We start from the raw sequence: 142892 nt of genomic DNA, 5'->3' as shown, positions 1-142892 counted from the left end.
ATCCAATGATTCCTTTAAGTGCCAAAATATTTAGAAATATAACTGCCTGAGTTGAAAATCTTTCTCAAGTGAACTACAATGTGTACTCAACAGCTCTAGTTTTATCTGCACAACACCTCTCCCTCCAATCTTTTGATAGAAGCCCCTCTCTTCCTTTGGAGGAACTACCCCTCCCACACCGCATGAGGTCCCAGCCAAACCGCCTATCACTTGATTCTATCCACATGCCCCTAAACAGGCCCCAACTCCACCACATGCTGACTGACCCAAGGGATTCTTCCAAGAATTTGTGTCTTGATAGAAGGGCAGAGAAGGACTTGGGAGCAATGTCATCTAGAAGACAGGCCTTAAGGAGGTGTCCATGAGTTTTGGCCTGGGGTTGCCCTGATGGCTGTGTCTCCCAAAGCCTAACTGTTCAAGTGCTCCTTTGATTCCAGGAACTACCCAATACCCCCCCCCCCCAATACATTCTGTTTGCTTCTGTTACAAATGAGCCAGATATCAGTGCCCAAGAATGGGATGCAGACAATAGACCCTGTTATCAATGGAACTGGATCTCTCCCCAAAGGGACACTGAAGTACTAATCCCTGAAGACCTCCAAATGTAGACTTATTTGGAAATATGCTCTTTACAGAAGTAATTAAGTTAAAATGAGGTCATTAAACTGGGCCTTAATCCAATGTGTTTAGTGTCCTTAAAAGGGGGAAACTCAGGCACAGAGACAGACACATAAAAGGGAAGACAATGTGGAGACACACACAGGGAGAAGGCCACGTCGGGACAGAGATTGAAGTGATGCCCCTGCAGGCCAAGAGACTCCTAGAAGTGGCCAGAAGCTAGAAAAGACATGGAGAACAATTCCTTCCCTAGAGGCCTTAGAGCACAGGCGGCAAACACAAGGCCCGCAGGCGAATCTGGCCCTCCACCTCCTTTTATCCGGTCCAGCACCTGGTTTCTGCCCGGCGGCTGTGCCAGCTCTCGCCGAGCTCTCGTTTAACTGTTCAGGAGTAGTTACAGGTATACAGTCCTAAAGTCACATTCAGCCCTTTGAAGGCTGATGTGGTCCCCCTGGTGAAAATGAGTCTGACACCCCTGCCTTAGAGGGAGCACGGCCCTGACGACACCTTGATTTCAGAGTTCTGGCCTCCAGAATGCGAGACAATGAGCTTGTGTTGTTTTAAGCCACCAAATGTATGCATAAAGGATTTGTGCAAATGATGATAAAGCGTTGCTCTGCATTGAGTAAATAAAAGAACCCATAAGTGCGTAGTGATATTCAACCTCCCTCCCCCCAGAAAAAGAAAAAGAATGAAGAGAGCTCAGCTATACAAAAGATTTTCAGCGTAACAAATACAGAAGAAATTAGAAAATCACCATTTGGCAAACACCACGGTAAGAACTGATTCATCATCAAATCATCATCAATAATTTAGCATCACCAATGGATGCAAAAACCACTGGATGAAAATTTGTTGGGAAACAGAACATTCATATAGCCTTAAAGTTATTGCCCCAGAAACTACTTATTAGAAAGGAAAAGGTAGCTTTACAATAGAAGTCTGGGGGGCACCACCCTAACCAAGTTGTGTAAGAAAACTCAGTTCAGTCCTGTGTGTCTCCTTTACAATTCACACAGAACACTTCACTTTGGCCATCAAATGTGTGGGGTTTTCCCCCATACCAAACAGTTCTCTGCCACACCAGCTGGGTGTCCTATAATTTCACTCACTTCTAACACTGTCTGCCTGGAGACAGTGTCAGATTCCCACAGCTAAGGACAAGACTGCCCCTGCCCCAATTCAGATGCCAATAGCAAGCCATAGGTCCCTAGATTACCCATAATTTCTGTCCAAATTGGCTACAAGTTAGAGGTTCCTATGGCCCCCCCTCCCTGCATTGGGTGAATTTGCTAGACGGCTCACAGAACTCAGAGAAAGACTTATCTTTACCAGTTTATTACAGGATATGATCATGGACACAGATACAGAGACACTTTGGGCAGGATCTGGGAGGGTCCCTGAGTGCAAGAGCTTCTGTGCCGATGGAGTTGGCGTGTGTCACCCTCCCGCGTGGATGAGTTCACCAGCCTGGAAGTTGCATCTGTACCTTCGGCACTTTAGGGGGGCTTCACCACGTGGGCAGGATCAATCGTCAACTCCATTTTCAGCCCTTCTCCCTTCTCAAGAGAGTGGGGAGGGGGGCTAAAATTCCAAGCTCCTGATCACGGCTTCGTCTTTCCAGTGACAGCCCATATCCAGGAGCCACCCAGGAGTCCGCCCAGAGTTGTCTCATTAGCACGAAAGACACTCCTGTCACCCAGGAAATTACCAGGGTTTCAGGAGCCCTGGGCCAGGACCCAGGGTCACAGAGCAAGTATTAGGACAGGAGCGGCTCCTAGAGCTCTCATCACTTAGGAAATTACAAGGATTTCAGGGGCCCTGTGTCAGGAACGGGAGCAGAGGCCAATATATACTTTCTATTATCTCATATGAATGATCACATTTAGCTTTGCCCATAATGGGACGAGCCAACAGCATGTGCCTACTGCTGTGGTGCACTAGAAAGACATGGTATCCTCCAAATAGCATTTTTTTTGGTTCAAAAATGTATAATCTGATTGAATGAGGAGACATTTGACAAACTCAAATTGCAAAACATTTTATTAAGCAACTGGCTGGGACTCTTCACAAATGGCAATGTCATAAAAGACAAAAAAAAAAGTGGGGGAAATTGTTCCAGGTTAATGGACACTGAAGAGACATAGAAATTAAATGCTTCTTATACTGCTGGATGAAAACTAGAAAGCTATCAAAAATATAATCAGGCCAGTTGAATAAATTTAAACATGAACTGTTTTTAGGTATTATTGTATCAATCGTATATGTATTGAGTGTGACAATTATGTCACGATTGTGTGTGGGGAAAATGTTCTTGATCTTTGGAGACATGTGCTGAAGATTTTAAGGGTCAATAGTCATCAATAACAGCAACTTTCAGATGGTCGAGGGGGAAAGGTGTGTGTGTGTGTGTGCGCGCATGTGTGTGTGCGCGCATGTGTGCCCTCGCGCAGACAGCACACAGAGATAAAGCAACTGTGGCAAGATTAGCAGATCTAGATGAAGGATGTATGGCTGCTTTTTGTACTGTTCTTTCAACTTTTCTCATTATCTGAGTTTCTTCAAATTATATAGCTGAGGAGAAAATGGAGGCAAAATAATGCCAATCTCCTACAAGCCATTTAATGAGATAACATTAATAATATGTCTGGCGCCCAGTAGATGCTCAGTAAAACATGGCTCACATTGGGAGATAATAGTTACCTAGGATCAAATGAGTAAATCTTTGCCAAGCATCACTAATTATTCATTCGATGAACATAGAATCAGCAGCATCTCATATATGCAAGGTCTGTGCCAAGAGTAAGGGGCAGAGGGAGGAGAAAGATACATTCTCATCTTACAGGGAGTTCATAAGAACACATACGAGCTGATGATTACAACATAGACAAATGCCAAAAAAGGGATAGCAAGACTTGGTAAAGGACAGTGGCTGACTGCATCAGGTTAAGACCAAGAACTTGGGGCCAGTTGTCCACTTCCTGTTTGCAGTGGTACAGTAGCCAGCAGGTTGCATCCGAATTTCTGGATGCACCAACAAAATCCCAGACACACCAGGTCACCTCAGAAGTACTGAGTGTACTGCTTCTAGAATGCTTCCAGAATGTCTGGACTGAAGCTGGGATGGACTCCTCTCTGGGATGCCAGAGCCAGAATTCCGGAGCTGGAAACGCCCTGCCCAGGCTCCAGCCACACTGACCCTCCTTTGGTTACTCCGGGTTTAACCCTGGTCCATCCTGACCAGGCCTTACTGGGGCTTCCCTCATCTGTGAGCAAGGCTAATTGCCCCCATCCCTCAGATTACTTCCTCAGAGGCCTTTCCAGAATATTCCCAAGGCTCCTGCTACCCTCTGGGTTTCCTTTCCTCACAGCTGTCCTTCAATTTAAATAATTGTTGCCAAATTATCTGTGCTGTGTCTGACATTCTCATTAGACTGTAAACTCCAGGAGGACAGAGGCTGCCCCATGTTTGCACTGGTCTCCCCAGCACCTACGGGGTGCCCAGTATGCACAGGTACAAGATAGATGTTGCTGAGTGAACAAATTGGAGAATCCAGGAAATCTCTGTGGGTTCTCAGAGAAGGGAACACGATTTTTTTTTGTAGCCTCATCAGTGGCTCTGTGCCAGGCAGTCTGCATCCATCATCTCATTGATTCCTTAAACACATTCTGAGACAGGGGTATCACTAGCTCCTTTTTACAAATGAGAAGATAAGGATTTGAGCTCTCTCCACATGTCTTGTGAAAGGACTGATGAACACCAGCAGTGCCAGGATTCAAATCCTAGGTAGTTTCAAAACCTGGGCTCTGAGGAAAAGTGATTGACTGGCCCCCTCAGAGCCCCCCTCATGCCTGCACCTGTGTCTGGTGCTTTTCCACATAAACTTGGGCTGCATCGCTGGCAATCATTCATGAAGATCCTGATGGCAGCCGTGACAACTGTGCCGACATTAATCAAAAAGCCTTTGAACACGGCACATTCACAGGCATTATCTTTTTTTAATCCTACAATTGGTCTTACAGTTGGTGAATGCCTAAGTGATTTCTGATATACTTTGTTTGGGATCTTGTGCAAATTCTTCTTTTGTCATTCAAACTCCTTTCTAGTTTTTTTTTTGTTTGTTTTTTGCCATGTAGACATTGTAGCCAAATTTGTCGAATTCGTTTTAGTTTCATGATTTGTTTTATAAATCATAGAACTAACTTACTCATGTAGTCCATTTATTTATTTTACATTATTACAAAATAAGTGTTTGGTCCATTGGTGATGAAGTAGAAGTTTCTTTCGTCCTTTTATTTTTAAGTGATCTAGCTAATTATATCATTTCCAGTGACTGACATGGACTCGGATTGGTTCCCAACCCCTCCCACTGGCATTCAGAATGAAGGCAACACTGGTGGCAGGGGCGCAAGGAGAGACTCTTTGTTCAGAAAGAAGTCAGGAAGCCCTGAGCAGAGCCCCAGAGCTGCCCCTAACTCACAGAGTGGCCTTGGGCAGGCCCCTTCTCCACTGGGCACTTTGCTTGGAGTTTACAGCTCTACCCTGGGGGTGGGGGACGAGAGGCAAAGTGACCTCTGGCACTGATAATTATCCTTCTAAGAGAGTCCTGCAGAATTCTTGTGATAAAAAGAAATCGTTTTTTAACCTAAGTGGCGAATATTAAGAAATTGATATTACTCGTTGTTGGCAAAGATGTAGGGAAATAAACTTTCCTAAGCTGCTGCTAAAGGGAGTATAAATTAATTCCACTTTTTGAAGAGCAACTTGGTCACATCTATGTAAAATGCACACTTTCTTGGAGCCAGCTCTTCCACTTCGAGGAATGTGGAGAAGTGGAGAATGGTATAAGCATATTCACTGAAACAGTCATCATGCAGAAAAATTGGAAACAACCCAAATGTCCATCATTGGAAAGATGATACATAAACAACGATATAAAGTAGTAGTTAGGGCTTTGAATTCCAGCTTCCCCACTTCCTAGCTATGTGACAACAGGCAAGTTACTTAACCTCTGTGTATTTTTTCATCAGTAAAAATGGAATAATAGGGTCTACTGCACAGCCTTGTTGTGAGGATTAAATGAGATAATATTTGTCAATTACTTACAACAGTTATCTGACACAGAGTAAGCAACCCCAAAATATTAGCTATTACAGCCTACACATGTTCAGGAGAAAAATTGTGTATGTTTATTGAGTGTCCTTTCAGTGGAATGTTGGGTATTATCTTTGCGGTTACGTGATTCTATAGGGGCCTGAGTCTTTACTGTCTTTGATTCAGCTATTTCATAGTCCTATAAACTATAGAAAAATGATAATAGTGCAAATTATTCTTGCCCGTAGAAATGCAAATTGATTTTGTCCCACAAATGTACAATTTCAGAGATGATTCCAGGCCTCAATGTACTGTGTTAAAGAGAATAATACATTTTACATCTATTAGAAAATTTATTTCTGCAATCCTGATTGTGTGTATGTGTCTGTGTGTGTGTGTTAGATTCTCCTTTGAATTGGTTTTACTATATTACTGGTTCCTTCTGCTAAAGACTAACTAGAACTTTAAGAAAAAAAACAATCTCTCCAGAGGGTCTATGGGAGGGGCTAGGGCGTATGGAAGTTCTCACACTCTACAGAATGGGAATCTTGAGACCCCTACAAGGTGGAACCCTACAGGCCAAAACCCTACAGGAAGAACTCCATGTTTATAATAAAGCTCTATGGTTCTAACTTCCTTTTTTCTTCCATAAATATCCCACCATCTTGAAATAGGCCAGAGTGCGTATATGGCTTACCATGTCTTCATGCACTGGGTTACAACCCTTTCTTTTTCCACAATAAATCCTTTTTGGTGATGAAACACCTAGTTGATATTATTTTTTCAGCTGACAATTCATTAATTACTAAGTTAATAAAATCTTTGACATATGTTCATTTTATAGTGTCATGACTCACAATTTTACCTTTTAAAATTATAAATATTTCTAGTATGGCCCTATCTTCATTATCAAGATACATGTCTTTAAAAAAAAGACTTTATTTGTTTGTAGACAGAGGGGAAGGGAGAGGGAAAGAGAGGGAGAGAAATGTCAATGTGCAAGAGATACATCAATCAGTTGCCTCTCACACTTCCACAAATAGAGACCTGGCTTGCAACCCAGGCATGCGCCCCAACTGGGAATCGAACCGATGACCCCTCAGTTTGCAGACTGGCACTCAGTCCACTGAGCCACACCAGCCAGAGCTCAAGATATGTGGCTTTGTACAGCATGGGGCAAAAGTAGGTTTATAGTTGTTTGTATGGAAAATAATACAATAATTAATAAATAATAATACAAGAATAAACGTTGTGATTTGCATACTTGCAACTGTAAACCTACTTTTGCCCCACCCTGTGTTCCTTAGAGAAAGCCTAGAAGGATGAATACAAACATGTTTATGAAGGGTCACTGAAGCAGGGGTAGGTAGATAATATTTTCAGTTGACTTTTACTCTTCACACATTTCTATATCATTCAAATATTTTTATGCTGAACATCTGTGTTATGGCAAGTTAAAAACAAACCCTATTTTCCTTTTTTAAAAGACAAAGCAGCAACCCTCCTGCTGGAACCGGCATTTGGGATGGGACAAGGGTTATGAGGGATCAGGTGTGAGCTGCTTCCTCCATCTATCCAGCTTTGTGGTTGATTATTCTCAGGAGGAGACCAACTGGGAAGCCAGGTAGCCGGCTCAATTCCCCGCAGGCCCGACAGAGGGCGCTCAGGCAAGAAACTGTCAGAAGTGGCAAAGCATCCAAGTCCTCTCCGAGACTGGGCTCGAGGTGGCCAAGTATGAGAGCTGGACTCTGGCTCTTTCAACCTTAGATCTTGAACCGGTCAACTAATTCAGGTTCAAGCCACAGCCCACAGAATATCAGCTCTGAAAATGACTCGCCTAAACCAATCCTATTTTTCTACCGATGGCTCAACGGAACCCACAGAGGCCACACCACAAATTAGGGGTCATTCCAGCACCAGAACCCCGATATCCAGAGTCCTGGCCCAGTGTGCTTTTACCTGACCATATTGGGCAGACTGGGAAGGGCCTCCAATGCCAAGCCAAGGAGACTGGCCCAAGAGCAGCGGGCATGTTTGAACAGAACAAGTCAGGACCAAGGTTGGGGCTGGCTGGGCTGGAAAAGGAGGCTACTTTTACAACCTAAGCCCTACCAGACCTTCCGTGGACTGCCTTGGCCAAGATGCCTGGCATTTAATTGCATTTGAGGGAAAAACTGGCTGCTCTTTGTGTGTTTGCTTGTTTGTTTGAGGAATAAGTACCAGGGGACTTTTGTTATGCAGAGAGAGATGGAAACCCTCCTTGAAATGGAGAATTTAGGACAATAAGGAAGCAGGAAGGAAAGGCTGCCCTCATGGCGTGCATCTGGAGCACTAGGATCTTAACTGGCTTTTCTCGAGGCTGGAGCTGGGCTGGCTCAAGGGGCCTCTCTGAGAGTCCCTGTCAGAAACTGGAGAGAGAGGTGGCCTCTTCCTCAGGACTGAAGAGGCCAGGCCAGGCAATAGATTCTGGCATCCTGTCTTAAGTTCCTCCTTATTACTATTCCCCAGCCTGGAGGCCCCAAACCTCACGATATTTACCATTTTAACGAACTAACCATACTATTGCTGGCTCAATATTTTTCTGTAAATATACTAACTTTTTAATAACTTAAATATATTTTTATACAGCACTTATATGGCTACCTCAATGGGAAATCAACGTCATTGCCATAAAAATAAATACAAGGAAAACAAAACAATGTCATTAAACCCGAGCTACATTCTGTGGCCTGCTCTTTGTTAGAAAGGGAGATTGGCACATGTTAGAGAACTTTTCAAAGGAGATTAGAAACAACCCCAGGCTTTCTTTGATTGAATCAGAAGGAATGGATGATAACTGAAAACAGAATACTGTCTCACTGTGAGTTTCGGCTGCGTGAATGCTTTTGTGTGAAACAGCTGAAATGAGCTGTGGTTCCTCCACTGACACCAGCCAAACTCTGGGCCTTGCTCTCCCCCCTGTCAGCCGAATTACCCTGGAACAGTGCTTCAACCTCTTTGAGCTTCTGAGTCCTCACCCACTAAAAGGGATAAGTTGACAGAACCTATCCCCTAGGCTTCTCTGACAGGTAATAATGATGAGGATGGTAATGATGCTAATGTTGTCCGTGCAAATCAGGCTCTTCCATGGGACTGGGAGGAAAGCATTCCAAGGACCCGTGCACGGGAGATTGTGATGTGGCAAGGTTTATTTGGGTAGAAGTCTGCCCCTGGGTTTCCAATTTCCCATCTCCCTCTGTCCCGCCATGGCACAAACCCAACTGAGTTTTCAGCAAGGTCAAAACAAAGGCCAAAGTGCAGAGTTTCTGCTTCATATTAAAGCTTAGTCCTTTGGAGCCCACGCTGTCTGTGGTGGGCCCCAGCAGTTGCTAGACCCACATGGTCATGCGCTCCTGGGAGAGAAAGCGCACAGAAGAACAGGGTGAGTGCGTCACTGGGTGGGGGAGAGGGAGAGAGCCCTTGTTTGTTCCCCGGGGATTATATGTTTTGGGATTGGAAAAGACCAGAAGCTTTTCAAAATCACCAATCAACTTCCCAAGCTTTCAAGGGCTTTTGATAGGTCCACATCCCCTAGTTAGACTGACAGGCCTGTATGCTCAAGCGCCTCCCCCTGTAACCCCCAACAATCCAATACTGAAGCGGGGAGGGAGGAGTGTTCACCCCCTTGGCACAGCAGGGCTATGATTCCCTGAGGTGTGAAGCTGTAGCTTCCTGGCGAAGGCAACAGGTTTATGCTCCCCCATTTATTAAACTCAGTGTCTAATTCCCTTTGCTCCTCCTTATTCATAATGAGATAACTATCCATGGTAACACTATCGGAAAGGCTGCGGTAAAATCCCTTAGGCTGAACCATCTGCTCTTGTGTGTTCTTTGGGGGAACTGAGAGAAGAGTCTGGGACTTTGCTTGATTGCGTAAAGAGGAACAGAGAGAGCAGCAGCAGACAGACCAGTAGAAGAGCTGTCTGGTCGATACAAGTAGCTTCCATCGGGGTGGTTTTGTGGAAAATGGAAGCACTCCCCAGGTTCTCAGAAATATCAAGGAAGTAAAACCGATTAAAGCTACTGGACTTCCCGTTGACAATAATGGTTGAGTATTAGAGTAAAAAGTGTTAAATAAAAATTCAACTGAGTAATTTCAAGAACTATTTGACTTTATTCAACGATTCATGAGTCGGGCAGCATCCCGCTTAGCGAATACAAGGAGCTCCAGCAAAGAGGTGCGGAAAAGAAAAGGTTTTTCAAGGCAGAAAGGGATGGGACAAGGAAGCCATAAACAAAAGAAAGGATTATTTCATACAAGGAAAAAAGGAGTCTATCGGGTGAATTACCTCACTAGTGCCGACCAGGAAATTCCAGACTGACCAGTTAAAATTATATTCCTGGGGGAGGTTGAAACTGCAATTAGGTTAGGCATCAAGTCTTTGGTGATGTGCACTTAGCACAAGTGACTCCATTTGGGCCTGCTGTTTGTTTTTAAAGAAGGGTAACCTCTAAATAACAGACAATTTGAGGACTGGAGGAGATGAGTATTATAATTATTGTCCTCTATCGTACATACAAGAAAAATGAGGCTTTGTGGCACTAGGGGACTGCTACAAAACTCATACCCTTCATTCTTTTCAACATTTAAACAAATGTTCTGAACGTGCTTAGCCATAGCTAAACTCTGGGTCTGAACAGAGGGTGGGTAAATCTATACATCTACAAGAAGATGAGGAGGAGCATTTGCAAACCAGTATGGACAATATAATCTTAAGTATGTAAAAAGAAAAGCCATCAAAGTTCTATCTTGACGCATGTGCTCCCATTTTGGAAAGGTTTAGAAATAGATCTGGTAGCAGTATTAATAGCTGGGTGGAGTGGAATGGGGAAAAAAAGGACTTTAGCTTTACCTGTGTTGTTTGAGGTAATAATAACATCAACTTTCTATATTATTTGGGTTGTTAACATTTTTTAGAGAAATGACTGTTAGGGGCTAACCTGTACCACCCCCCAAATTCATGTTTTGAAGTCCCACTCCCAGTATCTTAGAATGTGGCTATGTATGGAGACAGGATCTTTAAAGAGGTCCTTCAGCTAAAATGAGGTCATTAGGATGGACCCACTCCAATATGAGTGGCGTCCTTAGAGGAAGAGGAAATGTAGAAATGTAGAAATGCAGGACACACACTGAGAGAAGACTGTGTGGAAACACCCATCTACAAGCCAAGGACAGAGTCTTCAGAAGAAACCAAACCTGTGGTACTTTGATCTCAGACTTCTGGACTCCAGAATTATGAGAAAACAAATCTCTGTTGTGTAAGCTGCCCAGTCTGTGACATTTGTTATGGCAGCTCTTAAAGGAAAAACATGGATCGATGACACTTGTTAAAGATGGAGAGGTGGACTTGATTCAGGACCACAGTGCTAGGTATAGGGACGACAATGGGATTTCTCAATGGGGAAGAAAGGTGAGGCTCAACTCCAAATACGGCATGGGCAAGTGGAAGTTTATAGCCAGGGAGCAGGGTGGGATCAGTGGATGGAAAATTACTAAAAGGAAACATCAAGGGTAAGGGGGAGTTCTTGATGAATCGATGTAACAGGGTTTCTGCTGAAGACAGACCTCACTTGAGAAATGGGTGAGGATGAAGAACCTGATTAGATATTGAGGGTGATCAGATACCAAAGGTCAGGGGGTTGGGGTTAAACTGACTTAGCAGGGTTCTTGCCAAAACTAGTTTTTTCAAGGAAGTGCACAGATGTAGTGAGAAGAAGGTTCAAGAAGCTGACTAAAGTTTGCTCAAGCAAAGAATGTTTGTCATAGCCCTGGCAAACTCATACAGTGACCAAGGTAAAGCTCCTGACTTCCAAGAGCTCCTAGCCTAGGAGACAAGCGGTGGGTGGTATAACCTCACTGTGATACCTGGAAAACCAGGAGGTGCAACATGCAGACTCAAGGTGCTGTGGAGCCTGGGGTGGGGGACCCTGGGATGGGGTTCATAGCTGCGGTGGCTTGTGAGCTGGGCCTGGAGTGAGCAGCAGAGAAAATAGGGGCGAGGGTTGTTGGGGGTGAAGAGTGGGGGAGATGGGGACTGTTTCTCAAGAAAACATGTAAGCCTGGCAGTGAAGGTCTGTTTCGGGTCAGGTTGACAGGGGGCTACACCTGAGCACTGACTCCACAAGGAGGGTCGGGGTGGGGTGGAGGCAAGTGTAGCTAGATGTGTTTTTTGTAAGCCATTGCTGCCGGCTATGGCCATCATGGAGGGAGTTGCATTATCATCTTTGCTTTGTGGAGAGGCCACCCTGATAGTCCATGAAACCGGGGTTAAAAAGAGACGGCCCGAGTGCCTTTCAGGTCCACAGACAGGTTTTTGTTCGACTCCCTTTGTTATTTTTTCAAATTGATTAAATGTCATAACATTCGATGATAAAATTCAAGTATAATAAATGATAAACATTAATTAAAATAATTTGTTTAATAATTTATTAGTAAAATTAGAATTTGTACAGTATTTAAATATATTAATTTTTATATAATCAACCAATCAATATATTAATATAATAAATCATATTCTATTTTATATATAAATGAAGATATTAATAAGTTGGAAGAGCTCATTAAATTTCCATTTTTTAAAAAACCTTTTAACAAGTGTTATGGGTTGACTTGTGTTCTCCCCCACCCTCCAAGAAATGTTGAAGTCCTAACCCTTGGGGCCCGTGAATTCAATCTTATTTGGAAATATAGTCTTTGCAGAAAGAATTAAAATGTAAATTAAGATCAGGTCATAATGGAGTAGGCTAGAGCCTTAATCCTATATCACAGATGTCCTGCCCTGGCCAGTTGCTCAGTTGATTGGAGCGTCATCCCATGCACCAAAAAAAGGTTGTGAGTTCAACACCCAGTCAGGGTACATGTGGGAGGCAACGGATCAATGTGTCTCACACTGATGTTTCTCTCTTTCTCTCTCAAATCAGTGAGCATGTCCCCAGGTGAGGATTTAAAAAAAAATTCTATATCACTGATGTCCTTATAAGAAAAGAAGGGACACAGACACACAAGGGGAGACTGCCATGTGGCTGATGAGAGGCGGAGATAGCAGCAATGCAGCTGTAAGCCAAGGAACAAATGTGGATGGACAGCCACCGGCAGAAGCTAGAGGAGGCAAGGAAGGATTCTCTCCAACCGTAGAGGGCACAGGACCCTGTCCGCACCTTGATTTCAGATTTCTAACTTCTAGAACCACAGGAGAATTTATTTCTGTTGTTTTGAAACACCTAGTTCATGGCGCTTTGTACACAGCAGCTGTTGGAAACTAGTACAAGGAACCTATGTGCCTTCCTACCAGTAACTGGTTGGAGCTGAGCAATGGTGAATCTCCGGAATGGTATTGCTCATTCCTCCCAAGGTGCAGACTCTGTAGCAATAGCCCAGAGGTGAAAAGACGTGAGATCTCATCTATGGCAGGAGCAGAGGAAGGGGTGGGGGAGGTGTCAGGCGATGGGAGGTTGTGAAGAGCTGTTTTTAGAAACAGTCATTCATTACCTCATGAAAGGTTACTTTATGTTACCTCATAAAGTAACATTTATCATTACATATTCTATTTTATATCATTACCATGGGCAAGGTTCTATGCTGAGGTTATGCCATTTAATTCTTCTATGATGATATGTAAAATCTCCACTCCATAGAGAGAACACAGGCTCTGAAATGTTACATGACCTCCATTATAAGAACTAATCCCTTCCTGGCCTCCTAGGTGCCAGGCACTGGGCTGAGCACTTAACGTATGAGCTCACTGAACCTCACAACACGCTTTGAGGTAGGTACTGTTATTATCCCCAATTACCACCTCCACCCCCATGGAGATGAGGAAACTGGGGCACAAGAGGTCAAGTAACTTGCTCAAGTTCATCACTGCTGAATCTGGATGATAAATACAGCAGCCTGTGTTTTTGTTGGATGCAAAGTCCTCACTCTAAGAGGAGGCACACACTTGTTGGTAAAGGACTTTTTTTCATCTTTTCATTCATTCATTCACTGATGAATGCTGCTATGTTTTATGCATTTCTGAAGAAGGCAGCTGGGTGTAGCAGAGAGAGGATAGGCTCGAGTGCTCAGAGACTGGGGCTGTGGTCTAGCCTGGGCTTCAGTGTCCCCATCTGTGAAGTGTGGGGGCTCTAATGGACGATCTTGAAGTTGCTGCTTGTGCCAAGAGTCTACAGTTCCATGATCCCCCAACTTTGGGAAGAAGTTATCAATTATTAACACAATAGCTCAAAATGCTAACTTGTGTGCTAATGTCTCAGCAAATGACAGAACCAGGATTTTAATCCAAGTCCACCTGACTCCAAAAGCTGCTCTGCTTCCTCCTGGGTTGGGACAAGAGAGAAACTAAAAAAAGAGACTGAGAAATACTGCTGTGGAACCAGATCTGGGTGAGCAACACAAGCGAGACCCATGACCAGGGGCCAGGGCTTCCCGCTGGAGGCGGCCGGGCGTGGGCCTGTGACACCCTCTTGTGGAGCACATCTGAACTGCTCTGCTCTGTCAGCTCTCATTTTGATACCAGACTAGAGCTACGGATTGGGGGGAGATGAGAGGAGTGTGTGTGTGTGTGTGTGTGTGTGTGTGTGTGCGCAGGAAGTGGTTTTCCCAATAGTTCTGAAAACCATTGACCCCAGCTATTGTCAGTTCTCAGTGAAGCCCAGCTACCCTGTATTCATTTATTGATGAAATTTGTTTATTTTGTCTTTCTGTTTTCACATCTTGTACCAGGTATGAAGCAGTGAGCCCAACAGAAACGACACCTTTTCCTCCCTAGCTCAGTCAGGGTGGGGGATGTCAGACATTAAATCTCTAAAACCCAGAATAAATATAAGGCAGAAAAGAATCTGTCTTTCCTCACACCACCTTTGTTCCTTAGCTTTCTCTTCGATATGTGGAGGGGAAAAGGATCTTTGGCAAGACCAAAGAATGAGTGGTAAAGACTTTTTCTCAAGGATAGTAATGTGTTAAAATTATGTCTATCTGCTCTCAAAGGTTTCATTTGTCTCGCAGGTACAGTGTTCTGGGGATTCTAAAATATTTAATTATTCATCTGTACTAAAATACCACAAGGAAGGAGATAGCCCCTGAGGTGGAACAGAGTTTTGCCACCCCAAAATATGCCTTTTGGGTGATATTATTATTTTAAGCTGGTTATTTTTTCAAAGATTTTATTTATTTACTTTTAGAGAGAGGGGAAGGGAAGGAGAAAGAGAATAACATCAATGTGTGAGAGCTACATCAATTGGTTGCCTCTTACATGCTCCCAACTGGGGACCTGGCCTGCAACCCAGACATGTGCTCTGACTGGGAATTGAACCAGCAACCTTTCAGTTTGCAGACTGATGCTCAATCCACCAAGTCATACCAGCCAGGGCTAAGCTGATTATTTTTAAGAAAGAAAAGTCTCAGGAAAAGCCTTTGACCTTTCCCTGATAGCCTGAAAGAATTTAGAAAGAGGCCCTGCCCAAGGAAGGAATCTATCATCATAGAGCACTACAGTTTAATATGAACTAAGTGTGATAGACAGGGAGAAACCTAGTAAGGCCCCTTTTATCCAAGTTCTCTGTGTGCCCCATCAATTACCAAACATTTGCTTTCATCTCCATGTGAATTGCCTTCCTCCCCTTTGAAGTCCCAAACTGCAATCTCCTTTCTCCTTAGCTCAAGATGGCATATAAGCCTCAACTGCCTAATTTGTCCTGGGGCCCTATATTCTTATGAATCACCTCGTAGGTAATTAAATTTGGTTATTTTATCCTGCTGAGCTCATGTGAATTTGATTATCAGACCACCCAGAAGTACTAATTTCAGCTGATTTAAGTCAAGCCCCCATTCTCAATTCAATGTATTATTTATTCCACTTCCATCCCTACTCATCCTCAGTTAATTAGCAACCTTTATCGATGGAAGCATTTATTTGAAATACCAGGTTACCAAAATGTCATCACCAACTTTCACTGTGGCTAAAGTATCTACAGTGTGAGCCAAATCACTCAAGATCTGAAGATACTATAAAACTCATTTTTTAAACATTAGTCTATTTGATTTAGAACATTGTTTTTTTGTTTCTAAATTAGCTTTTTAAATGTTGCAACCCCAAAGCAGATGACCCTGGGTTTGAGTCTTAACTTTACCACCCTCTAGCTATGTGACCTTGAGCAAGCAAATTGACCTCTCTGTTCCCACCTCTGTGAAATGAAATAACATTCCCTACCTTGTAGTGTAATTGTGAATACTAAGTGCTGAACATGGCACTGGATGATGTGTTAATAAGCTCAACAAATCCTTTTTGTGTGCACAGAGAGGAAGAAGTACTCTAAAAAAGCTTTATCATCTCTCCTCACAAAATCATACTAGTAATGAGACCCTCTCACGGGACTGTAATACTTTACAGTTTATGAATCACAGTCATCCCTGTGGTCTCATCTGAATCCCTACCCCTTCTCTGCGAGGTTCACAGGACAAGCACTGCTACCTCCACTTCACGGAGTGTAAGGCTGAGGCTCAGAGAAGGCACGGGGTCAGTTAGCTAATAAATAGCTCTCAGAGGCTGGCTGGCCCTCTGGAACTGAGTGTGTCTGGATGAAGACGGAGTCCACTGTGGTAGACTGGATTACTCTTCACCTATGTTCACCTCCCCGGAGGAGAATTCTGGGCTCCAGCTCGGTCCGTGTGAGGCTGTAAGCTTGGCTTTGGCCAATGAAATATGAGTACAAGTGATGTACGTCACATTAAAACAGAAGCTCGAAGACCCGGCATGCTGTCCACCATGTCTCTTCTCCTTCTGCCACAAAATCTGGCAATTTTCCGGAGAGAGAGAACGAGTGCGCCACCAGCCTGGGTCCTGGAGGAAAAACGATGTGGATGGAATAGGGATGCAGTTGACCTGCAATGGACATGGGTGCACAAGAAGTAAACCTTTGTGGTTGTGAGCCACTGAGATCGTTGAGTCATTTGTTACGCAGCAAAATCTAGCCTCCTCTAACTAATTTATCTATGAAGGCAATATCCTCTCTAGGAAACAGGGAGTAGTGATGTCAGACTCCGGAAAAATATTGGCTGGTCTCTGTTTGCGTGTGTGCATGTGTGCGTGTTTGGGTGGCACACTGGGGACAGGAAAGCGAAGGACCAGCCCAGTTTACCCTGGACTGAATTCTGGCCCATCTTTCACACCAGCTCAGCCTGCACAGGCCTGTTTCCCATTCTTCCCCTCTGCTCCCTCTCTCTCCAACTGTTTTTATTATTCTGCAGAAACCCTTCTGATCTCTGTTGAATTCCATGATAACAAATAAAGGTGGTTCCCCTCCCCCCATCTCTCTCTCTCTCTCTCCCAATTGATATGGAGAAACTGCTTCAGGAGCTGTGGATTGGTTCTCAGAAATAATCATCACAGCTACTGTTTCCAGAGGGCTTATTTACTACCAGGCACTCTGCTATGAGCTTTCCACGCTCTACCTCATTTTCTCTTCACAACTACCTGGGGAATTAGATACTACCATTTCCTCATTTTAGAGGCAAGGAAATGAAGAATTAGAGAGTTTACAGGACTTATCAATAATAAAAAAAATAATACAGCTGGTAAGAGGCAGGGCTAGGACTCATCCAACTATAATATCAGGTAATTTCTGACTTGGCAGCTTGGGTCCTTCTTATGTCTGTGGCCTGTATTACAGTTGTTTTTTATGCTATTTCTAAGCCTTACTCTTTGCTCACCATGGACGGAAGAGGGGAATCCCTTTTTCCTAGTTCTTGTTTCAATGAGGAAGTTTTTTGGGTTTTTTTCTGAGCACATTCTGGGTAGAGGAAAGACTGATCTGCTGAGTAAATTTGAGAATACCTGGTCACACTCAACCCAGAATATCCTTCTTCATAGGAAGGAGCTGTCTCTGTGGCTTCATCACAACCCCACCCCCAACCCCCAGCAGGGTGACTGTCCTAGACCTGCAGCCTGGTTCTGGAATTCATTATTACCTACTGGTCTGAAAGCCTCTTCCTCAACCTGACTTACATCAGTATTACGGGTGATCTTTTGGCCTCCATTTGCTTCTTTGTGTTTTATTCCTCAGCTTGATCGGAAATCAGGCACAACACATGGGATGCCAGTTACTGAGATTCCCCAGGGAGCCCGAAATGGGCTTCTGAGGAAATTACACTGGTGGGAAAGCTTCGTGGTCTACTGCTGGTTGCAGTCCTTGCTTTGGTGGCTTCAGAGTGTAACTTTAGCTTCCCTAGGCTTTCAAGCTGTAATGCCTGTCCACTCTTTTATTTAAATGTATTTTTAAATGTTTTATGTATTTATTTATAGAGAGAGGAAAAAGGAGGGGAAAAGAGAGGGAGAGAAACATCAATGTGTGGTTGCCTCTCACACGCCCTCAATCAGGGACACAGCCTACAGCCCAGGAATGTGCCCTGATGCGAATCGAACCAGCGATCCTTCAGTTCACAGGCCGGCACTCAATCCACTGAACCACACCAGCCAGGCCACCTGTCCACTTTTCAGCACTGAAGGGTGGTGTGGCAGAAATGGCTAGTTGTTTCTCAATATCTATTCTTTTCTTCCTCTATTAATATAATCCTCCCCAGGATAAAGACTAAATTTCCCAGCCTCCCTTGCAGCTAGCTGTGGCCACAACTCATCCACTGCACCACTTCTTTTTCGTTTTTCTTAAAATATGTTCATTAATTTTAGAGAGAGAGGAAGGAAGACAGTGAGAGACAAACATCAACTGGTTGCCTCCTACACATGCCCCTCACCAGGGGTTGAACCTGCAATCTAGGTACATAGCCTAACTGGGAATCAAACCCCCACACTTTTGGTGTATGGAACAATGCTCCAACTGAGTCACACAGGCCAGGGCCATCCACTTCTTTTCTTCTTTCTGCTGGCTGGAATGGGACATGATGATGGCAGCTGGAGTATTTTCAACCATTAGATGGAAGCTATGTATTTGGGATGGCAGTGCAGTAACAAAAAAAAATAGAGTAAAAACTGCCACCTTCAATGTACCATATCAGCTTGACTACCTATCTAGTCTTCTGTGTGAGAGAGGGATAAACTCCTAATGCATGAAAGCCATTATCATTATCTTAGCTACAGCATCTAAACCCATATATCTTAAGTAACTCAAAAAGGGACCCAAAAATTTGTTTTCCAATCTGGGGGAGGGGAATAGGGCTGTGGTAGAGGCCTAACTATGCACTTGACTGTGTGAGGGAATCAGTGAATGAGGAAGAATAAAAGAATTTGGCATTTGTTGAATGCTTAGACTATTCCAGATAGTGTGACTGATACTTTCCATTATACTTTCTCAGTTTATCTAAATGATTCTTTAAGGGTAGATCTATTATCCCATTATTAGTTGAGGCTCAAAGAAACTAAGTGATTTGACTAAGGTCACATACCTAATAAAAAGGTATGCTAGAAATGCAGGTGAGGTCTGTGTGCTCCCAAAACCATATTCTTTCCTCTATAGCACACCATTTACTCACTGTCCCCTCCCAGCAAATATAATACAATACAGCACAATAAAATCTTGTCCCTGTTGGGAGAAAACCCTCCATGGGTCTCTTGTGTTTTTGCACATGTTGAGAGCAGAGGCTCTGACTGTCATTTGTCCTAGACTATCTTCTAAATGATGTTTGTAGGACAAAAGTCCATAATTTCCCTCCAGAGCAAAGGACAGAAATGCTTACCCTTCACTATAAAAGATTTGGTTTCTGTAACCAAATCTTTTTCCTCTCCTGTAATACACTGGGTGTTCAGATATCCAGGAACTGAGGCAAGCATGCTGATGCTTGTTATATGCAGTGCTGTAAAAATGAAATCCTTTGTCTCTGATCCAGGAAATCCCATGTCTTCTGACTGTATCCATGAAACTGCATTACACTAAGTTGTTCGCTTGCACCTGGGACAAGTTCTCAGTTCTTGATAGCACCTGCCATGTTTGTTGCCATGGTGAGAGTCACCATGTTTACTGCAGTGTGTCACATCACATTTTTTTAATTTACATTATTTCAACTAAATGTACAAAGTCAACAAACCAATAGAGAAAATTTAAATACTACCCTGCCCTCCCTCATTCTAAATAAGTGCATGCCTTGAAGTTAAGCATGTGATGAAAGTATTGAATCTGCTATTTTCTTAGTGGGTCTTAGTTTTCATGTGGATTTCATGACTTGGTCATCTTGCCACACTGAGTATGATTCTAAAGTTCAAAGATGCATACTTTTTCATGTAATATGGCATCTAAATCTAAACCCCATCTTCTGGTGATCATTCAAAGAGATGGCTATCAAATTAAACAGCAAAGGAAAACTCAGAGAAAATAAATCAGTGCCAAGCTCTCCTGGGAAATTTGCAAGTATACTTTTCAGCTTATGTGACTTATGTTGTTGCTATAGGTCAACTTTAGAAGGTCACACCCTCATAAACTATGACTCCAGAGGATTACATTGCGCGGGGAGGGAGGGGATCAGTATAAGGTATTTGGCTCTGGGGAGAGGTTATTTTAATGATGCTCACAAAATTTCTTTTACAATTGAATATAGCATGTACATATCCTTATATTTATACATTACTTCTAAAGAATTGGAATCTAATCCTTTTTCATATCCAGAGATTAAAGAGTCCCATGCACTTGATTTTGACTTCTTGGTCAGTCTGCTAAACTTTGCAGTATATCAATAACCATTTATTTATTTATTTTTCTTGTTCATTTTATTGTTGTCCAAGTACATTTGTCTCCATTTTCAGGCTACCAAACCCCCCACCCAATAACCATTTATTTTTTTATTAAACCAGTGATTATAAATTATTTGTTTGTTTTTACTTAATTGAATTATGTATCATGAAAGTCAATCAACTACATCTGAAAGTATTCGTTTTTAAAAATTAGATAGCACATGCACATACTAATAAATTTCAGGGTACAGACTATATTGGTTCTGCTCTGCCTTCAATATTACCACAAAAATTGGGACAATTGTATTTTAATATCTGATTCTGGATCGGTGGCAACTCGGAAACCACTATACAACAAAGGATAAGTATAGAGGTAGAGAGAGATTGAGAGAGAGAGGAAAAAAATCTACAATCCAAGATACTTCTCTGAACCAAAATTCTAAAACATATGAGGAAAATTAACAATTAAGATTAACCCTACAAAACCAATAAGGAGATGAATTAACTTGGCTTCAATGAACATAATAGAGAGACTTGAAAATGACTTAAATGACTTTTCTAGGCTCTAGAAAAAGATAAAGAATAGAATAACACCTTTTTTTTACGGGAGATATTATAAAAATATAAACAGGCAGAAATGAAACAGGAACAGGTGGACACGACAAAGAATCAGTACCTGGAGTGATCTCATGCACCTCACCTTACACATTTGCCACATCTTCCAGCTGACTTTCAGCTTGAACATCGCTTGTTGTTCTCTAATCTAGGACTGGGGAGTCAAGGTGCACGTGAACACGGTGGGGGCAGTGTTACTCCCTCTCCTTCTAGAGCCTTCCACCATGCCATCCAAAGCCCCCTGCCATGTGGTCTCTCCCCATTTGTGCTTTCCTTAGGAATCAATGGCCAGAGCAGACCAATATGCCTTCTGCCTGAACATATACTGGGGTTGGGGAGGGGTTGCCAGTCTCTTCTTCTGCAGGCATGCCCAAAACAGGACACTTATTTTCCTTAAAGGCTAAATTCCGTCCCATATCCCATTCTTTCTTTCCACTGTTTGGTGGTGATGGGTTGTCTGTGGGGAGAGAGGTGAGACTGGGGAACAGGTGGGGAGGACAGGTTGTGATGGAAGGGCTGGTAGAACAGTTATGGCTCTTCCAATGCCCTGCTGGGATATATCTGTTTCCAACCGCTGGCGATTCTTTAAACACAGAGTATGGGCTGCTGTGGACGTTTTGGTTCAGATTTGGGCCTTGGCAGCAGTTTCAGGACAACGGGAAAAAAACCTTTCAACATCCAGTCACACAAACACACGTCTAGTTCCTCCTCCTTTTAGTTTAACAAATGTTGGCATGCTATTTAGTTTTCTACATCTCGTTTTTTTCACTTGAAGTATTTCTTAGAGATTGTTCCCTGTCAGGACATATACATGTGCCTCACTCTTTTTAATTGCTGCACTGCATATATTCCACAATACAGGTGTACTAAAATTTACTGTGATAGCTCTCTAGAGATAGTTTGTCTCTAGGCTCTTCCTATTACAAACAGTCCTACAATGAATATTTTCAGTATACATGACTTCATATAAACAGCATTTTAAAAAAGTTACCTAGAAACCCTGACAGATGTTTGGCTTCCAATGGATATTCCTCTTTACAGTGCAATTGGTCACACACACAGTCTCTCTTGACTTTAAAAATTCTGTGACTTATCACAAGAATTGATGATTTCTACTTTAATTGCATTGCTTAGTATGTGACAGGTACTCCGAATTCACTACAGTGGTTCTCCGTAATGGTTCATCAAAGTGTAATAATGTCTTTGACATAGACTTAAGCAGCAACTAGGGATCAACATTGAAGCTGCCACAGCGCACATAAGGGTTGAAGGATGGAGTGGTGCTTAGGAATGGGAGTTCTGAAGTTCATACATGCTTGAGTTCCAGTCCCAGCACTTCCAATTTTTACCTGTATCACTTTAGACTTGTATGCCACTCAGTTTTCTCGTTCATAAGATGGGGTAAGTACAGGACCAATTTCATGGCTGTAGGGATTAAATAAGAAATCAAGCATTATTTTTAGGAGACTTCCTGGCACACAGTAAGTGTTCAATAAACAATAGCTATGCATTAAGGTTTCAGTTCAGGTGACAACTGGATATACAGAAACTTTCAAGTCAGGCCTGAGTTCATTGCTGCACAGGTAATGGCAATTGGTTCACAGCTTTCCCTTTTATTTGGCACATTTCTTGATTTCAGAGATGTTAAATTGTGACCACAAATGATTCACTAGAACTAACGAGTATAGGAATAAAAGCACAGGCCTGTAAGGGCCTGGAAGGGATTTCAATATTACCTTAGATGAGATTATCTTGCAATAACCATCCCCATGTGTTAAATTTGTATTTGCCAAGCATTTTGCATATCTCTTTTAATCTTACAAGGCCCATGTGATACACAAATCATCACCCTTATTTTGTACAACAGACTGAGGATTTGAGAAATCAAGTGGTGTGCCCAATGGCAGCACGTCTTTAGTAAGTTGCAAAACAGGGATATTCGGCAGGTCCTTCTGTAGGTTGCCATCCACTTCCAATGACATCTCATTTATCCGTGAAAGAACCAGCTCACGGAAAACCTTGAATGCCCAGAGCGAGCTTGAAATCCATTTTGGAGGAGTGAGGCAGAGTGGTCTTCTCCGTTAGGCGCAGTGCCTAGGGCCGACAATACTTTTAGGGGCCTACAATAATGTGTTAAGTTCTTTTAAAGCCAGAGAGAAAAGTGAACTTTTAGGTCGAAGAAAATGTCTTGCTCTATCGCACTGATATATTCATCTCTATACCAATGCAATTGTAAAATGTGAATTTTATATATAGATCCTCCAGCAACAGGCAAAAGCGCCCAGGATCCACCAAGTCTTAACGGGCCCTTGAGCTGGGTTGCGCTGAACTTCCCGAGGTGGTGATAATAGCAGACCAAATTGGAATCCGGGAGGTGACGGGCAAGTTGTGAAAAACGTGGTCACGGTCTCTCTCCTCCTATGTCAAGGCACCCCCCCAAAGGAAGTTAAGACAGAAGTGAAACTTCTGGGCAGAAGGTGCCACTTTCTAGCTGCCTGATCTGGGTGGGCCAAGTGACTCGATCCATCTGAGCCTCCGAGGCGCCATCCATCAAACGGGGTGCTGTACCTCACGGGGTTGTTGGAGAGGGACCTAGTGTGACTTGCTCACCGCTGTCTACAAGCGCTCTAGAAACACATGTTGAAGGGACGCAGTAATCGTGTGCTTGGTACAGTGGCTGGCGGTAAGCATCCAGTGAGTGGCACTTACTGGCATTAAAAACAGTAGGAAGTCTTCTGAGAGAGAATCGCCCCACCCTCACCAGACCCAAACATACCTCAGGATAGCAGCTACGCGGACCTGCGCAGTAAACTGCGCTTGCGCGTAAGTGCTTTCTCCCGCCCCCCTCAAGCGTGAGGACCAATGAGGAGGGCCTCTGCGGCTGCGCGACTAGTACAGAGGGGGAGGGCTGGGGAAGGGGTGTGGCTTAGCAGGCCCGCCTGGCCACCCTCTTCCGGGCTCCGCCAGCTGCGCGCGCATCCTCCTCCCCCTTCTTTTGTGGTCCGGCCCATTGCGAGGGTGACAGGAAACCCTGTGCAGGGAGCGTCGCCATCTTGGACCTGCCCGAGGAAGATCCTGAGGGAGCCGCAGGAGCAGTGGCCGCTACCGCCGCTTCTGTCACCAGCGCGTCTGCACCTCCTCCGCCAGCCCGCTACCTGCCGGGGCCCCGGACGACCGCCCCCGCCCCTCTCCGGCTGCGCCTGCACTCCTCTTCCTCGCCCTGACGCCCCCCGTCCCGCCCGGAAAGCTGCCCAGCCACCAGCAACCCCCCAGGTAACCCAGGCCTTCCGCAGTGTCCGTCCGGCCGAGGCCTCCTCGCTGGGCTCTCGGAGTGCCACGGGTGGGGACGACGGCGAGCTGGGGCCGCGGGCGGGTGGCGCTGCAGGGCAGGCCCTGTCAGGCCGCGGCGAGCCCAGGGTCGCGGTGGGCGCCGCGGGGCCGGGCCTGCCGGGACTTCCTCGCCGGGGCCTGGGCGTCCCCGCGCTGCTCTGTGGTCCTCCCCGCCCAGCGGAGAGCCTCGAGGCGTGCAGGAAAGGGTGTGCTCGGGCCCGCCTTCCCCGCCTCCTCGGCTGGATCGGGCAGACTGGCCTCCCCGCAGGCCCCTCACTCCCGGCCGCCGTGCGGGCGGCTCAGACCACCCCCGCGGTGTGGATCCGCTCGAGCCGCGCCGCCTTGCAGCCCGCGAGCCCCAGACGTGGCAGTCCCCGTCCCACAGGCCGCGTCTGGCCCTGAGCACAAAAGGCAGCACGCCGGCATCTTGGACTAGCGCCGGTGTCCTTGCCGGTGTGGGCGGCTGCCTCTGCACTCGCGCTCGAGAAGGGGGTCTGTGGGTCCGTGCTTGCGCGGTTCTGGTTTCGGTGAGTCCCTGTAAAGGCCCGTGGCATCCTAGGAGGCCCCGAGCCCAGATAGCATCCAGAGGTGATGAAGGAGCCCAAAAGTTTTGTCTTTTCTAGAATTGAAAAGGAACAGGCGTTGTTTCGATGGTTTGCATTTGTGCCGCGTGCCAGGCACAGATTTACGTGTCTTCATACAGGTTTATCTTGCTTCACGTAGCTCTTGGTGACAAGCCGAGTTATCGCCATTGCACAAGTGAGGAAACTGAGGCTTGCAGTCGCGATGGGACTGGTTAAGGATGGTGCGTGCAAACGGGACTCTCCCTGCACCGTGGCTGGTGTGCACTACCCTCGAGTTAGGCCAGGGTTACAGACCTGACCATTTCAAAGGTAGTTACAGCTTCATTCCTTCTTTTTTATCTTTGCACTGGATGACAGCGGGTTGTCCCTTTGTGACCCAGAGTCTGTCGTGTCGGCCACTACACTGCCAGTCGTCGTTCTCATGGCTCGAGTAGAGATGGCAAGATTTCCAGTTTATGTTTCAAGAAAAAACATAAGCGTCCGGGCCTCCGGGTTCCCGGAGGCCAGACGCTTTCCTGGTGGCACCACAGCAAGGGCAGAGCCCAGATTCGAACTCTTGCGAAGTTTATCGCTCATTTCACAACTGCCTTTTATTCAGATGTGGTTATTAAGGACAAATTTAATGTTGCACTAATTCAGTTCCCACTTCTTCTTCCCCTAAGACTTTCCAAAGTTTTTCCTCAGTATTCTGCTTGGGCACTTTTACTTGGTCATGCCTTGAGGTGTGTAATATGTAATGCGCTGTGACTTCCCAGTTAAGTGACCATAAGCATGTTACCTAACCTTTCAGACTCAGTGTCCTTGTCTATACTGGGGATAATAGTACCTACTTTTTAGTTGATGTGAGGCTTAAGTGGGGTTAAAAATTAAAAACCCTTAGCACATTACTTGGCATATTGTGCCCTATCACCTGTAACAGTGCCAGGCATTGGTGCATGTAGTGAGTGTATAGTATTTGTTGACTAAATGGCTGTGGAGACCTGTAGATTTACACCTGGGCCCCAGTTTTAGCTTTTCCTTTAGTGGTCTGTGATTGCAGATATGTCACTTCTCTGAGCTGGTTTCCTTGTCTGGAAAATGAGTTTTTATTATTAGAGATTACTTATCAAGTAGCTGGCATGTATTAAGCTCTCAGTAAATGGTAGTTATTTAAAAAATGTAAAACTTTCGATTCTAATAACCTAAAAAAAGTCCTTGGAATTAAAGCTACATTTTATAAAGTTTTTGCTTTTTATATTTTATGTTAAATTTTATGGTTGTGTGCTTCAACTACACAACAGAATTTGGGGTGTTCTTACAACTGATTTTTATCACAGTATGAAATATCTTTGCATAATCTTAGTAAGATATTGTCCTTGGAGGAAACCTTTGGTTAAGACAAGTAGAGTATGTTTTAAACATACTCTTCTTGTCTTAAGGGCTACTCAAGGGCTATTGAGAGATGCTTCATGTTTTATCAATAAGAAAACTTGGTATATTTTATATGGTTAATTGCCAGGCATGGCTGGAGACAGCAGTGTACAAATAGAGCTATCAAAGATGTTCTACTTTACTTTTTAAATACTTTTATTATAGACAATTTTAAACATATACAGTATAGAATAGTATGTTGAAGCTTCATATACCTGTCAGCCAGTGTCAGCATTGATCAGCAATCTTGTTTCTTCCACATATATCTGTACCCTCTCCACCAAGTTATTTTGAAGCAGATCTCAGACATCATACATCATTTCATCAGTAGAATTTTCACTATTAAATCCTCTTTTTTTTAGAGCTAATCCTCTTAACTGTAGTAGTAAGGGCAAGGTTTTTATTTGTTTTTCTCCTAAGTGCTTTACTTGAAGTGAACAGAGGTGCAGTGTTGGAGTACTTTATCTCCTATTCGTAGCATCATAGTTACCTGAGACAGTCTAGCTATTGACACATGAAGGAATTCAAGATTTCTTCTTACTCACATTATTGATTTGTAGAAAAGTACATAACATTAAATAGCTTGTCAAAGTGAAGTGTTGTTGTGTGTGTATGTGTATTGTAGGTGAGTCTCAGAAATGGCTGATTTGTTTTTGGAGGTTGCTTTACTGTTGAGGAAAGGAAATTGACCGCTCGTTTTGATTAGATTATTAGAGTGATTGAAATAAGTTTTGTGTCCACTTGACTGACACATCAAGTAGCATTCCACTCTACTGGGCCTATAAACAAATCAAAATGCTTCCATTCTTGAGTTTCATGAAGGCAAGGGACAGTGTTGTTTTGCTTTTGTTTTTTAATCATTACTATATTGTCAAATCTATCATAAGACTTTATGCTTAGTAGATGCTCAACAAATATTTGTATATTGGAATCACAAAAGCAATTTGTCTTGATTCTGGTGTTTTTACAAGATACGTTGCATGTAAAAAAAATCTCAACAGTGAGGATCAAATTTTAAATCACCTGAAATATTTAGTGGTTTGTTTTTTTTCCTCATGTTGTCTTGAAACAGCTGTGTAAAAATTACATAGTAACATCATGTGTTCTGAGGAGTAGAATAAAATAGTTATTAACAGTTGTGAAAGGATTAGTCAGATGCGGAGCATAAGTTAAGAAAGTAAGGAGGCAAACTATTAAAAAAAACAAACTGGAAATACCCTTGCTTATTGGAGTGTCTTTTTGAGGCTGATCATATGATTGACTGCATGTAATGTTCCCTATATTATTGCTGAATGTGGAAGTAATGTTGGAAATATTATGAAAGGGGGTTCTTTTGGTTTTTTAACTTGTTTTATATCATAATTGTATATAAAATGCTGTAAGTATATTTAATAGTCCTTTATTTTTTTTCTACTTTGAAGATTAGAATAGCACATACTTATACTGTCAGTGCAGGGATGGATAAAGAAAGTTAATAGTTTATCTTTCCTTTTTCTAGTTTCAGCCCATATGTTCATTTTTTACAGTTTGATGTGTGTCCTTCCATAGTGTGTGTATATAGGATTGAGAGAGTGTATGTGTGTTTGTGTGTGTTCAAAATGGGCTGTGCTATCACATCAAACTCAAGCTTTCTTTTTTTTTTTAACTTAAAATCATGGATATTATTTCCAGGTTAATACATACATTTCTAAATGGTTTTTAAACTAGGTGTATATTGTTTCATAATACAGATGTATTGTACTTTATTTAGTCATTTCCCTGTTGATAGGAGTTTCCAGGTTTGTTTGTTTTTTTTGCTGTAAAATGCTGCATTTAATGTATTTGAACCTGTAACCTTGTGAACTGAAACTTTTATTTCTGTAGACTGCTTTTAAATGGGTTTCTTAATCAAAGGGTGATTTGGATTTTTTAAAAAAAAAGATTTTATTTTCTTTTTAGAGAGGGGAAGGGAGGGAGAAAGAGGGAGTGAAATATCAATGTGTGGTTGCCTCTAACTTGGCTCCAACTGGGGATCTGACTCACAGCCCAGACAAATGCCCTGACAGAGAATCGAACCAGCAACCCTTTGGTTCGCAGCCCATGCTCAATCCACTGAGCTACATCAGTCAGGGCTGGATATTTTTTTAAGATTTTAAAATATATACTGATTATATCTCAAATATAAATGTTTATGTCCCCATAAAAATGTCGTGGCAATTCAGACTCCCACAAGCAAAGTGTATGAGAGTGCCTACCTTCACATCTCCATCTCCACTTTTCAAAACCAGTCATTTATATGTCTGTATAATTTTATTTGGAAAGGTAGCTGATACAGTATATGAAGGTCATGCAATTCTTTTTTTGGCACAACAGTGATTATGTTTAATATGCATTTAGTAACCATTTAGATCTGTATGTATTAGCCTGGAAAAACATCCGTAATTTTGTTAAGTGAAAAAACAACAACAACACATTGAAATGTTTTGGGCAGTAGCAAACTCCAATTAAAAAATGTGTTTCTCAACCTAACTCTGGTATGTTTCATGTTCAAGAGATGAGGTTGCAAAATCCTGTTAAAGCAGTATTAAGCATAGTTGGCATTTAAAATGGGCCACACAATTATTAGTGTTTATGCATTTAGTAAACATTTCTTTTGATAGCCAGGAAATTTGGAACTGAATTTTACATGCACTGATAGTAAAACTGTTACCCTAATTTGTTAGTATAGTTATCCTTCATCTTTTTCTAATTAATTTTGAGTTTTTGCTTTTATTTTTATCAGTCTGTATATTTATGTGCCCTTTAATAAACTACCTTAGAGAAAATTGGGTTCTTTGGAATTAGGCCTGGGTTCAAGTTCCAGCTCTGCCATTTGCTAACTTTGTAACACTGGCCAAATGTGAATTTCTCCAGACTTCAGTTTATTCAGTTTTTACATGGACATGATAATGATTTTGAAGTGGTGTGAGAATTAAGTAAGAATTATGTAAAACAATCAGTAATAGGGAAAAGTACAGAACATCACATGGTTCTTGACAAATGTTATTTCCCTTCAGAAACTATTTTTGTAAGTACATGTAATATGAATTGTTTTTACTAGTTATCATTTATTCATATCTATGAGTCCTGATTACAGTGCATACTCCGAATGGAATTATTTACTACTACTTATTCATAATATTAAATTAGAACCAAGTGAGTGAACCGAGAAAGATTTGTATACCAAAGTACCACTCTAGGGTTTCATAGATGTACTTACAGGTACATTTCATAACTGTGGAGCAGGGAGGAAGGTGTAGTGGTGAAGAGTGGGGTTCTTCACAGTCAAAACAGTCTAAGTTTAATATAGACTTGACCAATTAGCTCTGTGACCTGGGCAAGTTACTTGCCTGTTCAGTCTTTCCTCATTTGTAAAATGAGGATAATAATCACTGTTTTATTAGGATAGTACTAAGGAATTAAATGAAATTGCATGTAAAGTATTTGTTATTTAGCACATTCCCTGGCTTATATTAAGTGTCCAGTAAGTGGTAACCACACAGTTGCATTTGCTATTAGTTTAAATGCTGTTCATATATTTGATGGTGCCTGTTGTCTGAATGTAGTGCTCTTTTTCCCTTAGAGAAATCAAAAGTATTAAAGGCAATCTTAAGTACATGTGAACTTTATTGAAATGCTTTTTGTAAAACGTGAACGATAGTGCATTTTAATCATACTAGTAATTGTGCACTAGTTACAGAATATTACCAAGATTTTTTAATGAATGGAAATTGTAGTGTTGAGAGGTCAGACTCATGTTTTCAGAGCATTTGAACTAGATTGACATTTCTTACGCTTTTTTATTTTTAAACTTTTGAGTATGTGGAGCAGAGGCACACCCCTTAAGTAATAGGGGAAAAACTTTTTTCCCCTTCCAAAGCTAGTTGCTAGTTAAAAATATGTTTCTCATCTTATCACCTTAACAGTGGTATGTTTTGTATTCAAGAAATGAGGTTGGGAAATCCTTGGTTAAAGCAGTGTTAACTAGGTAATATACAGTATACACATTATGTATCATAGAAATATACACTTGAAACTTTTATGATCTTATTAACCAATGTCGTCCCAGTAAATTTAATAAAGAGGTCATTTGAATATTGTTTTATTGCAAATGCATAATTTTGAGTGAATGTTATCAGTAAACTACAGGAATAGATTTAAAACTAGCTTAGTATCTTACCTTAGAGTAAGAAAGGTGGGATCTGCTGTTTTAGTGGCTACAGTGCTATATATTTTCTGCCTTACTTGTTACTGAAATTAAGTAATTTGAGTACTCTTTTTTAATTTTGCTGTTAGGGTTTTTACTTGTAATTTTTAAGAAATGTGAACTAGAAAATTGTGTGGTGAAGAAGAGATAGGCACTAGTATTTTATGTGAAATAGTGATCATTCTCTTTTTAGGAAATAGTTGATAGCAAGTAATGCTTGGAAATTTTTAAAAACGTTTTTGAAATTATCTTAGATAATTAATGAATGCTTATGTAATAATAGCAAGCACACAAATTAGTATAACTAGAACTGGGTTGTAATTTTATGAATAGTCTTTAGAGCATTTCGAGTAGAAATTAATATTGTTAGACGCCATAGTTTTAACATAAAATAGAAGGAAGCAAAGTTATGTGCAGCTACAACTTTCAGTAAGAATAGGGAAAAGGAACAGGAAAATCAGAAGGGGAAGCACATGAGAGAAATAGTAATTTAAAGGTTACTACATTATTTTTTTCCCTTGAGTCTGAATGGGGAGAAAAAGATATACATTAATTAGAAGAAAAGAGTCTGGGAGGAGTGTAAATTAAGAGATTATAATCTTTAAGTATCATTTTTATTGTGAGAGATTATTTTTTTCCTTGTATTTGGGATCTGACTCAGAGATCTAGTGAATAATTCAGGCCAATTTTTGCCATAGGACCAAGTTTATTCTTAAACATTTTGAGTCCCCAGTGTCTGGGAAAAAAGAATCAAGATGATCAGAATCAGAGTTAATCTAACCAGAAAACCCCCCTCTTCTGAAGCAACTGGTTAAGGGAGTTTTCTTTGATGTTGAAGACTCATTATAAATGTGTTATAACAAGTCAGGCTGGAATAGGTAGCAGGTCATCTACTTTTGTTGAATGTAATCTATACAGCTAAGAGAGGAGACTATATTATCTGAAGTGATTGTCTAGTAATTTACAACTTTTCCTTTCCTACTAACAATAATTTACTTATTTTACACATATACTTCTTCTACAGGTTATATTTTATTAGTTATGTAGAAATTTTATTTGAAATATATACAAGAAGGTGTTAATTTCTGTAAATGAATTTACCCAGTCATATAAGATATATAGCTTTTGTAATTTAACAGTTAGCCAGAACAGTAAAACTTACTGGAAATCAAAATTTTTAAAAATGAAGGTTAAACCTTCATATAGAAAAATAATTTTTATCTTTGCTTAAATTGAAAACTGATTTGAGAATAATTTTATTGGAAGTTATTACCAGTATTAGAATTTACCTCTTCTCTAGCACCTAGCAGTGTCAAGGCATTTATTTGAATAAATTGAAGAGTTGTTTTTTTAAGTTATTAAAAGTAGGAGAGAAATTAGAATTCTTCAGGTTAAGTCATCTGAGGTTAAAGAATGGGCTGTGATCTTTTGAAGTATATTCTAATACATAAACTTTCAGATTTTACAACCACAAGTAGTATTTTATGCCGTTATTTGATATATTGTTAGTCTTCAAATCCTACATTAGGTTGAACCGTATGAAATTGCCAGTGATTGACTTTTTAAAAAAAAACCTACAAGAACAACAGTTTCATGTGGTTGTATCTAAATCTGTCATTATTTTGGATTGGAAATAATGATTGCTCTTTCTTTGGATGCTGTGCTAACCATTGATTTAAAATAGAGTAAAAAAGGTTGTGTTTATAAATTAGTGGTTACTTTTTTAAAAACATTCTTTCGTCTTGGCTGGTGTGGCTCAGTGGATTGAGCGCCAGCCTGCAAACCCAAGGACCACCGGTTCAGTTCCCAGTCAGGGCACATGCTTGGGTTGCAGGCTGGGTCCCCAGTAGGGGCTGTGCCAAGGGGGTATGCAAGAGGCAACCACACATTGGTGTTTCTCTCCCTCTCTTTCTCCCTCCCTTCCCCTCTCTCTAAAAATATAAAAATTAAATCTTCAAAAAATAAAAAAACACATTCTTTTGTAAAAATCAGGGTTCTGAACAAGTAGGCCATCATTAATTCACATAACCAATTACTAGGAGTGAGACCTTAAGCAGGGGAAAGGACTACTTATAATGATGCTTAACTTGAATTTATAAAGATTTCCTTGTTTAATGTTTTCCAGAGAACATTTGTTGTTGGATATTTCCTAATGTGAAATATTGGAATTGTTTTGATTTTTGATTTAGTTTCTTATATTTCCACGGAATAATACATGAGAATGTTAAAGCAGTGTTCATCCATGAAAATGTGTGTATTTGATCAATTTGGGAAATGCAGGTTTTACTCTTCCAACATTTGGTTTATAATCAGCGTGCTTTATTTTATATATATATTTAAAGGATAGCAATTATCAGCTTGGATAACTTGTGTATACTTTTCTACTGAAGTAACACAGTTTTCTTTATTTTTAGTGCCACCATGGCAACTGCACCATACAACTACTCTTACATCTTTAAATATATTATTATTGGTAAGTTTATTTAACTTACACTCTTGTTCTCCAAAGAAGGTTATAATATACAAATATATGTGTATATAAATACTTAACATACCACTCCAGAAGAAGTGGATGCTTTTCTCAGTGCAGACTTACTAGGATTAATTTTTACATTAACAATGTATACTTTGTGTTGTGGCTCTGGGTACTTTTGTAGTATAGTGCTGGGTATCTGAAGTGATGTTCACTGTTCTTGAAGGCTACCTGAAGACTTGTTAATACTGGGAATGAAATTAATTTCCTAGGAGTGCTGATAACATTCCAAAAATTTAATAAAAGCCCTCAGAGACTTTTGGATTCCAAAAATTGATAGAGAACATTGATTCAGAATAACTTTATAATACACATAAAATATAATATTGGTAGTTTTCACCCTAAGTTTCAAGATTTTACTCAAAAGACAATGCTGTTTATCCAAGTATAGTTGAAAGAGCACAGTTGAAAGTACATACACTTTCTAATTCTTCACATGAGAACAGTTTGTTTTAATGTTGAGCTTATGTGACTGTATTATAATGCTTCCTTCATCAAAGGCTAAATTACTGCAGTACAGAAGTGACTGTTCTATAATGGTTTTCATATAGTGTACATTCTTTTCTCTTGTGGAATTATGCAAAAATATAATAAATATGAGATAAGGTGGGATCTAGTAAATCAGGCTTCTAAAACTTATTTCTGCTTTTGTATGCTGCTGCCCTATTTGTCACTCCTAGCAGTTTTTTGCTTTTATGCATGATTAAGGGAGAGAAAATACCAAACTTTGAAACAGTTCAAAGTAAAAACACAATTACAATTTCTCTTTTAAAAAGGCATTTCCAAGCCGGTGGCTGTTAACATGATTTATAACCCAATTCTATCACTACTAAAAGTTGGGAATAGTGAATTTGTACACCACAGTGAAAATTGACCTGTAGGATTTTTTGAACTCATTATAATAAATTAAGGAAATACAACTTTTTCTGAGTATCCCAGAAATGTGTGATATTGTAAGGGATATAGCAATCATTGAGTGTAAAATTGAGAAATGTAATTGCCACTTGAAATTTTTTTTTAAACAGGGGACATGGGAGTAGGAAAATCTTGCTTGCTTCATCAATTTACAGAAAAAAAATGTAAGTTTAATATGAAAGGTAAAACATTAGTAAATTCTTTATTGTTACTTTACTACCTTTTAAAGTATCATTTTCAGTGTACTTCATGTCTTGAAACATAACCTTTCCCTACATAAGCACTTTTGCCTGTAGGGAGTGATTTTATTTTTAAATAAGTAAATGAAATGAAATATACCCACATATATAGAATGTTGATTTTTATATGCCATATATCATTAGATTCACTTCGATTTTTTATGGTAAATGTTAATTTTTAAAAATGTATACTGTAATGTCACCTTTAAATCTTTTTGTTCTCTGACTTTGCAGTATAGAAATTATCAGGGGAAATTTGTTGCATGTATCATTTGTTAACTAATAATAGATTGGAAATACGTAAAATGGAATTCTGTATTCATGACTTGATTAAGATTCAGAGCGCAGCTCTGTGTTGGGTGGTAGGAGAAGGGGCCACTTTATTTTATGTAACTGACAGGCTAAATATGGTTGAAATTATTTATAGTTGAAGTTACTTGTTGTTTTTTTTTAATAAAATATTTTTTGGAGTGTCCAGTGGTCTGTGTATACTTGGTACCAGAGAATAGTGGGTTTAGGTTTCCAGTGGCCTAATTATAAGTAAAGGACTAATAAATTTGTCTTACTGGGTTAGACATATATAACTTGCCAATACATAACTATAAATATATATTAAATGTGGTAATTTTCTTTGAGGTGTTGATGGTATTTTCCAGGGTAAAAATTTGACTAGTAACTCTTCGAGTTCTAAAAACATTGATTGATTTGTTATACGTAAGGATTGTCAGGAGGATAAAGGGTATAACGTTGGTGGTATGAAGAGTTTATCACAATCTTTATTTTTAATTAGCAGATTCTTTTAGTTCAGGCATCAGCAAACAAGAGCCTGTAGGGCACATCCAAGTTACTACCTGTTTTTGTAGTTTTGTTGGAACACAAGTGTGCTCATTTTATGCATTGTTTATGGCCGCTTTTGTTTCAACAACAGAGTTAAATAGTTGTGGCAGAGACTTTTGGCCTTCAAATATTAAAATATTTGAAGATATTACAAAAGTTTGCTGACCCCTATTGTAGTCCATTTCTGTAACTTACTATTTCTGCGTTTTTGCTGATTTTCTTCCTCATGGTGCTAGCTTTAGTCTGTTTATAGCCTATGAGCATTACTGTCATTTGATTCATCCAGTGGATTTTTCCCCCACTGGTCTTAATTTGAAGCTTTCTTGAAGTTGGAATATTATATTATATATTTTTTCCTCCCTAACAGTTATGGCTGATTGTCCTCACACAATTGGTGTTGAATTTGGTACAAGAATAATTGAAGTTAGTGGCCAAAAAATCAAACTGCAGATATGGGACACAGCAGGACAGGAGAGGTTTAGGGCTGTTACACGAAGCTACTACAGAGGAGCTGCAGGAGCGCTTATGGTGTATGATATCACTAGGTAAGAGATTAATAATTTTTCAACCTTCATACTAGAAAATATCTTGAGGCAGTATGATGTCTTTTTTATTGATTTAAGCATTCCTTAGTTTGTAATTGTCTGACTATACATGTGCTTATTTTGGTTTTATGGTTTCTTTAAATTGCTGTGTAAGACTTGACATAACGTATTGATTTCCTTTTCTGAAAGTGGGTGTGACTGAAAAAAACTTTTAGGAGATGTTTGTGTAGCTAACAAAAGAATACTATTGTAAAAAGCAGCACCAGTTGAATTATTTGAGGTGAAATAATATTTTGTACCAAACTTTTCTTTTCACTTCAGTAGAAAGCAAGGAAGTCTTGAGGAATTACTGTTCAGTCTCTAGTGTTAGAGTTTACACCTTTTCAAAATTAGAACAAGCAAGGAGTTACGTAGTTTTGCTAATCCAACATGGTAGATTATATAAAGTTCTTATGCTTGCATCTGAAGGTTTGAGTATTTAATTAAATCCTTTTTTTGTTCTAAAATGGGTTGAAGTAGTTTATAGTGATTCAGGCAGTGAGATTAAATTTATTTCAATTTGGCCACTTCTGGAAACTCAAAGCACTTTATACAAAGTAACAAAACTGGACTGTAAATGTTTGACTTTTGGAAAACATGGAAAATTGTACCACTTCATTAAACTCGATTGTTTGTCTGCTGTAAGTTAGAACTGGACCACCTTTCATGTTAATGCAGAGTGTCAACCTAAAGCATTGTGACTCTGACTTTTGGATGGTGGGGTTCCAGGAATGAATGAGTGGGACCAAATGATAGGGTAGACTTTCAAGGATATTTCCCTTTGGGAAATGCTTTAAGCTGTTTCCCAGAATTAAGTGTTTCCTGAGTTAAAACAGTGAAACAGCTTTAGTTAGTGCTTTTCATATAGCCATGCAATGATCAGTAAAATAGTTTTGTGGGAAAACATAAAAACCCTGGCCATTTGTACAGGACATCTTTTTATGAATGAAGCATTCCTGATGATTCCATATAATTAAAAACCCCGTGAATTAATAAAATTTAAGTATGGTAATGTGTTCTTATATTAATGTATAGAGTTAATGGTTTGATTTGCTTTTTTGGTATGTGTTTTTTTCTTTTTCCAGCTTTATTGAGATATAATTGACATATAACATTGTGTAAGTTTAAGGTATGCAGTGTGATGGTTTGATACATGTATGTTTTGCTTTTAAACATATATTTTAAGCATATTAAATACTTTTGGTAAAATGTGTATCTGTTTTAAGTTATCAAAAGTACTTCTTGCTGGACCCTGACTGGTGTGGCTCAGTGGGTTGGGCATTGTCCTGCAAACCAAAAGGTTGCCTGTTTGATTCTTGGTCAGGGCACACGGCCTGGGTTGCTGGCTGGGTACCCTGTTTGGGGTATGTGAGAAGCAACCAATGGATGTTTCCTCTCCATCTCTTTCTCCCTCTCTTCCCCTCTCACTAAATATAAATAAGTAAAATATTAAAAAATAAAAAGTATACTTCTGCTGGAAACAACCCAAATGTCCATCAACTGATGAATGGATGGATGAACAAATGTGGTACTTGCATACTATGAAATAAAATTCAGCCATTGAAAGGAAAGAAATACTGATACATGCTATACAGTAGCTGAACCTAGAAAACATCTTGCTGTGTGAAAGCAGCCGGAAACAAAAGGCCACATTTTATATGATTCCATTTACATGAAATACCCCAAATAGGCCAGTGTATAGAGAAAAAGGGGATTGCCAGGATATGGGGAGTGAGTACTAATGGTATGGGTTTCTTTTTGGTAATGAAAATGTTTTAGAATTAGATAGTGGTGATCATTGCACAGCTTGTCAATATTCTGAAAACTACTACATTGTATACTTTAAAAGGTTGAGCTTTATAGTATGTTCATTATATCTCAATAAAACTGTTTATAATCAAACCTCAGTTCTTGAACGTCTCCCATCTCAAAGTTTGATTCTTCACAAAGGTTTTCATGGAAAAAAATGTCTCAGTTGTTGAACAAAACTTCGGTTATTGACTAGACAACCCTTTCATGCTGATGGTCCCTGTATGATCGGTCACTGTATGATTTGGTTTTCAAACAGATCTTTTCTCAAACAGCCTTCTGGAACAAATGAAGTTCGAGAACCAAGGTTCCACTGTACTGATAAAAAGTACCTGTAGGCTTTAAATAGGTGATTTCTTGACTCAGTGCTACTTCATAGTGACATCGATGTTGCAGCCATGACGCTGTTTTTTTTCCCATTAGTCCTTGACATTTTGCAAACTTAAAAGTGTGTCTACTTTAATAATACTATTTATTGGCATTAACTCTAATTGTTAAAAGGTACTCTCCTAAATTGACAGCATGGCTTATCATGGCAGTTTGCTTGGCTCTGTCAATTGTTTGATATATCTAATATCTGTGACAAAGTTAGGGATATTTGAGCACTTTTTTTAAAGCTCTGATAGTACCATGTAATGAATATTTGGGTAATACTGTATTTATAGATTTGAAATGATGATGAATTTTAAATTGATGAAACAATTACCAGAACAATTAGCAGAAGTTATGGTACATGTAAATAATATGGTTTTCATGATCTTGATACCACTTAAAAGGCTGTGTGGATTTTCCCATTTAATAAGTGCTGCCAATTTGTAATTCACTCTTGCTGCCAGCTTCGATATTTTAAAATCCATCAAAATCAGTATAAGTATTTTTGGGCTATGTTATTTAAGGTTTCTGCACAAAGTAAGATATGTTTGTATAAAAGCAAGGTATGCTGGTACTACAGGTATTGAGCAATGATAAGGCTTGGGCTTTTTAAAAATGATATTTGGCTATCATTTACTTACACATTTTAAAACACTGGAAAAGGGTGTTTGGATTTATATGACTTTTTTTGACAGTTTGGCGGTTAATTTGTGAATGATGTGATACAGCACAGTAAAAAGAGAATCTGAGTAAGGAGTTCTTTGCAGTTCCCACTAGGAAAGAATTAAATGTTTGGAATATTGAATTTCATATATGCACTGGCAACTGGAGATTATGGAATATCCTGTTCATAAGGTTAAACTTGAAACATTTTGAGGACCCATTGAATATAAAGGTCCTAGGCCTGGCTCTGAAATCATTTAAATCTTCGTAGGCTTCTGTTTCCTCACCTGTTAAATGAGTAAGATGGATTAATATTCTGTGAATGTGTATAAATCAAAGACATTTTTAACCTTCAAAACATCATTTTGACCCCTTTGATAATGTCTGATTAATATTATACTTTATAATATTGTAAATTATTTGGATTTGTTTGCTATTTCAGGGCCTTCTTGTCTAGTGCAAATGAGCCTGTGAGTTTTTAAACACTTGCTTGGAGAAAGTAAAGTTGGGCAGTTTGAATCCCAAAATGATTTAGCTACTGATAAGTAAGAGTACAAAGTTAGGATATACTCACTCTCTGATGTCTGGGAACTTGAATTTCCAGTTGCCTGTATTCAATGCCCTTTTAAAGCCAATTTTTGTGTTGTTATATTTACCTTACTCTTTAAGGAAAGGTGTTTTTAAATTTTTTAATAATTCTTTTCTTTTCAATTATAGTTGACATACAGTATCTTAGTTTCAGGTGTACAACATAGCTATTAGACATTTATGTAATTTACAAAGTGATCATCTCAGTACATCTAGTACCCACCTGAAACAATACAGTTATTATAGTATTATTGACTAGATTGCCTATGCTGTACTTTATATCCCTGTGACTATTTTCATAGCTGGCAATTTGTACATCTAATCCCTTCCCCTGGAAAGGTGATTTTATACTAGTGTATCATGTGTAGCATAACTTGACTTGGTTTTTAATTTGAAAAATTTAAAGACAAATGCAAAAAAAGCATGTGTTTGCATTCCACAACTGTTGTTCTTTAGGGTAACAATGTAGTCAAGGCAAAAATATTTTTTTAGGATCTGGTGATTAAAGTCTATATTTTAAATATTTATTAAAGTTTCTTTTTTCCTACTGAAATGGCAATTTTGAATGGCAGTCACAAATGTAAACTTTAATTTTTGCAGAAGAAGTACATATAACCACTTAAGCAGCTGGTTGACAGATGCAAGGAATCTCACCAATCCAAATACTGTAAGTTAAATGATATCGATTATACAGAAAATTTAAGATTTAAGCTAACCCAAAAAGGAAAGTCATTTGCTAGTGGGAATTTTGTATTTGGGTACTAAGAATGAGAATCTTTATTTTATTCTTAAATTAATTGAAGAAAACACTTTCTGGTACTACTAATTACCACAGGTGTCACACTTTATACTTGGCTTTTTGTCATGTTTGTGGTTAGGGGGAAAAAATGAAAGTTATGAATGGGGTGGTTATCTCATGTCAAGTGGAGGCTATGAAATATGAAACTGTCATTTTAAAAGAGATCTGCATTAGGTTCATAAAATGTTACCACCGGAGGAAACTGGGCAAAGTGTATAAACGACCTCTCTTATACCTTATTTCTTAAAACTGCATGTGAATCTATAATTATCTCTTAAGATTTCAGTTAAAAATAGAGTTCTGTATGTTTTTAAAAAATTAGATTCTTAGCCAGACTGAGAAGACACTGAGATTTTTAAAGGCCAGACACACATGCTCTGCAGTATACAAAGATTAATGTGGGTCCTTGGCCCCACAGAAGATTAAAGTCCAGCAGAGAGATTTCGTGTGGGAATATAAATAACTATGCTGAAAAGCAGAGTGAAGTATGAGTTAGAATAGAGTGACTGGTGTGCTGATGGGGACCCGGATGAGCAGTGCCATCTGGAGAAACCAGCTTTATAGAGGAGATAGGGTGTTTGAGCTGGGACTTCAGGGGTAAGATTTCAGTGGATGGTGTTGAGGGTATTCCAGGGATAAGTGATGAAAGGCACTGAGTTGTGACTAACTCTGAGCTTCTCAAGAAGAAAACCTATCTCACTTAGCTTTGTACCGCAGCACCTAGCAGAGTTCTGGTTCACTAAACATGTAATCAGTGGTAACATAGGCTTTTATCAGGGAACAACAATGTAATCACATTAAGGTCAGTTAGCATGATTTGCCTGTTACGAGGGGTGCGGTGCCTAGAACTTTAATATCTAACATCACATTAAACCATACTGTAGGCACACACCCACACACTACGCACACGCCTCCGCCCCCCCCCCCCCCGGTAGAGGAATGTTCATAGCAGCTTTGTTTGCAACAGCCAAAAACTGGAAATAACCTCAGTGACACTGGTAGGTGGTTAAATAACTGGTACGCCTGTGCTATGGAATATTCCTCAGCCATACAGAGGAATGAACAGTTGATACATGCAGCAACTCAGATGGATCTCAAGGGCATTATGATGAGTGAAAAAAGTCAGTCTCAAAGAATATATTCTGTATGATTCCATTTATAAAGTATTCTGAAAAAGAAAATTGTGGAGATGGAGAACAGATTCGTGGTTTCCAGGGGTTAGCAGTGAGGGTGGGAGGGGTGTGAATAGTGTCAGTTGACTATAAAGAGGGCAACACGAAGCATTTCCTTTGTAGTGATGGCACATTTCTATATTCTGATTGTGATGACACAGATCTATAGCTTCAATAAAGTTGCATAGAATACACACACATGAGAGTGTGTAAAACTGTTGAAATCTGAGTATGGGTTATATAGATTGTACCAAAGTCAGTTTCCTGGTTTGAGAGTGTACTGTAAATAGGAAAGGTACTACTTTTGGGGAAGCTTGGTGAAGGGTATATAGGACCTCTCTACTCTTTTGTAAACTTCAATGATTCTGTAGTTATCTCAGATAAAATGTTTTTAAAAACAAAAACCCTCACTGTAGTGGGTCCTTCAAGGAGTATAATAAAAAATTAGCCATATCCTTCCTGCCTCATTGATGCCTCTTGCAATCTTATCAGATCTTCAGAAGAAAAAAATTTCATCTTTTAAGGTCCAGCTCAAATATTAACATTTTCTATAGTGTTGCCTTTGATTTCTATGTGGAAATGACAATAGTTCCCCCTTATGTGCATGGGGTACATTCCAAGACGCCCTCTGGTTGCCCGAAATCATGGATAGTACTAAACCCAATACACAGTTTTTTTTCTTATGTACACATACTTATGATAAAGTTTAATTTCTAAATTAGGCACAGTAAGAGGTTAACAATAATAACTAATAAAATAGAACAATTATACTGTAATAAAAGTTATGTGAATGTGGTCTCTAATTAAAGTTATCGTACTCTTCTTGTGATGATGTGTTGACCACAGGTTACCGTGGAAAGCAAAAAACTGGATAATGGGGGGACTGCTGTATATACTTTCGTATTTTTTTGGTGGTGTATTTTATACCTATGTCCCACTGGTATGCCTTTCAGAATGATAGGAAGCACTCTGTAGAAATTCTTAAGGAATTGGGAAAAGAGGCGATGTTGCTATACAGCAGACATTGCTTGTTTGAATATCTTACAGTTGCCCTGTACTATGCCATTGTGATCTTACCAGCCTTGGTATTTAGAAAAAAATGATTTCTCTTTTTTTTTTAAGTGTCACTATCTTAGTCTTCAAAAGAACAGTGGACTATATGTGAAAATTTCTTTCCCTCCTCAGTGGTCAGTTGTCCACACTGACTGAAGAATGCTCACTTTCATTGTACTATTTAACTGTCCTTGCCCAAGGTTTATATTTCAGATCAGAAGTTTATTGGACACCATTTTTTGGAAGTGGGCGAGTCAAAGGCCGTACCTTTGCGTGAAAAAATGTTGATGGTAGAAATCCCTTTTAGTTGAATGATTCATTCCTAAAGTATCCCTATCTGGATTAGCACATATGTTTAGAAGGGGGACGGAGGGTTTACCTGTTGGTGTCACATAAACATATAGTCAGAGACAGTCTGTCTATAAATCTGTACCCCTCCTCCCCAAGCCCCCTATTTCCCAAGGCTGCACACATTTTTCTTAGAACATTTCAGAGCTGCCTTTAACTTTGGCCTAACTTCACTTGTATAAAAGGATTACAAAGTGGGTATAGTTGTGTGGCATTTTCCCTTGGATTTGAACTCATTGCATATGTATTTCCCAATGCCCCCCTTGGATACACAGACATTTGTTGTCAGTTGCTACAGACTTAGTCCTGCCTAGTGATAGTGTGGATAGGACAGTGTCTAAAGGTCACAGGGCATCCTACCTGGGTTCTAATGTCCTCCTACCACAAACTTGCTAACTCACCCCCAGCAAGTCTCTTGTCCTAATTTGAGCCTTAATTTTCTTGCCTGTAGCATGAAGCAGTTGGAACTAGTAGTTTTAAATTTTTTGAATTTTAGGGACTGTCTCTTTAGGCACTGTCCTTGTTTACAGCATTTTGTGTTTAACTTTAGTGCATTCACAGTTCCCTTGGAACTTGTTCATAGGCCCTAAATAATGTTCCTCAGGTAAATCATAATCTTTGGCCTAGAGCAGGTATGCCTCATGGGCTGTTTTGTTTTTGAATGGCTTGCAGAGCGAAGAATGTTTTTTACAATTGTAGAAGGTTGTTGGAAAAAAGCATATACAAAGACCACAATATGGGGCTCAGGAGCCTGAAATATATCTTCTCAGGACTTTACAGAGAAAGTTGGTGAATCCCTGGATAATTGTTGAGATTCCTCTCAATACTAATGGGTTCATGATTCTGTAGTCCTGTCTGATGGATAATTGCTAGTACTTGTTTTTCTTTTTAAACCAATATTTTTTCTGTTAAAATTTTTGGATTTCAGAATTTTTATGGTTGATTTAAATGGTTGCTTTTGTTTTAAGATGTCTTTCTTTTGGTCACACATTAGGTAATAATTCTCATAGGAAATAAAGCAGATTTGGAGGCACAGAGAGATGTTACATATGAAGAAGCCAAACAGTTTGCTGAAGAAAATGGTGGGTTTCTTTTAAGACTTTTAATGGCTTTTGCAGGGGGTGGGGTTACACTTGGGAGAATTTCTAAGGATTTTGATCTTGCACATTATTTGGCAATTATTTTTTTTAATGCAAACTGCTCAAATTTCAAGGATGAGGAAATAGCAAAATGTGTTTGAGAATTCATTGTGGGGGTAGTACACTTATTCCCTCCATCTCACACTCATTACTGAAAGCCGATGGGAAACTTTCATCCAGATGTTGCCTAAGAGAATGAGGTCATTTGAAATGTCCTAATCATAGTCTGAATTTTATTTTTAGGCTTACTGTTCCTTGAAGCAAGTGCAAAAACGTAAGTATGGCTAAAATTAAATCATTTTTAATTACATACAAATTCCTCAAAGTAGAATCATATATATGAAAAAATATATATATACATATATGTATATACACAGTCGACCCTTGAACGATATGTATGCAAACTTCGTGGGTCTAGTCACCGAGGATTTTCTTTTTAGGTTGATCTGTGTAGTTGACTTCCACAGTTGAAACCCATCTTGTTCAAGGGTCAACTCGTTGGGAATTGGAATGTTCAGAGCAGATTTTTGACTGAGAGGAAGGTCGGGGCCTTTAAACCCCATGTTGTTCAAGAGTCACCTATATCTAAAATATATTAATATATCAATGCATAATGCTTATGACTAGAGGAATAATAAGCAATCCTTTGCTTCCTATTTGACATTTCAAAATAATATTTTTTTGTTACTTAAAAGATTATGCCTTGATTATGCCCATTGGTAATTGATCTATAAATGAAATTGTGTAAACATTTAAAAAATGTTTGACTTTCACAACTGAGGTTCAGTTTGGCATCTTGGACTCAAGCTTGGTCAGCCTGTTTAATACTTCTGACCATGGTAACAAGCAGAAATACTCAATGTCTAAGATATAATTAGAAGCATAGTTAACATTTCTACTGGCCATCCCATGTCCATTACTAAACCCCAGGACTTTCATCCTGGTTCTTCATTTATTAAGGCAAAATACTCCTGCACTGGTAAGAAGCTAGCTCCCTTTTGTTCGTCTGTACTGTTTGTCCTAAGAGAATTGAACTGAAGCATGAACGCGTCACCATCACTTGATAAAAAGTGTAGTTCGTGCTTGGCTAATCAGACTCTACAAATCCTGGAATCGTGCTTGCATGTTTGGAGATTTCATTTCTGTTTGGAATACACTCTATTATTACAGAAATGGTCTATTATAACAGTCATATATTAACATATTAGCATTTTAACGATTTGAACACATCCAGTTATCCAAATAGGGTTTGTACAAACAGTACTGTTTATATGCTTTCCACAGAAAATATTATCCCATGTTGTTCTCTTAGCTCAGTCTTCTGGTAATCTCTTTATTAGATGACAGTGGCTAAGTTGAAGACATCATGGCAGTTGACTAAAAGGTTAGCAAAAGGTCAGTGTATAATGTCTTATCTTTTGTGGAAAACTATGGTTCTCGAATAAATTTGTCAATTGCCTCTTAGGGGAGAGAATGTAGAAGATGCTTTCCTTGAGGCTGCCAAGAAAATCTATCAGAACATTCAGGATGGAAGCTTGGATCTCAATGCTGCCGAGTCTGGTGTACAGCACAAACCTTCAGCCCCACAGGGAGGCCGGCTAACCAGTGAACCCCAACCCCAGAGAGAAGGCTGTGGCTGCTAGTGACCTCTCTGCTGTGGCTCTCATTTGACCTTTCACCTCTGTCTGTTGGAAGCAGTACTTTTTACTGCCTCATTGTCTTCTGTACATCTTACTGGGTTTAATTAAAAAAGAAAAAAAAACAACTCTGTTGTAAAAACAGTTTAACACAATACTAAACTGCTAAACAACTAGATGTAATCAGGTTATCAAAGGCAAGTAGAGTAATCTCTCCTGCATGGTAAATCTAGACTTTTTTTTCCCCCTTGATTGTCCTCGTGATAGGTTATGTCACCAATACGTGATTTAAACTGAGCACTGATGCTGGACTTCATGATTTTTACCCTTCCCTCTTTTTGGCAAGGCTTTTGTCTCACTGTACGGTTTAATTTGACATCTTAAGCCTTTCTGCCCATCTTTAACTGTTCATGTATGACTGTTGTAACCAAGAAGTTTTATTGCTGTGAAATGGCTTCCGGTGATAGAGAAGGGGTTCTGTAACTGCTTTTGTTTTTGTTTTTGATGGATCAGCTCCCTGTTGTGTGGATGGCATTTTTTTTTGAGGAGGTTTGCTTCTGTCTTAGCCTTGCACAGGGAAAATTACCCATTTATTTTTTCTCTTGTGTTTAATTAATAGCTTTATCTTTTTTTACATCATTTTATCCTTTTCTCTTTAGCAGAAAGTAAATATGTATAAAATTTGAAGGAACTGAACTAACAGTACATTCTGTGTATATTATTTTAATGAAGAAAATAAATTGATTACTGGCATTGGAACAGTATAAAATACCAGTTTGTACAGTATGACCTATATGTGACCATGTTACTCCCTTCCATTTCACACAAGGAAGTAGACACAACTGCAGTTCACAAGTAATACTGGCTCTACCCTCTGGTGCTGGCAGCGTTTGGGGACATTATGCTGGAAAGAGCTCCTTAGCTGAGAGGATTAACACTAGCAGATTCTGTTCCATCTTTGCACTGTGGCTTACCTGCTGATTTTCTTAACTGTTCTTGTGCAATCGACAATGTGCTAACCTGCTTTTCTCTTTTTGTAAACATTTTGCATTACAGGCTGCATTTCTTGCCTTACTGTATAGAAAAAGAAAAAAGGCTGGGTTTATTATTGCACATTTTAAGCTTTTATACCTTTATCTTCTTAGAATGGTAAGATTCTGAACTGGACAGCCAGAACTACAGGTCTGCTGTTAAGGGATTTTAAACTGTGCATTTTTAACACTACAGTGAAATTATTTAAGGTATCCCTTGTGTTCTTAGTATGAGGCACTATTTCTTGTCATGTTGGCATAAATTGTTTTGTAAAAGGGAAAGTGTATCTAACAGTGTTTCAGTGTTTGTGCTGATACAAATTAAGTTATTACTTTGCACGAGATGGTTTGGCCACTGAAAGAATACAGTATTGCAAGGGAAATAGTCTTCTCTCTTTAGACAACAAACATATGTTTTACCAAGTTCTTTACTTCTACTTCTGTTGGTTGATTTCTGAGTTTGTGGTTCGGGCTGGGAATTCAGAAGTTATTGAAGTGCAGGACAGGTAAACCTCGGTATATTATATAAAATGCACTCAGCTCAACTGCTGTGTTTAAAATACACATTTTAAATCCCTCTTTACAGACACTAAAGTTAAAAAATACACCTTTCTGGGTTATAAACATGTGGTAGTACCAGAGTATTGTATAGTCATTGTTAAATAAAAGCCAAAACTGGAATGTGCAGAAAATAGGATTTGGTTAATTTGTGGACTCATTTTTATTTTTGTCTTGAACTTTTTTATAAAGAAGATTCCTGGAGTAGATTGGTATATTCTGTTAAAGACTTACAGTGATCCATTTTGCTCACACCGTTGCATCACAAGGGACTCACCCAGGGACCATGACCTGCTGGTGTGTGTATATATTTACAAAGACAAAACAAACAAACCACCCATTGGGATATACGGTAGCAATCACAAACTAAAGACTGCAGCTCGTTTAGGTGCAATACCCTGATTTCCAAAGTTAGTTACAGTTGGTCTTATTGTTTTTGTGACAGGATTTATTCAGACTGCTGTACTCTTCATTTGATGTAACAAAATGCTATTAATCTAAATATTTGTAAATAAAGTACCTGTATCTAGATTAAAATTGTTTGTATTATTTTCTGAACTATAATAGGATTTTATATCTTCTTCAGATAAAAAAATATTTAGCATAAGTTGTCAGTTTTTATTGCAGAACTGTCCTTACTTGTTGATAGAGAAGTCTACATGCATAGCATATAAATCCACATCACTTGGTCATTGAGGTTTTAGCCTTGTGTTTGGACCATACTTGCAGTGTTTTCAGCCAACCTTTTTCGGTGTGAATTCAGCACACTTGGTGCCTGATGTTCTCCTTTGACTGTACTTGGGGCCAAATTCTGATATTTGCATGTGTAATCCCCTGTAATAAACTTGGGTGCTCAAAAATAGAGGAGCAAATTGTCATTGTAGCATTCATGTGCCCGACACTGGGCAAGTGCACTTTGGAGAGAATGTGAAATTCTTTTCATTTTTAATCCACGAGAGAGTATTACTTGTGTGGTCACATGCTTCTATGGGTTACTCATTGCCCTTGCACCTATGAAGAGAGGCCCTCCTGACTAATAGGTGCTTCGTACTTTTTATGCATTAGACATTCCACAATGTTCAAGTATTTTCCACGGATAATAAAGTGTTTGATGCAGTAACCTTGATTATTATTTTTTTGCTTGATGATGTTCACATAATATTAGAGGTAGTAAAGTTTCTTTGGAAAAAGGTCTTTTGAACCAGATATTTGGCTTCATACACTAATTACCTCACCTCTTTAATTCCAGAAGACGCTTAAAAGTTTTAAAAACCTTTCTCCATCCCCCCATCTGTTGTTTTAAGTATGATTTTTCGCATGTGGTTGTGTGGTTCAGTTCACTACCCTTAAAAAGAACACCTGTGATCACCTTCCACTCCTGTTTATTTGGGAATATACATAGTGTTCATGTGGCAATTTAGAAAGATGTTTTACCCTCACATTCAGCACTTGGATAGAACAAGAAAATGTGTCCCTGAAGGATTTTGATAACTGAAGAGGCCAGGATTTTACAGGCATTTTTCTAAGACTTGTGAAAATGAAACAGTAAGTACAAAAGATTCTACCTAATTTTTGTTTTGGAACTAGATGCCTTCTAGAATCTACTACGTACTAGTAAATTTTATGTTACTTTCATTGTTGTCCTTGTAACTATATCCCATATCTTAATGGGCCCATTGTAGCCAAACAACTTTGTAGGAATATAAACCTCAGTGAGTGGTAAGGGACTGCTACACTGCTATTCTGTATTGTGGTTAACATGGCATACTACGTATTATGGGTCAGGCTGCCTAGGGGCCTAGAAAAGTCCTTGGGAGCAGTTGAAAGCCTGTCGACTCCGTGTAATCGCGTATTTCACCTATCCCATGGGAGTAATTCTGTTGCCACACACTTGATTTTGACAGTAGTTGCTACTCTTGTGTTTAGAAGAATAATATATTTACAGACCAGGAGTTAAGCCATTAATTAGAGTAATGCAACATTATAAAAGTCTAAACATAATTTGAACTTACCATTGGATCAGATTCTCTCAAGTACAAAGTTCTTTTTCCATCAAATAGTTTTGATTGAGGAAAGCACCTGAAATGTAATAGTTTTATAATAGATATTTCCTAAGAGAAATATATTCTTTGATAGCTACAATATACTTCAACCTCCAGCCAAAGGATGGAAAACCATTTGAAAGATTGCCATTTCTTAGAATTAAGGTAATAATATGATGGCTCTACTGTAGATCTCTGAAATGTGAAGTCAGAAGGCAGCCTCAAATTTATTTTACCTTTTATTTTCATAGGAAAATAGATTTTAAGCAAATCCAAAAATAACTTTTGACACTTATAAATGAAGAGGGGCCTAAGTACGTATATTTGTTCTTTGTAACTATAGACTTTAACAGTTGACAGATTCAAATTTGTAGTTACGTTCATCATTGGTTTTATAAAAACACATTTCAAAGATTTAAAAAAATGCTCGCCATCTAGTACCCTGGTTTAAATTGTATATAGCTATTCCCATATGTACAAATGATTTACAAAAAATCCCTGGCCTTAATGGTACAAATAAGATAAACTACAGTGAAGTTTCAGCATCTGAAATCACTGGATCTTGATAAACCAAATGGCATCCCAACTCTGAAGTTCATGAGGTAGTGGAGAAGGTCTTTCCTCATAATATTTATGCAAGACAATATTCCTCATCTGGCTGAACCATTTTTTCTCCCTATAGTAAGACAAAGAAAGAAAGGATAAATTCTTCCAACAGTAAAAACAGGTCTTAACAACTAGCAAGACAGTAATAGGTAAAACTATATTTGAGTACCTCTTTGGAAAAATGTTCTAAGATGAACCACTATAAAATTATCTGAGAAGAAAGTTAAAAGATACTTTTCCTAAGACGATGATAAACTACAATTCAAGATCTTCCAATTGAAAGTGCTCGTTAAAAGAACTACTTGCAACAGGTACCCTGTGAGCAGGAAGCTGGGAATGGCATCAGTGTCGGTAACTGTCTCGTGATTTTGACGGACCTTGTAGAACTTGGTGGAAGGAGCTCTGAAAAGGGAGATAAAGTATCAGGCTCAGAAGCTAGCCCCCTAGCTCCAGTGTAGTAGAGGCTTTTGTCTCAGAGACCTGGATTACTATCCCAGATTGCAAAATAATGTTAACAATCTTTTCCCTATCCATTGTGCCTCTAACCCTCCTTACCCTCTTGAATTTAGAGCACCAGAACTCTTCTGGCTGCCACCGCCAACTGATCATTGAACCTGGCTCCCGAACCCCTACACATACATCTCCCACTGCTGGAGGCAGGCAGTCTTATCTCCAAAGCCACCTGACACCCTCTTCCTTAAGGTACACCGTGAGACCCATGATGGTTTGGGCCTGTACCTGACTTGGGTCCTACCACAGAAGGTTGCAAAGTAATCATACTTAAATCTTGGCTCTGCTGCTAATCAGCTGGTGCCTATTAAAGAGGCAACTGTCCCTGAATGTTCCTTGTGGCTCAACCATTGCATACACTGCTCTGGTAAAGACAGGTTAGCCCCTTAGTCCTGGTTTTGTCTTCTGTGATGTTGACATCATGTTTCATCTTACACAATTTCCTTATCTGTATAAAGGGATAATCCTATCTCCCAGAATGTAAAGACTAAGAGAAAATATATGTAAAGTGTTTGGTATGTGCACACAGTAGGCACTCGAAATGGTAGCTATTACCTGTCTCTGATGGTAGTACTGTGTTACTATTTACCAACCCACGAGTGTATTTTATGTTCCTCTTTGAAGATTAACCATATCTAAGTCACTCAGGAAACCCTTGTGAAATTCAGAGTGTTTGAAAATAGACCCTGGGTTAAGAGGTCTGTGCTCAAACTTTGCTGAGGAGTAACAGTAGGCACAGTCAGCCACCTTCCCCCAGCATACGGGGGACGAACCCACTACACCCGGACTCACACTGGCCTCCAGGTCTAAACCCTGTACGAGCCAGTGGAGAAGATGGGAGTGCGGGAGCGGAGGACATCCACGGCAGAATTAAGCACGTCCCTGGCAGGTCATCCAGTCTCCAGTTCTAGTCTGTTCCCTAGGACCTCAGTTTCTACATCTACTAACCAGGCGATTGCAGTTTTTCTAGGGACCATGACAGAAACAAGTCTTAATTAGGACAAGTTTTCCAGAGATTTGAAGGTAGCATTTTTTCCTTCTGAGTCTCCTCTAGATTATATACCCCAAAGCTTTCAGGTGCTTTCCAAGTTTAGGTCAGACCCCCTGCGAAGAGCTCCTTTTTACCTGGCTTGGTCCGAGCTGACAGTCCTCTGTGAGGGAAGACGACTCCAGCTGAGACATATTGGGTGACGTGGAGTCTGCGGACGTGCTGGTGACCAGTTCCCCTAATGCATCGACTTGTCTCCTCAAGCTGTGTAAAGTGCCCTCTGTCTGCTGCTTCCCTTTGATTAACACTTCCGCTTGCTTGGACATGCAGCGTCGAAGTTGGGCCTGAAAGTGTTAAGGGTAGAATTTAGGGTTTTATACAGAAGAAATGTACCAGAACTGTATTACTCAGTAGCTTCCTCACATTTAACATTTGACAGGCAAGTCTCACTACCATAAAGTAGGGAATGGCTGCTGAAAATGCTCCTGTCCTAAAAAACTAGAAAACTAAATAAATAAAAAATAAACATCTGGAGGCGCACACTGCTGTCTGTGTATGTGAACTTCTACCGTTCTGTGTTGCCATCAACTGGGCCTTTTACTCAGCCTGTTGTCCCCACTGTAACCGTGCTGAGGACCCCTACGCCTCTGGACCCCCCATTAAATTACTGCTCCTCTCTTTTCCTTATCTGCCCAGTCTCAGAAGACTGGTTTATACCTGATGTCTTTACTGTCTCCCGCAGTGGCTTTACTCCTCAAGCCCAGACTACTTTCTGGCTTCTCAGTGCCGCACCTTTGAAATGCCGCTCTCAAAGCCTACAGGGCACCGTCCCTCAGAACTGCCTGCGCCGAGGGGAGTGAGCTCATCTGTAGCCGCTGGGGTGTGTGTCTGTTCTCCAAAGACGTGTTCCGTCTCCCCTTGTTCCACCTCACTCTCACTCTACAGCTCTTACCCCAGCCTTCAGGTCAGCACCGACCACTGAATCCTGGACTCCGCTTCTCAGCGGCCTACAGATAGACGGGCTTCCCTGGATGAGCTGCTCGGCCTTCAGACTCAACACGCTCTGAGCGACGACTTCAGGTCTGACGCCCGAGCCTGCTTTTCCTGTACTCCCAACCTTTCCCCCAGCCACTGGCCTGTGAGCTCCGTGTTATCATTCTCCATTTCCTGTCCCAAATGCTCAGTTTGTCAGTTCTCACTGAGGTGAAGCAGCATTACACAGGTTAAAGAATGCTGGGCTTAACAGCACAATTCATGGTTTTGAGTACCGTCCCTGACACTCACTATGTGACGCCAACTTCTCTGAGCGTCAACCACGTAATCCTTACAACTGCTGTGAGCACTGCAATGCAGCCAATGTGACAACAGTAGCTGAACGCAAGCAACCTCCCCCACTCTCCTCGGTATGCCAAGAAACAGGCTATATATGTATTTTGCGAAGGACAACCTTGAGTCGGTCCTCACGGTGACGCAGTTTCTCTCGCAGTGCTTCTCCCCGCCAGTGTTCATCCTTTTTCAGAGGGAAAGGGAGACATCCATCACCACACACCGCTGCCAGTAACCAACCAGCCTTTCCCTCCTCCTGTCCTCCCCACCCTCAAGTCTGACTTTCAGCTAATCCGGGCGGAGGTGGGAACCAAATTATTCTCTACATAGTCCAGAGAATAGCAGGATAAACCCTTACCATTATGTGAACCTGGGAAAAATTAGGTTTTTCTTCAAAAGGTGATGGTCTCTCACTCACGGTGAATGGAAAGTTCTCTTTCAAGCTTTCCAACCCTCCTCCTAGGTTTTCACTCCTTTCCAAAACAGCTTCCAGATCTGGGGGTAGTTCTGGAAGAAACTGATTAAGATTCTTTAGGCTGGTTCTGATTTCATCTTTCACCTCGGATTTCAGCGTCCTCATTGCTTCACTGATTTCCATTTGTCTTCTCTCCAAGTCGTTTTGGTTTGCCATCTGAAGAGTGAGAGTCACAGGCTACTGGTGAAGTTTGGGACTGACTTGGAATTGAACTGTTTAATATGTCATGTATTTCAAGATCTACAAACGCCTGAAGGTTGTGGTTTTTCAACTACTGAAGCACCTGTAAGCTGCCGAGGAAACACTTCCACTGCCCTTTTGAGTGCAGTGACTGCCACTTGGATGAGCACGGGCACGGCGCTCGTTGACAGTGTGGCACTCGCAGGAGTCAGTCTCTGCATGACTCCTGAGAGTGCCACACTGAGAGTGAGGCAGCAGGTTTCAGCCTCACTGCCAGTAAACTTGGCCACACGAGCTATCGCAAGTTCGCTAACTTCTGCTGAGCCTGCTACCTCATTTCTACATGAAGATGATACCTTGCATTCAAAAATGTGAGAATTAGGTGAGCATTTATATGAAACACCTCAGTGGTACCTGATAAATGACAACTAGGAGAAAAGGGCCATTTGCTGAAACATGTCGCAAGTGATCGAGATGATAAAAGTGAATGTTGCAAGGGGCCTTAGAAGTGATCTGGTTGGACGCTTTTGTTCTACAGGTGAAAAATCTGGTGGTTTGAGCAGTCTAGGGGTTTCCTCAGGTAGTACAGGCGTGTTGAATACCTGAGGCTACTCTATGTGGCTCTCTCCAAAAAAAGGTTAGTGAAGATAATATAGTCATAACCACTGTTAATTGCCCTCCCAAGCTTGCAGAGGCTTGGGGACTTGAAATACATTTTTTTCTTGAACCAAAATGGGTGACTTTAGGGGGTGGTTTAGAGACACAGATGAACTCGAACAGCCACATGGGGTTGTCCAAAGGACAAACTGTGGCAGTATCCACTGAGTGGCCACAGCAGCCCGACAAGAGTTCTGGGTGGCCCGGATGCTGACACTGGCTAAGAGACACCGGGGCCATCTAGGAGGAGACTCTCCAGGCTGAGGGGGAACTCCCCTCACACCCACTGCAGGGGGACAACAGTTCCCCCGGAGTTACTTTTTCTTGCCCGGGAGTTTGGCTCTTACAGACTTGTTTCTGACCTAAAATCGAACATTTCAATACATGTCTTTGGGACATGATAAAATTTTATGCTAAAGAAGTTCATTTTTCCCTCAAAACTAACATAAAAAGCCTGTTGAATTTAAGGACATTTTAAAAGTTTATTTTGAACAAGTACTTTTTTTAAGACTAGAAAACCAAATTTGACTTAACAGACATTCTTATAGTCAGCCTTCACAATTTCCACAAAGAAATACTCTTTTTTAAGAGCTATTAGAGAAATGAGCTCTGTCTGAGGCCCTGGGGCACACCTGTTTCTTGAGCTCCGTGTACTCGTGCTGCATCTGGTTGAGCTCCTTCATCAGGCGCCTGGCCCGTTCGTGGTTGTCCTGGGCCACCTGTTCGATTGTTGCCATTTCCTTCTGCATGCAGCTGTTCTCCTGCTTTTGCTCCTAGCACAGAAGGAGGAAAATGACTCTGGTCCAGCATATGGGGATGTCGCTGCTGGCTTACACACTCACTAGCTCTGTAACTTCATTTCCCATCTGGGCTGCAGCTTTTCTGCCTGTAAAATGCGGGTAGTTCTACCTGCCTTTTTTAAAAGCTGTGGTACAGCTGCGAGGACATACTTTCTCAGAGTCTGTTAGCCCAAAGTCTGAGTCCTAGATCTGCAACATTACTTATGATAATAAGTTACTTTCCCTTTCTGAGCTACGTTAATTATCTGTGAAGATTAAAATCTAGGTAGCTGCACATTATCTTTACAATCACGTTGCCCTATCATTAGTTGTAAGGGTATCTATCACCGTCTGGGAAACACACATGATTTAAATGTGCTCCATGCACACCACAGGGCTTCATGAACTCCCCCAGAGTCAGATAACCTATCCCCACGGCAGTCCCTATTGCTGCTTGTCTGCCTCCATCCACCATCAACTGATTTTGGATTCATCTGAGTATTACCTCCCAAAATTTATTTCAGGAATAAAAGCATGCTAAATGGGGCTTCCTGATTTTAGGATAATGATTAATTAAAGCTAACGTTGACCAGAAAGGGTAGGCTGAGAAAACTCAGTGAGCACTGACTGCAGCTGTGCAAATGTCTTCAGACACCTTCCTTCCCCAGAGCCCCTGCACCGCCTCCCCCTGGGGGAGGGTAAGCAGCGGCTCGCGAGCTGAGAGTGCTCTCTGCTGTGTGCTGACATGGTCAGTTCACAGGACCGTCTTTCCAGCCAGCCAGATGGGGCTCCTCTAGGGCTGCAGCCCAGACTCAGGCAAAATCGACCACCAGCTTCAAGAACAAATTATGCCTAAGTACACCAAAAGCAACAGTTGGGTTGACAGGTAATCTATTTCATCTACACTGAAGCAGTGTTTCAGTTTAAACATTTAAATGCATCATTTGCTCATAAACTGCCAGGGCAGCAGGTACTCACAAGAAGATTTTTCTCCAGCTGGCTCCGCTGGACCTTAAGTGCTTCCTTCAGGCTGAGAACCTGTTTCTCAGATTTCTTCCTCTCTGTCAAGAACTGGTTCCGCAAGAGGCTGAAGTCTGCCCTCATAGAGTCTGTCTCTTTCTGGAGAGCCAGCAGCTCATTTGACTTTTCCATTAATTGCTGTTCCCGTTCTGAAAGCTGTTGTTCTGAAATGAGCATTTTCAGGACTTTAGCCAGAGGTTCTGGGCTGGCTGAGGGCAGAGCTTTCCTTCCCACACGGGCAGACTGCGTATGAGGGAGGAGCGATGTGCCAGCGCCCCCCGCCCCGCTCACCGAGTCTTCCAAGTCCCCCCGGCACACCAGAGGCCCAGACAGGGTGCCTCTTGACTTAACTGGTCTTGGAGGGCCTGACTCCAAAGTGATAGCTACTGTGTCCTTTTTAAGTCTTTGACTGAAAAACAGCACCAATCCTGAGGTGCAGGGAACATGCAACAGGCTGCTGAAGTGTTTTTTATAAAGCTTGATTTTAATAAATGGAGGCACACCAGCACTTACTCCTTCCTTCACAGGAGGCGGCCCCGTGCAAAGAACACAAGATTTGGAGTGGTAGGAGCCCTATTTCCCAGGGGAGCCTCTCTCCTGGTGTTCAGTGGGCATCACGTATGCAAATACACAGTGCACAGTGAGACTCAGTGAACAATGCTCATAAATAATAGTGACAGCTAAAACAATTTTTTCTTATCACCCTCTTTAGAGTAACACCCTATCCAGGTTTCACTTTTACACCTCTGGCATTGTCATACTTCTTTTTTAAAGTTTTTTTTGTTGTTGCTGTTTCATTTTCATAATGAAATGGTTGGGTCTGGGGATATCAAGAATTCTCAGGGAAAAAGGAATAAAATAACCCTTTCAGATCCCCAAGTCCACTGAGTTTACTAGAGGTGAGGAGAGGGGACAACATTTTCTGGTCATTATTAAACCCTGCAGGAAAAAAAAATTACTGATATTAGAACAGTCATTTACCCTGGATTTCCATGTCAACTTCATCCATATACAGCTTAAGAGAGAACAAACAGACCTAAAGGCAAATACTTGTATCTTGGTATTTGTCAAATTTGGACAGAAGTAGCAGAATTAATATTGTTTCTTTCATTGGTTGAGATGAAATGGGTATTGTTTTCAAAGCTCATAAATAATGTACTTCATAGAGCACCTTTTGGCACTTCTTTGCTTTAATGTCCCACTTTCTTGGGACAGCATTCTCAAAGAAGACAATATGGTAAAGCAGAAAGGCTTACCAGTCAGTCTCAAATGCCAATAGATCAAAAGCCACCATCATACAGTCGGTCTCAAATGCCAATAGATCGAAAGCCACCATCATAAAGACAATGTATTTCCTCCCTTCTCACAGGCAGGGCTAGGGGGACCCCATCCGTACATGCTTTCCTTTCTGGACTATGTTTGGGGCCTGGATCTCATGCACACACTTTATAGGACACCGGATGATCCCCACCCCCCAAATGTGGTGTTCCAGAATACATACGGGTTTGGGAGAGTGACTTCTCCAGGGCCTCACTCCACCTTTCCTCTTCCTGCAGGGTCCTGACACGCTCTTCTGCCACCAACAGCTTTGTGAGCACTTGGTCCAGTTCGCTTTTCTTGTCTGTTAATTCATTTTCCAGCTGGTGCTGCTGCTCCTTCAGTGTCACTTTACTGGCTTCTAATTTTTTTTCTTCACTTTCTTGCTCTTTCTGGAGTTTTTGAAACATCTTAATAAAGAACAACTTTAGTTACTATCCCGTAGCAAATAGTGTCCCAGATGAGGTAACCTTCATGGACACTAGGTATATTCCAGTTCAAGAGAGAGTAAGAAACGGCCCATGTTGACAGAGTGAGCTCCTTGTACAAAGGTGACCAAGCAGGGACTTGAAAAAAGATTTGGCCAGCATCTGAGAAGGGGATTCAAGCAGCAAATGACACACAGCCATCAAGATTCTTTATAGCAAGGGTCCTCAACTCCCAGGCCATGGACCACTATTGGTCTGTGATCTGTTAGGAATCCTGGAGCACAGCAGGAGGTGAGTGGCTGGCCAGCTAGCGAAGGTTAATCTGTATTTGCAGCTGTTCCCCATCACTGCCATTACCACCTGAGCTCCGCCTCCTGTCAGATCAGCAGCGGAGGCATTAGATTCTCACAGGAGCAGGAACCCTACTGTGAACCGCGCATGCGAGGGATCTAGGCTGTGTGCTCCTTACGAGAATCCAATGCCTGACGATCTGAGGTGGAGCTGAGGCGGTGATGCCAGCACTGGGGAGCGGCTGCAAATACAGATGATCATTAGCAGAGAGGTTTGACCACACAGAGACCGTAATAAATCAACTGCTTGCAGACTCAAAACCTTATTACTGAGTGGCAAAAGACAATTAGGCTGCATCTGGTGGAAGGCTATAAAACCATTCTCCCACCAACCCAGTCCATGGAAAAACTGTCTTCCATGAAACTGGTCCCTGGTGCCAACAAGGCTGGGGACCACTGCTTTATAGGACCAATGTTCTAAGGCCATAATACTAACACCAAGAGAGAGTTGGTTGCAATATCCCCTGGTTACACAGAGCAGGTAAGGGAAGCTAGTCCCATGGGGGTACTTCTCAGCAGGATTCTGCCAGGGGGGAGAAAAGTTCACACAAGTGACAAAGTGTTTTCTGTTGTATAAAATCGTAAGTGTGTAGTACCATTTCTTGTTGGGCTAGTTTGGCTTTGTTTTCTTCAATCTCACTCTGGAGCACTTGAAGCTGCTGCTGCTTTGTCTCCCCTTCTCTCTGGCAGTCTTCGAACCGCTTTGTCCACTCACTAATGTCCCTCTGGAGCCTGGTCTGCTCACTCAGCAGTGCATCCTTGTGCTTGGTGGTGTGGAGCAGGTCCTTTAGGTGAAAGAATACACTGAAACTTCTAACAAAGCCACCCTTACTAGAAGCGGCTAGTGCCACTCCAGCATCTGCCAGGTCTAACAAAATGAGATAAAATAAAAGTTCCACATCCTTTATTATCTCAACAAACAACAAACTTATACCAAAGTACCCAGAACTCAACCACTGACCTTCTTTTTAGAACCTATAAAAATAAGATGACAGAAGCTGTCAGAACCTCAGCAAGAGATTCTGAGTTTCAGTTCTGAGCTTCAGCTGCGTTGTCACTGAGGTGGGAATAAACAATGCCCACCTCACAGGCTTGCTAAGGATATTAAGAAAAACTGTGAATTCTCATTGAAAATGAACCTAAGTCATGGTTTTGTTATCATTTGAAATATACAGGTTAAAAAACTCAGAAAACAATACATCTTTCTTCAAATTAAGCATTTTTTAAGCTACTGTATTTCTAACAACACAAAAAATATTCATGAGAATCCATGTAAGATTTTTAAAAATAGTTTGATTTTACATTTTATACATCTTAGACAGAATTCTAGAGGTAAAATGAAGAGAATTTAGATTTCTAATCAAACCCCTAATTTACATAGTACAAACTAAGGCCCAGAACTTGCCTGAGGTTCTTTGAAACCCAAAATATAACACTATTCTGCTGTGGCCAGGTGGCTCACTTGGTTGGAACATCATCCTGTGTACACACACACACATACACACACACAAACACAGTTGTAGGTTTGATTCCTGGTCAGGACACATACCTAGGTTGCTGGTTCATCCCCTGTGAGGGACCATAGGACAGGCAATCAATCGATGTTTCTCTCTCATCAATGTTTCTCTCTCTCTGTATCTCTCTGTCCCCCGCCCCCACCCCCCAAAATCAATAACGTATCCTCGAGTGAGGATTTAAAATTCATAATATATAAAACACTATTTTCACAGGACACCACCAAACTGCTTTTAAGTAGATCATCAGAAGTATAAGGGTCAAGAATCCACTCTATTCAACATCTGAGAGGACAGGGGCCTGGCTCTGGCAGCTACTCCGCAGCGCAATGAGTGATCAAATCTAAGCCCGGCCTCTCATCTGTGCCACAGACAAGAGAGGGTCTATCTGGTCCCCGAAGCCTCCACAGGGCCTGCTTAGGGGTCGGGCTCTGGTCTAGCTGTCACCTTATTTATTAATTTTGAGTAAAATGTTGTTTGAATCAAGAGTTCTAGGGCTAAGATAAATTAGAAAATCACTGTTCTGCATCAAAATTTTTGTGTATATGATGTTTGTGCTATACAAATGGCCCTATGGGACCTGATGGTGTATGAAAAGGAACCAGCCTATCTGATTGACATTTCAACTAATTGTCTGCATGCCTTCAGGATACTACTGGAAGTTCACACGTTAGGCTTACCTGTCTTGTTAGGTTCAAATGGTCTTGAACATCAGCTAGTTCTTCCTGTAGTGAGTTTAGTGCCTCTCGTTTTTCTACAGAAATAAATTTACATGTATAAGAAATACATATGTATGCATTTTCCAGATTCCCATTAGCTCCCTTCAAAAGTAGGGGAAGTGTGCCCTGGCTAGCGTAGCTCAGTGGATTGAGCACAGGCTGCGAACCAAAGCATCGCAGGTTTGATTCCCAGTCAGGGCACATGCCTGGGTTGCGGGCCACGTCCCCGGTGGGGGCCATGTGAGAGGCAACCACACATTGATTCTCTTTCTCCCTCCTTTCCCCTCTCTAAAAATAAATAAATAAAATCTTTTTTAAAAAAGTAGGGGAAGTGAATTTAAATGTATTTCTGAAAATGTGTGACTATGTCACATTATCTTTTTAAAGACCACAGAGAGAGGTACATGCACAACCCAGATCTGGGCTTGAAGCCTAGGATTTTTAAAGATCTTCATTTTCAAAACCCAACAAAAAATGTATACAGATAGTGCCTAGTGTTGATGAAGTTCATGATTTATAATCAGGTACCTTCAACGCTGCTGGTAAAAACATAAATTTGGTACACTTTCAGGAAGACAATTTGGGAATAAATTTTATATCTGTGTTTGTTTTGTCACTTACTAGCTGTGTGAACTTCAGCAAGTCTTCAGCAAGTGACAAAGAAACTCAAGTTCCCTCATTTGTAAATGGGTAAAATAAAAATGTTAGAATGGTTAAAGGAGAAAATGTATACAAAGTACTTGCATCATGTCTAAGACACAGTAAGTAATCAACAAGTATGTTATTAGCTAGAATTACCTAGTAAATTCTCCTAAATAGTAATAAATAATTATAAAGATTTGGTAATAAAGATATTATTTGCATCTTTATTTTTCTTTTTAAAGCCATATAAACAAACACATATACCCGTAGGAAAAATCTGGAAGGATATTCACCAAATTGTTAATAGGAGTTATCTCCGTGGGATGAAATAATAGTAATTTTTATTTCATCTTTCTGTTTTTAAAATTATTCTTTAAGGAATGAAAATTAGTTTTAAACAGGTTTAGATATTCATATACTATGTATTTCACCCACTTACAGTATACAATTCAGTGGCTTTCAGTATACTCTCAGTTGCACAAACATCATCACGATCTAGATTTAGAACATTTTTGTCATTTCCAAAAGAAATCCCATGCCCACTAGCATGGGTTATTCTATAAGAAGATCAGACAACTAAAGGACCACGCTAGCAGAGGGCAGAGGCTCCTGCTGTGCTGCCCCTACCTCGGAGCTGCTGCTGCGCCGCTGCCACGTCCTTCAGCAGGGAGAGCTTGTCTCGGTTCGATCGGTCTAGTTCCTGCTGCAGCCTTCTGACACCCAATTCCAGCTTCTCTAAGTTTGACTGCTCCATTTTGCTCTTTTCTTCTGTAGCTGCTAAAACCCTACCATCCAAGTAGAGAATAGACAGGCTGTCAAATACTAAATATTCAAGCACACAGAAGAGACAACGGAGGATCAGTGCTACGCTTTCACAATGCAGTTATGGGATCTGAGTGATTATAAATCTTAAAAAATCTAAGGCTCTTCAACTCATTTTCACAAGAAACCTTATTTTCAGCTTTCCAAATAGGGGACTTTTCAAAAAGTAACTCACTAAATTGAAGTTTTATAAAAATCAGGAATGAAAACATGACCGACACTAAGAATTCCCAAAATCTGAGTGAATAAAATGGATCTCTAACTTCTGGTGAGTGCAAAAACAGGCGGCACAATTGTCTGTAAAACAGCACTTGTCCGTAGACAGACGAGCATGAGCATGCACTCTTTTACACAGCTGGAAGCACCCAGTATGGACTTGGTTTGGTTTGGCTTCTTTCACTGAGAATAATTATTCTGAGGTCCAGCCACGTTATTGTATCAACTCCATCCCTTCTTATTGGAGAGTAGTAGTCCACGGTAGGGATATCCTGTAATTTGTCTCTGTTTACCAGTTGATGGACATTTAGGTTGTTTCTAGTTTTTGGCTATGGCGAATAAAAACTGCTATGAACATTAGCGTACAGCCTTTGCATGGACACAGCTTTCGTGTCTCCTGAGTAAATATGTAAGAGTGGAATTGCTAGACCTTCCGGTAGGTACATGTTTGAATTGTTTTTGTTTGAATTTTTAAGTAACTGCCAAACTATTTTCCAAGGCAGTCTTAGGAACACTTTACACTCCCACTAATCATACGTGCAAGTTCCTTGCTAACATTCGGATGGTCAGTCTTTAGTTTTAGCCATTCTAACAGGTGTGTGATGAAATCTCATTGTGGTTTTAATTGCATTTTCCTAATGGTCCATGATGCTGCACATCTTTTTATGTGCTTATTTGCCATTCATGTATCTCCTGAAGTGAACTGTCTATTCAAATCTTCTGCCCACTGGGAAAATTAGATTGTTCATTTTCTTACTTGAATTTTGAGTGTTCTTTATATATGTATATTCTGGGTGCAAGTCTTTTATAAGGTACGTGGTTGCAGTCTCTTACATGTCTTTTCATTATCTTAACAGTGTCTTTTGAGGTTTTAAATTCTGATAAGTCCAATTTTATCAATTTATTCTTTTATGGATTATGCTTTTGGTCTTATAGGTAAAAAAAAAAAAATGCCTAACCCAAGGTCACGAAAGGTTTCTTCCTAGGGGTTTTATGCTTACGGTTTGCATTTATGGTCCATTTTGGGTTAATTTTCATATATAGTGTGGGGTATGGATTGAGGTTCTTGTTTTTTCTTCTTTGGTTTTGGATATTCACTTGTTTCAGAAACATTTTTTGAAAAGACCCTCTTTTCTCTACTGAAAAAGATGTGTTTGCATCTTTGTCGAAATCAGCTGTCCACATACTAAAAGTGGGTTTATTTCTGGACTTTCTGTACTGTTCCACTGATGTGTGTGTCCATCTTTACAGCAGTGCTATGGTGTCTCGGTTGCCACAGCTGTACACTGAGTCTTGAAACCAGGCGGTGTTAGCCCTAAACTCTTGTTCTTCTTTTTCAAAGTTCTTTCAGTGTCATAGCTAAAGTGTTTAGATTTTATTCTAGGTCCTTTGCATTTCCATATAAATTTTAGAACCTGACTGTCAATTTCTATTTAAAAAGCCTGTTGGGATTTTGATTGTAATTGTTTTGAATCTATAGATCAATCTGAGAAGAACTGAACTGTAACAATATTGTCTACACCCACAGACAAGGTGTATTTCTCCATTTGTATCTTCCAACATATTATTTTACTTAAAAAAAATACACATACAAAACAGGTTATTTAAGAAAATGTGTTGGGGAAAAAAACATAAAAGGAAATGTACCCAAAAATGCTACCGGTGATTTTTATTGTGATACTGAGACTGTTTTTCCCCCCTTTTCTCTATTTTCCAAATTTTTATAGTGTGTTTATAAATGTTCTAGCTTTCGAGAAGTGAACTTGAAAACTTATTTGTTCCTGCTCTCACCGTTTGGTTTGTGCCACCTTCTTTTCCCAGCTGTCACATTCCTCTTTGAGATCTTGCTTTTCTTTGCACAGAGACTCAACACATGATTGTGACGCTCGGGTCTCAGCAGTGATTCGCTCTATTTCCCGCCTGTCCCTCTCGAGGAGCTGCTTCTGCCACTCCGTTTCCCCCTTCTGTCGCAGGGCTGCCTGCTGCAAATTCTCTAACTCCAGTTTTGCCTGAATCAGATAAAAGGTGACTCAAACACGCTGAAAGACAAAGACTGCAGTTTGGTATGGGTAAAGTGGCTTTGTTTATTACCTCCAGCATTTCAACCCGAGTCTTCTCTAACTCAGACATTTTTTGGTCATGCTGTAGCTTCAAGCCTTGTAGCTCATTGTTTTCAAGTTGCAACATGTCCAGAATATTCTTTAGTTCTAACAGAAAGAAAGCATGGTTCATGCTATTAAATGAACTTGGAAACGTTTATAAAATGAAACAGAACATAATTCTATTGACCTATACAAGAAACAACAGATAAAACATACTTGTTGTGCTGAAATAAGGGAGTTAATTAATTGTATTCTTAATGAAAAAAATCCTTTAAAAGTATTGCTAAGCATTAATTTTAACATTTTAACAAAAACATTAATAGAGATCTAGTTCTAAAAGCATTTACCCCACCTGAAAGAATTTTAATCAAAATAAATAGGAAAAACTTTAAAATATGTAAGTCAAGATTTACATAACAATTTTTTGTTCTCTGAAACATAGATTTTTAAATAGTAACTTTTTTTCTGATTATAAAAATATTTGCTAACTACAGAAAATTTGAAAAAAGTATAAAAGAAAAAAACATAATTATCCCACCATCTATTGCAATCACAGTGCGATGTACTTCCAGAGTACATGTACACACACATGCATATATTTTTAAATGAATTTGGATAAGACTCTGTTTTCAGTTTTCATCTATTCACTCTCCTCATCAGCATTTTTGCATGTGATTCAATTTTTAAAATATGGCTTTTAAGTTGGTCATTTGCTTCTAAATTTTGCTTCAAGTAACCAACTTGAGCAGCTTGATTTGTGAAACAAGGAAATACAGGCTTCTCTTAAAAAATACTCCTGTGGTGTGCATGTATGTTTGCTTTCTCTAGACAACCAGAAATGGCTAAGTGTTTCAATAGGGGTGAATTTTACAAGTCCTGAAACACTGGGAGAATGTTCCAATTTATACTTCATTAAGTAAGTGCTCTTCTTTCATCACTCCTGGGTCAGCAATGAATATGATTAGTCTGCTTTTAAATAAACCTTATCAATTTAAATGGCAGAAAATATCATATTCCCTCTAAAATGTTTTTCTTTGCTTATTAGTAGTAAGGTTAAACTTTAAAATTAAACAAGCTTATTTGACAATTTGGTATTTTTTTCTGTGACCTGGAATACAGACATTTCCAACCTGAGACTTTATACGACTGTCTTCCTTTAAACTTACCAATTTTATGTTTAGACATTTGCCCTAAAACTACCTGAAGATTTTCTTCTTCTTTTTCAATTTCCTGCTTTATGAGAGTAAGTTGAGTTTTTTTTTCACTAATCTGCACATTCAGTTCTCCTTTCTGAAAACTCAGTTCTTCCAGAAGAGATTTTACTTCCTGTGTGAAAATAAATAAATAAAAGTCACCCCCCCTTCACAAAATCATGGATGAGAATTACTTTAGTATCAGTTCTGTTATTAATTGTCTCATTTTATAGAAATTCTACTTTGGAAACAAGCTCATTTTTGCCTTTTATGTCAAGAACAGCACTGTATTTTACACTAACATATTTCTGTATAATAGAAGTAAGAAAGTAATGTGCTACCTTCAGTTAAAATGTGTATGTAATATTTGCCATGTGCAAGGCAATGTGTTGTAGAGAACACGGCTAATTCAGGTGTACCTCCTACCCTCAAGAGGCGGCTTAGTGCCTTGTGGGGAAGTGAGGCTGGGAACATAAACATGATCAGGAAAGGCTAAGATACCTAGGAAATATGCAGAGTGCTGCTAAACTCAGAAGACAGAGAAAGTCCTTTCAGGATAAAGGGAAAGTCTGGGAAGTATTAGTGGTATGAACATGGACCATGAAAAATGGGTAGGATCTGGACAGTCTCAGAGAGGGAATTCCTGGAGAAGAAGTGGTGTGAGAAAGGCAGAGGCAGAAAACCTTGGGCACGTCAAGAAAATGTTATTGGGATAGCTACACATAACAGCCACAGCATGGTTATATAATATACCACCGAACAGATGTTACAGAGGAGTCAAGATTCAGGAATTTGTATTTGCATTTGGGGTGGAACCAATGAAAATGTTTCAAAATAAACCTACAGCACTATCCTGACTCTTAAGAAAATCCACTGAAAAACGTACCCTAATATGACTGCACTTCTCAGCTACCTCAGTTTCGCCCAGACTCAGAGCTTCCTGGAGGTCAGCTTTGGCCTGGACCATGCTTTCCTGGAGTAGGTGCAGCTCCTCCTTTTTATGCCCTAACTGCCTGTCCAATACCGCCATCTCCTGCTGCCGAGCCGTCACCTGCATTGAAGAAAAGGGAAGCACAACGAGCTTGACAAAGGCGACACAGCCTTCGTGCTGAGATGGAGTGTCTAGTCTCTGGAGGTTGTGGGAGAAGTTAGGAGCTAGCCTAATGCTACTTATCCTAGCTGCAAGAGTCAGAAAGGCTGGGCTGGGGATACAGGCATGAAATGCCTAATAAAGACCTTGAGCTCACGTAAGTAAAATAACTCAAATTACACTAAAAACAAAAATAGGGTGATAACGATCCCTGAGGTTACAGCTGTCAAAGAACTTTCCTATCTATACCTTATTCCATTTGATAACTACATTTGGCAATGGAGGTTAGGCAGGGATTTAAAAAGTTTATTCATTTTGTAAATTTAAAAATTATTTACAATTTTAAAAGTAACATTTGTTTACAGAAAAATGCAAAAATGGAAAAGAGAGAAAGTAGAAAAATCTTCATAATCACTCCTTATCGGATGACCACTTTTATACTTTGGTATAAACATATAAACATAAGTAAGTGTTCATAAACACATTTAACATAAATGATCTGAGGATATCTTGTTCTGAGACTCACTTCTTTTACTCATTAATATATTTTATTGAGCTGGGATTAAAGTTTGGGTGGACTCTACTCTTACTCACTAGGATACATAGCCTCATTTGTGCTTTAAACCTTTTTTTATATTTTCCAGTCTTTTCAATAATCAGACATGTATTACTTTCTATACTCATGAAAAAATGTAGGTTTCAAAGCAACATGAACTGTTTTTTCAAGGCATTTGTTGCCATACCTGGCTTTTCAGCTTCTCTAGCTCGGCTCTCTTGGCCTGCAGGAGGGTCTCCGACTCTTTAAGGACCTGCAGGTGATGATCCTCATTGCGTTCTGCAGTCTCGATGTCTTTTTGTAGTTTCTGTAGCCTGTAAAGCACACAGTTAATAGAGCAGATCCAAGTGCAGACTGATCCCCACCCAAGCACAAGCCCCTTGAAGCCCTATGGAGGCCACAGTACTTACTCCTCAGTCAGTTTTTCCTTCTTCTTGTTTAGACACTGGAAGTCTGAGTCTTTTGCTGCAACAACTCTGCTTATTTCTTTCAGGATTTCTTCTTGTTCAATTTTGTGCTGCTCCAAATCCTTTGTGTCATCCTGGATCAATCTAAAACATCGCTTTATTCCCTTAGACTGAACATGCACAATTTATCATAAAGCAATTATTATCCTCTTAGAACTAAACTTCCCGTTCATCTCACCGAACATATCAACAGCTGAGGGATTCCACCTACCTGAGTTGCTGGTTGGCTTTGACAAGGTTAATAGCAGTTTCCTGAGCTCTCCTTTCTAATTCCTCAGCGTCTTTTTCGGTTTGCAATAAATTTCTCTTGGCATCGGTGAACTTTTCCACAGCATTTTTTGTCTAGAAAAGAAACTGTCATTACAAGCAATTCAGCTACAGTACTCCCTCACAGCTATTGGTAGCATAAATTGGATAACTCTTGTAAAGCAAAGCAATACAGAAATACTTTTAAAAACGTTCATTCACTTTGATGCTCCAATTCTCAGGAAAGAATTCAGAAATAAAGAACTACCACACAGACATGCTCAATGTATATTGAGATAATGTAAGAGCGCAAATAATAGATTCAACAAGTGATAATGTATCAACACAATGGAATACTGTGCAGCCTTTAAAATAGGATGACAATGTAGAAACATGGAAGAATGTTAATGATATTATGTTGACTGAAAAAGATAAATTTAAAATGGTACAAGTGCTATAGGAGCAACTATGTAAAACTACGTATATCTGTGTCAACAAGGACAGAAAAACTATGCAAAAGTAAAACTAATCATTTGAGGGTGGTGAAAATGGATGCTCTTATTTAAGAAATAATCTATAATATTACCACGTTATTTTTTTCAACTAGCAATATCTACCTAATTAAGTGGCAGTGAAGTGACTTTACTAATATTCCTCCGCATAGAGGATATGGCTGTACTCCAGCTATTTTCATGTTAAGTAAAACCTCATTAATCTGAAGATGATTTAATTATGGCTGAGAAACACAAATATTAGATACTTTTGAAATATTTCAAAATATTCCTATACAAGATTTGGCAAAAGCAGTAATTTTTTTTTATCAACTTGGTTTCTCTTTGGTTCTAAAAATAAAAGGCTTAAAACAATGTTGTCGAAGGCCCCAAAACAGAGTGTGGCCTGTACAACACTTAGTTGAGCAGTGTGACTCACCATCAGCCAAAAACCTCAAGTTCTGCAGTTGCACTAAATCAGAGGCGTCTGTATGTTAAACTGGTCTTTAAATATCCTGTGTGAATGCAAAGGGCTAGCAAGCTCTTAAAGAGCCACAGATAATTCACTGAACTTCTTCCCATCTCACATGGCTGGTTTCTGTCTGTTTCATCGTAAAGCACTGGACAACACTCACTCCGTATCCCAGAATGCCCTATTGCCAAGTGTTTTTTTGTCTCCTGTGTCAGGTTCTAATGTGTCTGGCACATTCCTTACAAAATGTAGCACTTTCTCCCTTCCTCTTCCTCCTTAGCAAGCTGCTTCCCTGAGTCATTTTTGGAGGATGAAGGGAGAAGAGCTTATTAACCTTGGTTCACTTACTATCTCTATCTCTGCCCTCAACCGGAATCATCAATTTTCTTTCATATACCAGTGACATATTTTGCTCTAATCCTGCTCACACCTGTTTTCTCTCACAGTCATCTAACATGCGACAGGAGGGGGAAAGGATCATCTGAAAAGAGATGAGGATACTTTTCCATTCTTATTAAAACCATTGCTCAAAGGATTTCTTTAATAGGTACTTCACGTCAGTTCTTGGGTTATAGATTTCTACTCTTTACATCAATCCATGTTTAAATGACAATATAAAAATAATAAGCAGTTCCGGAGGTTGCTCCATGCAGGTATGGAACTTTATCCTGGAATTCTCATCTAACTAAAAAAACCTCTCTTGGTGGGGCAGAACTGTGTGTAACCCTGGACCAGCCTTTCTGAGATAGTTCTGTGAACTGAGCTAACAACCATCTTACAGGGATGCCAGGAAGGTAAGATGAAGTGATTTTTATAAAACAGCCAATGTGTGGTAAAAGGCAGCTCCTTTTCCTCCCTGACTTCCTTCTGTGTTGCAGTCTCAAGACTATTATTATCTCAGACCCAAAAATACTTGATTTTATATCCTTATCAACATAGAGAACAAAGTAAGACTAGGAGTCCTGTAAGGTCTACTGTTGCTTTGTAAGATTGTAAGATTGATCTATTTAATAAATACAGATATCAAAGACCAAATAAAAAGAGACCCACATAAGATAAGGAAGTGGCATGTGTTAGGAACTAGCGACTTCAGGAGCTTTAAATATGCTATTTCATTTAGTTAATACTAAACAGCCCAGGTATTCTTAGCCTGACCTATGAGTGAGGAAAGCAAAGCTCAGGGACTTAATGACTTGCCCAAGTTCTCACAGCTCCTTAACTAGCAGCATCCAGCCTGAAACACGGCTGTCTAGCTTGGGCAACAGTACTCTTAACACATTTTCTTTCCAACCCTTCATGCTGACAACAGAAAGCTGTCTCACCCCAAACCACAAGTGAACGTACTTTCTCTTCTGTGCATGAAAGTTCACTCTCAGCTTCTGCCAGCAGTCGGTCAGCTTCCCTGAGTTCTATTCGACGTTTCAGAAGGGTTTTCTCAATGCACTCAATTTCACCTACAATATCTTCATGGTGTTGGAATGATTTTTCTATTTCCAGTTCATTTATATGACTCTCCACATTTCCATCAATGAAGTCTCTAAAAAAATAAAATTAAAAAAAAAAAAACACACATTATGAGATTTTAAATATTACAATATGGACACTTACAGCCTAAACCAATGTTAGTATTTGTAGTCTTCAGTGGTATAAAAATAAAACAAACAACTAACACAATGATCATCCATTACCTCAAAATTATCCTTCAAGACCTAGTTCACCAGCTGCCCCAAAGACTACCTAATTTTGTTCTGCCAGAGTAAAATTATGGTGATGCTATCTGACAAATCAAAAAGCATGATACAGGGTTCAGTAATTCAAGACTATCATGTCAAAATTACTTGAAAGTGAGACCATCTATAGCAGAAAAACATAAAAGTAAATGCAGCAACATATTAACAGATTATCTTGAAATGAATGCATACAATGGTTTTTACTTTGTCCTTTGCATTTTTATGTTATCAAATTCTCTAAAATGATTATTTATATTATACTTTTATACCTGTGAAAAGCAGTAAATGGAGATGGAAGCCCTACCACACTCCTCAAACCACAATCTGCCCACCCCCACCCTGGCAGGTGTGGCTCAGTTGGTTGGAGCATCATCCTGTGACTGAAAGATGGTGGGTTCAGTTCCTGGTCAGGGCACATGCCTAGGGTGCGGGTTCAATCCCTGGTCTGGGTGAATACAATTCCTGATCCAGGTGCATATATATGATCCCCAGTCCGGGCACATATGAAAGGCAACTAATGAATGTTTCTCTCTCTCTCTCTCCCTCCCTCCTTCCCTGAGAGCAATGAAAAAAAATGTCCCCAGGTGAGGATCCAAACAAACAAAAAACCACCCTCCCACATATACACCTACAAAAATAATAGATATAACCAACCCCTGAACCCTCAAACATCTAGTCCCAAGGTTCTTGCTTTTCCCTACAAGGTCCACTACAAGGCAGAGACCTGGCTCCCTCACTCCCCTGTGTGTTCTCCACAGGTCTCCCCCCAGCCCTGGTGCTTAGGCCAGTCTGGCTTAAATGACAAAAGCAAGGTAAGTGTCATAATTCATGGAGTACTGCAGAAGATGGGATTCTACGTAAGTGACCCATTTAGCAGATAGTGCATTCATTCACAGACCCTATGCCAGGTGCTGTGGAATGGAGAGGGAGGCCCAGCTACTGCCCTCCTGGGCTCCTTAAAACGTGTTGTGAACAGTACTATGCCTAAGGGTGCTCACCCCAAATTGTGAGAGCCTGAGATGAGAAAGACTTTGTGTAAAAGGGGATCTCTGCTCTTTGTCTTGAAAGACAGGCTGGAGTTAGGCAGGGGAGTAAGGAAGCTATTCTGGGCACAGGATGGTATGTGCGACAGTGGGAGGCAGAAGAAAACGTACTGCTTGGGGAAACCACAGCAAAGTAAGGAGAGCCATACCGAATACTGTGGGAGAGCAGGATAAAAAAGGCAGGCAGGGCTCAGATCTTGGGTGGTAGGTATATTCTGATGGGACTGAGAGTCACATAGGAGGAGGCCCTGTGAGATTTGCAGCCAAGCTGACAGGAGTTTAGACTAGATGAAGGCCAGCGTGGAAGCCACTGCAATGACCTAAGGTGAGAATGAATACAGGCCAGTGCAGTGGAGATGAAAGCAGGGACCAGAGTGATGGCTCTTTGAGTAGAACCAGTAGAGCTGGGAGATTAGCTAGATGCCTGGGGGAGTGAGGGGAAGGGAGATATAGGTGACGCCTGGCATGTTTTTAGTTAGGGTAACTGGGGAGGGGGGAGGGCTGTACCATTCTCCATGAGGGACGACAAGAAGAGCTGATTCAGATTATTGGCTAAAAGAATTTAGGCTTACAGTGTCCAATATGGTGATCGCCATGTGGATATTACATTAATTTAAATTAAATTCTGTTCCTTAGTTCCACTAGCCAGATCTCAAGTGCTCAATAGCCACATGTGGCTTGTGGTTACTGCTTTGAACAGTTCAGATCTAGACTATTTTCAAGTTCTATTGGACAACACTGATTTAGATGAACTTAATGGACAAATATTATATTCATCTGAATTATAAAACTGAAATGGCTAATAATTACTTTCGCTGTTGATGCTTCTGGATAGTTCTATGTAATTCTTGTACTTCATGCTCTAAGTCTTTCTTCTCTTGCAAGAGACCATCAATATTACGATGCAGTTCTTCCATTTCTTTCTCAGGCTGCCGCTTGGATACTCTCATCCACTGTTCCCATTTCTTTGATTTTAAATTCTGTGTTATGTCTTCTAATCTAGAAACTTCACTCTCCTGAATAAAGAAGAAAAATGCAATACTGAAACATCACATGATGTTTTCCTTCTTTCCTGCCAAAAGCTGAGATTAACTGTGGTTAAAGTGGTTATGTTTGACCTGAAAATGGTGGTAGTTTTTAAGGCTTCAGTATACAAAGGAAAATTAAGTCAATTTTTTCACACACCATAGTTGAAATGGGAGGATTAATAAAGCTTTTAACTCTTCCATCAGTCCAACTATGGCTGACAAACATTCACCAAGTCCCTCGGGTGGACAATCTCTGCCTCCAGAGCTCAGCGTCTCGAAGAAGAGACACACAACGAAGTCTCTCCCTCCTCTGGGCGCATGGAAGGGAAGCCTGGTGAGAAGGCTGACCAGAGGAAGAGGTGTTTTGCCTGGGGTTTGAAGAATAATTGAAATGGAAAAGACTAAGCTGAAGAAATAACATGTGCAAGTATAGGGAGGTATGAAATTGTACCTGGAAAACTACAGAAACAGTTGGGTACTACTGCAGGGTAAAAGAACCAGCTTAAGAGATTATCAAATGCTGAACCAACAGAACTGCTATAAATTCAATGTGCACCGAAAAACTGCAAGACGATATGCATGACTGTCAGTTTAATCACAGAAGCACACACAGTCCCCCTGAAACCAGTCTGACCAATTAAAACGGGACTGGTGGCTGGCACCCAGGTGTCCTGGTTCTTTACCTTCTAATCAATCTGCTAAGAAAAGGGAAAAATAAAGAACTCTGGGTGTCTTATGTTAGAAGGAGGAGCTTATAAAATACATTTTTTTTCTTTTTCTCTAGAACCTAAAAACTTATAAAGTAAGCTAGTGATTAGGAAATAATTTCTTAGAATCTAAACTAAGAAAAGAATATAAAATACTATAAAAATTACACACAGTTAAGTCAACCATAGTGCCTACAAATAATGTGTGGTCATGTTATTTAAAAACATTTGTAAAACCATGGGAAAATGCTTGTAACATTAAGTGGGAAAAACGGAAGCAAAATTGTGTGCACAGTAAGAACAAAACTATGAAAAAGCAGAGATAATGATCAATAAATCTCACTACCCAGACATAATCCCCATCAAAACCTTACTGTGCGCTGTTCATACATGTGTGTACAAACACATACATGTGTATGCCTGTACTCACATATATACATGTTCATGTGTACAAGTACAAGCACCACTACACGGCTATACTTATATATACACATTAATATAGCACTCGTCGGTAGAAAAATATATAATAATCTTTCTAAAAATGGTTATTTTCTGACACCCCGGACTCCAAGGTGGTGTGAGTTGTACCACGAAAGGAGAAGATGGATGTCAAACTAGGGGAGCTGCCAAGCTGGATACTGATGTGGAATTTCACCCCAAAGGCTTTGCTGGAGTGTTTCGAAGAGGTTACTACTAGGATTACAAGTATGTCTATGGGAAGAAAGGGAATGCTGCTGGAGTTCCTATGGTGCTGGCAGCTTACAGGCTTTTTAACTACTGCTGTTCTTATAAGGAACTCAAACATGACCAGCAATGCAAGAACCACTGAAGAGGACCCAGTGTGGACTCCATATTCCTGACCATTATTATCTTTGCACAGCACCTCTGAATTCTTTCATATAGTAATTAACACCTAATAAAAAAGACTGGTACTGGGGAGAAAAGGTTACTTTCTGGATTAAAGCCATTGTTATATAATGAGTTAAAACAGGTTTGTAGACTGGTCTGGCACCCTAACTCCTGTCTGGGACAGTATTTTAGTGAGAGAATGGTTGCTCAGTTCTAAATGTTAGCCTTACAAACACACTTTGGGGGTGTAATCCATTCACAAGTAGGCCAGCTCAGTAAGTATATAACCTTATCCAGTCTCCCACGGAAGCAGTGTGGATAGGGTCTTACGTCTTTCCACTTACTAAGTTATGGTGTTCCGGGACGTTGCAATGCAGCATGCCTATAGGGATAAGGGGGATGGAGAAGTTGGGGGGTGGAGGTCCACAAACGGTGGGAACCCCAGCAGGAGGCGGGCCATAAACAATGGTGCCAGGGGTGAGAGGTTGGCTATCGTCGGGCAAGGGAGGAGGTGGTGCGTATAGGGCCATGCCCTGGGGCACGGGAGAGCCATCAGGAAACACGGTGTACATAATATATCCAGGAGGAGGCACAAATCGGTGGTCCTCTGGGTCATCCAGGTCGCTCTCTTCTGGGCTATTTCCTCCACTGTCCGCATCTTGAAAGAAAGAAACAAGAGTGGTTTACCAGCATGGCTTACTAGGTAAACAAATTTACAGAACAGCAGCATTTAAGCCAGATACTAGAAATGTGAGAATAAAATTTTATATAAAAGGTCTAAAGCAGTTTTAAAAAGCAGATTGAAACAAGGATTCAAATTATGTTCAACGGCTGATACTTGAGGTTTTCTTATGTCTACCTGTTGGGGTTTTTTTCCATCTTCATTCGTTCATTCATTTATTCAGCAATCATTTGGGTGCCTGCTTCGTGCAACATAAAAGACCGACAGCGATGTGGTGTGAGACCCCACAGCTCTCAGCGTTGACCACCACACACAGCACTCTTTACAGTGTTGGTGTACTTATTTCCCCTGCAAGCAGGAGCTATGTTTATCACTGATGACAGGGAACCTAGCACACAGCAGGAGCTCAATAAATAGGTCCTGAATGAACAAATTCTTAGAAGCTGATATTCCCATTTTAAAGATTTACAGTTTCAGAGTAGCTAAGTTATTTACCTAGGATCACACAACTACTTAGTGAAAGAGCTAGGGTTTATCCCAGCTTGACTCTCTCCCACAAGCTTTGGGAGACAGACCTCTAGCACTTCATTTAGTCAAGTAATCAGTGCCATGACACAAGGACGTAGCTGCCATCCGCCAGCGGCACAGGCAAAGAAACAGCTCCATCTGCCAGGGTGAGGCAGCGTGAAAGAAGGCTCCATAAAAAGACTGGGGTTTGAGGACCTGGAGGAGTGGAAATAGGTTTGGGAGAGGAAGGAAGAAAAAGGACAATGCAAGCAGAGGACTTAAAACACGGAGGTCTGAGGACCATGGCATCTGGGTATGGCTGACGTGTGGGAAGTGATGGGTGCTGGGACAAAAGGACACAAGGTCACTGGCCAAGACCAAATTACAAAGGGCCTTGCAGAGCAAGCTAAGGAGTTCGGATTGTGTCCTATGGATTTCAGGGAACCTATAAAAGGTAATTAAACAGGCAAGAGAAATGCAACTACCTTATGTGACCTCACTTACCTCTCTTTGAAAACGATTTACATAACCCACTCCGGATGGGAGAATAAACCCAGTATCCTGAGGCAGGTGGTTTTCTAATAGGAGTTGAGGCTGTGTACTTCAGGCCAACACCAGAGTCCTTGGTAGCCTGTGAACTGTGGCTGGAAACCTAAAACGAATGGCAGCAGAGCACACTGTTACAAAGGAAAAGGCTGATTTGGAGAAATGTCAAAGTCTGGGGCAAAACTGAAAAAAAATGTCAACATCTAAAGCAAAGTTGAGAAAAAAACTTGTTTTTATTGGTCATAATTCTCACTTTTCACACAGAAGTGAGATGTGATTACATGGTCATGTAAAATGCATGGGCGTCAGCCTCTCTATTCCAGCACTAATCTTTCCTGGTGGTTTCTCTTTTGTCTTGTCCCTGATGGCCCAGCAACTGAGGCAAAGGACACCAGGGAACTTTCAAGGAATCTGGGGATATTAGCCTCCTGCTGCCCTAGGACCTTCGCATGGCTTTCAAGTGCTCCTCTCCCTCTCCTCCCCAGTGGTAGGTCTGTCCTCCAAACCCTCACCCACACTGCTTCCACCTGCAGCCCTGGCTGTGCTAATTAAGGATGTTGGCTTCCTTTAGGTTTCTGGGAGAACCGTAGGTTCTGCTCTTCGGGGTTCTAAGCCTACACAGCCCTGGGATCCTAGCATGTCAGACTGCTTTTCCCTGGCCATTGCTTATCACCTGAATCTGGCAAGATGTCACCCAGTTCCTTTGGTTTGGATGAGCGCTCCTCCAGTCCTCTCCTCACTCCCCACACTCAGGCCTCAAGCTCTGATCATTCTGCCTCCTGAACATCCCTCAGTGCCATCTCTCCTGCTCCTGCTCCTGCTCCACTGCTCTAGCTCTGGCTTCTTCTATCTTTCACCTGAATATGTTCAAACAGCCTCACACAGAGTTCAGCTGCCACTAGTATAGCATACATCCTCAGCCCAATTATTCTTCCTGAACTACAGCTCTGATTAGACTATTTATATGTAACCTCAGCTTCCCAAAGCCTACAAAATTAAGTGCAAGGATTTTTGAGTCCCATTTTTTTAAAAAAGCATGATCCAAATCTACTTTTCCAGCTTCACCTTTCACTGTTCCCACCCAACCCTCCAGTCCCATAAGCGACCTGCCATGGTTAAACCAACTTTCTTGTTCTACAAAAGGTGTTTCTTCCCTCCTAAAAGCCCATCCCTTGAGGGTTGCTAAGTGTTGACTTCACAATTCTGCTGCTTATGAAGCCTTCCTTCCTGAATCCCCACAAAATGGAATCCTTAACACCTCTCTGTAACTAGAGCACAGAGGTCAAGTCTGCTGTTACATGCACGTCACTGTTTTGTAATTACATTCTGTAATTACATGTCTTTTCTGCCAGCCCATGAGCTCTTTGAAAGCAGGGGCTATGTCATTCAGCATGGTACCCCACCATTGCCTAGCACGAGATTTCAGTAAGCACTGGATGGGTGTTGTTCAAAATAAAATGAAATCCAGGTGCCTATTTTTCTGTCTGAGTGTCAGCACAATTCTATACCCACTTTTCAACAGACTTTCTGGGCTCAAGTCATCATATCCCCTTATGGGATCCTCATTCAGGGATCCCAAAATATACCACCTAAGCACGAAAGGGCAACTGCTACATTCCTTGGGAAGGCCCTATTTTCATCACAAATATTAACACCACTTAAGAACCTCATTGCATGGTTTAGACTAGATATGTGTTCTCAACACCTGTTCACAAATTTGGGGAAGAATACATTGTCACACTTTCTTCAAGAAAACTCGGTATACACCCCCAGTACCACAGACTTCTTACTTTGGACGATGGCGGTGGAGGCATAAAGTACCAATAGCCTCGTCTTCTGACAGGATCTGCCATGCTGCTGATGTAATCATTCTGATAAGAAACTTCACGTCGAAGTTCAGCAATTTCTTCCAGAACATTTTCAAAGCTTCCTTTGTTATCTGTAAAGGAAAGCTATAAAGTTGGCTATGAAATCATCTACTTCTTTTCTCTCTCGAAATACACCAGTGATCCCATAAGAGTCAATGACTTTTATCGATTCCTCAAAGCAGACTTTCATCCTGCTCTTTGGTAATGAGATTTTGCTAATACTTAAAGAAGTATTTACTTATAAAGTAAGCCCGAAGAAGGAAATAAACAGATTTGTAAATATTATTTCTTTTGAAAATACAAAAACTGATCTCCTCTTTGTAATCAAATCCCTTAATAGTGTACTTATATAATTTTTTTTTAAATTCTTTGCTTTTATTTATTAAGCTAATTGTCACAGCCGTATAAATCAAACATGGAACTGATCTGTCAGCTAAATAAATTTAGTGAAGGTCAAACACAAACAAAATGTTTTTTTTTAATTTTAGAGCAGCTACAAGACCACTACCAACATCAAACCCATGATTTTACCAGGGCCAGTGAGGTCCAGTAAATTCCGCAGCCTTGCGATCTCTGTCCTTTGTCTCTCCATGGTCTCACTCAGCTTCTCGATTTCTAGCACCTGTGAGTCTGCTCCTCTAGTGCCTGTATCTGCTTTCTCCATCTCAATGCGAAACTATTGAGAAATCACATACACAAAGTTCCCAATGAATGTTCTTTCCCAGATGCACTTATCCTTGCCACTTGATTGTAATTCTGTAACTTTTACTTAACACTTTACTAATGAGGAAACTGAATCACTCCTTGTAAGTAAACTGCACTGTCCCTGGCACACAGTAGAAAATAAAGCACTGACTGACTAGTGATTGCACTTCAAAATTCTTTGAGATGTCACCTATAGTCATCAGTCTTTTAGAAACTGACAAGGACCCACTCAGGAGGAGGTCTCAGGGTGCCAGCACTGACCTGCTCCTCTTTATCCCTGAGAAGATCCTGCAGGAGTTCAATCTCTGCTTCCGCTCGGGTCAGATCCCTGGCCGCCTGTGCTGCCTTTCTGCTGAACCTCTCCGTTGCCTGCAACTCCTACAGGGACAGAGGGATGAGAGAAGCACCAATGCTATCACACATCGCCTTCTTCATTTTTTCTTCCTCCCAGATTCATTCCTGTTTTCATCAGACTGCCTGCCTGGCTATCCCATGGCTATGTGACGTCGAGTCCCACATTGTCCTGTGCTGTTTCCATCACCTGGCAGCCTGCTCCACCCCTCTATGGAACCAAGTGAGCAGGTTGCTGCATCAGAAAAAGTGAGGGCTAATTTCTTCTTCAGGGTTCTACAGTGTTCCATGACTGGTGTCTCTCTGGACTCTCACCATTAGATTCTCTCCTATGATCTGCTGTCTTAATCTCATCGCATTTGCATCCTATAAAGACTGTAACAGACATTATCTCAGTCAGGAGTCATAACAGCCCTTTGAGGTAACATATTAGTCACCTGACTGCACAAGATGAAGAGTTTAAGATTCAGAAGGATTGCATGGCAAGCCTTTAAGACCTCTGTTTGGGTGTGTACTGATAGCTACTGCCTAAGCAGATCCCTACACTTTAAGGTAGGGATGGTATGTTTCTTCTGGTGGTTCCTTTCAGGACTTGATAGAGTGCAGGACCCGCAGCAGGGCTGTGATGGGAGAAATACAACCTTCAGGTGTGAAGGGAAACAGACAACTTTATAGTGGTTTATAAAACAGCCAAACTCTATAAGGAGATCAACATTACAAGTTGTTATTTTTGACAGCTGCAGCACTGGTGGAAACTTGTTCTGTGCATATGGACTTACCGCTGCTCGTTCCTGGTTAATTTTCATAACAGTTCCATGAAGGGACTTCAGCTGGTCTTTAGCAATGGTGAGCTCAGCTGTGGCTAGCTTATCAGAGGCAGCCACAGCTTTCTTTAGTTTCTTTAATTCTTTATCTAAACCAAGGAACTGCTCCTGAGATTTGGCATCTTCAAGTTTCTTCTAAAATAAAAGGAACATTAACTAAACATATAAATCATTTGGTAGCAATGAATTGATACATAAACTCCCACAGGGACAGGGACTCTGTTCAAGGCTACATGCCCCATGCCTAGAACAATATCTGGTACACAGTAGATGCTCCATAAATATTTGCTAGGTAAATGAATAAAATCATCTCAAAATTGTATGATAAACTTAGAATGAAATCAGTTTTCTTAATCAAGAATCTTAGTGATCATAAATTCATTCATTCATTCATTGGAAAAACATTTCTTGGCACCATCACCAAGTGATGCACCAGCCACTTTGAGTTAGCATCAAGCAGCAGGCATATGGCAGCAAACAAAACAGACTTGGCTGCTGCCCTCAAGTAGCTCAGGAGAGACAGATATTAAACAAATACATAGACAAATGTGGAAGTAAAATTGTGCTTAGTGCTATCAAGGGGCAGACCAAGGTACTATTTGAGAGAACGGCTGGGGAGACGTAGATTGCTGGGAAGGCAGCAGTCAGGGAGAACAGCGAAAGGACGTGGTCCAAGAGAGGGAATGGCACGTGCGAAGGCCAGGAGGGAAGACAGAACCTGGCATTTTTGATGAACTGAATGAAGGAGCGTAGTGAGAAAAGGAGAGAACTAAACAGAGGCCATCATGCAGGGCCTCATAAGCTTAAGAATTTTGGTCTTTATACTAAAAACAACAAAAGCTACTAGAGATGGTGGGAGATACGGGTGGAACTGACAAGAGCCAATTCACATTTCTGAAAGAACATGTGGCTACTCTGGGGAGCAGGGTCATGAGCGGAAGTGGGAGACCTGGCAGGTAGTCACAGCAGCTGTCCAGAAGAGAGATGATGGCTGGATGAGGGTGGTGGCATTGGAGAAGAACAAAGTACATATACTGCAGGTATATTTTGGAGGCAGGCTCAGTAAGACTTGACGGGTTCTCAGTGAAGTATGACCCAAGTCATTCACTGAGGCTGGGAGAAGGGTGAGGGTAGGTGTGGGAGTGAGAAGATGTGAACAACAGAGCATGGGAAATGAGCTTACTAGAGAAAAGAGTAAAATTCCCATTTAGGGCTGGTGACCAAGAGTTTATAGTGACACTACTATGCCTGAAAGGGTGATTTTTTTTCTCCAGGAATACTTAGCATGTCTGCAAGTCCAAAGAAAGCTAATAGCTCAGTTCTGTTAGACAAGTAAGAGCAGATTTGCAAAAATGCCTATAGTGGTAAACTATGAAATTTAAGTTGAATAAGGGGGAAAATAAAGACAGGAAAGTTTAATAAACAGAAAAGGTGGGGCTAATGCACTGAAACTCTCCATAAGGTTGAAGAGCTGTCAACACGGGGGTGCTGGTAAGATAAGAAGTTATGATCAGAGTGTGATGCTTTAGTTTGTGATTTCAAAGGTGGTGGGCACAACTTGGACAAGGTCTGGGATCTGACAAGGGGGGAGGGGGAATGGTTAGGTGGGACTGAGAAGTTCGAAGACAGGCCAGGGTGTCAGAAAGAAAGATGACTACTACATGGCTGTAAAAAAAAAAAAAAAGAAAAGAAAATTTTACCTTTTGAGACAGCATGGAGGGACCTGGAGAACATTATGCTAAGTGAAATAAGCCAGTCAAGAAAGACAAATACCATATGATTTTACTCATATGTGGAATCTGATGAATGAACTAAACTAACAAGCAAAATAGAGACAGACTCATAGAGAGTAGGCTGACAGCTGTAGTAGGGGAGTGGGGTTAAGGGGTGGAGGGATGGAGCAAAAAGGAGAAAGGACTCACGGACATGGACAACAGTGTGATGACTGCAGGGGGAGAGACGTATAAGGGGGATAAATGGTAATGGAAAAGACACAATAAAAAGAAAAAAGAAAGCTGAAGAGTTTAGAAGTTAAGTCCCCATAGATGTGTCCAACTGGGCAAGGGGTTCTGAAGGAGGCAAACTCATTTCACCAGCAGCATTTACGTACCACCTAACCAGCTCTGAAGTCACTCTCTGCATTCCCAACTCTCTTGTTTGCATCTCTCATGGCACCCTTGTCTCACGCCCTTGATTTAATGACATGCATCCAAGTTTCTCTTGGGTCAGGTTCACCTCTGGGCCAGCAAAACAGGCAGAGGTGACTGTGGATCACACCCCTTCACAGCTGGCCTGATTGCTGGGGGCATTACCACGCAGCAGGGACTCACACGTCTTACTTTCCTAGCCTTCCCCACCTTTTTCTCTAACTCTTGGAGTTGGGCCAGAATTCTCTCCTTCTCTTCATCAGCTTCTTGAAGTTGGAGATCTGTAAGGCCTTGGATTTCCTCCATACTTTTTAGATTTTCTTGCAAATAGTGAATTTCATCCTCCAACTGATGGATCATTGCTTCGTGTTGCCTCTTATCCAAATTAATCTGTGAGGAAATGGGAGTTTCAAAGATGATTTTTAAGTAAAATATGTTTTAAGCAAACTAAACAAAAATTTAAGAGTCATATTTGATTTTACTAAAGAGTATAATGAAATTTTGTACTCAGAGTTACTGGGGGTGGTTTTCTCTTTAATATTCTCTAGGATCCAGTTTAATATCTGTCTCATTAAAATAATTACATCAAGAGAAATCCAATTCTGGCTCTGGCTGGTGTGGCTCAGTGGATTGAGCACCAGCCTGTGAACCAAAGTGTCGCCGGTTTGATTTCCAGTCATGCCTGGGTTGTGGGCCAGGTCCCCAGTACAGGATGCATAAGAGGCAACCACACACTGATGTTTCTCTCACTCTCTTTCTCCCTCCCTTCCCATTTCTCTGAAAAATAAATAATTAAATCTTAAAAAAAGAGAGAAATCTGATTCTGGCACCATACTATGGTTTAGCAATGCAGCATTATTTACTTGCATATTAAGAAACATACCTCCCTTGCTTCCAGGACAAGGAAAATAGTGTCACAGAGAAGCCTGATTTTGACCTCAGTACCCATATTCAGGACTGAATTTTAGTCATATCCAAGTCGACATGTTATGAGTGAAAACAACAACATTTATATTGTATTTACACAAGAAAGGGAGCATTGTAATTTGTGGAAAAATGTGAATATTTGCCAAACACTTCCCTCCAGCTGCCTCTTGCCCTTTTCTTACTCTTGCTTCAAGGGCTCTCTCACAGGCCTGCCTGAACTCTTCCTGTCCGTTTGCCAGTTTCTCTTGTTGCAGAGCCATTTCTTCTTGGAGTTTTCTCTCTCTCACTTGTGCTTCCTTTCTTTCCCACTGGGAGCATGTAAGGATTTCGCTGAATTGTTTCTGCAAGTCAGCAAGACTTTTCCCTAAGACATCTGAAGGACTACAGCTTCTGGTAAGGGGAAAAAAAGATGGTATAACTATGACATTATATTTTAATGCTAGATGCCAGGCACAAACATGCTGGTAACATCAGTGCAGGAGTAAAGAGTGTATGGAATGAGACCGGTGTTGATCTACACCACATTACTGAGCATCTCCTAAATGCAAACCACTGTTTCATCCAATGACTTAGTCACTCTGAAAACACAGGCTAACATTTGCTCAAAGAATAAATACCCATTTCATATAGTTATGTTATCTTTTGATATTTGCTTTCTATTTAAAATGCATAATGTATCTCTATTTCCTAACCATCTGCAGTGAACTTTCCAGTTATTCTTAAAACCTTTGTCTTGTAAATTAAATACCAAAAAGCATACAAGATTTAAAGTGTAAAAAAGAAAAAGCAGTGACAGACACTTGAATTAAGCAATCTTGTGTCTCAACCATGGAAATATGATAAAGGGTAACCTTACAAAGAAATCAGTCATTTTACAGAACTTGGAAAGGTGAGATTCATCTCTGACCTTCACAGCTGGGCCCGCTGTATACTTGGAGGTCTCCATTTTCCATTACCTCATTTCCCCTGCTCCTGATTTCAGATTTCTCCGTAGCTCATCGACACGAGCTGCCACTTCTTCCGGACGAATCAAACCATCAACCACATGGTTAAGGTGATTTTGGAAATCTTTAAGTTGCTGTTTTAACAGGTTATTGTCATCCTATGAAGGGGAGTAAAACCAGGAGGTAAAAGTTAGCATAACAAATTAAAAACAGACCTACATATACAGCCTGTTTTACCTGTCATATGATAGATTTATTCAACACCTTTACTAATTTTTCAAACCCTTTCCACTCGGGCTGACAATATCTGAATCTAATAATCCATCTACATTCACAAAAGACACAACCAGGCATTAGGATGTCTCCTGATGTGATGCAAAAAGAAGTTCCTATGAGTGTCTTTTTGCCAAAAACTAACTAACTTCAATCTAAATAAGCCTCCATATGTGACATAATCAATACCATGGGGATACAGACAGCAAAATCTAGAATATGGAATACTCTACAGGACAAAGGCCTAGTTTTCTTTAACATGTAACAAATTTTAAAAGAGAGTAAATCTATAGACTATGAGACTTGAGAATCAAATCAACCAAATGCAATGTGTACACCTTATTTGGATCCTGATTCCAACAAAAACACTTTTAAAAATTTTATGCGATAATTTGAATACTGATAAGGTAGTAGATGATATTAGGGAATTACTATAATTTTAGGTATAACAATGATATCCATGTTTATGCTTTTGTAAAGCTCTCATTTTTTGGAGATATACATACAATAGTATAGTATTTACAGATAAAATGTTTTGGATTTGCCTCAAAACATTCAGTGTGTGAACAGGTATGAGGGGCAGAGTGTGGAGGGCACTATAAATGAAATAAGATTGGCCATAATTGTGAAGATGGGTGGTATATACATGAGGATTCATTTTGTTAATAGTATTTATTCTATTTTTGTATATGCTTGAGACTGTCCATAATTCAAAGTTAAAAAGACAGAAACAAAAACACTTTCCCATAATACTGAGATCCATCTGTCAATCAACTGAAAAACAGAACATCTAATACTGAAGCTTCTCTAATAGCTTATTATTCTTCGAGGGAGATTTATTATATGCCAGCATATTTTCTCCACCAACAAACTCACAAATATATCTACAACTCAGAATTAAATTTAGACAATGGCCCTTTCAAGGAAAAGGAAATTGCTAATCTTTCCTTAAATTGTAAAGAAAAATAATTCTATATCCTAAGTTACTAACTGTATTCCCTTGAATACCTACCTGAGTAATTAATTTACTTTGAACTCTAACAGTATGAACTAAAATGGAGAATCGAGAACTGCAATGAAGGTGTCAAATGCCTATCCTATCTAGAGTTGTCTTATCTGCAAACTGTCCTTGCCCAATGCCCCAAGGTGGCCATATTTGTACTACTGTCTAATCCTGGCCACAGGTAATCTGACCCAATGCCAGCCAATCCACTGAAAACAAGTTCTTACTCTCTCCAAAAACTGAACCAAGATCCAGCACAGTAATTCTGTACAAGAGCTGGCCCTATGAGGATATGTCAGCTCAGGGCTGAGGTCCATGGTGGACTCAATACAATGCCCAGAGAGACAGAGGAGGCCTAGGAGGGCTGTGACGCTCCTGAAAGATTGATAGAGCAGCTCTGGTTCCTGGCAAGTTGTCTGCTTTCTTGGGGTAGTGTTAGTAGGTTTCGATTCACTGAAACTAAATGATTTCAGACAGGACAAATGAGGAGTTTAACTTGTACTCCATAGTAGGTTAGTAGGGTAAATAACCAGGGAACCAAGTTCTCAGATAGTTTCACAGCATGGGCCAGCATTCTGGAAAGCTGACTTTAGTTTCCACTTTGGAGAAGGCCTCTAAAGAATATATTTTAGTCCTTTTCTTTAAGAGATGCATACTGAAGTATTTATGAGTGCAATAAAGATATATGAGATTTTCCTTAAAACATTCCAGCAAGAAAATAAAATGTGGACTAACTGAAACAGAATGGCAGAATGCTGAGAACTGTTAAAGCCGAGTCAATAAAAGGTCACCTCTCTGTTTTTGTGATTATTTGAAATTTTCCATAGTAAAAATAAAAATAATAATCCAATGAACACCCAACACACACACAACTCACACAAAAATGGAAAATATATATCTCTTTCGATATTTGCTTCAGAAGATGAACTGATAGCAGTGAATATTAAATTCTAGGTTCTTAGATTTCTTTAAACCTTGAGGAAAAAATATGCAATGCACTGGGGGAAGAGAGAGAATTTGGAAGACCTTAGTCTTATTTGTCACAAACTTCCCTGCATGAGTTTTTGGAAGTTCTTCCTGAAACATACTCTGCCCCTTTACTTCTGGTGAAGTGTAAGAGCTGCCACCTCAGCCAGCCAAGGGGGCCCTGGCCTCACAGATTTGGAAACTGAGTAGTGATCCAGCCACTAGTTTCTTCAGACATCTGTCCCCTTTGAGAGAGTTTAATTATCTGGAAAATCCTGTTCCCTTGCTTCTCCTGCAGTTTGTTGGTCACATTACTGTGACAGCTGCTATAAAAATATCTGGCCAGAGAAAACCACCTCCCAATGTAAAATTACTGCATTTTTAATAGCATCCTTTCTAGGGGATTATAAAAACTGTTTATAGTTAGGAAGTTCTACTGCAACCCACTCTAGTTAAAATTCTTGGGTAGATATTTCAGTGGAACAGGAAGGAACCAATCTGGTAACTTCAGCTCAGTTGGGTGACAAACATTCTTCTAGGAGAAATGCAAGGCACTGCTTTTGCCATGAGTTTACATAGTAGTCTCCAGTTTACTGCTGACACTGCCCCCAGCTCTTTGCACCACCATGACAACATTAAAGGTAGACATGTTAATCATTTTAAAACAATGGGCTCACAAGGGAACAGAAGCTCTGATACTATCTCACTCAAAGTTTCTTTTTTCTAATAACTGAAGTTGCTTATTACATGTTAGAGCAGGTGGTCAAGTTGCTGACTAGATGTCAACATCTTTGAGCGTCCCATATAAGAATATATTATGAACCAACAAGTCTCTACCTGCAGCTGTTTAAGTTGCATGCGGAGCTCCCTATTTTCTTGGTTCTTTTCTTCTGAGAACTGGACTTTTCCGAGGGCATTCTTGAGGGCTTGCTTTTCCTTCTCAAGTTCTGCTTGAAGGGCTAATTGTTCTAACTATTGCCATAGGAAGCAATAATATGAAACAACAAACACAAAATAGCAGTAATTTGTGATCTTAAAAGGCAAAGAGAAATGTATATACACATGCTGTCCCTTGCAAGCTATGGTTTTATGATAACTCAATTTTATGTTTGTACTCCCAAATTTAAAGGTCCAAAGTAATTTTTTTCACCTTCCTCCTTAAACTATTAACACTTAAGGAAGAGTAAATATCAAGGTCAGCCCAGTCTGGATACACTAAGCCAGAATCTCTGGGGGTGGGTCCCAGTACCTCCTTTCAAAAGCTCTGTGACTAATCTAGCAATTACTGCTCCCCAATATTTCTCAAACTATGGCCCTCAAACACTTCTCAATATTTCTCAAACTGGTCCTTAAATACCTGCATCAAAATCACTTGGTGTGCCTGTTAAAAATGCGTAAGCCTAGACACATCTCAGACTTGATAGACCAAAATATCTAGGGTGGAGCCCAGGAATCTGCATTACCAAGCTTCACAAGTGATTTCGTATAACTACAGTGTACCAATCTGAGACCTGTAGATGTCAAAGAGAGACCTGTTATGCTACATAGTGTCAATGTGTGGTTTGAAGACCAATCCTGGCATTCCTATTGCCAAGGAAGGGGGTGTGACCCCTTCAATACCAAGTGAATTTGTGAAAAGGCCAGACTGTTTTATATATAAAATATAAATTTTATACATATATAAATATATCTTAAATAGATATGTTAAGTTTAATGTTATATATATGAAATATATATATATATTTTTTAATCCTCACCCGAGGATATGTTTTACTGATTTTTAAGAGAGAGAAACATCAGTCTCTCATATGTTCCCTCACCAGGGATTGGACCCACAATCTGGGTATGTGCCCTGACTGGGGATCAAACCTGCAACCTTGGCTATTGGGACAACACTTTAACCAAATGTATTTTTAATCTGGTAAAGAATATACTGTAACTGGCCTCTGCCTCTCCATGCTTATCTCACCCTCCTTCCCTACTCTTCTCTTTGTTCATGGGATACTGGAGGCATACGCGTACTTTCAGGACTTTAAATACACTATGCTCTTTCTCTTCACCTCTATGCCTACAACACTCACCCTTTCTACCCGTTACATTTCCCCCCGACTTCCTATGCATGGCCAAGTCCTACTCATCCTTCAAGTTTGGCTGAAATATCAGTTCTGTAGGGCACTCTTCCCTGACCACCCCCTCTAGCCACAGAACGTTATCCTTTTTTTCTCCTACACCTGTTTCACCTGCTGGACTGTCAGCTTCACAAAGACAATGACCATGTCTGTGCTGTTTTCTGCAACATTCACACCTGGTCCTCAATGCCTAATCAGTAAGTATTTACTGGATGGATAACTATTTCTCTAACTTACAAATAAATTTAAATGAATGGATATTTCATCCAACCAAAATACAAGGGAGCAAAATAAAATTTAATATCAACTTAAAGGAGGTCTCTTAAAGTTTTGAGAAAGAGTAGAATTTATTGAATACCAGCTGCTAGATGCCTTCACGCCCATTATCTCCTTTATCCTCATCATTTTACAAACGAGGAGGCATTTGTCAGCAACTCAGAGCCGTGAAGTGATTTATACTTGTTTACACAGGAGTAGTACCTGAACTCGAAATGTCTGACTCCAAAAACATGCTCTTCCCATCACTCTACAAACACTATATTAAAAAGTGTTTAATCTTACATTACATTAAAGATATGTTAAGGCCACAGTTTACTTGGTTTCTAGATGGCTTTATGGTCTTACTTACCTGGCTGAGCCTTGTTAGTTTTTCCAAGTCTTCCTTGAGCTGGTTGGCTTCAGCATCTCGTATTTTTAGCTGAGCCTCCAGCTCAACCTCATAGGCACTGAGTTCTCCGTGGGTCAGCTGCAGGGATGCATTCACCTCATGCTGCTCCTGGAGGGCGCTTTCTAGCTCTGCAAGCTCCTGGAAGGATTCAGGGTGTGTTTAACTACAAAACCCTCACTGTTCTGCTGAAGCATCTGCAAATCATTATAAGTAACCTGAGCACAATAAACCAAGTGCCGGCCAGCCTGGCACAGAAAGTGTTCATTAGCAAAATCATGAAGCCACAGGCTATGCAATCCAGGTTGGAAAGCAAAACCCTGACTAAATGTGATCAGAAAATCAGTGAGCTCCCAACATGTTTTCCAAAGTGTGACACTTTAAATGTGCCTAAGCAGGGAAAAAGAAAAAAAAATAAGTAAAGGAGAATAAAATTTAAAACCTCTTTTTCTACCAGACTGCAATAAATGTGTTCATATTCATTATTTCATTGCATCTTCATAATAACTGTGTAAAACAAGACATTATTCCCATTTCACAGATGAGGAAAATGAACACTGAAGTCAACGTCCTGGGGCTAAAAAAGGAAACAGTGAGAATATGAACGGAGAGCTCTGCCTCCAAAAGCCCACACTCTTTCTATTAAACCACAGTAGGTTCACATATCAAAAGAACAAAATGGGATGAGTGCTCTCTAATATTAAGGATGACAGAATAACTTAAATGAGTGTAAACAAAAATGTAAATACAACTGATTAGCACACCTCAGTTCTGACTCATTTTAGCCCATGTGTTTCTTTTAACTAAATATTATGGCCTGCATCGATTTATTTAGAATGGTAAAGAAGCAGATCAAACTATTCTGGATTAAAGGGGGGGGGGGGAGTCCTACAACGAAAACTTCTACCGAAGAGTTTCTCAAGGGGTGGCCCAAAAAGCACCAGGCAATCTGAATCATTTGGGTTGCTTGCTTGAAATGCAGACTCCATATATAATCAACAGAGGATTAGTATCCACAATATATAAAAATTCCTATTAATTGTTAAGAAAAAGATAGACAACCCAACAGAAAAATGGGCAAAGAATATGAATAAGGAATTCACTGAAGAGGAACACTGAATGGCACATAAACAAATGAATGGAGCTCAATGTCTCCAGTAATCGGGGGGAAATGAAGTTAGAAGAAGATACTATTTTATATAGAGCACAGAAGAACAAGTTGAGCACACTGTGAAGAAACAATCAAGACCAATCTGTGATGTAGGACACTCTACAGGATTACCACTTGAACTCAACACACACACACACAAGCTATGAAAGACATTCCCGGCACAATTGGGAACATTTAAATATGGTTCAGATATTAGATGACATTATGGAATTACAGTTAATTTCCCTAGGTGTAATAATGGTAACATAGTGATGTAGGGGAAAATGTCCTTATTTTTAAGAGATGTGTACTGAAGGGATGATATCATGATATCTGCAACTTTCAAATGACTTTACAAAAAAAAAAACAGGAAAATATTTGTTGATTCTAGGAGAGCACACAGATGGTCAGTAAATTATTCTTTCAATTTTCCTACAAGTGTAAAACTTTTCATACAAGATCCCATTTCAAATTCAGCAGACTGACAAACACCAAGTCTGATACAATGTTAAATTTCCTGAATTTGATCATTCTGTGTTTATGTTAGATGCCTTTGATTTTGGGAAGCATATGCTGAAATATTTAAAAGCTAAGGAGTAACATGTCTACAATTCATTTTCAAATGGTTAGGAAAAAATTATATAAAATCATGTGAAAATTATATATATGAGAGACAAAGCAATGTGGCAAAATATTAATTGGTAACTATGAACGAAAGGCATAGTGACTTAATCTTGCAGCTTACCTATAAGTTGGAAATTATTTCAAAATAAAAGCTTAAAAAGATAAAAGTTGAGTAACACTAAGCTGTTGGCAAGGACGTGTGGTGTAATGGTAGCCCTCACGTTGCTGGTGGAAGGAGAAATTGATAGAATCACTATGAACAATAATTTGACAGTATCTTGTGAAGCTGAGGAGGCAGATAGCCTCTGACTCACAGTTCCACTCTGAACATAGTTCTCATACTCAAGATGTGTACAAGATTGTTACTCTCACCTTTGTTTATAACAACAAAAGACTGGAAACCACCCAGACATCTCCCAAGAGAAGAATAAATAAGCAATAAATTTGTGATGTACATACAATGGGATGTTACATATGTCAATAAAAATGAAGTAGAGCTACATGATTCAATATGCATAACTATAAAAAACAAATATAAGGGAAGAAAGGAAGTAACCAAAGAATATGTACACTATCATACTTTTTATACAAATCTTAATATTATGCAAACAATACTACATATTGCTCTGAATGATACATGTATAATAAGAAAGAGAGATGCAGGGAAATAATAAACATATTCATGACATTTTTTACCTATGGAAGGGGGTACAACACAGAGGGTTTCAAGTATATTTCAGTATTTTATTTCTAAAGCTGAGTTACGTACATGGTGTTAAACACTAATTTTGATATTTTTATATGCCTGAGAAATTTCATAATATTAAAATATATTTATTCAAATTTCCAGAGCCAGCTCTATTAAGGAATAGTTTGGGAATCTGGGTTTTCTAAAGTTTGCTGAACAACTAAAACAGAGCAAGTGAACTTTCCAAATAAGTGGCAACAAATCAGGTACAAAAGGATACAACACTGTGTCTGTCTTACCTGTAAAATAATGTTAAAATTATGAAGCAATGACAAGAAAAATTATTGTAATTTTGTTTAAATAATTGTTTAAAACAGAGATACTAAAATATGAACATTTAATACCACATTTATAATAGCTGCAATTTCATATTCCTTAGAATTATTTGATAAGATCTTTCAGGAACAGAAATTCAGCTAAAATAACCTTCCATTCCTAGTTAAAAAAAGATAATGATTCCAAGTATCACAACTGAAGGAAAAAAGGAAACTAAATAGCCACTAATAGTTATAATTGCACTGTTGCTAACTTGTTTAGCTTTTTTAATTTGGACATCATTTACTTCCGAGGCTAGGGAAAATAGGCAAGAAAAAACAAATCATTCATACCTTCCTCATATTTTCTGCATCTATGGCAACTATTTCCAGTTGGTCCCTCTCTTGCTCAACCTCTGTCAGTTTCTGCAGCAATGTCTCCTTCTCTTCTTGTAGCTTTCTGCACTCATTCTGAGCTTGAGTTGCCTGGCCTTTGATAGTCTCCAGGTATTCTTGCAACCCGCTGATGACACCTTCTAAATCCTTTTTCAGGGCTTCATTTGCTGCTATCTGGCCTAAGACAAAAAAAAAGAAAAAAAAAGTAATGTATATAAGAAAACACTTTCAAGATATATAAATAATACTGCATTTAGCCTCTTTAGTTATGTTACCAGCTAAGAATGAAAGCCTAAGCTTTCAATTATTTCCTACTATCTTATTTTTCTTTTCCAAGATATAATGATAGTTTTTCCCATTATCCATAGTAGAGGAGGAATAAGCAGGTATACAATAAAAATAGTATATTGAGTGGACATTGCTTATAAACTACTTAATTCTTACTGTAGAAAGTTTTTAAAGTAGTGATGTCCAAATAAAATGAAATAATGTATGTAAAACTGAGTTCTTACTGCTAGATACACAAAACAATACCCCTCAACAAACAAGAACAAAACAAACAACATATTCAACATATCTACTATGTGACAGGCACTTTACAAACACAATCTTATTTAATCTTCCCAAGAACTAATGATTGAGGTAGAAATAATTTCTCCCAGGTCACACAGCTGATAATGGTGAAACAGGGACTGGGATCTTATGCTGAGTGAAGGCTCTCACCATTGTATCCTCATTTCCATCCTCCCCTTCTGATATTATGACAATGTCACAATTTAAATCTGCATGGCAAAAGTAGATCCTAAAATTCTCTCTACACTCTCCTTATCGCTAGACACTGAATCCCTGATGGCAATGAGCTCTTTGCTCCTGGAAGGATTTTACGCCTTAGAAGAGGGCAATCACATGCCCGAGTTTGTCATGATCATGTAACTGACTTCTTGTCTACTGACTGCAGTGACCCGACTCACGAGGACATCAACTCAACAGAATTAAATTTAAAATTTTAGTTTTATTACACTTCTGGGTATTTTGCCAATATTTCCCTGCCAAATACTAGTACTAACAGCTGAAGCATATTCAACTATTATCTGGATTAATGTCTGTCTGAGTGTCATTTACTCTTAAATCAACTTAAATTCTCACCTTCAGTAAGCTGTTGTTCAAGGTCCTTAATCTCTTCAGTTTCTTTAGCAATTCTAGAGAGTATCTCATCCAAACGGCTTTCAAGTTGTTTGTACTGCTTGTTCATAATGTCAAGCTGTTGTTCTTTACCCCTTTTCTGAGCCTTCATATGGCACTAAATTAAAACAAAAAACTCTTTTAAAAATAACAATCCTTAACTTTTTTAAAGGAAGACCAGAAAATAAAATGTAACAGTTTGCAGTATGTCAGGCTCTGTGTTGTTTTCACGTGAGTAGTTTTCATTTAAACCTCATGATGACTGGATCAGGGAACCATCTCCATTTTACAGAAGAGCAAATTGAGGATAAAAGAGGTTAAATGATTTTTCCAAGGGCACAACTAGGAGGTAAGGTAGCCGAGTTCAAAGTTCTTCTAACTGCATTAAAATATGTCTCTTTAAAAAGGTTTTTGAGGACCTCCAGTTAAGAGGGCGGCATAGACAGCCATGGCTCACCTCTTCGCATAAACACATCAAAACTACATCTAAAATATGGAACCACCATCACTCAGAACAGTCAGAAATTGAGCTGAGTATGTGTTCTCACAACTACAAAATTAAAGAAACCACATCCATCCAAACTGGCAGGAGATGCACAGACATGGATCAGGCTGGTCCTTTACACATGTGTGGTAGATAAAAATTCAAGAGGGATATCTCTAGAGCAGGAGTCCCAGCCCCACACCAGGCCCCCCCTAGCCCAGGGTTCCAGTGCCAGGAAGATAAGTCCCCACAACTTCTGGCTGCAAAAACCAGCAGGGATTGAGTTGGTGGGGAAAAAATGCTCAAGTTGCAAGTAGTTCCTCTTAAAGAACCCACATACACTCTCACCTACTGAGACTTACTCCCTCGGCTCCAGAGCCAGGGTGGCAGCTTGAGGGGCACCAGCAATGTGCAGGGGGAAGCTGAGGTGTCTGGCATCTAGGTGAGCAGAGGCCATGTCCCTTTTCTGGGCCCTTCCCACACAGAGCTGGTAGGCTGGTGCTATATTTGAGACTCCATCAACCTGGCTAACATTATTTGACCCCCCTTAGAGATCCCCAGAGATTCTGCCCCCATCCAATTTACAGGCCCACCCAAGCAGCTTTTCCATATGAATGGCTGGTCTTGGCTCAAGTGTCACAACTTCCTAAATCATCTCAAAAAAGCAATAGCTGGCCTCAGTGAGCCTCAGACCCAGCACTAGCAGCAGCCAGCCTAGATTCACAGCTTGGCTTTGCCTGGGAATCACCAAGCCCAGCACAAGTAGCAGCTATCTCAGATTGCTTTATAGCTCAGGCAAGATGGCCCTGGGAAAAACACGAAAGGGCTGACATTGGCCTGCACCACCCAGAAAACCCCAGTGCCAGCACACCCAGCAGGTAACTATAGACCACGTTGGAGCACCAGCACCCTGACTCTGTACAGCTGATTCCCCATGGAGGGCGGAGGTTGGTAGTAAGTGGTCACAGTCAATCCTTGCAGCTGACTGGCCTGGATAAATCCCTCCTATTGATCTGCTAGCAGCATGCAAGGCTCAACTACAAGAGGAGGGTGTACTCAGCCCACATGCAGGGAGCACCTCAAGTACACAGCTTGGATGAAAGGAGAGGCTGTGCCACTGGACCCTATAGGACACCTACTACATTAGGCAACGCTACAAAGACACAGAGTCAAAGTAGCTCTATCTAATACATAAAAACAAACACAGGGAGGCTACCAAAATGAGGAGACAAAGAAACATGGCCCAAATGAAAGAAGAGATCAAACCTCCAGAAAAAGAGCTAAACTAAATGGAGATAAGCAATGTATCAGATACACAGTTCAAAACACTGGTTATAAGGATGCTTAGGGAACTTAGTAAGGACCTAAACAGCATAAAACAAGATCCAGTCAGAAACAAAGATACACTAATTGAAACAAAGAACAAAAAATTTACAAGGAAACCACACTAGAGTAGATGAAGTTGAGAATCAAATCAATGGCATGGAACATAAAGAAGCAAAAAACAACCAATCAGAACAACAAGAAGAAAAAAGAATCCAGAAAAAGAGGATAATGTAAGCAGCCTCCAGGTCAACTTCAAGAGGTCCAACACTCACATCATACGGGTGCCAGAAGGAAAAGAGAGAAAGCATGAAATTAGAAATCTATTTGAAAAATAATGAAAGGAAACTTTCCAATTTATTTACTCCAAATTTTCTTGAAGTGGAAGAAATAGACATGCAAGTCCAGGAAGCACAGAGAGTCCCAAACAAGATGGACATAAAGAGGCCTACTCCAAGACACATTATAATTTAAATGCCAAAAGTTAAAGAATCTTAAAAGCAGCAATAGGAAAGAAATTAGTTACCTCCAGGGGAGTTCCCATTAGACTATCAGGTGAGTTCTCTAAAGAAACTTTGCAGGCTAAAAGGGATTGGCAAGAAATATTCAAAGTCATGAAAAGCAGGGACCTACAGCCAAGATTGCTCTATCCAGCAAAGCTATCATTTAGAATCAAAAAGCAAATAAAGAGTTTCCAGAGAAGAGAAAATTGAAAGAGTTCATTACTACCAAACCATTATTATATGAAATGTTAAAGGAACTTAAGAAAAAGAAGATCAAAACTATGAACAATAAAATGGCAAAAAATACATATCTATCAACAATTGAATCTAAAAAACAAACTAAGCAAACAAGAAGAACAGAGACAGAATCATGGATATGGCGAGTGTCTTGACTGTTGCCAGATAGGAGTGGGTACAGGGGAATGGGTAAAGAGGTGAGGGGATTAAGAAGTACAAATAGGCCCTGGCTGGTATAGTTCAGTGGACTGAGTGCCAGCCTGCAAACCAAAGTGTCGCTGGATTGATTCCCAGTCAGGGCACATGCCTGGGCTGTGGGCCAGCTTCCCAGTAGGGGAGTACACGAGAGGCAACTACACATTGATGTTTCTTTCCCTCTCTTTCTCTCTCCCTTCCCCTCCCTAAAAATAAGTAAATAAAATTTTAAAAAGTACAAATAAGTAGTTACAGAATAGCCATGGGAATAGCCATGGGGATAATAAAGTATGGTATGGGAAATGGAGTAGCCAAGGAACTTATACGCATGATCCATGGACATGAACAATGGTGTCGGGATTGCTGTGGAGGATACTGAGTGGAGGGATGGTGTAAAGGGAGAAAAATCAGGATAACTGTAATAGCATAATCAATAAAATATAATATAAAAAAATTTTAATGATAAGATTTTCAAAAAGTTAATTGATTATATATACATACAGAAAAAGACTATATTGAAAATGTTAACAAGTATAATATCTAGGTGGAAGGATTACAGTAAATTTTTTCTTTTTTTATGAGTTTTTTATACTAAAAATTTTATAATAAACAAGTGATAACTTTTTAATAAAAAACATATGTACTTCTAAAAAAGGTTTCTTACGGTATAATAGAGACATGAAATAAAAAACTTACTTGAAATTCAAGTTTATTTTCAATTCCTTATACAACCAAACATTTTGTTTTTAGTTTCAATAAACTAAGAACTCAGAGGGACTCAAACACCATTCAGCCCAGTGATTCTCAAGATGGAAGGCTGGCCCTATGGAGGAGGCACTCTCCTCTACTCTTACATATGTCCCCGGTGGAAAACAGAGCTTTCACACACCCACACACCCTCTCCCACCCTGACTGGCATCGATTCAGGGAGCTACTGGTAACTGAAAAGACTGGACTGTATTTCTCAGGTGTGCTGGGGGAAAAAAACTGACAGCCAGGGAGTAGTCTAACTCTTCCTTTTACACATGACAAAACTGAGTCTCAGATTCATCAAGTGACTTGCCCAGATTACTTGGAGAGTGTTCATATGGACACAAATTCCCCAAAGAGTCTTTGCCCTCTCATTCACACCCTCACAGGCTCTGTTTGCAGCGCCCCACTCCCATCAGAGGAACAGAGCAAGCAATCGGGGGAATTGTCAGTGGAAAGAACTACATTATAGTCCAAACAACAAACTCCAAGACCCAACTGACTGTAAAATAACACTTTTCAATTTTAGATGTCTGCTGTCTCCAAAGACAGGAAAGACCAAATGAATGGCAGCTTGATCGGAAGGTTTTAAATTTACTACTGGTAAAACCTGACAGGGTTTTCAAAACACTTCTTCCTACATACCCAAAATATCCACCCAAAGTCTTTCTGAAAAAGTTACTGCAGGCAATAGCTTAAATTCAAAGTAAATTTAAGATTTTTATGGCTCAAGAAAGAATTTTTAAAAACCCAAAACCTTGTGTTCATATATCTCTATCAATAAATCTTTAAAATCCACCATTAAAAATTTCATTGAAAGTTCTCTACATGCAGGGCAAAAAAAAAGTTCAATATGCCCGTGCTTTGCACTAAACACATGGATGCAAAAGTAGATTCTGCAGTTTTCAATACCGTGGTGCTCACAAAAGAATTATTGTAAAAACAGGAACTTACATCTCTGACTCCTCCTCCTTTTAAGCCCTTTGTAGAGAGAGAAAAAAAATTATCCTACCTTAACTTAAAATTTGTTCTGTTAAAACTGAGCCGTTGAGAACCAGGAAATTGTGGGCGGAACGCTTTCTAATGTCTTCAAATTTCTGTGCACTTCCCTCTCTGACAGCCACATTTTTGTAAGCGCCTCCAAGCCTCAGTAACTTCCCAGCTCTTCAAACCACATTCCTGGCAGAGTGAGCGACAGCCCAGCCGGTCCAATCATGAGCCACCTCCGTTGGCCCCACAACACAGGAAGCTCCCAAGGGCCAATCACACACACCCTTTGCAACAGATTACTACAGGCTAAATCTCCGTGGGGAACAATTACCATTTGCTTCTACAGGGTATTGCCATGTAGGGAAGGGAAATATAAATCCTTTATTATTCACTCCTGTGATATATATGCTGCTAGCTATGGACATTTTTATAACTAAAATAGGATTTGATTTTTAAATATTTTTTTTTCTTTTTGAAACCTAGTTAAATAAATGCTTATGTTTGTTGAAAACCTGACTTAGGCTCAGCTCTGAGCTAATTTTAAAAATAATTAATCTCTTTAGACCTTTAATTCCTTTGTGGGGAGAGGATCACTGCAGCCGAATAAGCAAGGGCTCCATGTCTATCTAAAAGGGTGAGCTTGGGAAATCATTTATACTTTCTAAATCACATTCTCATCTTTTGTAAATTGAAAAAAAAAGTCAACAATCTTCTAGGGAGATAAAGTTCCTCACCAGTATATGCAAAAACCCAGCACTATGCAAGACATTGTCGGCACTGAACATACTTGCTTTCCATCATATCTCAGTCATATACTATTTTCAAGTTTTTACTTTTAAATTTTATTTCCCATTCATAAAGATACCTCATCTAATTACATAATAAAAGTTAACTGAATAAAATTACATAATAAAAGTTAACTGAATAAAGTTAACAGTCTACATCTGTTTAAAAAATATGCAGGGGTCCCACTCTTGATTCTTTCTCTTTTGCGAAAATGTTCATATTTGTAGCCTAAAATGGGGTGCCTAAAACTAGCCAATAATGCGACTTTGTTTGCAAATTAGAAAAAGATGCTCCCTCCAGTGAACAAACTAAGAAGAGACATTCCTCTGGTATTTGGACTAAGTCTGTAACCTTAGGAACTAACCTTTAGTAGTTTTGGTTTTCTTTTAATCCTCACCAGAGGATATATCCATTGATCCAGAGAGAGGAAGGGAGAGAGAGAAACATCAATCGGAACCCACAAACTAGGCTTGTTCTCCAAAGAGGAATCGAACCTGTGAACTTTTTTTTTGGTTTATGGGCCGATGCTCCAACCAACTAAGCTACACTGGCCAGGGAACCTTTAGTAGTTTTAACAATACCAAAAAAACGAATCTTAAATCTGGTTTGGATGTTTCATCCCTGCTAACACAGATTGATTATAGCTACCTTCAAAACTTAGATGCCATTCCTACTTCTCATTTAACTCCTTCCAATATGTAATTCTTTGTGTAAATACACTAGCATTAGACTCTATGTTTGCCAGGAATATCACTGTCATTGTTGAAAGGGAACATACAATCTAGGTTTTAACTAGACTCACAGATCATAGAACTGGAAGGAGCAGCAAATGAGCTTTGGGTAGTGCCTATAAACTGGCTCCTTCCTGCCTTCCTTGATGCACACAGGCATAAACACAGGGCTGGCCCCTAGGGATACAGTTCCTGTCCTCAGGGGCCTCACTTGGGGTAGAAGACTTATGAACAAATAAATGCAATAAAGATTTTATTGACCATATTACACACATTACTTAAAATCTCTAACTTTTCATGTACCAAAAATTATTTAAAATAATCAAGATTACTTTTGGTTTCTATTTTATTACTTTTGGTTTCTATTTTAATACTAAGTGTTATCTTCTGTTAGAAAAGACCTTAAGTCTATGATGATAAGGTCACCCTTTGTCAAAATTAGCTGGTCTGCAATAAAAAAAATCTGTAACATTTTACTAAAATGTTTAAAGGAATACTTTAAAACTTCTCAAATACCTAAAGCAATTATAATGCATGGCCCTTGCCATGTTAAATTCTAGAATTTCTCTTGATCCAGAGATCTTAAAGTTATTTAAAAATCACCTTATTAAAAAAAAATCACCTTATTATGCAAAGTATACCATTAAAATATGCAGAAAATATTTCCACTTGTGTTGTACAAATACTGGCTAAAATATAAGTCATTAAGTAAGACTTCTCAGGGTAGAGACAGAATGAGACAAGAACCTAATCCCATCATCCAGCTACCTAACCACGTGAGGCCAAATTTTAGGAAGACATACTCTCAAACTCATTTTCACTGGAGGCCATATCAGCCTCATGGTTGCCTTCAAATGACTGAATGTAATTTTAGGACTGTATAAATGTAACTACTCCTTAACTAGGGGCAAGGAGCTCGGGGCTGCCACTGGATAGAAACAAGATGCCAGGCCGGATGAAACAAGGTGGAAGGCTGGATTCAGCCCGTGGGCCTTGTGTTTGCCACCTGTGCTCTAGAAAAATGTTTCCTTTTTAAGGATAAAACAAAAAATATGAAACAACAAATAGCTTTAGTGAAATATTTGCATAAAGGATCAAAGAAGGGATAGAAAAAAGACTCTAACCCTACTTCTACTCTTCTATATTACCACCTAGCTCTTAGGAATGAAGACAATAAGGCAAAGAAGGAGAAAGGGTAAGATGTTTAGAGAGCACCTTGAAACAGGTTTCTTTTGATTTGAAATATAATGAAATTCAACCACTTAAATATATTATGCATCCCTCTTTCTATTGAAAGCTAGTTACGTCAAACCCTGGGTTATGTTTTAAACACATACGCATATATTTTATATATAAGTATGTATGTGTATATATGTTCACACACATATATATATATGAACATAACACATACACACATAAAATATAAATATATAACTCAAATTTGCACAACAAACTAAAAAAGAATTTCAAAAAGAATTCTGATGCTAAGAATGATGAAACATAATATCTGGATAAAACAAAATTCTAGTTCCCACAGAACAAGTCAAAATCTCTTCATTTACTTACATGTTTTGGATCTTCAGAATCCAAGCTATCTAGGACCAATTGCAAGTCCTGGATCTCCTTCTGTTTTTCAGCAATTTCTTGCCTTTGCTTATCCTTCTGCATTTCTAGATCCAGAGCTTCTTGGCGTAATTTATTTAGAAGTTGTATCCTACCACTCAACTGCTTGAAAAGAAGGTCTTTCTCTGCTTCTGAAACCTAATCCCCCACACCCCAACACACAATTAACAGAGGATAGCAACACTGATTTACAAGTTTAAAGAAAACAACTCTTACAATTTAAAGGTGTGCTCTATGAGTTTTTTAAAATAACAAAATATAGAAGTTATCCAGGCATTTCATTCATGCTTATTACATGTAGAAAACCTTATTTTATAAAAGCTTAGGAAAACTAATAAAAGCAGATAAAAATGAAGTTGTCACTCTAATATAAATGACTTGTAAATTAATAACCATATTAACGGTAGCTGATTTTATGCAGTACTTACTTTATATTGTACTTACCCTTGTTATTAGCATGTCAAGCAAATTAATAGTGTAATGAAAATTTAGATTTATATTTACTCATTTAAAATACTAACTACTTTTTCCAAGCACTTTTTGTTTTAAAAGTCAATTATTTATATCTATCAATCTAGCTATATAAAACTTTGGCCAGTACTATTATAAAACATTTAATTATTAAAATCATTCTTGACTGCTCCCTCTACCTCATATCCCACCTTTAATCTATCTTTAAGACCTATCAATCAGTTCTACTGCCAAATTTTATGTAGAATCAGTCTGATTTCTCTCTATGCTCACCAGCACCTTCCTAGTACAAGCTATTATCTCCTGTCTGTGCTAAATAGCCTCCTAGCAGGTGCGTAAATCTCCATTCTTTCTATCACCCTCATTTCACTCTCTTGCAGTAGTCAGAGTGCTCTTGTAAAAATGCAAATAGGATTAGCCATTCTACTACCTAAAGTCCTTCAAACGTTTCCCATTATATTCAGAATAAAATTCAAACGCCTTAAAATGGCCTATGAAGCCTGGCATGATCTTTAACCTCATCTTCCGTAACACTCTCCCACACTCTGCAAAGGAATCTTTAGTTTGCCTGGATACCTTTCTCCTAACTCTGCTTCACTGGCTCCCTCTCATCCATCCTTTGGGTCTCAGCCTAAATGTCACCTCCTCAGAAAAGTCTCTGTGGGTCCCCACAATTTAAATTATATCCTTTTTATTACTTCTCCTAATTTTCTACCTTTTTCTATAAAACTTATATTGTTTAATTATACATTTCTTTTACACTTTTGTTTGTTGCCTATTTCCTGACCATGAGGAAGGGACGCACCTGTTTTGTTCATTTACTGAGGGCCTGGTCAGCAACTGCCATATAGTAAGCTTCCAATAAACTTGAATCAATTTCTAGTTACTGTATAATCTGAAAGTAATGGTATCTTTAAAAAGATTCTATACTTTGGAGTTCACATTCTTGCTCTATCTACTATAGTATCAATGCAGTTATCATAATTTTGAAATACTGATATTTAAAAGTTGCAAATAACTAAAACCTTTTGCACACTTAAAAAGTAAAATGTCAAATACTTCCTTTTTTAAATTTTCTCCCTATGCCATTACATCATGAGTTTGAACTTCCTTCTTCATCATACACTTTGTAATTTCTGAGAGTGTATCACTTCCATCTTTTTGTATACCATATTTTACATCATTTACATTTCTGCTGCTTGTTTGATAATGTTTATGTTGTAGTAGAGATGTCTTCTAGCTTTTAATCTAGATCCCAGGATCTTAAAAGTAGGGAGTGCTTAATTACACTAGGAGATATGTCAGAGAGCAACTTCCCTGGGTAATGTAGGAGCTTTTTGTAGTAAGTTTGGACCAAATACATCTTTTTACATAAGTTGTAAGTAATTCACTTATTTCTACACACTTTATAAAATGCTAATGGGATGTCATCATGATTGGAAGGAAAATGTAATTGGAAATGCTAAAACTGCATTTGACTCTGAAATTTGTTATTTTGTAATTAACTAAGCAGCACTGATTTAAAATTGTTTTACATGGTTATGAAGGGAGAAAACATTTCATTTTTTGCATTTCCTCTTAACATTGCTGCTTTGCTTTTACATACTTTTTTAAGTTGTATAGCTTCTTCCAGTTGCTTAAATTCTTCAGTAGCTCTTAAGATTTGTTGTTCTGCCTTTTCTATTTCATCATGCAGTTCTGAGAGTTGAGTTTGTGCTGCAAATTTAAAACCATGCACATACACAAGAAAAATCTTAAATTTTTAAATTTCTACCAGATGTTTTTCTTCACAATAACCTCCTCCCTTAAGTTAAATTATAGATTACATATTATATTAAATTACAGATCACAGGAATAAAAATGTAATTTCTTATGATGGTTTTCCTTTCTATTAATCTCTAGAATAGTTTCATGATATGCTATAGGACTATAATTTATCTTTTTTTATTGTATTTTTTCCACTACCATGTAATCCCCTTTAATTAATCCTTTAAATTTGTAAAATTCTTAACATAAAAGGGGCTTTAACTGATGATCCCAACACTAAAGATCTCTTTTGAGAAAATAAGGATTTTATTGGTAAATATATACTTATATGTCACTAAGTTATATAATTAGGCTTAAGCTATTTAAAAAAACCTGCATTAGAGGTAAATGCTTTTATAATGGGACTCAATATCAAATTCACTACTGAACAGTTTTTCTCAACTCAAGTAATCTCAAATCAATTAGTTTCTACCTCAAATTTCCAATTTCTTTTTCTCCCTTACTTCTTCTCTGCCTCCTGTAAAATGATGAGCTCCTTGAAGCTAGTCTGCAGAGATAACTGATTTACTTTTGTTTTCTCCCTCTGGAGCCTGGCATACAGTGTACATTTAGACACGGACAACTCAGTCTCTTTCTTCCTTCTCCCGGTCAACCTCTACTAGACTTCCATGCTTTCCATTTAGCTACTAACCAAGGGAAGATGAGCTGCTAATATGATTGGTCAGAGCCCCACAATGGGCCATGAATCCTAGTGGGATGCATGAACCCAAGTCTACTTTCTCCTTCTTTCATATCTTTGCAGCTGAGTGGGAAAGTGGATTCAAAGTTTGTCATCGGCAGGGTCTCTAAGAGCCCTCCCTGACTGATTTCTTTGTCTTTGTGACTTGCCAGGAGGTGGTAAGATCCCTTGAATTAGATGTTCTGGGGGTGGATGGGAGGGAAGGTTGAGGAGGTAGAATGTGGGACAGGCTGGAAAGAGTCAAAGCCAGCCTTAGGCTCCAGCCTAAGGAGAGTGCCCTGATCCAGTTTATCCAAAGCACTGCTTTAGGTTTTGGCTGCATACATAGTAATAAAGCGGTACTTCACTTGCTTCAATTATTACTAATCATGTCTTCGAATGTATAGCTCCAATGGTGAAAAGGATCTGTTGGCAGGAGATTTAAGCATTCTTGTATCCCCTGGATATGTTGTCATCAAATTACTATCAAAACCCCATTTTCTAACATAATAGAAATAACTATAACCTGCTCAATGAATCACTACTTTTGTTTTAGACTTTTCACATAAACAACAATTTAATAAATGCCTCCAGCATGTTAAGTAAAAGAATTATTAAAACACAATTTGCCTACATAGTCAACCTTTTAATATTTTTAAAGAATTTAAAATGACTTTTTTAAACCTGCACGTATTTTTCTTTCTTTGTCTTCCAGTTGTATGTCCGGTGGTGTGTGGGCTCTCAAGTTCTTCTGCCCGTTTCTAGGTTGTTGTCCGTCATTTGGCTCCATCTTCTTGATCTCTATCGGCTGGGCTTTATCGATAATGTAACTCTCTCTGGTGAACATATTCCTCTTGTATCTGGATTTGCCAATATAGGGGCTTTCCTCTGGGGTTTTATCGACTTCAACATACTATAAGCAAAATAAATTAATAGATGTGTGGTTTAATAAGTAACTTATAAACAGTCAAGTGACATTATTCATTTTTATTATGAAGAACATATCACAGAACTGCCTTCATGTTAATTCTAAAACCTAGAAGTTGAAAAATATATATCATTCTTTCATCCTTATAAACCAGAAAAGAACTACAACAAAAAATGGTCTCAAAGGATTCCTCTTCCTACTCTTGAACAGTGAATTTGGATTTATTGATTAAAGAACTGTATACAGTTATGTGATTTTTAGCCCTGCTTAATCTTTCAAACCAGAAATTTAGGTATTTTATCTTGATAGATACATGAGTAAGGTATCTATTTAATAAATTTTAATAATTTCATTTTTATCTAAATAATATGATGCTGGTTACAATCACTGGGTCTTAGACATTAAGTGGTTTCTCTTTTGCAGTAAGATTTATGGCATATGTATAAATAATGGTTGACTAAGACTGTACCCAGTGATTACTGAACAAACAACATACAGAGATGACTATACTATTCCATGGTTGCTGAAGCTGGCAGTGCACTTTTTCTGGAAGTTCAGATTTAAGGGAGATGATCAACCATATTCTTGAGTGAGGTATCTGAGGGTTAGAAAGATGCTTTGGGTTATGGATACGGCTGTAGGTAAGAATCCTTCTGGGCTTTTTACCATATTTTTCCATGTATAATGTGCATCCTTGTTTTTCCCTCAAAAATGTGGGCAAAAGATGTGTGCATTATACACAGCAAAATACGGTATCTCTTTTGGAAACTGCTCTAACATACAGAGCCAAATAACTCTCAGATCCAACCAAAATACATTTATTCTTCTGATGCCCTCACAACAAGAAAGTGGGGTGGTTATTGATAAAAACCCTTGAAAGTCTCCAACACCTGCCCTCCCCTGCCCCACTATAAGCTTGCTTTAACTGTGGATTATTAAAAAATTAAGATAACTCACCTCTGATGGATAGTAATTTAGTGGCTCAAATTTAGCATCAATTTTATAAAAGGCCAGTTCCTGTTCCAGCTCATACTGTTTCTGACATGCTCGCGTTAGTTCCATGGTCTTCTGTTTTAGCTATGGGCCCAATTTGATATGAGATAACATATAGTGTCAGTAAGTCAGTATAAATGTACAATGGTATGAGGCAAGTTCTAATCACAGCTAATAATTAGATTGCTTTAAACCCCACAGCAAAGAGCACAACATTCAGTATATCTTATCATAATTCTTAAATATTAAAAAGAATGAAATACAAAATTATCATAAGAGATCACATAAAAGACCTTTGAAGTTATCTGCTATTTCATGATACAATGAATGAAGATTTTAAAAACATTTAAATTTGCTTTAGCCAAACATGAAAATAACTCTGTACCAATTATTTTTAAGTAACTAGTCTACTAAGTACCTGCTTCCTGATTTCCCAATAATTAACAATTTATTTAACTCACTCTGTAAATGAGTAAATGGTAGCTTCAAATCATGGATGGAAATGATATTTAACATTAATTATAAAGGAATCAAGAGGAGGAATGAGAAGGATGAAAGTAAGTTTGGTTTTAACTGCTGTATTGTTGCTGTAGTATTTTGGCTAATGGCATTTCAGTTTTAGCTGTTCCGAATATTATTTTTTGTAATAGCGGGTAAGGAATGTGAATAAGATCAATTAATCATATTCAAATATATAATACTAAATTTTTAATAAAGTAATTCTACTAAAATTACAACTTTTTAGTTACTGGTTATTCTTAGAAATTTTTGGAACTATAGTAAACGAAGTCATCTAGTCTAATTCTCTGCATTTATAAATTAAAAAACTGATTCCCAGATGGGTGAATTGACTTCTCAAAGTTACATATTACATTAGTGGCAGAGGCTAAATATTTCATTAACAGTACCAGCTCCCTTTCTAGTACACCAACCCTTCAAGTTCATTTCAAAGGTCCACTAAGTGATTTTCACCTTTTTTTTTACCAGTGTGTGATAGTAGACACAAGACCAAAAAAAAAAAACCCACAAAAAGCAAACAAACCAACCATGCAGAAAAACTCTATTAATATAAAAAATGCAAGCTTGAGAGAATAAAAAACAGACAAACATAAACATTTTACAAGGCCCAGGAAATCAAAGTCGTGCATGATTTAGCTTACAGTCACCTCCTGATTAGCCATCAAAGGGAAGTGATACTAACCTGGATAAGAGGTAATCTTGACTGAGTCCTCACTGTGTGCCAGAGACTGTACTAAGCATTTTACCTGTGCTATCTCACCAAATCTTCACAGCTACCTTATAAGATGACAAAAGCTGCACACAGAGGTTAAATAACTTTCCCAGTTGCACAGCTGGTCGTGGAAGAAACAGAGTTCAATTCCAAGTCCCCTGATTTCAAATCTAACCCTCTATTATACTATATGCCTTCGATGTCCTGCTGCAGGGTGTCCAGCACATACCCACGCTGATGGTCTTTCAGTGAATGCTCCTAAGTCACCAAGTCTCAAGAAAGCAACTCATAACCAACAGTGTCAACTAATCCTGGGCTCCTCTCCCAAAGACCATTGGCAGTAGGACCAAAGGCAAATACACCTGGAACCACAGAAACTGCATGAACTGGTCGATGCAGGCAAACAATAATAAACATTCTGTGCATATCAAAGCATGTTTGTGTCTTTTATAGCAATAGGTTTAGCATACAACAGATGTTCATTGAGGGAATGCACAAATGAGAGCAAATCAAGAGTCAAAGGACCTGGGAAGTTGGCTAGTTACAGTATTGGCTGTGGATAATCAGGAGCTGACTGCAGTTAACATATTTACCAATAGAAAAAATGATACAAATTCTTTCCCCAAACATTCATATTCATTCTCCTATATACACATCTATTAAAAAATTTATACATACATACACAAGCACGTTTCTTGGGAAGGCAAGCCAGTTTCAAAACTTAAAATGTACATAAGCATATTCATACAAATTATCATGCAAACCATGAAAAACATAGTGTGCAATTCAGTCCTGAAGGAGCTACCTTTAAGGAAGAAAAAAGAATCGGCAGAAAAAGGTCTGCAAGAAACCAAGACAAGGGCTAAAAGGAGAAAGAAGCAAGGAGAAACCATCACCTGGAGAACTCTAGAGTGAGGCTGTATAACATAAGATGCTCTTTACTGACAAATTACCTTAAAAAGTAATTGTTTTCAGTACTTGCATTTTTCTTATAGGGGAACATTTTATCATCATTCTTTAAGTTACAGATTTACCACCTTCCAGTACTCAGCTTGATTCATTTCAAATTATTTTCATTATGACATTATGTCATTAAGTCCTCACAAGTCTGTAAGACTGGCAGGACAGGTAAGTCATCCTCATTTGAAAAATGAAGAGACCAAAGAACAAAAGTTAAATAACTTTCAAAAAGACAAAGAGCAATATTAATATCAAAGATAATCAAAGTTAATATTTGTTGGTGGCAGCAGAGGGAGAACTACTACAGCTTAAAGGCCACCAGCAGTTCTACTTCGATGTTGCTACCTTTCTTTTGCAGGCTGACCTACTTACATGAAACTAGAAAACACTACATAACTGTAGGTGGTATATTACCAGATATTCTGCATAAGAGAATGAAAAACGTTTTTCAAATATAGGCTCTCAGAATAAAACCTAGAATTCTTTAAAAAAAAAAAAAAGAACAGTCCTGTGTAATAATAAGAGAACAGTCAAAACAAAATAAATTTAAAGAAAAAAGTTAAAGAATACAAAAGAGCTAATAATTACATATGCAATACTCAACTCCAACAACTAAAGAAATGTGAAATTAAAGCAAGGAGATTCCATTTTTTTTCCTATTTACAAATTCAAAATAATGTAGTTATTTATATTAAGGAATTACTAGTATAAATGCATAAGATATATATATTTACATATAAAGATTTTCTCTGTAATATTGTTTCTAATAATAACAAAGCAGAAGCAACCTAATATTCATCAATAATAGCAGGCTACATAAACTATGGAGGATCCATATAATGGAACATAATATAGACTCTGAAAAGAGTGAGAAAGATTTATGGGTAGTATATGTACAAAGTGTATGTGCACAAGTATGTGTGTATTCTTTTTAAACTTGGAGAGCTGTCCATGACATACAGTTTTGTAAAAAATAAGATGCAGAATTAAAAATATATATAGTAAGATTTTTTAAATCACAAAAATATTCAAAGATATATACATTGTATTTAATTACATATACATTATTACCTGTATATTGTATAAGCAGAGAAAACAAAAAGGATATATGTTAACACCAGGCAATGGGGTGGGGGAAGAGTGAGACCTTCGTTTTCTACTGTATACATCTGTGTTATCAGAATTCGTTATAGTAAACTTACTAACTGCATATATACATGTATTTTTACATGGTTAAATATGAAAATAGCATGACATGAAGAAGAGCACAGCCTATCTTCTAACCAATGATAGTTACAGAAAAAACAAAACAGCAAAACCATTGACAATTTACAAAACATTTATCCACAGCACAAACATATCAACAACATTGTAAACAAATAAAAGAGAAAACTAGACAATTAAAACAATCCATAATTTAGGGATAGTGCAAGGTCATAAAATACAACATTTTGCGAAGGTTTTCAGTGGATTAACTAACATGCACTAGGGAGTCAGCATATAGAAATTATAAGTTCTTTTATCTTAATAAAAGATGAATTCTGTATTACAAAAAAGATGGATAACTCAGGAAAAATGTTTAAATGCTCACAAATATCAAGTGACACCACAGTAAGTACTGGGTGGGGTTTTTTTGTATTTTAAATACAAATGTTAAGTGACAACTTAAAGGGTTCACTGCTAAAATGAAACTGATTGTCATGTAAGTTTCAAATGATTAAATTTCTTATCAATCCACTTTATTATGGAATGGAGAGCAACAGAAGTATGTATAATATAAAATCACTGATAATCACCAAATTGTTAACATATTTTCAGTATGCCTTTAGAATACAGCTGACATACTTGAAAACTACCTTCAAATAAGAGGCACATGAAGGAACCCACATATGCTCTGAATACCTGACTAACAGCTGGGGAAGCTGCCCTTTCAGCATGTCCCCTGACATAAATTACCTTTTCTCCCAGGCAAAGAAGAGCTCGAGAAGGACGTTAAGTATTTGAATTTTATGTAACTATTTCCCTCTCTGCACAGAGAAGGGGACACTTTCTCTTGCTAAAAAAAAATAAATGCTTAAGCAAAATTCTTGTCAACAAATAATTAAGCTAGAATGACAGTCTTGAAAGGGAAATGCAAAAAATTGTAACTGTATCTAAGATTCTATAGTCATGTGAGAGGTATAATTCTCTAAGCTATGATCAGAAAACATAACTCTAAGCATAGATCAGAAAACAAACTGTCAAAAGAAAAAAAAAAGTACCAATAGCTATTTTTTCCTTCAAGGACAAGTAGTAGACTAATACTACACGGTCAGATTCTCTGAGTAGAAAAGGACTTTTAGGATTTAGTCCATTTTGCTGTCTAGGATTTTCATCTTTTTCCCCAGCCCCAAGCATGTGCCTGTTTCAATGACAGCAAACACAGTCCAGAGTTACCTCATTTTATCTCACAATGGCTATTTGAAATTTCTTCTTTACTACTGTATTTTCTATTCGCTACTTCTTAATTCCACCTGTGGGACCTTCATCAATAAGTCTATGTCCCTTTTCCGTGAACAGTCCTTTAACTACCTGAAGGCAATCATCAGATCTCGCTGTTTCTCCTCTTCTCCAGGAGAACACTCCCAGTTGCTTTGGCCATTCCTCACAGGACATGGACTCACAACCGTTAAAACCTTTGGGCCAGGTACCTTCTGATCATACACTATCTAGTCTGTTTAAATCTCTTCTAAAATATTCTGTTTATCTCAACCATAAAGCCAAATTTTATAAAATCTATGTATTCCAGATATGCATAAATAGTAATTTGAAAGTCTGTAATTCCACTCCTCAGAAATAACTACTGTCAAGAGTTTAGTGCATTCTACCATTTTTCCCAACACTGATGCCATTATACATAGGATCATCCTCGGTATACTCTTTTATAACTTGCTTTTTTCACATAGCAATATGTGTTAGACATCCTTCTGTATCAGAACATACAGCTCCACCTCATTTTAACACTTAACAAGATTTTTCTACCACACAGATATCCACTGGGGGACAATTTAGTTATTCTCAATATTTTGCTAATATAAATAATGTTCTAGGGAATGTCCTAGTATATATACATGCACTATATATGTATATATATATGTATAAAATATATACATACTTTATATATGTATGTATGCACATATACAATATCTTTACACATTCTTGCTACCATTTCTATAGAACATCTTATTGGAAATATAGATTATGTAATATTATAACATATAATAATAAATAAATATAATAACATAAACACTATGTATACTGGTAATATTTCTATTATATAGGACGTAGGGTATGTCCATTTAAATTTGGATAATTTTGCCAAATTGCCTTCTAAAAGTTTTTGCCAATGTACAGTCACCAACGATGTTGTTAAAAAAAAATACACACATCTATGGGTAGTCTGACTGGCTCCTTCTAGTGCAGGGCCTCACCTCCCTCTTTGGTTCTAGGCACTGCACTTCACACAGTGTAGCCCGAAACAGCACTCGTCTTCTGGGCAGCCATATGACACAGTGCCCACTCAACTACAGCTTGTAAAATCTTTAGCACATATTTCTGTTAAACCACATCTTCCCCACTCTATGGTCAGGAAGTTGTCTTTTCAGACCCACGGACAAAGAATGCTCTATTTCAAGAGAATATATATAGTCAAAACATAGTAAAATACGTAAACAATGTAAAATATGAACTTACCAGTTCATTTTTCGTGTTTAGGTTACTTTCTAGCTCCTCACAACTCTGTTTTTGTAACATGGCCTCCTCTTTTAATGATCTGTTCAGTTTATCTTGATTTTTAATTTCTTCCAGGAACTTTGTTTGTTTGCTCTTAAGCTCTTCAATTTCCATTATCTTTTTTTCCAGGTCTCTTTCTAGTCTTTCTACTTCTTCTGCCAATACAAATTTAATTGTTTATTGAACATTATAGTTCCTAGTTGAAGAAAGGTTAAGAATATTTTTTAACTAATAGCAAAAGACCTCTTAGAATAGTATAAATATAGCCCCGCTATTATTTTTTTTAAGATTACTTGTTTCTTTTTGGAAAGGAAGGAGAGAGTGGAAAGGAAGGAGAAAGAGAGGGAGAGAAACACTGACCGGTTGCCTCTCTCATGCTCCCAACTGGGGACCTGGCTGGCAATCCAGGCATGTACCCTGACGGGGAATCAAATCAGCAACCTTTTGGTTCCCAGGCCAGCACTCAATCCACTGAGCCACAACAGCCAGGGCTAAATTATGTGGTATGACTAACTTTTCTGGGGTGGGGGTGGGGGAGACTGTTTTGAACTAGAAAGTGATTTATATTAAGAGGTAAGAAGTCATCATTTGGGTAACAATTTTAAAAGATAACATTTTCCCCAAATATTTAATTCAATTAGTGTGTTGACAAATGAAGCTTCTTTCCAGGCCTCCCATAAAAAATGCAGTATTTTATTTGACATTTGTAATCAAACATTAAAGGATGCTGCAAGCATGTTTGCAAAATACTATGTTATCTTAAAATCCTTCAGAGGCTTCCCACTATGTTTAGGATAGGATCCAAAAGCCTATATGAAGAATTGACAAGACTCTTCATGATTTGGTCTCAAACTCCCTCTCCAGCATTATTTTCAAGCACATCCCACTGCAGCCCTCTGAAATGATTCCAATTCTTCAGATTTGTGATGCCTCTTCTCACCTGCAGGCTTTTAGTCACACTTTCTGCTTGGAACTGGCTTCCTCTATCTATTACTGGTCCTCTAGGTCTTAGTTTAAAAAATATTTTGAAAAGTCTGCCCTAATTCTACCTTCTCCCCAGGTTAGATGCTTCTCAGGGATGCTCTCAAACCACCTTGCACCTCTGCTGTGGCCCTTGTCACACAAGGAATTGTGAAATGTGATCAAATAGCTTGGTTTTGTGAGAGCGGAAACTGCATCTATCTGCTTCACCACTAGATTCCAAGAGTTCAGCACATTAAAGGCTCCTAATTAATATTCAAAGTCATCAACCCATCATAAGTAATAGAAACATCTTCCCCAACAGTACATTTATATGATGACTTTCCTTTGTATTATTTATATTTTAAGAATTCTAAAACATAAACTTCAGGGTAATAAATGTTGAGTATGGGGGATCCCAAACTAATTAAATTTATATTTCTCAAGTACTGGATCAAACGTTATGAGACTATCATTTTTGTAAGTGAAGTAGACTAACATCAATTTCAAATGGTTGAATATACAGGCTCATTTCCTAACATTCTAAAATGAATATTCCATATGCCTTCCTCTTTCTCTACACCCCCACCCCATACTCCTTCTATTTTCTCTCAGTTGATGACCTCATATTTCACGAGAAAACAGACCCTACTAGTGAGAACTTCCTCATTTTCCCACCACCAAAGCAACAAAACTACCCACACTTGCACACATCTTCGCCCCCTTCGATGGAGAAAATGTCCTGTCCCTCTTATTAAGAGACAATCTTTCTCTTTTTTTTTCTGATCTAATCTTGTCTTCTTAAGGAACAAAAGAATTGAACCATGACTTGTCTCTCCACTCTGCTCCTGAATATTGTCTTTGCTTCTTTGACTGCTAGCTTTGAGGTTTTACCACATTGGCTTCTGCTCATTTCCTGGTCTGGAAGCTACTGGTGATTTTTTTTTAACTCACTTATTAGGTATTAGGAGGGAGAAATTATGGGAGCAAATTTCCAATCTTCACCCAAATGTCACCTAAATGTCTTCCATCTATTATCTAGCATTTGTCCTAACCATGCCTTAACTGCTATTGTTGAGATCAACTGATCTTGATGATCATCATCTGATCATCATCAGATGTTGCCAATCTCATGCACTTCTCTGTGCTCATCTTACTTCTTCATAGCTCAGCAACATTCAACGTAGCTGACCACTTCCTCTCTTGAAACCTTCTTCTCTGGGCTTTTGCAACCCACTATTTCCTACTTTTCTTCTACCTTGTTGGCTTCTCTGAGCTTGCTTAGCTGGCTTTCCTTCTCGCTCATCCCAACCCTTGCCTGACTGAGCTAATTGATTCTGGTGGAATTAAATGATCATTTTCATGCTGACTGACTCCCAAATTTATAAGTCTAGTATAGATCTCTTTAAACTCCAGACTCACATTTCCAAATCTTTTTGGTTTTCTCACAGACATTCAAACTCAGCATTCTAAGTTCTCCTATATTTATACATAATATCACCATCCAAACACTCACTCAAGCTAGAAGTCTGGGAATTTCCAATCCACTAAAAAGTGCTGCTGAACCTCCAAAACTGATCCATTGATATACCAAACCCACCACCAAAACACAAGCCATCAACATTTCGAGGCTAGATTTCTGCAGCAGCCTAATCACGTGTCCCTTTAGCTCCATTTTCCTCTGCTCTAAATCAATCTCCATCCTGTATCAATAATAATCCCAATATAAACTGGCTCATGTCCCATTCCCAGTTAAAAACTGTCAATGGCTTTCTTCTGAAACTGGAATAAAATCCAAACTCCAAGGACCTGTGCTATCTACCCCCCACCACACACACAGTCTCCCCATAGTGTTTTCTTGAGCTATCCCTCCAGTCATACTGATCTTCTTTCAGTTCCCTAACTCACCAGGGTCTATCCAACCTCAAAGTAAAAGCTGCTCCCTCTCCATGAATGCCTTTGTTCACGTGGCTAATCCATCCTTGCCTTTGTCTTCAGCTGAAATGTCAGGTCCTCATGGCGCCATTCCTTTACACCACACTTTCCAAAAAAGGGGGTTCTCTTCTGCTACTTTATCAGGGTTTACCTGCTTTTTTTTGTGTCTGTCTTCTCCACTAAAACACAAGCTGCACTAAAGCCAGTAACCTATGTCTTCCTCACTAGTGTATCCTTAGTACCAGATACAGTGCCTGGTTCACAATACATACCCAATGACTATTTGCTGAATTAATTAATTTATGGTGCAACTTTCTATGCAAATTTTAACAGCATTATAATGTTCATAATATAATATATTTTTATGGATAATTTCTGGATTATTCTTTTCCCACCCAAATTTAGTTATTAAAAAAAGTCACTTTACCCAAACTGAATCTCTCAAAAGCTTCCTGTCTGTGCTGAGTGGTTACCGGCTGACCTTCCAAGCTTTCCAGTGAACGGAGGTGAAAAATGGTAAACTGGAAGTAATGAGAAAGGGCAACAACTGGATTTTCAACTAGGATCAGAGAAGTCAAATCTTGAAGTGGTTTCAACTTGCTTATATCTTGAAGCTGAAATGACATATAACATTATTGGTATAATTTAAAAATCATAAACATACCTAAAAGGAGTAATAAATATAGAAACTGCTATTAACATGGCAAGGAATCTATTCATGAAACCCATTATCAAAAAGTAGCACATGAGGGGAGGAATAAGGAGGAGTATTTGAGTATCTGAGTATAGTGCATCAGGGTATTATTAGGCATTTCCATGTACTATTTCATTTGTGACTCCCCACAACAACCTATGATATATAATCATCTTAACTTTACACATGAAGAAACTGGGCTTGTTCAAAGAAGTTAGGTGACTTGCTCAAAGCTCAGAGGTTACAAGTGAATGAAACAGGATTTGAATTTAAATCTGTATACCTATAAACCCTCTGCCTCTTCATTATACTGACTGAACAAATTAAAGAAAAACTGGTAACTTCTCAGCTAACAGCTATATTTAATAGTTAAAAGAAATAAGGGTAAGTTTTGAAGTGAGACTTTTATGTTTATCCAAGGATGGATTTTAAAAGGTTGAGAAACTACTATTAAAAGTTAGTACAAAAAAATCTTACCCAAGTGGATGTGTATCACTTATTGATACCAATGTCAAATATGAACTGGGATGAAAAGTGACACCAAATTAGAAATAATCATAAATATTTATTGAATGATTTTCCTGTTAACACCAGCTAAATCTGAGTACTAGCTAAGGATCACTATTTGAGGAGTACGTGTGGCAAATTTTAGACTCACAGTTACCCTATCACCTCCCAGGCCCCAAGAGTCCAAAGTGATGCTGTACAACAAGGTGTGAGGCTTGGGCTCTGAGGCACTTGGGCCATCACGGTGAAGTGGTAGAGAATCACCTTATCAGATCTTCATGAAGATGAAATAAGGAACACACAGACATTGTTCACTGCACAGCATTAAACAACTGTTGTTTATTATTACTGCTTCCACTGTTGAAGGTTTAAAGAATACAACCTAAGAGTTAATGTTTTAAATTTTTTAAAGCATTTTCACATCTGTCATTTCACCTGAGCCCATAACATTCCTGTAAAGGAGGCAGGGTAGAAATTGTTTCTCCAACTTAAGCAATGAGTTTCAGAGAGATGAAGAGTTTCTTCAAAGTCACAGAAGGCAAGTCTAGACACATAGTGGAAAGCACATCTTTTTTCTTCTATTTTAAGACTGGTGTTTTTTAAATTGTAGCATGATTGTTCCAATTTTAATACAGATTTAAATATATTAATGTTTTTACTTAGTAATGTTTCTTGAACATCTAACTGTATAACTATCAAAGAAAATCATAAATTACACTCCAGAGAAAAATATACATCATCATCAGATTATGTGAACCATGATAAAGTTGCTCTATTATAAACAGCTAGTGAGTAACCTCCTAAAACACCTAATATTATAATTGAGATTAATTCATAAACTGGAAAAAATAGAAACTGTTGCAGGCATTCATTGACCTGAATTCTGTTATAAATTGAGTATGAGATTTAACCTCTTACTCAATTTATAATTGAAACTATAATTGAACTGAATTTAACTGAACTATAATTTAACTGAAACTATAATTAACAAGGGGAGTAAAACTATGATACCTAACTAACAGTATTATTTATTTATTTATTTATTTATTTATTTATTTGTATTTTATTGTTTATGCTATTAGTCGTTCCTGCTTTTTCTCCCTTTGCCTACCACCACCCAGCCCCCGCCCCCCATAGTATTTTAAAAATAATTCCTGCACTCTCTTCTTAAAACAAGTGTTCTGAGGCTCAACTGAAATGATAGATGTGAAAATGCTAAGAGGTCAACTCTCAGTTACCATAGAACCATGTAAAAGTAGGACTGACCATATTTAATTACCCTAGACAATTGCAGGTTATGTCTGAATTTAATGTTTCATCAAATGACTACTGATCTTAAAAGAAGAGATCCCATTTTTTTTAAACTTAGATTTTAACTTTTTCAACAATTCCAAAAATTTGAAAAACATTCTTGCTACTCTGAATAACTTACCGATGATATCCTGTTGCCTTTCAGATTGAGAGCTCGCAAAGATTTTAACTTCTTCCCAAACCATACTGGAATATGTTCAATTTCATTTCCTGCAAGGTTTAGCTTTTGCAGATTATACATATTCTCTATGCCTTCAATTTTGCTGGAAATCAAAGGGTAAAGTCAAACTTACTTAGTACTGTAATAGAGTCCCTCCAGTAATATTAAGGTTTTATTTACTTTCAGAATGAGGGGGAGGGAGGGAGGAAGAGAGGGAGAGAAACATCCATGTGTAAGACAAACACTGACTGGTTGCCTTTCTCACACCCCCAGCTGGGGACCTGGCCCACAATCCAGGGATGTGCCCTAACTGTAATCCAACCAGAGACCTTTTGGCTTGCAGGCCAGGGCCCAATCCACTGAGCCATACCAGCCAGGGCCTCCACTATCATTTTAGAATTAACAGCCTTGGTCTTATGTGAGGTTACCTTTCACAATTATAATTTATCAACGCTTTTCATAAATAAGAACAACAAAAAAAAGCAGTTAAAAACAAATTCATCACATCTTTGGTAAACTCTTCATTACTGTGGCCAGAAATCTTACCTATCTTACTATCAAACTTTATGATCCCACAACACAGAAGAAACAAGTCTGTCTGTGGCATTCTTACTAACCGCAATAAAAAGTACTAGCATTGACAGCCAGAGGAGAGCTGGAAAACCCAACAGCACACAGTGCTATGTGTTACAAAGGGTTGTAACAAGAGAAGATGTCTGTAATTATTACCTTAAGTCATTACCGAAAAATTAGCTATACAAGCAGGATAAAGCTGCCACTTTGAGCTGGTGGACCCCCAGAATAATACTACATTTGTAAACACAAATATTTTAATGAGAGTATTTAAATAAATAAAACATTCATCACCCACACTGATGAATTTTCACTGATGAAGTATTTTCCCAACTTAATTCCAATTTAATTATCAGTGTAATTACTTGGCTGGGAAAACAGTATATTGGGAAAATATTTCTAAGCTTCTTTATTTTCATTTTAATTTTGTTGAAATTATTTTTATCAGGATCAATTATTTTTACAAAAACTTTATATTAAGGATTGATTCATTAATCAGTTATTTTCCCATTTATTTTTGCCATATTAGAGTTTCTGCCACTGTTAGCTGTTTGTTGGACATTACATATAACAAGTCTAACATGGGGAGAAAGTGTGCAGATACAAAGATATTCAAGATTTCATATCTGCATTATTTATCTATAACAAGTTTTCTATGTGCAGTTTTAGCTAGTCAATTTTATGTTTATATCTCACAGTAATACATATTATGAAATGGAAACGAGATTGAGAGTATATTTCTTATATCAATCAGCAAAGAACATCAGGATAAATGAGTTGAAATATCTTTAGGATCAAAATTACAGGGTTAAAACACACTGCTTCACGTCAACGTTCTTAATGTAATAGGTAGTGAATCAAAAACTCTATCTGGGAAAACTTTTTGCCAAAATAGAATTAAGATACAATTTGGTACTCAAAAATTGTATCTCCTTCTTGATAATGCTAGGTAGATATTACTTAGTACTGTAGTAATGCCGGGTCTTGAAGGCAGTCCTCATCTGGGAAGGGCCAGACTATCCACCAATAGAGGATCAAAGTGCCTGTTGTTTCAAAGCTTTCTTTCAGTAACATGGGCAGCATTCATCTACTTCTTTAACAAAGACAATGACCCTGCAATGCTACCTAAAGAAGTCGTACTTACCAGATCTTGTTATATGATAAGTTGAGTTCGCGTAATTTTAACAGTTTATCCAGCTTCTCAATCTTCCCTATTAGGTTATGGCCGAGATTCAGTACTTCAAGTTTAACACATTTTTCCAAATTTTCAATATACTAAATAAAACAAATGAATAAATACTTTACACAACAGATGCCCTGACATAAACACAACATGTAAATATGTGAGCAGTCATAGAGAATAGTGAGCCCTTACTGCTCTCCTGGACAGTCCCTTGGCGAGGCTCTCCTTGACCAGGAGTACCAGCTCTACTCAAGCCGCCAAACTTGCCAAGCAGACAACACGTCATATAGGCTAAGAGTGCAAGACTGTCCAACAAGAATTCCCCCACCTCAACTCTTCATGTTTCTCCCTCCCTCCTCTCTTTCTTTCTTCAACGTTCAACAAGATATTTAGACTGTTGTATAAACTTACTCCTCCTCTCCCCTCCCCACACACTTACACCTTCAATCTCTTTCTCTCTCCTGGGTCTTCCTCACAAGTTTAGAAACAGTTATTATTAAACAGATACTCATTACATATTTACTACAGACTGGGTGTGGCACCAGGCAATGGAGATAATACCAGTGAAGTAGACAAGTGCCCTGCTGCAGAAGCCCATGTCCCATGTGCTCAATCTCTTCTATATAAAATAAATCCCTCACACTGAACTTGTTTTCCAATCAAGCCATCATTTTATCCTTCTTGTTTGCCACCATGTTTTCACAAGAATTATGTACATTTGCTCATTCTGCCTTCCATTCACTCTTATTCTATTGGTAAGGCAATGTATCTTCTGCCTTTAATATGTATTCAAACAGTTCTCTCCAAGATCACCATTCATTTATCCCTTACACAAATATTTATGAATATTTATTTCCTAGGACCTGTTCAGGTACTAGAGATATGGTGGTGAATCAGGAAAACAAGGTTCTTGTTTTTTATTCACAGAGAAAGATAATAAACAAATAAAAAAATAAGCAAAATTTTCAGACAGTGAAGCATACTAATAAGAAAATAGAGATGATATGATGTGGCAGAATACAAGGCACTAAGAGGACAGATTTTATCTGTTGTGTTTACTGCTATAGCACTAATGCCTGGCACACAGTGGGTACTAAAGAAATATTTATTGCCCTGGCTGGTGTAGCTCAGTGGATTGAGTGTGGGCTGCGAACCAAAGCATTGCAGGTTCAATTCCCAGTCAGGGCACATGCCTGGGTTGCGGGCCAGGTCCCTAGTGGGGGTCATGCGAGAGGCAACCACACATTGATGTTTCTCTCCCTCTCTTTCTCCCTCCCTTCCCCTCTCTAAAAATAAGTAAATAAAATCTTTTTTAAAAGGGGGCATAACAGTTTTTTTTTAAAAAGAAATGATTTATTGACTGAAAGAATAAGAGAGTGACTGAGGAGAGGTGGCTAACTGTGATTGGGTCATGAAAGAAGGCCTTACAGAGAGGTACACTGAGCTGAGACCTTAATCACGAGAAGCCAGCTGTGCACACACCTGGGGGGCGAAGAATACCAGGCAAAGAAAAGAAAATGCAAAGGCCCTGAAAGAATGAACTTGGTGAATTTGAGAAATAAAAGGGCTTTAAAATTTATTATTTTTTTTATAGAGAGGAGAAGGGAGGGAAAGAGAGAAGGATAGAAACATCCATAGGTTGCCTCTCACAAGCCCCCAGCTGGGGGCTCAGCCTGCAACCCAGGCATGTGCCCTGACTGGGGATCAAACCAGTGACCTTTCAGTACACAGGCTGGTACTCAACCCACTGAGCCACACCAGCCAGGGAAGAAAGGGCTTTTCAACTGACAAACCCAACTGATTTCTAAGTTTTCATCCTATTTGACTATCCTATGACATTTTATATCATCCTTTCCTGCCTTAAGTTTTCTCTGCTTTGGCCTCAATTTACCACCCTCTTGCATTTTCTCCTGTCCCAATAGCTCCTTCACGCTTCTTCGTTGGGTGTGCCTCTCCCATGCTCTGGTTCTCTGTCACTATTTCTCCTCTTAATCCTAGGCATTCTTCACAGTAAGCTCTAAGTTCCCAGAGATCACAAACTAAGCTTATTTACCTTTCTGTGTACTCCCACAGCCTAATATAGTGTCTGACATAGAGGCGGCAGGAGAAACTTCAAGCATCATAGGAGAGTTCATTAGAGAGACCCACAGGGTTCCAGAATGTACACAAATCCACTCACCCTGGAATCAGCACCAGAAGGGCCCAATTTGCTTGGGGGTAGCAAAGGAAGTGACTGAAATCCAACTGAGAGCCGAGCAAGCAGCATTGTTCCCTCTCAGACCCCTCCCTCACATACAGTGCCAAACTCAGCAAAGTGGGTTGCCTGCCTTGGTGAACACCTAAGGTTCTGCCCCTTACTACATAACAGGTATGCTGAGACAAAATATATGGCCCAAATGAAAGAACAGATCAAAGCCCCCAAAATAGAATTAAGCAATGAAGAGATAGCCAAACTATGAGATGCAGAGTTCAAAACATTGGTAATCAGGATGCTCACAGAAATGACTGAGTATGGCTGCAAAATAGAGGAAGAAATGAAGACTATGTAAAGTGAAATAAAGAAAAATGTACGGGAACCAACAGTGAAAGGAAGGAAATCAGAATCAAATCAATGATTTGGAACAAAAGGAAGAAATAAGCATTCACCCAGAACAGAATGAAGAAACAAGAATTCAAAAAAATGAAGACAGGCTTAGGAACCTCCAGGACATCTTTAAACATTCCAACATCAGAATCATAGGGATGCCAGCAGGAAAAGAACAAGAGCAAGAAATTGAAAACTTATTTGAACAAATAATAAAGGAGAACTTCCCTAAGCTGGCAAAGGAAACAGACTTCCTGGAAGTCCAGGAAGCTCAGAGAGTCCCAAAGAAGCTGGACCCAAGGAAGCACACACCAAGGCACACCATAATTACATTATCCAAGATGAAAGATAAAGAGAGAATCTTGAAAGCAGCAAGAGAAAAGCGGAGTTACCTACAAAGGAGTTCCCATCAGACTGTCAGCTGATTTCTCAAAAGAGACCTTACAGGCAAGAAGGGGCTGGAAAGAAGTATTCCAAGTCATGAAAGGCAAGGACCTACATCCAAGATTGCTCTATCCAGCAAAGCTATCATTTAGAATGGAAGAGCAGAGTAAGTGCTTCCAAGATAAGGTCAAGTTAAAGGAGTTCATCATCACCAAGCCATTATATTACATGAAATGTTAAAGGGACTTAGAAATCCAAGAAAAAGAAGACAAAAAATATGAACAGTAAAATGACAACCAACTCACAACTATCAAAAACCAAACCTAAAGAAAACCCCCCAAAACAAAAACAAACTAAGCAAACAACCAGAATAGGAAGAGAATCACAGAAATGGAGATCACATGGAGGGTTATCGGTGGGGAGGGGGAGGGGGGAAAATGGGGGAAAAGGTACAGGGAATAAGAGGCATAAATGGTAGATACAAAATAGACAGTGGAGGTTAAGAATAATGTGGGAAATGGAGAAGCCAAAGAACTTGTATGTATGACCCATGGACATAAACTAAGATGGGGGAAAGATGGTAGGAGAGGGGTTACAGGGCAGAGGGGAATAAAGGGGAGAAAAAAATGAGACAACTGTAGCACCATAATCAATAAAATATATTTTAAAAAAACATTTCTTTGAAATTAATGAAACTGAAAACATTTTCATGTTAATATTGGCCACTTTCAATACTTTTGTGAATGGTCTGTTTATATCCTTTGAACATTTTCCATTGAGCTGTCTCTCCTACTGAACTGTAAGAGCTCCTTACAGTATGTGGGTACTGTTACATAAGTTGAAAACATGACCTGCCGGTTTATTTTCTTTTAACTTTTTTTTTTTTTTAAGATTTTTTAATTTATTTATTTATTTCTAGAGAGGGAAGGGAGGGAGGGAGGGAGGGAGAGAGAGAGAGAGAGAGAGAGAGAGAGAGAGAGAGAGAGAGAGAGAGAGAGAGAGAAACATCAATGTGCGGTTGCTGGGGGTTATGGCCTGCAACCCAGGAATGTACCCTGGCTGGGAATCGAACCTGGGACACTTTGGTTCCCAGCCCGCGCTCAATCCACTGAGCTACGCCAGCCAGGGAGTTCTTTTAACTTTTTAAATAATGTCTTTCATTAAACACAACTTTTCAATCATTAAGTAAGCTAAATCTGGCAATATTTTTCTTTGTGGTAGTAGGGTTGGTATTTGCTTAGCAGGGCTTTCCCAACTTAAGATTTAAAAATATATTCTCCTATATTCTTCACTAGTACTTTCATAGTATTTTTGTTGGTTGACTTTTGTTTTCATTAAGATCTTCAATCTTTTTTAATTCATTTTTGTGACTAATGTAGTAGGCATCTAAGTTTAAATTTTTTTCTAATTAAAAAATTGAGTTGACCATTAAAATATGTTCATGTTGTAGTCTATGAATTAAAGTAGTAAACACTCCAGAGAAGAGATCAGCAAACTTTCTCTGCAAAAATCCAGATAGTACATTTTTTTGGCTTTGTGGGCCAGATAGTCTCTGTGACAACTACTTATAATACCTCTGCTACTGTGATGCAAAAACCAGCCACAGACAACAAGTAAACAAATGAGTGTGGCTATAAAATTTTATTTATAAAAATCGGCAGCAAGTCCGATTTGGCCTACAGACTGTAGTATGCCAACCCCTTCTCCAGAGTCAATAATGTAAAAAAAAAAAAGGTACTCATGAATTTGAAGATGTCATATACTTCAGGTATAGAACTTTCATTGGAAACAATAAAGGTCTGCTACAAATTAGGAGACATTAGGATGAGATGTTATTGTAAGTCTAATATCTATTTTTTTCAGTTTTAAGGAACAGAAATATCAAAAAGAATGCCTATATTAAAAAATGTTGATAACTTACCTTAAATTTCTTGCCACCATCTCTAGAAAGTGAAAGGTTCAGAGATTTTACCAAGGCCAAATTGTCCTGTTTAGTAAGTTTTTTAATAAGAGCCTCTGTAATATATCGGACTCCTGCATGTGAGTCAGCTTCTGAAAGTACAGAAACAGATAATTATCAGCAAAAGAAGACACGAATACTCTGAAAACAAATTGTTTTGATGTTATAAAATAAAAACAAATTTAATCATGCAAATGTAAAGACAGCTGGTGAGTTCTAATTGCAATGCTTTAATAATAATATTTTACTTTATACAGCTTTCATAATAATGACAATAACAGTTATACTCTATAAATGCAGAGTGGGTCAAAAGTAGGCTTACAGTTGTTCATATGGCAAATGATAAAATAATTAATGAATAATACTACAAGAATAAACTTTGTGTTTCACGCACTCACAACTATAAACCTACTTTTGCCCCACTCTGCATTAGCTGTGTGCCAAGCTTTCTGCTAAATGCTTTACATTTAAAAAATTTAATTTATACAACAAATCTCTGAGATAGAAATTACTATTCCCATTTATTTAAAAAATTTTAATAATTTGCTCAAAATCTTGCAGCTAGTAACATGCAAATCCAGGACTTAAATCCAGGCAGGTGAATCCAAAACTTACACTTTTAATTATATACAGCACTGAAGTTTTTAGCAATTTAAAAAAAACAACCTGGTGGTATTTAGTTTTTGCTTTTTAAAATTCCAATCTAAAGTTCAAAAATGTTTAAATTCTTAAAAATCCTCTTTTCCTTTTTTTTTTTTTTTTGACGGTGACAAACTCAAATTTGTTGCTCTTTTAAACAGAGAAGACCACATCATATTTTATGGAGATAAAGTACTAACTTGATGGATAGCACACCCTGTCCTACGACCTTTCTGGATATTGCCATCAGAGTTTATTACAGCCGTGTTACAGTTTACAAAGGCAGAAAATAAAAAGAAAACTGCCCCTTGGTTCTTTCTTTGAGTCAGAAAAAAATTAATCCTGAGTTCAGATCCACACTATGGGCCAAAGACTCCCTATGATTATTTATGATGAGTTAATATCACATTTATTTTGGTTCAAAATAAAATGATTTTTTATTTAATTTGGGTTGCTCTAGGAGAAAAAGAGTATTTTTATATATTAGTCAATATTCTAAAATATCAATCAAATTAGAAGTAACAGTGTACCAACTGACAGCAAGGGTATAGTCTAAACTCAGTGCTGATGATGTTTATTAGTAAGAACTGATCACACATTCAGGTCAATAGAGCTTGATAGCTCTAATTCAGTGACTCAGTAAAAACAAATTACATAGTTTTCTTTTACATTTAATCACATTAAACATATTCTTAGAATAAAGAATCTATTTTCGAAAATAGATTCCCAGACTAATGGAATGCTTTTAGGGAAAAAAATATAAATCTTGGTGGAACATATGTATGTCCTTATGTGGAAATCAGTCCATTCACAGATGAGCAGTTTTCCAATAAGCAACTGGAATAGCCCAAGGGTAGATAACATTCTTATACTCAGTTAAGGCACTCCATTCTGAAGTGAACAGATTTGCCCTTCCCCAAAACTAAGGATGATGATAAATTTGGCAGATGAGCTTTAAGGCACTCTCCCACCACAGGAAATAAAGCTTCCTAGCTTCCTCTTTGTGGAAACTCCCTCCTCCTAACCCTTTCAGACATCTTCGCCCTCACCCTCCACTGTCCTGCATCTTCCACGTCTGTCAATAAAAACACTAGGTCAAGTTAGTACCAGGCTATATGTTACACTTGGACCAAAAATGTTCAATATTTTCCATCTCTACTTAAAGAGTATGTGGTCAAATTCTTAGATTAAAAAGCAGTACCTTTATGGTCTTGGTAGTCCAAAAGTACAGTGTTTTCATCTGCAATCCCGACTTGCTTACACCGCTGTCCTCCAGAATGAAAAGGCAGAATCTCAGATCCTCCTAATGGTGAGAGTGACCTAGATCTCATATTGGCCATAGATGATGATGGCATCTTTGGTTTGGAAGTTTTTTGCTGAGAGCCTTTCCTCATTGCAAGAAAAAAGCCAAGAGTCCACCAAAACCTGTAAGAGTTTTCAGTGTATTCAACAAGGTTAATTTTTTAAAGCTATCAACACAATGAATCTATTTCCAGAATTTTCAAGACTACATAGTTATCAACTCAGAGGCTATAGATGCTAGGGCCCACACTACTCCAAGCTGGCAAGGGCAGACACTATTTCAGACATTGCCGATCACCTTGCCAGAGGAAAAAGAGACCTCCATAGGGTCTTGTATTGGCACGTGCTCCAGCCAGAGTCTTATCAGTCATCTCTGTTTTCAATTTATTGGCTGGAACTAGTCTCAATGCCCTTTCTACCCACAAGGCATCCTAGAATGCAGGAAGCTGAAAATATTTGTCAACCAGCAGTACTTAATACTGATGGGCATACTCTCCTTCCTGAAACAGCTTGTTCCTCTGGCTTCGGGGATACCACACTCTTAGCGTCATCCTGCCTCCCTAGCTACTCCTTGCCCTCCTCTGCTGGCTTACACTCTTCCATTCAATCTTTAAATGTCAGTCCTCAAGTCTTGTCTAGCCTCTTTCTAATCACATTTTAAATAATCTAATACACATCCATGGCTACCAATGCCACCTCGCTTACTGATATTTATATCTTCAATCCAACTTTTCTCTAATTCCCAGACTCCTATTCCTGACTGCATACTTGACACTTCACTGGCATCTTAACTTCAACATCTCTGAACTGAATTGATCATTTCCCCCAGTCCTCCCTCATTTTCCTCCCATCCTGTTCCTCCTCCAGTGCTCCCTAAATAGTGAACAATACTCGTGGGAATAAGCCAGAAAATTTAATATGACAGCATCACTGACCTCATGATCTGGTTTCTTAAAGTGACTAGTTTGAAGGAGCAAAAACCTGCTATATTTGTTTTTTTAAAGTGATTATTATTTCACAGTTACACAGTATAATATGGCCACCTGCCTTGTCCCAGCAGTCCAGTCCACTTTAAAATGTAAACTTGTAAGTGTCTTTACTTTCTCTTTCATTTTTTCATGTTAAATCATCCATTTAGGTCAGAAAACCTTCCCACCAATTCACATAACTGCTTTTTATGCCATAGCCACAAGGTTTGGGGTCCTGATTTCACAAGTGTGGTAAACAATTTTTTTTTCTTATACAATTCTGCCACAGAAAAAGTCTCAGTAATATTAATGATTCAGAACTAAGCTGTACTGGCATTCTCTTTCTAAATAATAATATACTCAAATTTGAGAAGAGGTAAGAGGCATATGTTTTAAAAGTAAAACATTATGTATTCCTGAATTAAATGTAGTTTTCCTAAGGGCAACAGATTAAAAACCAGAAGAGTGGAAGGTCAAGGCGCAGTTCCCACTTCTACATATGGATCTCTATCCCATAGCATGATAGAAAATTATACAATTAGAATAGTCATATATGCTACATGCTAAAAAATATGCTTTATACTCTTTTAAAGTATAAGGATGTGCTTTTTCTTGGCTAAAAAAAGCACATCCTAAATTTTTATATAATGCAATTATTTTGTATCCTGCATCTTAATATTCTTTCTGAAGTCTTAAAATACTGAACCATCCTGAATTCTTCATAGTATCTATCGACCAAGACCCTTTGGGCCTCACTAGACTATCATGAAGTCCTTTGTTACCTGTCCTGATCAGAAAGCCCTGCCTTACTCACTTAATAGAGTTTTTAAAAATGCACTCTGGAATGAATTCCAGAAATCTAGATCAACTCCTTCCTTTCATGAATTGTAACATAAGTGATGGTTCCAAAGTCGCAGTGCATTCCAAGATCCCCTCCCTGGGTTGCCATAGCTCCTGTAAAGCCTGGACCTTCAAACAATAGAGATGTATAACAACCTCCTAGCATAGTTAACTCACTGAACTGGGCTTAGGGATTTACTGTGTTTGGGAATGTCTAGAATTCTAGACATTCCCAAACATTCTAGACCCCCTTCAGGGGTTACTACCTGGAGATAGTAAATCTTGAACTACAAATTTTAAGGAAAGATGAGGATCTTGTTTGACCCTAGGATGTAGTTAGCAATGACATAAACAAAGACTGAACAAAAGGAGAGAGAAGACAGAGCAGAGAGGAAGGGCTAGAGAGTATAAAGAGGAAGGACAGAAAGAAAATAAAACCAGCCCTGGCTGGTGTGGCTCAGTGGATTGAACGCCAGCCTGTGAAGCATAATGTTGCTGGTTTGATTCCTGGTCAGGGCAAATGCCTGGGTTGCAGGCCAATTTATGTATCTCTCACACATCGATATTACTCTTGCTCTTTCTCCCTCCTTTCCCCTCTCTATAAATATAAATAAATAAATAAAATCTTTAAAAGAAAAGAAAACCAAACAGAAGTCCAGAGCTGGGGACACCTATTGAAGGCCCCCCAGGTGGTCTGCAGAGGAAGAGAAAGCCACTGGAATGATGCGATGATGAGAATCGTACGATAAGGCACCAAACCACCATCCATCCTGTCAGTCTAAGACTTAGACACCTTCCTTGATCTAACAATCCCGAGCATCACAACTTGGTAGACAGCACACCTCCACCTCTTTCCAGCATTTCCTAAGGTTCCTAACTTTCCAACCTCTTCTCTGATCCTCTCTAAAAGGCAGACTCAACAATCCCCAAACCTTCCCTCTCTTCCCACTCCACTCCAAAATGCAGATATCCATCCCCTTTTCTTGACCTCCATATCCCTCTCCATTACATCCCTTGGCCTCTTAATCACTTCTTAGTACTCTCCCTACAATTCTGCTTTATTCCATATTCTTGGACCCATTTAAATACTCTTACTCTTTAACTTTCTCTAGTCCTAATGTTCCCATTCCTCTCCCAAAGTCACTAACCCAGCTGCTCTTCTTTCCAGAGGCAATTGTCGACCTCTTCCTCCCATCCTTCATCCCATTCTGACTGCCAAATTTTCCCACAAATCCTGTCCCAACTGTCTAATGCTCTACTGTTCTCCATTTCTCTACCCTGCTCCAATACTTCTGTATCCACTCTGATTTCCCAACTGTTCACCCCAGCAAATACTCTGACGTCCTAATCCATTCCAGTACTCCAACTTCCAATTATTTCCCTCCTCGAAGAAAATACTCAAATCCCCACCCGTTCCTCTTCATCCCAACATATTACCTAGCTGCTTGCTTTTCCCCTTTCACACCCAGAAATCTGTGTCCTTCTCTGTCCTATCAACATCCTGAATTCTCGTCTCACATCTCTCCATTCTTCCCACACATTTCCATTAATTTATTTATTTATTCAGTCATACAGCTTTATTGAGCAACTTTGTTGCTCCAAGGACTGTGCTAGGCTCTAAAAATACAGAGCTGAGAAGGCAGAGTTTCTACACTCAAGATGCACAGCAGGATTATATCTCCTATGATACACGTCTCTGCACAAAGTGGTCTCCTTTACAACTTGATGACTGCCTGTATCTTCTAAGAGTTTAAGCTACAAGTCAGGAGGGACTCCATTTGACTGTTTGGTGCACAATAAATATTTGTTGAATGAATGAAGAAAGGACTGTTGCAAGGACATTAAGACATTACCAAATTTAAATCCTTGCAGATGCTGTATAAGATCAGAATTACTAACCTCGTGTACAAGCAGCAGTGCATCATTAAGAATTAAGAATAGATTTTGCAACTAAACAGCCTGAGTTCAACTCCTAATTTTCCTTACTGTGTGACATTAGGTAAATTACTTAACCTCTCTGATTCTCAGTTTCCCTCTTAAAATGGGAATGGTAATCTCATTCAAGTTATTTTAAATACTAAATGAGTTAATACATGCAAATGATTTAGAACCGAATCTGACATATACACTCAAAAGTAATTAGTAATTAGTTTTACAAATGAGAAAATATATGCTCCAGAAAATTAAAAAATATGCTCAAAGTGACACCGCCAGTTAACACACAAAGTGAAAAAAAAATCAAGACGTGAAAGCAAGTTTTACATCAAAATTCACCTCTTCCTTAACCCTCTTTTTCACACTTCTTCCCCATATCCTAATTCTCCTCTTTCTCCAGGTACTGTATTCCGCCCGATACCATGACACCCGTCAGGACAATCAAATCATCCGTTATCCCTGTCACCTGGCATCCACCAGCCCTACCCTCCTTCCCTCGGCACCTTGACACTCGCGTCCTTTATCCCCACAACCTCCCCGCAGCCCCACTCCTGACCTCCCCTCCCTTCTGTTTCCAAACCTCCCCACGCCCGTTCCGGGACCTCCCCTCCTTCCCATCCAATCCCTATTCCCAAGCACACGCCCCCGCCCCGACGGCATCCCGAGCCACTCCAGGCCTTCCCGCCTTTGCCGCGGGCCCCCACCGTTCCGTCTCAGGATGCCGTAAAACACCTTCGACCGCACCTGGCACTCAGTGCGGAGAAGACGAGCCGAGCGGCCCGTGGGACAAGGCCGGGCGGAGATGCCCCTGTCGTTCCCTTCAGGTGCCTAGCGGCACAGCAGCCATTTTGTTGTGTTGTGCCGGTTGCCTGGGGGCAGCGCGCCCGCGCGGCGTGGGCGGGGCCTGCTGTGCCACGCCTCTCCCGGTGCTGTTGGGGGTGGGGCAAAGCTTCCCGCTACTTGTTCCGTCCCAGCCGCTGGCGCGCGAAGGCACCGGGAAACTCTGGGCGCGAGGTTTCTCGTGGCAAGCGAAGGTGGAGGGAGGCCTCGTTCCCTGCAGCAGTCACCGTGGAGCCCTTCTCCTGTCACTGAGGCGGAGGGGCTGACGCCTCACGCCGGGACTCGAACACGCCCCCTGGCGGCTGGGCCGGAGGACAACTTGGGGGACCGACGTAGAGCGGTCGCCAAGCTTCCGCACTTCGAATCTGGCCGTCTGGCCGAGAACTTGCGTGCCTGGCTGCACACTTCTTGCACGACCATTTCTGAGGCGAATTCTTTTCTTCAGGGGCCGACGGGCCAGACGAGGATGAACCGCTGAGCAGACGCAGCTTGCGCGCCAGCTGCAACCCGCAGTTACGAGAGCGAGACCAGCCTGGGAGCCCCGGGGCAGCTGTGGGCCGGATGTTCCTGCGGGCCGTGTTGGATATTCTTCTGGCTGGGGACAAGGAAGCAAAAGCAAGAAACATTTGAGGAAACTTTGGTTGGGGCTTGCCTGAAAGTCCTGCGTTTCACCATATATCCAACAGATAGTTTAAGACAATTGAGCATAGACTGTGCAGGGTGCCAGGAGAATAGTGATTTTTTTTTTAAAAACGTTGTCCCCAAGGACACTTGCCTCCACTCCAGGCTCCCATTTTTAAGGTTGTACCCTGGACCTTGTCACCTCCAGAGACTGCGCCATCTCCAGAAATCTTCAATACAGTCCCTTCCTCTCGTGCCGTAATCCTCAAATTTTAACAACTTGCTTGACGCAAACACTCCCTTCCCAGCACAATTCTTAACTGAGTCTTACCATTTTTCACAGTTGGTTCCTTTCTTCATTGTAGAGATCAAGGCCTATCTTTGTGATACTGTTTTACAAATTCCCTCTCTCCATGCCTCAGTCTCCTCATCTGTGAAGTGGGATAATCACACCTTCTACAGTTTCCCTGATAATTAAAAAGTCAATGCACGTGAAAGGCTTTAGAACAGTGCCTGCCCCATGGGAAGTTCTTGGTATGTTTTAATTGTTTTATTATTAGGCAAAGGTTTCCCAGCTGTGAGCCCTCATCCTAAGGCCTGAAAGAGGAAAAGAATGTATTCAAGGAGTAAGGCAGTGGGAAAGAATTGGCTTGGCAGAGGGAACAACTTCTGCAAACCCCAGGAGAATGTGGAGAAAAGAGCTTGGCAGTGAGCTGGCCGTAAAGTAGACCAGTATGGCAACCAAAAATCTGGGGCGAGGAAGCTAAACCTGGAAGATGAGCCTTATTTATAGAACACATTAGGCACTTGTAATTTTTCCTAAAGGCAGAGATGGATTCAGAAATGGAAAATTCAGGTAGCTTCCAAGAGGGGCATCATTCGCATTCATGCTTAATGTGAACAATGCTCCCCTCTCCACTGATATTTATGCAACACAGAAGGAAGCCCTTGGAATTGTAGAAATGCCAAAATTTCTTACAAGTTCCACATTTGAAATTAAAAGGAAGATGTATGCATTTTTATTGAGGTTCGGATCATATTTATTAGTTTGGAATATGTACATTGTTGACTTTCAGGTCTATTATTTTATTTATTTGTTTTGGCACTCATTTCTTTTTCTCTTTTCCACCATAGAATTGGATTTATTGTGTAACCTCGCTGCTATGCCCCTCAAGGTCTCTAATGATATTCAGGTGGGATCCATTATCAAGTCATGGTATGTTGGTGTCACTCATTATCAATCTTACAAGTAGCCATCAGAAAGATACACAAAGTACAGAGGATGGTGCAAAACCCTTCATTTTCCCTTGGATAGTCTCTTTGTCCATATCCAGTTGACCTTGATGGGTACTCTCCAGTACTTTCTTTGTCAGTTTTCCTCCTTCATCCAGACACAGTACCCTCTACTGGTGTCTAGCATGGTGAAGGCCTTGGATAGTCCTCAGGCCTTAGAAAGGTCAGAGGGGAAAGCTCCTGTAACTAATTTGAATATTAACTGCCCCTCTTTGCATGCTAAAAGAGTGAGGATAGGAAAGTAGTGAAGGCAACTCTTTCGTTTCACAGTAATTTGCGTTTTTCCAGTAATGTGAAGAAGTTGTTACTCTTCTGATTTGCATTTACAATATAAATATTAGCCATGGCAGAGTGACTTAGCTATCCTTCAGTTCTTTTTTCCAAATGATAACAAAGGTATTCTGTTTGTTTTAACTTGCCTCGTGTTTCTCAATCCAGTGTAATCATTTTGCAGATTTGCTTTAGAGGAGAATCAGACTGGCTTGTCAGGCAGGGATGACAGCTTCCATTAATAACATTTCTGCTTATGTCTTGCTAGTGTGACTTTAAAAATTAACTTAATGGCATGTGTTTTTAAATAAAGGTTTAATTTTTTTAATCTCACAGAGTAGGGTATAATTTGCAATATAAAAATCAATCATATACTATGTCTAAATGAAAATTCTACACGAGACATCTGTGAATACTGATATGTGAAAACCTGACTCTATGACAGTACAGGAGGACCTGCCACTGTCTGCAAAACACCAAATGTTGGGCTTGGTTTGCAAAGCCCTTGATAATCTTTCTTTAGTGTACTGGGTTTGGTTTTGGTTTTTGTTCCTCTTATTGTTCACCTCTCCTTGCTCTTCCCTTCATTTGTTTTGTCGATATATATTAAAACCCTATTATGTGCCAGGTCTGTGGGAATGAAATGGCGAATGGGATAGACACAGTTTCTGCCCTCAGAGAGATTACAGTCTAGTGGGAAATGCAGAAAATGTAAGGCACTATGAGAAAGGAATAGAATTAGAGATTTGGTATTGTTCTGTGTGAAGCCATATATGGGTTTGGGTCCAGAATGGGAAGGACCCGCAATCTCCAGTGATTAGTAGCAACTCTACTCAGGTTGACCTTGGGCTATTCCCAGTGCCATAGTTTGTGGAGATACCACAACTCGAGGAATTTGGGGCCTGCTTTGTGAGTTCGTATCTGTTCTAAAGAGGGCTAGGACAGCCGTGGGTGCTCAGGTCCAAACCAGATCCACTTAGGCAAACCCCAAACTCCTCTGTATCTGAACTACACCACCTGACTCCAAGGTCCAGCTGCAGCCAATCACTATGTACTCTTTGTTTCTATAGTTTGCCTTTTTTGGACATTGATTCAACATGGTTCAGATTTACCCAAGCTGATTTAATAGAAGAAGCAGAATACAGAAATTTGGGCAAACAGGGTTAAAGAATGGAATAAAGGGATGATAAATGGCCCAGAGACTAGAAACTAGATAAGGAGCCATGATCATCGCTCAAACTACAGAGGCAAGAAGGAGGAGGAATAATAGTGGCTATTGCAGAATGCCATGAGGTTTGAAGATACCACATGGAAGTAGCCTGGCTGGTTATCTGGACTATAGGAGTTACATAAGAAATTGTTATTAGATACAAAAAAGAGAAATTGTTAATAACATTGTTGGTGTTAATCTTGTCACCCAAACTGTGTAGGAAACTCCCTGAAGTCAGGGGATATGTATTATTTCATATAGCACCCATTGGAAGTCCTTGAACTTTGCAGTGTTATAATAATATAATTTTCTTTTAATGGAATTCTTTCTTATTTAATCTATCAGAATAACTTCTAGGAAAATAATGAGATTGTACAAAACTGGAATAAAGCAATTAGAGACAGGAATACTAAGACCTCGAGTAATTAAACCATGAACCAAAAAGCTAAGATAATATGAATCCCTGGAAATAAGAGCCAGTGTCACAGCCCAAAGGACTGATAGTTCGTATAAAACTTGCCCAGATTCTTTTCAATAGATTTATGGACTGTAAGAACTATAGAGAATTTCAGGGTTAACTCATATCATCTAGCTAAACTCCTTCAATTTACAGTTAACATTCTCATCTTTCAGTTCTAAAAGATAAAGTTATTTTCTTACATAGAAATGGTCAGGCTACACTGTTTAGTCAGTGACCAGGGGCTACCTGGAAGAGGATGGCCTGAGCTTGAAAGCTAAGGTTGGTCTTGAAGGCATTAACAACTAGAGACTGTCAGCTAATATGCTACTCCAGCTGGATGGCAAATTCTTTCTTCCAGGGAAATCTGAGCAGCCCGTTTCTGTGGTTGCCACACTGATGTTGATCACTAAAGACACTTGCCAAAGTGCCTAAGGTATTTGCTGAGGGCGTTGGTGCCTGTTTGATAGGAATTCACCAGTGAAGCTACCAGGGTCTGGGCTTTTCTTTGTGGGTAGTTTTTTAATTGCTAGCTCAATTTCATTACTTGTTATAGGTTCCTTTTTTAAAAGGGACCTATATAAGGGACCTAAATAAAAATATATTTTATTGATTATGCCATTACAGTTGTCTCATTTCCCCCTTCACTCCCCTCCACCCTGTATACCCTCTCCTACCCATATCCCCCTCTTTAGTCATGTCCATGTGTCATACTTATAAGTTCTTTAGCTTCTACATTTCCCACACTATTCTTCCTCTCCCCCTATCTATTTTCAACCTACAATCTATGCTACTTATTCTCAGTACCTTTTCCCCCTCTCTCCTCCTCCCACTCCACTGTTGCTAACCGTCCATGTGATCTCCATTTCTGTGGTTCTGTTCCTGTTCTAGTTGTTTGCTTAGTTTCTTTTGGTTTTGCTTTAGGTGTGGTTGTTAATAGTTGTGAGTTTGCTGTCCTTTTACTATACATGTTTTTTCTTTATCTTCTTTTTCTTAGATAAATCCCTTTAACATTTCATAAAATAAGGGCTTGGTGATGATGAATTCCTTTAACTTGACCTTATATGAGAAGCACTTTATCTGCCCTTCCATTCTAAATGATAGCTTTGCTGGATAGAGTAATCTGGGATATAGGTCCTTATCTTTCATGACTTGGAATATTTCTTTCCAGCCCCTTCTTGCCTGTAAGGTCTCTTTTGGAAAATCTGCTGACAGTCTGATGGGAACTCCTTTGTAGGTTACTGTCCCCTTATCTCTTGCTGCTTCTAGGATTCTCTCCTTCATTTTTACCTTGACTAATGTAATTATGATGTGCCTTGGTGTGTTTCTTCTTGGGTCCAACTTCTTTGGGGCTCTCTGAGCTTCCTGGATTTCCTGGAAGTCTATTTCCTTTGTCAGATTGGGGAAGTTCTCCTTTATTATTTGTTCAAATACGTGTTCAATCTGTTGCTTTTCCTCTACCCCTTCTGGTACCCCTATAATTCGGATGTAGGAACGTTTAAAGATGTCCTGGAGGTTCCTAAGCTTCTCCTCATTTTTTTGAATTCTTATTTCTTCATTATTTCCTGTTTGGTTGTATTTTTCTTCCTTCTGGTCCACTCCATTGACTTGAGTTCCAGTTTCCTTCCCATCACTATTGGTTCTCCGTGCATCTTCCTTCATCTCTTTTATGGTAACCTGCATTTTTTCATGTAATTTGCACCCAAAATCAACCAATTCTGTGAGCTTCCTGATCACCAGTGTTTTGAACTGTGCATCTGATAGATTGGCTATCTCTCAGTCGCTCAAAAGAATGAGTCCTGGGGCATCACTCTGTTTTTCTATTTGAGACATGTGTCTCTCTCTCTCTCTCTCTCTCTCTTTTTTTTTTTTTTTGGTCTGGTCACTCCTGTTACAGTGAGGGGCGGAGCCTTAGGTGTTCACTGGGGCTGGGCACCCCAGTGGCTAGATTGTGATGTTGTATGTGGGGGCGGGGCGGGAGGGAACAATGGTGGTATCTCCACTCTCCTGGCACCTCAGTACCCCTCCTGCGATCCTGGGTTACGTGCTCTGCCCTGGTCCACAATCACCGCCACACTGGGTCCGCCAGCCGCCGCTTGCGTACTCATGGTCTACCCGCTGCGATCCTGCTCGCCCCAGATGGCTAATGCGCTCCCAGTTGCCTTAGGTGCCCCGTTCTCCCTGCTCTCTGCTCTCGCCACACGCCCAGCTCCTCCTCTCTGTCCCTCCTGCCGGTCTGGATGAACAGGTCTACTTCAACTTCTTGGCTGTCTGACTTCCATTCAGATACATTCTCTATCGGTTCTGGGTGTTATTCTGACTCTAAATTGTTGTTGTTCTAATCTTGGTTGTGCGTGGAGGCACGGTGCGTCCACCTATGCCTCCATCTTGCCGGAAGTCTCCAATTACTTGTTATAGGTCCTTTTTGATTGTCAGTCTCTTCTTTTGTCAATGTTAGTAGTTTATGTATTTCTAAGAACTTGTCTATTTCATCTGTTATCTAATTTCATCTGTTAGCATATAGTTGTTTGTGGTATTTCTTTATAACCCTTTCCATTTATGGAATATCGGGAGCATTTCCTCTCACTCATGATTGTAGTAACTTGAGTCTTCTCTCCTCTTGGAGAGCTTAGCTAAAGATTTGTTCATTTTGTTGATATTTTCAAAGAACTAACTTCTGTTTAGGTTTATTTTCTCTATTGTTTTTTTATTTCTCTATTTCATTAATTCCCAGTCTAATCCATATTTCCTTCCTTCTGCTTGCTTTGCATTTACTAGTAGTTTGTTTTTCTCTCCCCACTACCTTAAGGTGGAGGTTAGGTTGTTGATTTGAGATCTTTCTTCTTTTTTTTTTTTAACCCTTACTGAGGATATTTTTATTGACTTTATAGAAAGGCAGAAAGAGGAAGGGAGGGAGGCAGGCCGGGAGAGAAGGAAGGAAGGAAGGAGGGAGGGAGGGAGGGAGGGAGAGAAAGAGAGAGAGAGAGAGAGAGAAACATCAATTATTTGTTTCTGTGCACACCCCAAGAGGCGACTGAACCCACAGCCTAGGTATGTATCTTGACCTGGGATTGAACTGCAACCTTTTGGTGTACAGAATGACAATCCAAACAACTGAGCCACCTGTCCCAGGGCAAGATCTTTCTTCATTTTTAATGTAGGTGTTTATCGCTACAGAATTTCCTCTAAGCACTGCTTTAGCTGTATCCTATATGTTTTGGTATGTGTGTCTTCATTTTCATTTATCTTAAAGTATTTTCTAATTTCCCTTGTATTTCTTTCTTTGACTGAATATTTAATTTCTTCAGATTTTTGAATTACCCAAATTTCTTTCATTATTAAGGTCTAATTTCACTCCATTGTAAAGTTCATTTACACAATGGAATACTACTCAGCTGTAAAAAAAAGAAGGAAATCTTGCCTTTTGCAACAGCATGGATGGACCTAGAGATTATCATGCTAAGTGAAGTAAGCCAGTCAGAGAAAGACAAATATCAGACCATATGATCTCACTTTTATGTGTAATCTAATGAACAAAATAAACTGATGAACAAAATAGAAACAGAGGCATAGATACATGCAACAGACTGACACTATAGACACAGACAACAGTGTGGTGATAAAGGGAAAAGGGGCTGGGGATAGGAGGAAGTGGGGCAAAGGGAACCTAAGAGAGATGGTAAGAGACTTGCTTTAGGCAATGGGCACACAATACAGTGTGCAGATGATGTTTTGCTGAACTGTACACTTGAAACCTGTATGATTTGGTGAACCAATGTCACCGCAATAAATTCAATAATAAAAAAGAAATAGAACATATTCTGTATTATTTTAATCTTTTTAAATTTATTAAGGCTTGTGTTAGTTGTAGCCTAGCATACGGTCTGTCCTAGAGGATGTATCATGTGCACTTGAGAAAAATGTGTATTCTGCTGATGTTGGTCAGAGTGTTCTGTGGATGTCTTTTATGGCTAGGTGATGTGTGGTGTTGTTCAAGTCTTCTGTTTCCTTGTTTATCTTCTGCATAGCTATTCTGTCCATAATTGAAACTGTTATTGTTGAATTGTCTATTTCTTCTTTTAATTTATATTTCTCCCTTCAATTTGGCCAGTTTTCACTTCACATATTTTGGAGCTTTGTTTGTAGGTATATGTATGTTTATAATTGTTCCGTCCTCCTAAAGGATTGATCCTTCTAGTAGTATAAAATCCTTCTTATCTCTAGTAACTTTTTTTGGTGTTTTAAAAGTTTATTTTGTCTCATATAGTGTAGCCACTCCATTTTTTATGGTTACTGTTTTCATGGTAGACTTTTTTTCTTTACTTCCAACCTACTTGTATCTTTGGATCAAAAGTGTGTGTCCTGTAGACAGCATGTAGTTGGACCTTATTTGTTTGTTTTTTTTAACCTGGGCTGACAGTCTCTGCCTTTTGATTATAAAGCTTAATCTGTTCACATACAATGTTATTATTGATATGCTTGGACTTATATCTGCCACTTTATTTTTTTTGTTTCCCTGTACTCCAAATATTTTTCTCTCTTTCTCCCTTTCAGTTATTTTTTTAAACATTAAATGAATGTTTTCTAGGGTTAGCATTTTAATTCACTGTATTTTTTGTTTTTAGAGAAAATCTTTTTTTTTTAAGATTTTATTTATTTTAGAGAGGGGGAGGGAGGGAGAAAGAGAGGGAGAGAAATATCAATGTGTAGTTGCCTCTCACGTGCCCCTTGTCAGGGACCTGGCCTGCAGCCCAGGCATGTGGCCTGACTGGGAATCGAACGGGCAACCCTTTGGTTCGCAGGCTGGTGCTCAGTCCACCGAGCCACACTAGTCAGGGCCAATTCACTATATTTTCTTAATGGTTGCTCTATGGCTTACCATATACACCTTAACTTACCTGAATCTACTTCATATTTATACAAACCTAATTCCAGTGAGACATAGAAATGTTACTCATAGAAATAGCTTATTTCCTCTTTTCCATTTTTGTACTATTATTTTTATACTTATTACCAGTATATATGCTTCAAAGAGACCTATGCTTTGTTAAAATACCTCATTTAATTTAAGTTTATTAAAGAAGCTGAAAAAAGAAAGGAGAGCAAGTAAATATTTGTAGAGTATGTTATAGTAACGTTCCAACATATGCTATGATATACTAGAGGATGAGTCAGTAACAAAATAAGTTTCAGCATGTTTAAACTCTTCCTAAAATGGATATTTTTGTTTATGATTTTAAAAACATCCTCCAGATAATGATGTACCAATTAGGTAGTGCATAAATCTGAGCCTGCTGTCAGGGTCGTCTATGCATGGATTTGTGGTCAAGGGTTCAGGAGCCCGAATAGCCAAGTTTGAATCCTAACTCCACCACCTATGTGCTGTGTGTCCCTATGCAAGTTACTTCATCTCTCTGGGCCTTATTTTTCTGATGATACAATGGAATAGTAATGTAATTTATTCCATTGTGATTTTGAAGGGTTGAGTGGGTTAATATATAATACATGTAAAACACTTAGAACAGTGCTTGGCCTATATACATGCTCATTTGAATATTAGCTACAGTCGTTAGGTGAATTAAAGATATATTATTTAGTGATAACTAAAATTTTAAATGTTTTGCTTTCACAGATATGGTTTATGGACAATTAAAGCTAAACACAAAGAGGACTTCACAACACCAGGAATTACATATTTGAAGATTAAAAACCATGGTAATTTCTCATCAATTACTGAAATTTCAAATGTATATTTTTGAAAATTGTTTTCAATAGTTTTATAGACTAAAAATTCATTTAAAATGAAGATGGGGCAGTGAGGAGTGGTGGACAGAAGTAGACTGGGAGACAGAAGGCCAAAGACCTGGGGCTCTCGTTCTGGCCCCTCAGTTCAGTCCCAGATCTGTCTGGACCTTGTTTCCTCGTCATAATTCTGTAGAGGGGCAAATCCTGTAGGAGGATAGGATTAGATGATGTCTTTATAAGATTCATGGTTCTCTGACACTCTTAGGGATCATCTAGTCTGATCCCCTTATCTAAAGACAAGGCCAAGTGAGGAGGGTCAGGCCCAGAGAAATGGGCAGACTAGTCTAGGTTCTCACACTGTTTTGTCCAGGCTAAGAACAAAAATGATAACTCTGCACCCCAAACCAGTGCTCCTTCCCATCAGCCCTAAATATCAATGCTGTGTTTAGAAAATTACAATGTTTGGGGAAAACGTAGTATACCCATTTTGGAAATATTCATATTAATTGTACTAATAGTTTACTTATATATGGCTCCTTCTGCTCACTTGTCATAGGAGCTTACTGGAACATTAACTTGTATGCTGCTCTTATGTAAATTTGTTACTAAGCTATTTCAGCCATGTTTTCTGCCCAAAAGTTCATGACAAGGCAGAGGTATTTATAATTAGGAGATGAAAGCAAACACGTGTAAAAATTCGAAACAGTAAATCCAATGAAATACCTTCTGAAGCAATTAAACTCAACTTTGGAATTGTTTATTAACTCATTTGCACACTGTTCGTAGTTACAAAGTCCTTGCTGTCATTTCTCTAGTAATCTAGAGGTCATTTTTCTCTGACACCCATGAGACAGATCAAGGAGACACTCGCTTTACCCTTCTATGCTGGTCCCTCACCACCTTCCTTGGTCACACTGGAGCCAAGTCTCCCTTCTCTCTGACGGACATCCTTCTCCCATTGAATCAAGCAGCCTGTGAAGCAATGCATGATAAACAGGATTGTGAAACCTAGCACCCCTTAAATGGGCATGAGGAAAAGACAGTCCAGTCAGGAGTCAAAAAAAGTATTATTTGCAAATTGTAGCTTCAAAGAGATGGAAAGTTTAAAACTTCCCTTTGTTTTAATTCTTATTTTTGTGAGGGAGTTATTTTCTGTAGCTAATAACTAGAAAGTGTGTTTCCTAGATGAAAGTTTGAGATTTATGCTCATATTTTGGTCACAATAGAAGAGAATGGCTAAATACCAGAGCAATGCTAAACAAGCAAAAAATTTCCAACTTAACTAACACTTATTAAGCACTATGTGAAAGGCACTGGGGGTAGGGGAAAGTTTACACAGACAAACAAGGTCAAGACTTGCTCTTACGGAGCTCATACGTTGACAGTAACACATGTGCTTTAATAAGGGCATCACTGCAGGAGCAGAAAGATGAGATTGATCCCTGATTGGAGGAAAAAGAGGCTTTCCAGAGAGTTGATGATTGTCATCATGGGGAGAAGGATATCTGTGTTATTGATGTTGATTAACCCCATTGTACCAAAAAGTTCTTATTTGAAATATAGTTTAAACTACCTGATTTTTTTTTGGCTTTGGTTTATCTTTGGTAAGACTGGACTTCTTTATCTTACTAGAACCAGAAAATTAAGAACAGATATATATGCATGCATGAACTTTTAAGTACAAATTGGGTAGTTTTGGTGATTCCACATATCAATTAAATACTCTTGTATTTACATTTAAACTGGTATTGAGTAATATACAGATGAATGGTAAAATTCATGACAATAATTTAAATTTTTAATTTTCCTTGTAGAATGACATAAAAAAACAAAAAAAGAAGAATGAAAAGTTGAGGGAGACACAATGGAAGAAAGGGAAAGACTTTATATCTTAATACTTTTAACAACATGTTTTTTCTTGCTTTTTGAACAAGTGGCTCTACGTTTTCATCTTGCACTGGTACCCTCAAATTGTATACGTGGCCCTGGCTACTTCTTTCCATGTGATTCTCACCATTTTTCCCCTTTCTTACCCTTTCCATCCTTTGTTCCTTTTTGCCTTCTTTTTAATCCTTTCTGATCATCAGTTCCTATGTCTACAAAATAAGGATAGTGCCAAATCATGCCAACCACCATCAGTGGCCTCCACTGCAGGGCAGTCATTTTATGCATTTCTTATTTTCTTTCTGTCTAACTTGCATGAAGATATCCATGAAGCACTCTGCATTAGGGATTGAGGGGAGAATCCTATGGGTAAATAAGAAAAAATTATATCAAGTTGAGGGGGGCAGACTAAGCCTTTGAGAGGTTTGACAGTGATTTTGGGAAAAAAAAAAAAAACCCACTGACAGTTTTTTTTTCCAAAAGGTTTTTTTCTTTTTTAAAGATTTTATTTATTTATTTTTAGACAGAAGGGAATTGAGAGAGAAGGAGAGGGAAACATTAATGTGTGGTTGCCTCTCATGCACCCCTACTTGGGACCGGGCCCACAACCTAGGCATGTGCCCTAACTGGGAATCGAACCAGTGACCCTTTGTTTCGCAAGCTGGCACTCAATCCACTGAGCCACACCAGCCAAGGATGAAAGATTTTAATATTTTCTACTAATGAAGACTTTTCAGGTTTATAGGCCGAAAGAAAAGACTTGATAAAGTAGGAAAGGCAGGATGCTAGAGAGAATAAGCATAAGAACTTACATGTTTATATGATTTTCAGTTCTCAAGGATATCACATTTCACCATTCCAGTGAAGAAGGCAAGGCAGGTGTTATCTCCAGGAGGTAAAGAAGCTAATTCTCAAAAGAAACATCAAATGGGAATTCAGAATGTACTATGCAAAAGCAGCACAGTTAGCTAGCACAGGCTGTGGGCACCAATTATTCTGGCCTGCTTTGGGGTGCTGTTAAGTGAGGAGCAGCAGGAGGCGCTGTCCAGTAGGCCTGGGAGCCTGCTGTTCTCGAAGAAGTTGAAGTACACTTGCACATGAAAGTACAGGTACCAATGACTGTGGAGCGAGTGCCTGTTGGTGGTGGTAGTGAATGCAAGGAACCATCGCGAGAGTTGCATCTTTAGAGAAACAGCTATGTTAATGTACAGGTTAACTATTGCTGTGTTAAAAAAAATTATCCCTAAACTTAGTGGGTTAAAATAACAATAAACATATTATCTTCACAGTTTTTATGGGCAGGAATTCAGGAAGAGTTTAGCTGGGTTATTCTGGCTTGGGGTTTCTCCTCCATTTTCAGTCGTGATGTTAGCTGGACTGTGGTCACCTACAGGCAGGACTGGGGCTGGAGGGTTTACCTCCATGGTGGCTGGCTCACAAGCTTCAGGCAGGAAGCCCCGGAGGCCTTTCCATACAGATCTCTCCCTAGGCTCCTTGAACGTCCTTATCTCACGGTGGTTCATTTCCCTCAGAGCAGGCAAGCCGGGAGAGAGCAAGGTAGGGACGGCACTGTCTTGTGTGACCCAACCTGGGAAGTCACACACCTTTACGTTTGCTTTGTTGGTCAAATGGACCAACCCTCATACCCAGCATGGGACGGGATCATACAAAGAGATAAATACCAGGGAGATTGGCATTAAGGGCTCTCTCGGAGACTGGCTACCATATCTAGCCACTGGATCAGTGGATGCCTATGGGTGAGTAGTAGGTATTAGAGTTAGATAAGAGAACTCTTGGAGAACAAAAAGTAAGGTGGTCTGAAAAAGTGTGGGGCAGTGGAGCCAAAGAGAGCC

General features: G+C 39.3%; 2 protein-coding genes across 4 annotated transcripts; one reads left to right on the top strand and one right to left on the bottom strand.

Annotated features, from left to right (window-relative positions):
- Positions 1-24037: 24037 nt before the first annotated feature.
- On the top strand, positions 24038-47994 carry RAB14 (RAB14, member RAS oncogene family). The gene is made up of 8 exons (XM_045840373.1): positions 24038-24315; positions 33006-33064; positions 34150-34203; positions 35483-35660; positions 39732-39798; positions 43498-43585; positions 43886-43916; positions 45108-47994. The coding sequence occupies exons 2-8, from the start codon at positions 33013-33015 to the stop codon at positions 45283-45285; spliced, it is 648 nt and encodes a 215-aa protein (XP_045696329.1). The 5' UTR covers positions 24038-24315; positions 33006-33012; the 3' UTR covers positions 45286-47994.
- A 1142-nt stretch (positions 47995-49136) lies between these two features.
- CNTRL (centriolin) lies at positions 49137-129594 on the bottom strand. 3 transcript variants are annotated; one of them, XM_045840412.1, is made up of 45 exons: positions 129464-129594; positions 124876-125099; positions 122997-123127; positions 118069-118199; positions 116313-116454; positions 114107-114293; positions 110746-110939; positions 106859-106915; positions 104787-104906; positions 103586-103814; positions 102023-102132; positions 99889-100083; positions 92288-92441; positions 91100-91320; positions 87934-88110; positions 86014-86148; positions 82947-83092; positions 82173-82380; positions 81274-81453; positions 78872-79051; positions 78003-78119; positions 77568-77712; positions 76959-77107; positions 75127-75274; positions 73778-74091; positions 71660-71865; positions 69421-69613; positions 67079-67209; positions 66811-66951; positions 66588-66714; positions 65641-65805; positions 64728-64887; positions 63551-63666; positions 63251-63468; positions 61049-61206; positions 59741-59814; positions 58143-58331; positions 56953-57178; positions 55410-55615; positions 54285-54425; positions 52699-52971; positions 52462-52524; positions 51152-51358; positions 49832-49918; positions 49137-49586 (listed from the first exon to the last, which is right to left on the bottom strand). In XM_045840412.1, the coding sequence occupies exons 2-44, from the start codon at positions 125066-125068 to the stop codon at positions 49859-49861; spliced, it is 7017 nt and encodes a 2338-aa protein (XP_045696368.1). In that variant the 5' UTR covers positions 125069-125099; positions 129464-129594; the 3' UTR covers positions 49137-49586; positions 49832-49858. The 3 variants fall into 3 exon arrangements, with proteins under 3 accessions (XP_045696368.1, XP_045696369.1, XP_045696370.1); XM_045840413.1 differs by lacking the exon at positions 106859-106915; XM_045840414.1 differs by lacking the exons at positions 99889-100083; positions 102023-102132; positions 103586-103814; ... (7 more) ...; positions 124876-125099; positions 129464-129594 and adding an exon at positions 96828-96982.
- Positions 129595-142892: the final 13298 nt, after the last annotated feature.

The sequence above is a fragment of the Phyllostomus hastatus genome, unplaced genomic scaffold (assembly GCF_019186645.2).
Source record: "Phyllostomus hastatus isolate PE091 unplaced genomic scaffold, TTU_PhHast_1.1 phas_contig_34, whole genome shotgun sequence".
Classification (NCBI taxonomy): Eukaryota; Metazoa; Chordata; class Mammalia; order Chiroptera; family Phyllostomidae; genus Phyllostomus; species Phyllostomus hastatus.
Note: the sequence above shows the minus strand (reverse complement) of the source record. Positions and strands in the feature narration are given on the sequence as shown.

Bases quoted from the DNA above. Each gene is read 5' to 3' on its own strand.
- RAB14 (XM_045840373.1), top strand. From the start codon at position 33,013: ATGGCAACTGCACCATACAACTACTCTTACATCTTTAAATATATTATT. The intron at 35,661-39,731 runs GTAAGAGATTAA...TAATTTTTGCAG, and splicing joins ATGGTGTATGATATCACTAG to AAGAAGTACATATAACCACT. The intron at 39,799-43,497 runs GTAAGTTAAATG...GTCACACATTAG, and splicing joins ATCTCACCAATCCAAATACT to GTAATAATTCTCATAGGAAA.
- CNTRL (XM_045840412.1), bottom strand. From the start codon at position 125,068: ATGAGGAAAGGCTCTCAGCAAAAAACTTCCAAACCAAAGATGCCATCA. The intron at 91,321-92,287 runs GTGAGAATTTAA...TTTTTGTCTTAG, and splicing joins TGAACAACAGCTTACTGAAG to GCCAGATAGCAGCAAATGAA. The intron at 59,815-61,048 runs GTAGGGGCAGCA...TTATTTCTGTAG, and splicing joins GGCGCAGCAGCAGCTCCGAG to AAAAACGAGAGGCACTAAAC.